The sequence below is a fragment of the Tinamus guttatus genome, unplaced genomic scaffold (genome assembly GCF_059628265.1).
Source record: "Tinamus guttatus ecotype Peru unplaced genomic scaffold, ASM5962826v1 Tinamus_guttatus_pri_ptg000629l, whole genome shotgun sequence".
Lineage (NCBI taxonomy): Eukaryota > Metazoa > Chordata > Aves > Tinamiformes > Tinamidae > Tinamus > Tinamus guttatus.
The window spans coordinates 1,800,412-1,930,787 of NW_028289163.1; the positions used below are offsets into that span (position 1 = coordinate 1,800,412).

The 130,376-nt window shown below is 57.2% G+C and overlaps 9 protein-coding genes across 10 annotated transcripts; 6 read left to right on the forward strand and 3 right to left on the reverse strand.

Moving 5' to 3' along the window:
* Nucleotides 1-13,607: 13,607 nt before the first annotated feature.
* PLEKHO1 (pleckstrin homology domain containing O1) lies at nt 13,608-24,000 on the reverse strand. Its single transcript, XM_088535330.1, has 6 exons — nt 23,887-24,000; nt 23,539-23,685; nt 18,215-18,355; nt 17,343-17,447; nt 15,778-15,879; nt 13,608-14,402 (listed from the first exon to the last, which is right to left on the reverse strand). The coding sequence occupies exons 1-6, from the start codon at nt 23,911-23,913 to the stop codon at nt 13,644-13,646; spliced, it is 1,281 nt and encodes a 426-aa protein (XP_088391456.1). The 5' UTR covers nt 23,914-24,000; the 3' UTR covers nt 13,608-13,643.
* Nucleotides 24,001-27,831: 3,831 nt separating this feature from the next.
* On the reverse strand, nt 27,832-49,463 carry VPS45 (vacuolar protein sorting 45 homolog). Its single transcript, XM_088535574.1, has 15 exons — nt 49,305-49,463; nt 49,055-49,189; nt 48,924-48,984; nt 47,492-47,571; nt 46,935-47,003; nt 46,499-46,636; nt 45,996-46,106; nt 44,683-44,817; nt 44,293-44,406; nt 43,617-43,784; nt 40,092-40,250; nt 39,435-39,542; nt 39,031-39,152; nt 33,462-33,593; nt 27,832-27,987 (listed from the first exon to the last, which is right to left on the reverse strand). The coding sequence occupies exons 1-15, from the start codon at nt 49,395-49,397 to the stop codon at nt 27,900-27,902; spliced, it is 1,713 nt and encodes a 570-aa protein (XP_088391700.1). The 5' UTR covers nt 49,398-49,463; the 3' UTR covers nt 27,832-27,899.
* Nucleotides 49,464-51,357: 1,894 nt separating this feature from the next.
* On the forward strand, nt 51,358-56,743 carry LOC148592283 (uncharacterized). Its single transcript, XM_088535321.1, has 11 exons — nt 51,358-51,430; nt 51,574-51,640; nt 52,077-52,127; nt 52,309-52,336; nt 52,930-52,960; nt 53,188-53,245; nt 53,660-53,690; nt 54,000-54,036; nt 54,327-54,362; nt 56,054-56,089; nt 56,601-56,743. Exons 1-11 carry the CDS (start codon nt 51,363-51,365, stop codon nt 56,665-56,667), a joined length of 510 nt encoding a protein of 169 aa, XP_088391447.1. The 5' UTR covers nt 51,358-51,362; the 3' UTR covers nt 56,668-56,743.
* Nucleotides 56,744-60,764: 4,021 nt separating this feature from the next.
* Nucleotides 60,765-78,412, forward strand: OTUD7B (OTU deubiquitinase 7B). Its single transcript, XM_088535526.1, has 12 exons — nt 60,765-60,805; nt 66,308-66,427; nt 68,714-68,884; nt 68,964-69,179; nt 72,414-72,515; nt 72,980-73,107; nt 73,450-73,562; nt 73,772-73,899; nt 74,488-74,637; nt 74,872-74,986; nt 76,335-76,419; nt 77,171-78,412. The coding sequence occupies exons 1-12, from the start codon at nt 60,790-60,792 to the stop codon at nt 78,410-78,412; spliced, it is 2,586 nt and encodes an 861-aa protein (XP_088391652.1). The 5' UTR covers nt 60,765-60,789.
* Nucleotides 78,413-81,270: 2,858 nt separating this feature from the next.
* MTMR11 (myotubularin related protein 11) lies at nt 81,271-86,858 on the forward strand. Its single transcript, XM_088535491.1, is given in 17 exon segments — nt 81,271-81,313; nt 81,410-81,525; nt 82,322-82,394; nt 82,473-82,615; nt 82,688-82,744; nt 82,848-83,008; nt 83,239-83,326; nt 83,410-83,498; nt 83,586-83,707; nt 83,789-83,855; nt 83,931-84,001; nt 84,077-84,249; nt 84,317-84,487; nt 84,557-84,692; nt 84,695-84,787; nt 85,621-85,943; nt 86,740-86,858. Coding segments are annotated over 17 exon segments (2,025 nt in total). The 3' UTR covers nt 86,839-86,858.
* Nucleotides 86,859-87,887: 1,029 nt separating this feature from the next.
* On the forward strand, nt 87,888-93,635 carry SF3B4 (splicing factor 3b subunit 4). Its single transcript, XM_088535334.1, has 6 exons — nt 87,888-88,001; nt 89,101-89,229; nt 89,486-90,028; nt 90,959-91,153; nt 92,183-92,353; nt 93,413-93,635. Exons 1-6 carry the CDS (start codon nt 87,968-87,970, stop codon nt 93,595-93,597), a joined length of 1,257 nt encoding a protein of 418 aa, XP_088391460.1. The 5' UTR covers nt 87,888-87,967; the 3' UTR covers nt 93,598-93,635.
* A 7,016-nt stretch (nt 93,636-100,651) lies between these two features.
* Nucleotides 100,652-104,672, forward strand: SV2A (synaptic vesicle glycoprotein 2A). 2 transcript variants are annotated; one of them, XM_088535517.1, is made up of 13 exons: nt 100,652-100,795; nt 100,892-101,300; nt 101,708-101,888; nt 101,961-102,112; nt 102,275-102,408; nt 102,477-102,566; nt 102,814-102,924; nt 103,015-103,103; nt 103,190-103,354; nt 103,441-103,574; nt 103,657-103,860; nt 104,029-104,188; nt 104,320-104,672. In XM_088535517.1, the coding sequence occupies exons 1-13, from the start codon at nt 100,709-100,711 to the stop codon at nt 104,501-104,503; spliced, it is 2,100 nt and encodes a 699-aa protein (XP_088391643.1). In that variant the 5' UTR covers nt 100,652-100,708; the 3' UTR covers nt 104,504-104,672. The 2 variants fall into 2 exon arrangements, with proteins under 2 accessions (XP_088391643.1, XP_088391642.1); XM_088535516.1 differs by having other exon boundaries at nt 100,652-101,300.
* Nucleotides 104,673-106,158: 1,486 nt separating this feature from the next.
* On the reverse strand, nt 106,159-106,608 carry BOLA1 (bolA family member 1). Its single transcript, XM_088535492.1, has one exon. The coding sequence runs from the start codon at nt 106,594-106,596 to the stop codon at nt 106,159-106,161; it is 438 nt and encodes a 145-aa protein (XP_088391618.1). The 5' UTR covers nt 106,597-106,608.
* Nucleotides 106,609-111,660: 5,052 nt separating this feature from the next.
* On the forward strand, nt 111,661-119,932 carry LOC104570095 (nuclear receptor subfamily 2 group F member 1-A). Its single transcript, XM_088535282.1, has 3 exons — nt 111,661-111,855; nt 117,198-117,725; nt 119,658-119,932. The coding sequence occupies exons 1-3, from the start codon at nt 111,843-111,845 to the stop codon at nt 119,930-119,932; spliced, it is 816 nt and encodes a 271-aa protein (XP_088391408.1). The 5' UTR covers nt 111,661-111,842.
* Nucleotides 119,933-130,376: the final 10,444 nt, after the last annotated feature.

Sequence of the window (130,376 nt, forward strand, 5' to 3'; positions counted from 1 at the left end):
GTGAACGTGATGATCTCTGGTTTTCTTGCCAAAGTAAATGGCCTTCTTCCTGATTGTAATGTGTTTTTTTCAGGCCTGTTCTTCCCTATTAGAGCAATTTAGCCCTATATAGCTACTGGTCATGTTTTATTTCTATGCTGGATATTGGACTCTAATTCAATTCTTGTTTCTACGTTTGTTTACAACTGGCTAAATCATCTTCATTTCGGTGAGTCTTATCTCAAGGAGCAGGAGCAGAAGTTTTTGAGATTAGATTCCCTGACAATAAAATGCCTCTAAAAGCACAGTGCTGGTTTAACGTGGCCTAGCACTGTGTGATGCGAAAGGTGCAGGTTTTTGCATTATCAGGAAGGAAAACTCCACGTTATTTAGGGGTACGGCTTCTTGGGATCTGCTGCAGTATGTGAACAGTCACAGATGTCCTATTTTAAGTCCAGGACCTTGCTTTTTACCATGCAAGAAAGAATAATTTGCGCAGCAAAGTTCAACTCCGAACTGCATGAGACTGTGAAGTAAAATGAGACTAGGACTATAGTGGCACAGATGAGAATGAATCCAGCTTTCCTGACTCTTCAGCTGCTAGTCAGTCCATCCTGGACTATTGTCTCTTAAGAAAACGTAACTTCTCTTTCCTGTGGCTTGATCTTCGGGAACCTGGAAGGAAAACTCCAGAAGGAACAGCCCCTCCATTTCCTTTTGGTATAATTTTCCAAATCTCCAGTAATATAAATAATCTTGTAAGTGATATAAAACATTTCCAAAAAAACATACGTTGAAAGCACGAAGCACTCAAGATCCTCTGCCCAAACAAACTCCTTCCTTCTCTCACTCTCCACGTTTTGGTGAGCACTCAGGCAGCCTCATCATTTGGATAATTACAGGGTGCCAGATGGCTGTAAATATGTTCACTATCCTTCTTATCCAGTTCCTTTCTATCTGGCACCCTTGTTGCTCTACCCCGTAGCAAGCACCTGGTCTGTTCCAATTTGCAGAATCTCCTTTCTACTCTCTTGTTCCAAACTGACACCTCTGGTTTCCATTTTCATTTCATATGAAAAAGGAAGTTCCTTCGGACTTTTATTTCTTCTTTTTTTTTGTCAGATAATCCATTGCAACCCCTCGCACCATTGGTTAATCCTGCTGTACTCCCTCTCCTGCAGCCAGCCCTTACTACGTGAAGGCTTCAGCTTCCTCTGTGCGGAATTTCCTGTCGCTGAGCATGAGGATGCAGATCACCTGCCGGGAATCACACGGACACGGCAGCTTCTTCCTATTTTGAGAAGAGAGACCTCATGCTTGCCCTTTGCATGGGGGTAAGTGGCACACACTGAAGTGATTCATTCCCAGTCACACACTGAGGAACTGGCAGAGTCAGCACCCAAGCAGCAGTTTTGTGCTCAGAGCCTTCGTCCGTCCCCCCTCTTCCTCCCGTTCAGTAAACTGCACTTCTCCATTTGAAGGTAGCTCTGGTTCTGTTTCGTAGCTCAAGACTGTGTAAAACACGTGCCTATTTCACAAACCTCAATAAACACAGACTTCCCCATGAAGATACTTACTAAGATTTGCCTGAAATGATAAGAATTTCTCTATGGTGAGAATCGCTCTTTTTTATATATCTTCTGAGTTCATAATATTGTTCTTAGAAAACAGATATTATTTAAGCTAGACAAATTTTCTTAGTAATGGAAGCATTTCTAAGCTGTTAAACAGTAAAAAAGGGTTGGAAAACTGTTTAGAAAGCACTATAAAAAGGGAAGTTGTTTTTAAGATATCTTAAAATATAGACAGTGGCGTTTCTAAAACCAAAAGAGGAGGAATAAGAAGGTCACAAGCTGTCTGAGAGACTGAGGAAAGCTGCACAGAGCAAAAAATTTGGGTCACTTGAGAGTGAATGGATTAGCAGGGAAGAATCATTAAGAAATTATACTCTTTTTTTTTTTATTTTTGATATATCCATTTGAGCTATCACCCACATTTGGTGTATCAAGGCATAATCATCTCCATGCTATGCAGCAGATGCTCCAAAATGCTTAAATGTAGGAGACTCTGGTCCTTGCTCTGCAAGCTGTTTGGTTCCACCTCTAGTTTGCTAGAGTTCGCCTGGGTGTTTTAAAGAGTTTGAGTCCAATCCTTCGAGCAGGAGCTGGAACCACATTATGAGTGAGCGCACGTAGCGCTCGTTCTGCCCCAGCTTTGCTCTGGAGTGCCAAGGAAGACACTTCCCAGGTCTACGATGCAGTTTCCTTGTTAATAAAAGGTTCTACCTCTCCTCAGATCACGAGCAGCTTCTTAGCGGCTCCCTTTGGCTTCAGGCAGGCAGCAATGCAAAACAGAACTGAGAAGGAGCCTCGCAGTAGTCACAGAGGAGAATACTGAAAATATCTCGTTATTTTCTCCTGTGTCACAAATGTTACTTGGATCAACAGCTGCTGGGGGGAGAAAATAAAGAGACCATCTAAGAGCCTGGAAGGTTTAGATTAATTTGCTACTTCTCGGCATCTTATTGTGAATCTTGCTACTATTGGCAGTATCGGTGGGATGTATGAAAATCCTGCTGTGCGTTAGAAATCTGAAAGACTTTTCCTGCCAACAGACATAAATCTTAAAAATCTTGGGATTGACCCATGACCTATGAAGGCTCATAAGGCAAACATCAAGGAACAGACATTCCCTGCTCCTGACGAGAACTTTAGTGCTGTTGGACGTGGTCTCTGTTTTGCTGGGGAGCTTGGCTCTCGGGTTGGGCTGCAGAGAAGGCAGACGAACTGCAATTATATATAGCAGCAAGTGGGCTGGGGAGAAGAACATGCGGCTCTCGGGAAGTGGGAGGCTGTTCTGAAGGGATCGAGGTACAGCATAAACAGCAGAGGGACGAGCCTTGGCTCCCTGTGGCTGGCGCTGACCTCCAGGCAGGGCTCCCTCGTCTCATACGCCATCTACACGTTGAGGATTTTCCCCCCTGCCAGGACCTGTTTGGGCATTGTGATGCTGGGTACTAAACAGGAATTAAGACCGGTAGAGATGAAGGAAGCCCCAGGCACTGCCCTGCTGGGATAGGCTTGGGGTGCCCGAGTTTCTTTCTCTTCTGTCTCCACAACTACATATGTACTTAAGGATCAAGAGCTTAATGAAGAAAGGAATATGTTCCTGGTTCTAACACTGTCCTTCCCGTTTTTTTTGTCATTAGCCACAGGGCTTCAGCGGCTGCTGAAAAGCTTTTGAATTCAAATCGTGACTTCCTCAGCCCATTAATTAATTCAGAGATACATAGAAGAATCTAGCAGAGCCATCTGCTCGTGAGCTGGATTTCCACGTCTTGGGTGGGAGAAGGTGCAGAGCCACCTCTGAGCTGTGAGACTCGCTACCTGACTCTGCTGCTGCTCTCCCTGCTGCCCCTGCTCTGCCCTTCCCACCGGATCTGCCGTGTCTGATGTGGCGGCCAAGGGGAGTATCTTCATGTCGCGTGGCTGTCGTGGGCAGGAGGACAAAGCCCAGCCCCAGTTCTCACTTATCCCCCACGACCTGCCTAGGCTGCTGAGGTCAGCAGACAGCACAAGGTGAGCGGGTTTTAAGAGAGAAATGTTAAACATACTGCTCCTTATGTGTTTCTTGAATAGAAAGAAACAGCCTGTTATCTAATAGCCAAAGGCTGCTTGCCCGCTTCTAAACAGTAATTCCCTTCTAGGGGGCATTTGCATTTTTTTTTCTTTAAATAGTTATGCTATGCAATTGCCATGACTAAGTCCATCTGTCAAGAGTTAGTCCTTTAAATAATCATGTCCACGTCTCCACTGGATGCTTCCAGTCAATGCCAGTCCTTTGCATGCTGTTTAGCATCATACTGTAAAGCCATTAGTTCTTACAGCTCTGAATAATACCCTCTGTCTGCCTAGGATGCTTCTATGAGCTCTTTATTCTCACCACAGAGCTATGAAATGTCTCCTTTCCATCAGCCTGCAGGGAAGGAGTTCTAGAAATACACGTCTCTCTCGGGAAGGAGCAGTAGTCATTTATATGCATAACTCCCAAGCCACTAGTGTCGTGAGGTCAGATCTCCAACACTTTGAGCTCTGACTTGTCTGACCTCTCCCAAGCATTCAGCAAATTAAGCAAGAATTAAAAAATAAAGACTTCCTCTGAGCAGGTGGATTTTGAAAAGGGCACAATAGAGTGTTTTAAAGGTGAAAAATTAATACGGTGGAAGGCTCCCTGTGGGTTTGCAATCCCTCGCAGACATACAAAATCAAAACAGGTATATCTGAAAATACAGCTGATTTGCCTTTGCTGTGCCCTGCTGCTATAAGCATTTCCAAAGCAAGCGTTCCCTGCGGTGGGAATGCACAGCCTGTTCTGTACCAGAGGTCCCGCTAAGCAGCGGCAGCAGAGCCAGACCCCACCACGGAGCCCGGGGAGCCGGGAAGGACGCCCAGAGTTGCAGAGTGGAGGGAGCTCAGGGACTTCTTAGTAACTCCCAAGAGCAGCTTTTCAGAGTAACCATTGTGCTTGGAAAAACAACGTGCAGCGCCTTGGACTGCTTCTGCGTCTATCCCTCCGCATCCTTTTTTGGTGGACGAGGGACTGTTGGCTTCACAGGGACAGGGAAAACAGACACCGAGATCAGGTTTCGTGGCAGAGTTACCAGGGAGTTAATAACCCAGGAGCTCCTGGCTGCGAGCTGCGTTTCTGGAGCTTGGTTTCGCCCGAAGGACCGGGCGCTCTTGTGAAACGCTCCCTGCTTCGTGCTCAACGTCCGCGGCACGAGCCGCACCGTGCGGCGCCTCCGGAAAGCCGAGGCTGGAGCCAGGCCTCCAACCTGTCAGGGCTGGCTTTTTAATAGCTTCCACTAGGCATTTTGGTGTTGCTCTTCCTGAAACATACATATGAGTGTATGTATTTCATATTATCTATCTATATAGTTTCAACTTTTTCATCAGTTTGGTTTTCTAAATATCATCCTTCATTCCAGCTGCTGTTTCCTGACAGTTCTGGAAAGGCTTTGCTCTGATCCAGAGCAGATTTGGGAAGGAGGTGCAGAAAGTCCAGGATCCCCCGAGGTCAGCTCCAGGGGATAAAGCAAGAGGATGGAAGGGAGTAAGGAAAGAGCGAGGAAACAGAAGAGCCCGTCCACAGTGTGGCCTGGTATCCGGGGGAGAGGAAGGGTCTGCATCTGCTCAGGAAAAGGTAGGAGCAGCTCGGAGAGGTGCTTGTCATGCCTTGGTTGGCACGAGCTGCGGCGTCGATGCGCGCAGCCTCGGAACTGTGTCACAATGACCAAGTGACAGGGCGGTGGCACCGCCGGGGCCGCGCACGGCACAGCCCATCCCCGCGGCGCCAGGGCCAGGGCCGCGGCCAGTGCTTGGAGATCATGACCTGATTACACTCCGTAGGGCCAACGGAGGGTTGTCCCAGCCCGCCGCGCTGCTCCCAGAGACGAGGCCAAAGATGTCACAGGGAAAGGCACAAATTAACACAGGTGGGTTTTAAAAAGATTGTATCCAGCGGCCAAAGAGCCATGGTTCCTCGTACAGGAAAGGGTACCTGGCACAGGTACGGTGGCAGAAACGGCAGTTAGAACAAGAGAGCAATATGTCATAAATGGAAAGGTGGAAATGAAGGGACAGGCAGCAATTAGTATCAATTAGTTTTATGAAGTGCACAAAATGCAGAAGGGACAAAAACGCAGCTTAAGACAGAAATGGCTGGCTGACAGTTTAGAGGGTAGAATAAAGTATTTTTAAAATCACCACTAGAGAAAAGAAATCCTAGTAACAGTCCAGGGCCTTTAATGGTTGGAAACACGAATCTTGTTCATAATTATGCAGAAAAGAAACAGAAATGTTTAATAAATATTTCTCAGCAGAGCTCAGGAAGTGTCAGGGATCGTGTGCTGTTGATGCGCTGTTTTCCATGAAGCCAGTGCAGTGACTTGGTCACCACTGTGGTTGGCTCCCTCGTTCCCAGGAGGACTGTGTCACCCTTAACTTCTGCAGAGTCCCTGCAGTGATGACAACGTCTGATTGAGGCAGTGGAAACTTCTACACCCTAAGGCCAAGAATGTCATAACATTTGGGGATTAAGGCCAAGTTCTGCAAGAGAGAGGAATCTCCCCGCTGTGGGGTCTAGGCCAGGCTCTGACTTCCCTTATAGAGTAAATATATAAGAAGTTAGGAGGTCCTCATTGCCACTCAAAAGCCTTCTCTGAGCACCAGGCTGGCTTTTTAATATGGATTTAAAGCGTTCAGAGGTTCTCTTAGCTGTTGTGTCACTCCCTTCCCAGCAGCCCATAATGACTCTTTATTAGAGCTAGTCTGGACGGACACACATTATTCCTTACTGCTGCCTTGGTTGTAAGCTGCTGCATTAAGTTCTGTCTCTGCTCTCTTTCCCTCACGTGGCAGACAGTATATAAAAATGAACCGGACTGAGCAGTGCTTTTCCTACATTTGCACATGAAATATTGGTAAAAATGTGATCCTAACCCAATCACTGCCACTTTCAATTACCTGCAGTGTAATGAAAGAGCCAAGCTCACGGCTAAAAGCTCAGCCCAGTAATGGCAGAATAATCAGGAGATGAATTAGTTCTGCTTTGCTTCTGCTCCTGTTCCCTTCTCCTGGTGCACGGCTTCGTGGACAGAACGCCTGCAGAAACTGGGAGATCCCCACTGCAAGGCACCATAAAACATATATATATATAAATGCTTCCTAAAGAGATGCAGGCATGCACACACATCTATACAGACATATTCTAGGAATATGTTTGCATATGATCACTGTATGCTCACACATATGCATCACACATGTGACCTCTAGTAAGATTTCTTTTTCTTTTTTCCTTTTTTTTTTTTTTTCTTTTGGAAAGTGAGTCTGTTCTTGCCAAGCTCAAAGTGTTATCTGCTTTAATTTGAAAAACCGGTTGGAACTTGTTAAGTCAATAATTATTCTTTTAAAATAGGTCAGACTATTTTCTATTTTTTTCTTTCTCTCTCAGGACTCAGAAGAGGATTTCAGTACCAGTACTCCGAGAAGGATTTTTTGTAGATAAAAGCGCTGTCGTACTCTCCATTAGTAACAGACCTCTATTGATGACAAATCAGAAAGACTTGATAAATTCAAGATAAATGTAGTCTTAAATGGCTAAGCAGATTTTCCTACAGAGAAACTTTCCTTGAAGCAGGAAATTTGCAGAAATCCAAATTGCCCATTTTGTACATTGCAGGGTTTTTTGAACAATCTAAGCTTTTCCCAAAATTGATTGAAAAATGGAATGTCTTTGTAAGTGAGGTTAGTGTGAGTGCTGAGAGCTTCTCTTCGTGGCGGATACTTGCCCATTTTCATGCATTTAACCCGGTAAATCCCTGGAAGTCATTCCAAGGAGGCAACGCTCAATCCACCTTTCTGCACATATTCAACCAGATTTTACCAGCACCCTTGGGATAACGGGCTCTCCACCTCCTGCAGATACCCAGGAATAGAGCTTCTCGCCTTATCTTTTCAAGACATTTGCCTTTTTAGGAAGAAAAGAAACCAAACAACCCCCTTTGCCTTTTTAGGAAGAAAAAAAACAAACAAAAGCCCTTCTGCACACAATTTTCCTCACCAGTAAGTGAGGAATACTTCTGCGCAGCAGAATTAGGCAGACGTATCAGAAACCTGCATTTATCCACCCACCCTGCTAGACTGAGAACCCTCTGGCGTGAGTCACAGTTTCATGCTCAGTTTGGGGGAGTTGGGTTTTTTTTTTTTTTTTGCTTTAATGCGGTGGAAGACAACAGTCCTGGAAGCTGCTGGAAGAATGACCTTATCCACCAAAATTTTATTCCTGCAAAAACGCTTTTGTAAGCTACAATTCCAGGATATACGACGTCGCTCTTTAAAGCCTCATTCCGCCTTGTGCCGCACGGCAGCAGCGTACCAGTGGCCTTCAGGTGTGCGTAAATTCTATTTGTAGCCACCAGAGGCCTCTTAATTCAGCAACTTTAGAGTGGCCTTGGGATAATTCAGACATTCTGCCACTCTCTCTGGTATTTGCTTTGAGTTACTGACTCCAAAGGGCAGCAACAACTAGGAACTGAAGTCCCAGGACATGCCGTTGGTTTCCCCGAAGACCCCAGCGGGTACCAGCTGCGCTAGGAGCTGCTGCGTTTACATGTGGAGACCACGTCCAGTCATCAGTGTCAACCACGTGGCACCGCCGCAGAGGTGTCACCCAAACGCTGGCCAGGCTCGACGTTGGTAGCCGGAGCAAGACCGTCACATTCCCTGTTTTCCCTCCCGCTCGGAGCGAGGCCGGCAGGAGCACATGTGAGCAGGCCTGCGAGAAGGGTATTTACTGCTTCTTTAGCTTCCACTAATAGGATAGAGGAGCTTGAAGCAGGAGCCATGTGAGCAGGCAGGCCTTGCAGCACGTCAGGGCTGTGTCCTGTCTAGACCTGGAGCGCGTGGGAGAAGATCCATGCAGGAAAACCACCGGGAGACTTTTCACCAGGCCCAGGACACTGTGAAAATGATGCCCCTGCCCCAGCCATGAGGGCAGAGCTGGGCGCAGCAGAGCCCAACCCGGAATACTTGGGATTTGCCTCCTTTGACAGAAACCCCAACTTTTGCTGTGGAAAAAAAATCATCTGGGAATGTGTTTTTGCCATTGTTTTCATCCACAGCGTCTAGGGAAAATATTCTACAAATGCTCCCCTTTGTTGACTGCTGAATAAGTCAAGCGGGGAGGAGAGTTTCCATGCGCTGCTCAGCTCAGCACCGCTAAGGCTGGAAACCCAATTTTGGACCTTAGAATCATGGAATGCTGAAGGTTGGAAGGGAGCTCTAGGGATCACCCAGTGCAGCCCCCTGCACACGCAGGGTCACCTAGAGCACGTGGCACAGGGCTGCGGCCAAGCGGGTTTGAAGATCTCCAGAGAAGGAGACTCCACAACCTCTCTGGGCAGCCTGTTCCAGGGCTCTGGCACCCTCACTGGGAAGGGATTTTTCCTGAAGTTCCTGTGGAACTTTTGGTGCTTCAGTTTGGGGCCGTTTCCTCTCGTTGTGTCGGTGGCCACCAGTGCAAAGAGGCCGCCCCATCCTCCTCGCGGCCTCCCTTGAGGTACTTCTAGACACTGATTAGAAGACCTTGCTCTGCCTTGAGGCTCCTTGCTGAGAGCTCCACAGTTCCTTCCCTGCCGTCCTGCCCCTCTTTTAAGGCAGAATTGTGCAGAATTGACATTTCTCGGCCATCAGCAGCCTGGAAGTTTCTCCTTTCCCTGCGGCTCCTCTGGAATGTTCTTTATCCTTGTAACGATACCAGTTTTTGTCTTCAGAGTTGCCATAAAGGGCAGCCCCTTGTGGGAATGCCAGGCTTGTTGCTCCTCCCTTGGCCAAGCATGCCCTCTTTGTGCAAGAAATCATGCACGCAACAGAGCAGTTTAATGCATTTCTCTGTGTTTGACACCATTTTTCCATGCACGTTCTCCATAGCTTAGGTCTCTGCAAACATCAGCCGTACCCCTTCCTTCCCAGAATCCCAGAATCCCGGAATGGTTGAGGTTGGGAGGGATCTCTATAGATCACGTAGTGCAGCCCCAGCTCTGGCAGGGACGGAGGCTCCGGAGCACAAACGCTGCTCCGGGTTGTGTTGGAGGATGAGGAGCAGCTCACGGCACAGCAGGACACTCCTGCAGTGTGGTTATGCAAAACCCATTCACAAAGACTTTTTTTTTTAATATTCCTTTATTTAAAATATTTTTTTTTATCACAGCCTTAATCAAAGTAAACAGAGCTGCAGCAGACTGGAGCAATGTCCCAGAGTCTGTACGTATGCAAGGTTCAATTTACATAAAAATCAGTGCAGGTATTTTTCCGAAAGGACCAATCCGTTCCACTCCCAGCGCCCTTTTTGAGAAGAGGAAAGGCGAAACTGAAACGCGAGCCCAAAGGAAAAACTGATCAACTGAGCAATGACAGAATCTCTGCAGCAAGAAACGTAGCACCGTGGAAGGAGTCGTGAGCTGTTTCTGGCCAGTGCTCAACTCAGATACCCACCACTGCTCTCAGCCCCTCTCCTGCTTGTTTTCTGATTCCAAAGGGAGCTCCCAGACGTGCAGGGAAAGGCCTGGGGGGTTCCGAGGGAGCCTGGCCCCGTCGTGTCCCTGGCTCTTCATCCCTGCCCTCCCAGTGTCCTGGCGAGCAGAGGGTGCTGGATTTGCCCCTTGGCTGTTAATGGCCCTTCACTGTGACCGTTTGCATAATCTTGTAGAGGATAGAGTCAGAAATGAAAATCAGAAGCTTTGGGAAATGTCACTCGGGGAGAAATTGGGAAGCATTTCCGGAATGAAGCCAGCCCGGAAATGTCCTTCGTGCAGGGGAGTTTCCAGCGTCCGCAGAGCCCCAGCTCCTGCCTCGCGGTTACAGCTGCTCTTGCCCCATGTCCCCGCGCGCAGGCTGCTCCCATCCCCATGGGATCACCCAGGGATGGAGCCTTTCCACTGGGAGCACCGTGGCACCCGGGGGCTCCCCTTTTGCTTGGAAGTGCCCTCCAGGCGCAGGCAGCGGACGGGGAGCTTGCTCTTCAAATTCTTCCACTGTTTCCCCCTTTATTTACCTACCTATTGATTTTCCTGCTTTGCTCAGAGCAGTGCTGAGGGGCTTTGGGAAAGAACAGCGAGGCTTGGGAAGCCGGGATCGCTGCTGCAGGCCCTGCTGCGGGAGCGGGGAGCCTGGCTCCCTTCGCACGCTTCTCCCGGGCCCCCGCCGCGTTTTCCTTGCTTGGGTTTTCCGGGCCTTGACGGGAGCGAGAGGGAATTGCTGCACTGGGACCGCCTGGGGAGCAGGAGCCACAGGCTGCACCTCGGGAATGGGAATTGCCTCTCGCCAGGCTGCTCTAGTGCCCAGGCCTGGGTCACCCTGGGGCTCGGCAGGTAAAAAGAGGCCCCTGGACCCTGTGGCCTTTCCTTCTCTCCCCTCAAACGCTGCTGCAAACCCTTGCAAAGGTTCCAAGGGCAATTGGAGCGCAATTCCTTTCCTTGGCCCAGCAGGATCTCCACTCTCAGTCCCAAATCCCTCCCCGCTCCGCTGGCACGAACAGCCCGTGCCCACCGGGGTCGGCAGTAAGCAAGGCTGGGAGGAGGCTAGGGAAATCACTGCGATTGCAGCTGAAGAGCTTTTATTACTGCAGTTTGGCTTTTGGGGAAAAAAAAAGGAAGAAAAAAGCAAAATTCCTACCCAGTTCTTTGAAACGCGACTCGCTGAGAGGAAACAGGCTCAGCTTCACTGTGCGCTCAGGCTTTTGTAAGGCTACAAAGAGCTAAACCCTCCTCCTGCTGCCCTGGGGACGCTTCCCCGCAGCCTCCCGCGGTTTCCCGGTTTCCGCAGGAAGCCGGGCCGGGAAGGGAGGCTCCCGTTTGGACATGACTCCCGGCCCCTTGTGCCCGGAATTGCCTTTTTGTCTCCGAGCCCCGAAGGGAGACTGACAGAGGGGAGAACTTTGCACAAAAGTTAAATGCAAGAAGAAAAGGAGAGCTGAATCCGAGCGGGTGTTTGGGAGGAAGGGGGATCCTTCTGCCCTGGGGTTGCTCCGTATCTGGAGCCCAGAGGATTTTCCTGCTCAGAAAGTTAGGGTTTTTTTCCTCCTAAGATGCTCCTTTACCCCAGGCAGTGCCAGAAGGGATACTTTTTGATGGGAACAAAATCTGAGTTTCCAACGAGTTGCTTAAAGAATGATTTGGGAGCTTTTCATGACCCCTCTGGAGTCAGATTTGGGTGTATTTTTCTGCTTATGTTTTGACCTAAAGCCCGGGCCTAGCGCCTGAGGCCAGTCACAACACAAACCCATCCCAATTCAAAGCAATTAGAGCATCCGGGTTTTCAGAACAGCTTTTCTGTTTTGAAAACAACACTAATTTTAACACTGATCGTCACAACTGGAAATTATTTGCATATTTTTCATGTTTTCCTTTTGATCCAGGACAGCTGAATGGGAAGGGTGTTATCAGACTGGCTCACATATGCATTCTTTTTTAATCTCTTCCAGGGATTACATTTTTCCTCTGACATATCACAACAGATCCTTCAAGAGATGGAAAAGGTAAGAGAAAAACAAACTAAAATGTTGGAAAGGTGAAATATCTACATCTACCCTGGACAGCAGTAGTGTGCAGCTCTGACGGGAGCTGAGATAAATCACTGATCCCTTTTCAAAATTGTCCTTTAAGGTGGGCAATGAACTGTGCCAGAGTCAGCAGCAAGTAAAAGATGGTTGCAAGGGCCAGGCTTGAGGTTTGTAAATCATGGGACCTTCAGGAACCTAGTGCCAACAGGAATATTTCTGCTAGTAATTCTAACAAGAAAGTGCGGAAAGGACTAATTTAAAAAAATACAGAAATGCTTTTCTTTTGCAGCACTGGCAACTATACAGCAACAACATGAGCCTGAATAGTAGAGCTGATCAGACACAGGCAAACGTAACCAAGGTCCTTTCCAAGGAAGGTGAACCATTAAAACCGACAACGCCAACCTCAACCGGGAAGTAACTCCGCTGGGTTTAATATTTCATGGCTTATTTGCCATGTAGGCAGGGGGACTTGGTTTCCTTAAAAACCAGAAGCAAGCCAAAGACCCCACCAAAGCTGTTTGAGCACCCAAACACCTTCCGCCCCGAGGTGCCTTCACACCCTCCTGTCCGGCCTTTGTGCCCATGGGCTGAGCCCCGAGCTCCGTTCGGAGCACGGGCTGCCGGAGCGCTCCGGGTGGCAGCCGGACACAGGCGCATCCCGCCGGACCCACCTCGGCTCCCGCCTTCCTGCTGCCGCCTGCTTTTCCCATTGCCCTCCCCGTCAAAGAGAAGGGAGAGGCAAAAATGGAAGGAAAACAGAAAAGCAAGGAAAAATCCCCCCCCTTCCCCCCGTCAGCCCCACCGCTGGCTCTCTGCTAGATTCAAGGCTTCGCTCCTCCGTTTGCACAGAATGGAAGACGTGTCGCCAGCGCCTGCCCCGGCGCGAGGCCGAGGGCCGCGAAGCCTCCGGAGCACACGTTGCATACCTGCCCCCTCGGAGGGACGTCGGTGCCGCCGGGAACGGCGGCCGAGCCCGGCGAGCTGCAGTCCGGCGAGGGCTCCGACTTGCATAAAGCTGGAGATCAGCCCGAGCTTCCGAGCGGCTTCGGGACAGTCCCTGGAGAACGGGCGCTTCCAGGCGTGCGCTGGGACGGATACAGTTTGTTTCCAAGAGGACGGCGAGCGAACAAGACACCACTCCTGGGCAGGGAGCTGTAACGCGGGACACAGCTCGCAGGTGAGAGCAGCAAAGCCAGGGCTTACGGAGCGCAGGAGCGTCGGTCGCGTGGCTGTGCACGTGCTGCTGCCGGCATGCAGGGGCATTCCCAGGAACTGCTGCTTCCTGCCATCCTCCAAGCACGACAGAAGCCGGGGCACGCAGTTCGCAGGGTGCTTTTAAAAAAGGAGGTATAAACGGAAACAATTTATTGGAACACAGGGTTGTTTCATCGGGGGGTCATGGAGGAAAAGAAGGGTTCGAGCTTTGAGGAGCAAATTCGGGTGAGAACAAGCACCTTTTTACTCTTTTGAACACTGTAAATAATTAAAAAATGACCACAAGGCCACCCTCCCGTGTCCCTCCCGCCCAATCCCAAGGCTTGCCTTCACATCATGCTCTTCCTGTACTGAGACTGTGAGCTCTGTCTGGGTTTTGAGTCCGACTGCTGCAGTTCGAACTGTTTGTACAGGTCCCTCAACTCCTTGATCTCCTGCAGCACCCTCTTGGCTTGGCTCCAGGTGGAGGAAGCCTCTCCCAGCAACCTCTCCGATTCCTGCAGGATCCTTTCAGAGTCTGACTTGGAGGACGATGAGGATGAAGACGTGATGCTGCTGCTGGTGGTGGAATCCTTGGTCTTTCTCTTGCCTTCCCCATAGCCCTTCACCTCCGTGAGCAGTTCCTGAGTTTTTTCCAGTTTTAGTGCAACCAGTTCTTGAATCCGGGACAGCTGCTCCGGTTCTGCCGAGGCAAATTGAGCCTCCAGCCCCCTCCTCAGCACCGCCCGGTGCGCGGAAGAGTCCCGCCGCGACAGGATTTCTTCCATGGAGGCACATTTGTTCTTTTCTGAGAGCGAGAGCTTTTTGGGGACCTGCGGAGTGTACATGGTCCCTTTGTCAAAGGAGTCGTTGCGCTGCCCTGGTCTGTCCCACGAGGTCACCTCCCGTCTCGGGAGACTCCCCGTCCGCCCTTTCTCCGGCTTGACGTTCTCCGAATCCGAGTGGGGCCGCCCGGCGGTAAGATGAGCCACGGACTTGTCCAGGTCCACGCGGAAGCTCCCTTCGCACGTGCCGTGATCCTCCGGCGAGGCGTCTTCCTCCTGGATCAGGTCGAGGGTCAGCATGCCATCGGAGGTTGAGGTAGATGCCTGAAGGGACAGGGCAAAGAGCTGTGCCGCGGGCCCGGGGACGGCTGCGCGCCGCTTCCGAGCGCCTCCTGCGCCCAACGCGTGCGTCAGCCGCGCCGGGATGCCAGCATGGAGCAGGAAGTCATCAGCAAGTTTGCTGATGACACGAAACTGGGAGGAGCAGCCGATACCCCAGAGGGCTGCGCTGCCATCCAGAAGGACCTGGACAGACTGGACAACTGGGCGGTGAAAAACCTCATGCAATTCAACAAGGCCAAGTGCAAGGTCCTGCACCTGGGGAGGAATAACCCCAGACACCAGTACAGGCTGGGGACCGACCTTCTGGAGAGCAGCTCTGCAGAGAGGGACCTGGGCATCGTGGTGGGTGACAAGGTGACCATGGGGCAGCAGGTGCCCTCGTGGCCAAGAAGGCCAATGGGATCCTGGGCTGCGTTAAGGAGAGCGTCTGCAGCAGGTCCAGGGAGGGGATCCTGCCCCTCTGCTCAGCCCTGCTGAGGCCACATCTGCAGGATTGTGTCCAGTTCTGGGCTCCACAGGACAAGAGGGATGTGGAGCTGCTGGAGAGAGGCCAGCGCAGGGCTCCGAGGATGAGGAGGGGCCTGGAACATCTGCCCTGTGAGGAGAGGCTGAGGGAGCTGGGCCTGTTCAGCTGGAGAAGAGAAGGCTGAGAGGGGACCTGAGCAGTGTCTAGAAGTACCTCAAGGGAGGCCGTGAGGAGGATGGGGCGGCCTCTTTGCACTGGTGGCCACCGACACAACTAGAGGAAACGGCCCCAAATGGAAGCACCAAAAGTTCCCCAGGAACTTAAGGAAAAATCCCTTCCCAGTGAGGGTGCCAGAGCCCTGGAACAGGCTGCCCAGAGAGGTTGTGGAGTCTCCTTCTCTGGAGATCTTCAAACCCGCTTGGCCGCAGCCCTGTGCCACGTGCTCTAGGTGACCCTGCGTGTGCAGGGGTTGGACTGGATGATCCCTAGAGCTCCCTTCCAACCCTAAGCATTCTATGATTCTATGATTCTATGACTCGGGGTGCCCTGCGGAGGGGCCCAGCAGCGCTGCTTTCCTGTTCCTGGCTGGGATCCGCGTGGCCTTGGACAAGTCCCCGTGCTAGCCCAGCACCCAGGGCCCTAGTTGCAGGGCTCTCTTATTGAAGGAGCAGTTTATTTTCAGCACAGGAAAAGAGTGATGTCAAATGGCCACTTTACGGCATTCCTCACGCAGCACTCTGCAAGAACGTAGGGCAACATCTGATGCCTCAGGAGAGCCCTGACAATTTTCAGCTCAGGGCTCAAAACCACCAGATCTTCCTTCTTACTTACAAATGAGATAGATAAAAGGGAATTTGGCTCAATCGGGTGTCTGAAATTCCTGGTACCTACCACAGCCATCAAGTGTCCCCGCGTCGGGGGGCGCCGGGAGTGCTGTATTTTCGCTCGGTCGCGTGTTGGGTGGGCAAGGTAGCTGTCCTCTTCGACAGTCACCTGGAGTGGGGACAAAGGCCAGTGAGTGCCAGGGAGCACGGGGAATGGGAGCCGTTCCTCGGAGCCGAGCGCTTGTCCTTGCAGGTTTCCCTTTCTCCTGTGCCCTGGCTATGAGCCTGAGGGTGAACTTCTCCCCCGGCCTAGGGGCCAGGATCCTTTGAAGACCATCAAGCAGGAACCCTAAGTGGGTGGAAATTCGGGTTGCAAACAGTGAATCCTGCACTCACACTTTGCAATTTGCTGCTGGCAATTATTTCAGCCTTGCGAATGAAAATAGCTTTGCATGCTGAAATAACTGCAGTGTTAGCAGAATTCCAAGTGTTTGCCGAGCAGGAGGAGAGTTATGGTAACAGCTGATGCAAAGGGAGCCCTGAGCTGGCACGGTGAGGGCAGCGTGTTCCCCACGTGCTGCTCGCCCCTACACAGACCCGCTGCTGCCTTGGGTGCTTTTTGCTGCAAAGCTTCTCCCAGAAGGTCTGACCTGGGCTGTCCTTCCCTGCAGGTCCTGCGCTGCCGTCCGGGAGAACAAGCAGCGTTGGAGCAGCGGCTGCCCCTGTTGTGGTGAGTTGCATGTTCCCGAGGTGGAGCTGAGAGCCCAGGCTCCGCTGCACATTCCACTACTGCACAGGTTCCACATTAGCATCCGTGGAAGTGGCCCGGCGGAGCCCTTCCCACCCCAGCTCCAGCAGCACAGACAGAGCCTTCCTCCAAGGGCAGGACAGCACACAGGGATCATGCCCTGATCGAAACAGGGACCTCACAGCTCTAGTTGTGCTGCTGCTCTCTCTGATCCTGGCAAATGGTCAGGATTCTTGGTGGGGTTTTTTCACTGAACGGAGAACCTGACTTGTCATGACAAAAATACAGGTGTTTTTTACTCCCAAAACTCTATTCTGGGTTTAACGGGGCAGACAGCTGTGAGAAGGCTGAATTAAAGGTTTCTGGTTAACCCTTGAACATAGAAAAGGATCTGAAATATTTAAAGGTCCTGTAACCACCTTCCTTCCGCTAAACTGCTGGAAACGAGCGCAAGAGAAGTAAGAACTTGGTTCTCTGTCTCTTGCAGATGGTGGCTCACAGAGGGAGGGCTGGGCAAGCTCCGCACGGACCGAGGCGGTACCGAGCTATTAGGTTGCCCTGAAGACAGCATCGAACTGTATTGGTTTCAGTGAATTCCTTAATTCAGTTCCACTGCTCCAATCTCCTTTGCAAACAAGAGCAAACCGTGTTCAGGCAGGAGCAGTGGGCGGGAGGAGACGCAAAAGCCCCAGGAAACTGTTGGGAACCTCCCTGGGCAAGGCCAGGCTGGGCCGCGAGGCCCGGATCCCGGGCCAGGCTCCGTGCTGGGACCGTGTCCGTGAGCGAGGGGCACAGCCAGGGGCTGCTCCTGCTTCTACAGTCTCCAATATTGACCCAGGGCTGCAGTTGAGGCAGTGGAGGTGAGTCCAGCCCGCACAGCTCACCTCATCCAGGATGCGGTTTTTAGCGCGCGTGATCGCTGAGTTGAGGGCGTTAATCCAGGACTCCTTCTCTTCCGGACTCACCGCCAGGAAGATCAGGTTCGGTGCCTGCAAAACAGGACACTCGGGTCACACGCCGAGACCTCGGGCCGCCCCTGCCCGCAGCAAAGCCGCAGGGCCCCAGGAGCTGCCCTCCTTTGGCCGGTGCCCGCGGCGCGGAGCGGCCCGCGGCTCCCGCTGCCGCTTCCCAAACACACGTCCCTCGTGGGCGCAATTCCCCCCTTCCCTGCTCTGCCCTCCCGCACGCTCTCCTCGAGCTTCGGCCGGCCGGAGCGGGGCGAGCGCTCGCGGAACGAGCTGGGTTTCCGCTGCACGCTGAGGGCAGAGCAATTCTGAAAATAGGGACCAGGATCCCTAGTTTTTTGAACCCGATTCTCCGTAGTTTTGATCTCCTTAGCATTTTGCTCCGTTGCCCTCCTTGTTTGGCGTTCTCGGGAACAGTGTAGCTGCTTCCCGTTTTCCCTTCTCTTCGCCCTTCCTGCATTTCTGTGGAGTTACAGGGTTCTTAGCACAGTCAGGACAGGAAAGGCAGGTACATAACCCAGTCCTGCGTGTGCCTGGGTGTCAAGTACAGCCCTGAGAAGCAGCAGCACGAGAATTGTCCATCCTTGCTCCCGACAGAGCTGCCGCTACCCTATCCTGCAGCCCGGGCAAGCTAAATACTGCTCTTATCTAATTAGCTATTGCACCAGGAGCTGGGATCCCCTCCCAGTAGCAACTCTGCTTCTCCATCCAGCCCTCACTGCCATCAGGGGCTTCATATATATTAAGAAATATTATCCAGGCTAAAGCAGTGCGTGCGCGGCAGGACGTACCGTGTTCCCCGGCTGCCTGGAGTGCGCGAGGGTGAATTTGCTGTGGTTCTTCTTGCTTCTGCTTTTGGACTTCCTGAGCTCCTCGCATTTCTCATAGTCGCTCAGGTCAAACATTTCCTGCATGTTTTTCTCATCTTTTACCTGCAAAACGAAGCAAAATTAGAGCTTTGTAAATGTGAGAGAGGGGGCGCGGGCAGCGGCAGGGCTGCAGCTCCCAGCTGCCCGGTTGGCTGCATAGGGAGCTTGAGTAAACCAGGCACGTGGTGGAGTCTCGGATGTCTCGTGTGCTCACTGAAGGCTTGTGCCAGACCTCCATGGAAGGCGCTCGTGCCGGATAGTCTCCTAGGCCAGTCCCTGCTTTGCTAGAGGTTCCCTTGGGAATCCCAGGCCAGTCGCTGAGGTTCCCTTGGGAATCCCAGGCCAGCTGTGGGGCTGCTGGGTCTGGCTGTGAGGACACGCAGTGGGAACGGGGTTTTTCCCCTGTGGGCCTTGGAAATGGGAGAGATTTGCAGCAGCAGCGAGGAAAGGACGTGGCTGTGCAGCGCTGGGCGAGGATGTGCGTCTCTCCTACTATTTCCATGGAAAACACAAGGAACGTAGGCAACCGGGATGGGGGAGAACTTGTTTCCAGTAGCCACTAAGGACGGAACTGTAGCAGGCTCAAATCCATGTCAATCTGGGCTTAATCTGCCTCCAGCCTGGGTCATTACGGGTTGGGATTTGCAGAACAGTCTGATTAACTTAGGTGGCAGAAAGGCAGACTGCTGAGTTCTTAAATCTGGGATTTCTTAAAAGGACTTGAAAGTGGGGAGCACTGAAAGTATTTCCTATGCCTTTTCCACAGAATTTAAGCAAGAGTCTCACCAAAACGCTGCAACCGGCTTTCTAGCCAGAGACGCAGAAAAACTGATGATCTGGCCTTATATAATGACTGCAGTTCCCTCTCTCTCCTCCTTCCTTCTCTCCCCCGAGTTTGTGTCCAAGAGCGGGGCTGCAGGAGCAGAACAAACTGCTCTCGAGCCCCAGAAGCTCTTGCTTATTTTTGCTCATAGCAAAGGCCACTTTGCACGGGCAGCGCCCCGAGCAAACGCAGAGGTCCCTGGCGCACACGCGTGTCTGTGTGTGTCCCTGTGCCCTCCTGATGGGCTTTGCGCCCTCCTCAGCACCACCCTCCAATCCGCCTCTTCCCAGGAATCTTGGCTGCGCTCAGCCCTGGTCATTCGCAGCGGGAAAAGCCGATCCCCGGTGAGCCCCCAGCTGGGACACAGCAGCCGAGACGAGTCCTGGCTGCAGACGGCTGCTCATGTAGGTCACCGGGGCCTCCGCGGGCGCCTGCGCCGCCAGCGGGAGCGGGGACGCAGCTCGGGGTGCCCTTGGGGTGCAGCCACCCCGCTAAAATCCTGGGATTAACGTGCACGTTGCCCCCATATACGAGGCACACCTGGGTGAGAAGAAACCTATCTATTTGCATTAAAAGAACACGTCGGGTCCCATTTCTGAGTTTCCAAGTCAGCAGGTCCAGCTCGGAAGTGTTTTACAGGGGTAGGTGCCCGAAAGCGATTAGGTACGTGGTCGTAAGTGACTTGGGCACCTAAGGAGAGACTGAAGTCTGGGAGGGAGAGGTAGCTTTGTGCTCCCGTGGAACCGATTCACTCTCATACGTGGCCGCGGCCGCGTGCCGAGGCCGTAAAGTGAAACGGGCTGGAATTTCTCGCCGGCTGCAGGGCAGGATTCCGGGGCTCCGCGACGGCAGGGCCGGCACGCGCGGTCACGCAGCCCGGCCTGGCCAACAGGGCCAACCTGGCCTGGCCTCGCCGTCAGCAAAGCCCAAGCCACTGTCCCCTGCCTCAGTGTGAGGCGGGTGACAACCCTGCAGGGTCCCCTCTATGCATTTGCAGGGATCGGAGCCATCCTCGAGCTCTGTGCACAACAGGGGCAGGAGGGTCCCGCACCCTTTGCTCCACGAGGAACCTCGGAATAAGCAGGATGCTGGGGATAAGTCCAGCAGCTGCTGCTGCTGCCTTTGCTGCCCGCCTGCGTTCCTCGCGCGCCCCGTCCCGCACCTGCTCCCACAGGACCCTATAGCAACCCTATAGGGACAGGGATCCCCAGCACGGCCGAAGCCATCTGCCCCTTGCACTTGTGCTCATGGATGGTGACCGTGTCCCCGCCTGCCAAGGTGTCACCTGCAGCAGCTCTGCAGCCCGTTCCTCGACACGGGGGCCGCGCGTGGCGCAGGGCAGTTGCTGGGCTTCTCCTCAGGGGTTTGTTCTATGGGATTTGCCTTCTGCTGAGATGGGCCATGGTCAAAGCAAACGCGGAACATACAGAAAATCACGAGACACCGAGTCTACCGTATCCGCGCGCCGTGCAGGAGGTCGAAATCGGTAACAAGAAACCCGCAGACGCTCAGTAAAGCTGAAACTCCAAACAGGGGCTGTTGCGGGGGCCGGCGCCTTCCTCTCTCGAGCTGAGATGAAAGTTTCACTTCCTTGAGCTGAGCAGCTCAACCGTCCAGCAAGGGAAAGGAACTCGGGCCTTGCTCAGCTAAAAGCTGTGGCCAGGCTGGGGACCCACTAGAAAAGGAATGCGGGGAGTATTGGGGGTGGCGGATGCAGGGGGGACCCCCCTTTTTGTGCTTCTTTCCCCAGCGAAGGTGCGAGGACACGGAAGCGCTGCCCAAGCGTTCCGGCGCCGACTGGGCCGGCGCTTTCCGAGGAACAGGAGGAGGCTTCAGGAAGCCCCGTTTCCTCATTAACACCCCATCGGCTGGCAGGAAGCGGTAGGAGCCCAGCTGCGTGTGGCCGGTGGCGCAAAGCGGTAACAAAGCCAGGCTGCAAAACGGGGAGCAATCACCAGAAATAGGCAGAGGGGGGGGAAACAGGGCCACGTGGCTGGGAGTGAGCGGAAAAAAGTGCAAAAAGCCATAGGAAGAAGGTGCTCCTGCGCTTGCCGAGCACGGCCGTGCCGAACGCCTCGTTCTGCTGCTCAACACGTGTAAATAACGGGGGAGTTTTGCCTGCGTTCACGGCGTGCGGTCGGGGGCCATGGGACCCGCTACGGTTTCGGTGCGTGGTCAGGAGCACAACGGGCTCTGGGTGCTGGTAATGGTCAAGCAGGTTCAGGGCTGATGCCTTGGCAAAGGGACACAGCTTGGAAGCTCCGTCCGCTTTTCCAGGCTATATCGGCTGCTCTGGCAAAATACAGTTCCCCTCCTTGCAGCCATCAGGGACAGGACCTAAACTGGTGTCAGGTGTTCCCGTTTCCTCCTAATCAAAATGAATAAACCAGGCCTGGAGCCTCCGACCTGCAAGCTGGCTCCTAGATGACCAAATGAGCCTGCGGATTCCTAGCGGCACCAGTGCAGATCCCGAGGGGGTTTTGGGAATTTGCCTCTGCTCATGGGAATTCAGCTTTCGGAAGCCTGTGCAGGAATCCGAGTGCCGCTAAACTCAGAGCAGCCAGGCTGCTCCCGGTTGTTGCTCCTGCTCCGTCACTGCCTATCCTGAGGTGACGTCTTTCCCGAGGGATCCCGGAGCGTGCTGTCCCCTTCCCACCAGCCCCGCGTTCCAGAGGCAGAAATCCAGGCAAACATAAATAAATGTCTCGTTCCGATTGATTTTGTTGGCGCATGGCAGGACGCAGGGCCGGACCCGGCAATCCTGGCGTTTAACCCCTCCTGTGCCGCCAGCGCCGGTTTAGCCGCCGGACAACCGGCCTTCCCTCCGGGAGCAGCGCTTGATCTTAAGAGGAGCTGACAGGGAACACCAAGGTTAATACGCGAGCTGGCACGTAAGCAACAGGGCCTGCTCCCGCATCCGCTAAATCCACATCGCTCCGCTGCCTTGGATGAAGCAAAGCCAATTTACAGCCAGGAAGGGCTGGGATCCCTCGCTCTGGGTCTGCCCCGTGGCTGCTCCTGGCCGGGGCTGCTTCCACAACGCTCTGCTCCTCGCAGCCCTCCGGCCGCTGCCGCCTCCTTCTGTCTTTGCTGCAGCCACCCCGGCCGGCAGCGATTCGGGAGGCCGAGAGCCTCCCGTGTGAGGGAGCCGCGCGGGCCGCGGTGGCCCCATTGCCCCCCTGCTGCTAATTTGCTCTGTGAAAACACAAAGGAAGCGGCGTCCCCCTCTGTGTGACAAGTGGCACTTCACGAGCCCGCGGGCAGCAGGATGAGCGTGCGGAGGGGAAGCTCATGCTCCAGGTTGGAAGCGCACGGAAGGGCCAGGGTGCCGGCAGGGCCTTGTCCAGAGCCCTCTGGCACGTGAAGACCCGGCTTTGCCCGCAAACAAGGGCCCAGGCGCTACCAGAAAGGGCTAAAAGACGAGACTGGTTAACCTGAAAGTCCTGGGAAGGCGTCGAGACAGGACGTGCCCCACGGCGGGACCTGCTCCCTGCGGGACGCGCACAGCCGGACGCCACCCGCACAGCCGCGGTCCGGCTGTGAAACAACACCAGCCGCTGCCGCCTGTACCGGGCAGCTCCTGCCCTCGTCACCCCGCGAGGACACGGGCACCCCGAGGCGGCCACGGCCCGGCCTCCCGCGCGGCCGCTCCTCCAGCTCGGCCCTCACGCGGAGCCGGGGGAGGAGGACGGACCCGGACACGGTTCCCTCGTCACAGCGTGAGAGGGGCCCTGAAAAGCCGCCCCCGCAAACGGTGTGTGCGACCTGGAGCTGCCGCGATGCAGGGCCGACCTCGCGCCCGGGCGCGGAGCTGTGGTCCCGGTAGCGCCTGGAGCTGCATCCTGGCGGGATGAGCTCCGGCCCGCCCGGGCGCCGCCGCTCGTGGGTTTATCCGGGCGGAGCGGCCGGCGGAGGCTGCGCGAGGGCAGCCCGGGTGCCCCGCGGTCACATCCAGCTCACGCGACCGCTCCGGTAAACGGCAGCGCCGGGGGACGCGGCGCCTTCCCAGCCCAGTGCTGGGTCCGGGCAGAACCTCCCCTGCTCCTCCCTTGGGTCGGGGGAGACCAAACCAAAGCAGGACATCAGGGACAGGGACACGGCGCGATTGCTGTCCGGAGGGCACAGGCCCTTCCAAAGGGAGCGATGCTGTCATGGAGAACAAGCACCGTCCGGCTCCGTGATGGAGCGTGGGGTTCGGGGGGAGCCAGCACCGCCGTCCCCCCTTGAGGGAATCCTTCCCTGTGCCAGCGCTTGGAAAACATCAACAGACAGAGCCGTGCGGGAGAAGCCGGGCCCGGCCGATCCGGAGCGATGGGCAGCGGGAGAGGAGCCGCTCGGAGCCGCCGGGCCCTGCTTTCCCGGTGCGGAGGCAGCGGCGGGGAGGCCGCGAGGGGCTGGGGAAGGGGGAGGAAGCGGCGCCTACCTCCTTCTCCGAGATGTAGAGCTGATCCCCCTTCAGCACCACGTAGCGGTTTTTCCAGATTTCCCGAAAAATGCCCTTCCCGCAAAATTTCCGCACCCAGCCGACCTTCTCGGGCTGCGCCGCCGGCTGGTTCCCATCCTGATGCCCCTGGCACAAAGAGAGAGGGAGGGAGACGCGGAGGAAGGGGCATTAGGCGGGTCCGCGCCTCCATCCCGGGCCTCCGCGGCGGCCCCGAGCAGAGCCGGGATCCCGAGAGGAGCCGGGATCCCGGGGCCGCTCCGCGCCGCGGCGGGGCCCGTCGCCGCCGGGATCCCGAGCCCGTTCCCGGCGGAGCCCGTCGCCGCTCACCCGCTTGGCCGCGTGGTTCTTCTTCATGGCTGCGCGGGGCTGCGGCCGCCGGCAGCGCCGCTCGCGCGCGCGCGGCCCCCGCTACCCGCGTGGCCGCCGCCGCCGCCGCCCGCCCCCGGCGCGCGCCCCCCCGCCCGCCGCCGCCGCCGCCATGGCCGGCCCTGGCCCCGGTTACGGCGGGGGGGGGCGCCCGCGAACCGCCGCCTTTGTTCGCGGCGCGGCCCCGTGCGGGAAGGGGGGCGACACAAAGGGGACAAGAGGGGAAGGAGGGGACGGATCCATCGGCGGATCCGCGCGCTCCGAGGGGAGAGCTCTGCTCTGTCCCCGCTGCGCTCGACCCCGCGGTGAACACGCGGGATGTGCTGCAAACGCCTTCCGAAACGGGAAGCACCATCGGGACTGGGGCCCGCGGGATGCAAAGCGTTTTCGGGACCCTCCGCTCCTCTCCCCGCGCGGTGTTTCCACAGCGCTGTTTGTCTCCGGAGCACCAGGGAGGATGCAACAAGTTCTCCCCAAAGAGGGGAGCAGGACGAGCCCCACTCGCCGCGGCGACGTTTGAGCATCCCCATCCCTTGCTGCAGCTGCACAAGGTTTCTTGCTGCACAGTGTCCTGCCCACGCCAGGTTAATATCACTCGGCCTCCAGGTCCCATGGAGGCTCCAGTGCCAGGTGGCCCCGTCCTGGTGGTGGCAGGAGAGCCCTTCGGAGCAGGCCCTGCGCCAAGCCCGGTGCTGACAGAGACCTGGGGGGGTGCAACGTGTCTCCGGATTGCTGGGAGATTCCCAGGGATCCGTGTGCCCGAGGACTTGCAAGCCAAGGGCAGCACGCGCCCAGCACCCTTCCCGGGAGCTGCCCGGGTCCCTTGGGAAAGGCCGGGGGCGTCGCGGATGGGAAGGCCGGGCTGCCGTGACTCACTAGAGGATGTGACCGGTGAGTCAGAGCTGGAAACACGAACGGTTTATCTGGGAGGAAGGGAGATAGGAGGGAGTCCAGCTCCCGTTTCCTTCCTGGGCAGGGAGCTGCTCACACTGGGGCTACTGAGCCAGGGAGGCCCCTTCCCGGTCCCTGCTGCCCTGAGCGTGGCCGGTGCCCACGGCCACGCGGCGAAACCCGGGCAGCTCCCGTCGCGGCAGAGCTAATGGGCTCGCGGCACCCGATTTGTTACAGGGAGCACAAAAGCCTCTCTGTGTTCAGACGGGAGGGTGGAAGATGCAGAGAAAGGACTTTGAAGCCACAAGCGAATGGGAAGGGGAACCCAAAGGGACGGTTGTGCCCCTGTGCTTGCCGTGCCCGGGCCGTCCGTTCGCTCCCCTCAGGCCCTGTGTTGCAGCGTCGCTCCCCGACCATGTGTCGATTCGTAATAAACAGTTCCGGAAATATCTTCTTGCTGCAAAAGCAGAACAACAACCACTTGCAGTTTGTTTATGTATCTAACACCCTCCCGTCCCCACATACCTTCGCCTCTGGGTAGCAAGTGTGAAACCGCTGCTTACCAGATGAACTGGGTTTAATTAGGACACACGGATTTTCTTGTCTCCCAAGATAATCGCACCAGGATGGCCTGAGAAAGGGACCTGCTGCAGGGGACAATTTCCTCCTCAGCAAGCAGCAGGCCAGGGGACATTATTGAACATATTTAATTGAACGATGGGGAAGGGGGAGGCAACCAGCCTGCTGGTGAAATTTGCAGAACAAACCGGGCAGCTCTACAAGCCCCGCGCGGGACCGCGACGGCAGCGCCGGAGCCGGAGAAGGATATGGGGGCCCGTGGCCTCTGAAGCCCTCGGCAAGGAGGGCCGGGGCCCATCCCGGGTAGCGGGATGGTAAATGGGGACACAGTGAGGCTGCAATCCACGACCTCAGAAATGGGGCAGAAAACACCAGGGAAAACAAGAGCAGGGCGTCGAGCTGTCCTCAACCCTTTGGTTACAAAGAAAGGGAGAGCTGGGAGGGAAGGAGAGTGTTTTATTTCATACACCTCAAAAGGTTTTGATATTTCCTTTTGATACTGAAAAAAACACCCCCTTCCAGAGTTGAGCAGAAGCCATTTCCGCAGTATTTCAGGGCCACTGCATTTGTGTCTTGTGCTGAAAAAGCAGCATTGGTGCCCAAACTTTGCCCAGCTCCGGGCACTTCCAGCCTTGGCACCACGCAGAGGCATCGCCTCCCTTTCTGTCCTTCATGGGCACATCCTCCACGTATCAGCAGCTCGCGCTGTGTATTCCAGCACGCGGCCGTGGAAAACAGCAGGGGACATTATTCCGTCCACATTCCCCAGCTATTCCTGCTCTCTGAACAGCCTGGAGCTGCGGCCAAGAGAAGAAACTGCAAGGCTCTTGTCGTTGTGCACGGAGCTTCGCAACGGCCCAATAAATCTCCATCTGCAGGAGCATTAGTCACCCGTGCCAAGGGAAGAAACAAGGGCTTGGAAAACCGGGACTCTCCCCTTCTGCTCCTGCGAGCCGAGCCGCAGAAAGCCCCGGATCAGGCGAGCCATAAAGGAACCGGCCTCGCAGAGAGGCTTCCCACCTCCTCCCAAGGGCCCTGCTGTTTCTCTTTCAGCTCAGACATCTTTTTTCCATGAGAAAATGCCCTTTGGAGAAGGATTTTTAGTGGGGGGTACTTTTGTTCGAGATGCCCTAATGTGATGCCATGCGCTTTTCCTTCCAGATGGGAAACCAGAACCTTCCTAAGCCGATGGACGAAGGTCCCCAGGAGCCACCTCTCTGCCCCACCATCCAGCAAGTGGCACAGCCCTCTAAAGGCAAGTTAATAACCCCAAATAGGTGGTGGGCTAAAATACTCCTGAATATGGGTCCTGCACCCACTGGCCTTAGGAAAAGCTCTTAAAGAAAAGGCAGAGCAAAACCCAGGGGCTGAAAGTTGAAGCGAGTCCAGTTTTAGCTACAGTGTGGACTTAAAAAGAAACCCAAAAAAGCCCAAGGAGGATAGTGAGGCTGTGGGTACATGCCTGGAGATGAAGATCATGGTCTGTCCCACCAGAAGCAACACGCAGTGGTGCCGAGGTGGGAAGGGAAACGGTCCCAGTGCCGCAGCTGGGGCGTCTCCGCCAGCGCTCCGGCACCGCGGGGACATTCAGCATGGACGGGCGCCCAGGCGCGCGGTGACCTTGCTGCAGGGAATTAAGCCAGAAAAATGAGTCTGAATTCAAGTACTTTCCATCCCTAGCAGCTCTGCAGGGCTCTGGGGGAGGCAGACACTCAGCCCTGCTTAATTATGGCAAAGCAAGAGCCTGGGGAGAGACTTGTTTGTGGTGGTCACTGAAACCAGGCACCCAGACTGGTAGTACCTGCACTGACTCCAACCTGTGCTGCCTTTCACAGCCCCTCTGTCCAAAGGAAAGGAAACTTGGGAAGTAAATTCCTCTTGAAGGGGCGAAAAGGAACCTGCATTTCCTCTAGCAGGAGGAGAGGGCTGAGGTCCCACCTCTTGGCCTGTTTTTGGTTCACAGCAGTGGAGCAGAAGGGCACAGGGAGCTCTGCTGGTCTTCTAAGGTAAAAGGAAGCAAACAGCAGAGTCAGAACATTCCTATAGCCTGTGCATTACGAAGGGGTCTGCGCAATCACCTAGTAGACATGAAGTTTGGTCCAAATGGGTTATTTAATAGGATTCAAAATATACAGACAACTGAGCAGAGCAAAGGGCTGGTGCCCTCAAGAACAAGCTTCACCTTCCAGAGACGCGCACACAGGCTGGTCCAGGGCTGTTAGGGGTAGGGGCTCATACAGGACGTCAGGAAGGATCATATAAGAGTCCAGCTTTCACGCACAGGGCTGCAGAGACCTCACATTCTTCCCTGGCCCTCCTGCAGGTTCCGGATCCCATTGCCTGTCCCGCTGGGAGCCGCGTTAGCGAGAAGACGACGCGGGTGCTGCAGCCTGGGGCTCATCCTGGGCCATTGAAGCAGACGCAGTCGCTGCCCGTCCTGCTCCAGCGCTGCACGGTGAGGCCGGGGAAGCTACGGAGCGGCGAGGCCGGAATTCCTTCCCGATTCACCGCCTGCTGCTGGACCTCGGAGGAACCTGCGAGCCCTCGGCGCCGCGGCCGCGGAACCCACAGGCTGTGACTTCCTCGAGGAAGCTGCCAAGCAAAGGTACGGTTAGCAAAGGGCCAAATTGCACTTGCACAGATGGAGAATAAGCACGTGGCCTGACCCGGAGCATCGAGCTGCCCCGCGCGCCGCGGCGTCTCCTCGGGCTCTCATCAAGGCCAAGAGGCAGCAGCCCTTGAAGAGCGCAAGGGATGGAGGGGAGGGAGCACGGGAAGAGTCACCAGGACCAGGACTCCTGTCCCCTGATGTAGGCATCCAGGCTGGTGTCCCCAGACAGCGCCCAGAAGCACCTTCGGAGAGGCCTCCAGCTGCTGGGAAGGGGCAGCGGGGACCCCGCTCTGCCCGGCACAGCCAGAGCCAGGAGCTGCTAGACCAGGAGGCAGCGAGTGGATGGGCGGCCTTGGAGGGATCTCCCACCTTCCCAAAGGATTCTCGCCCCTGCCGGGATGTGTTTCCTAATGGAGCAAAGCACAAAGCAGGGGGACTGCAGGGACAAACCTGGGCACGGGTCACCCGGTCTCCCTTCGCTCAACAGCCATTCGCGCTGGGGCTGGGCTCTCATCTCTCCCCTCCCCACGCCGTGAACTGCAGGGCTCTCAAATCATGGAATCACAGCAAATAGGACTGAAGGGACACCCCAATTGTTAAGTGCAGTGTCTGTTGTCACAAACACCATGATATTCAGTGTTTTTTTTTAATAAATTTATCCCAACCTATGCTGAAACCAGTCGCAATCAGGGACAACGGTTCCTCCCAGCCTGAGTTCAGCACCTGCGCGTCCTGGCAAGCCCGCTCCGTGCAGGAACAAAGCCAGGAAAGGCAGCGCCTGGGCTTGGTTTTGTGCTCCCTCGCAGCCTTCCTGTGAGGATGAGGAGGCAGGAAGGGGCAGGGTGGAAACCGCCCGCGGAGGCGTCCTGGACACGTTACCGGCGCTCGGGTCGGCAGCCCCTCGTCCCCGCTCCGGGACTCGCCTGCTCCTTGGCCTGGCTGCACAAGCCGCGTCCCAAGCACGTCCCCCCCTGCCCTTCTAGCCTGTCCGCTGGAAAATTGTCATTCAACCTGGAACGTGACACGGGGACCTGTGGGCACTGAGCATCCAGGGCCACACTGGAAGGGCTGAACCACTTTGCAATAAAACCCCCGCGGAAGAGGTGATACCGCTAAAGCGGCGCAAGGGATTCCACCTCGATATGGCTGCGAGACGAGCGGCACCTGTTCTGCCAATGAGAGGCTTCGGAGGCCGTTTTCCTGCCTGGAACGCCGCAGCGTTTTGGTGTCCCGGCTTCCACGGGCCATTTGCTGCCTGGTGGAGGGGAGCACGGGGCAGGATGAGAGGTGTCTGCCGGGGCAGCTGCTCCGCGCCCGCATTCCAGCTGCCCTGGCCCTGCTCCACAACCTTAATCCGGGAGGTGGGAGCCGGCAGCTTGGGAACGCCGTTGTTTGAAGAGCTCTACAAGTGGGTTAAGGTTTGAGGCTCCGCAGCGCTGCGGCCCCCGGAGCCAGCGAGGACCTGATGCCGGAGGAGGGTTACTTGGCCCTGCTCGCGGCGCGACCCGCTTCCAGGTTGACTCATTCCTTCGGGATGCTGAGTGAGTTAACCAAACGTTAATGCTTAAAAAAGGAAAAAAAAAGAAATCCTACAAAAACGTGATTCCCCTAAAATAGGTCTGAAACGGGTCAACCCTGCCAAGCAAAGCTCCGGAAACGCCTTCCCAGCCCTGCTCACACCGGGCGAGGGCAGCGGCCCCGTTCCCAGGCGGTGCTGGAGGAGCCGGACCTGCCCGGGGCCGGGCAGCGCCGATGCCGGCCCCGCGCCCGCCCTCCTCCTGCTTTATTTATAGGCGTTAGAGCCAGGCAGGCTGAGCTTGGAGCAGAGAATGACTTGCTTTTATTTTAAAGGAGACTCCTCTTTATTTTGCAGGGGGAGAGGCAGCGTGTTGGCGCTCCAACCCATCCCTTCGCGCTCCGAGGTCTCCAGAGCGGGCAGCAGACCCAGCCGCGCCGGGTGCAACCCCCTATTCCTGTACCCTGCAAGTGGGGCAGCCCCTGGGATTAGTCACAGCAGGTTTGTGCTTAACCTGTGCTCTGCCCACATCACCCCAAGCACCAGCTTGTTCCTCTTGGTCTTCCCTTTTTAGCCAATTATTGATCATTTTTTAATCCCTCCTCCTGCAAAGCCGCAAGAACGGCTCCAATATCCGTTAGGCAGTGCAGGAAGAGCCAGTTGTCCATGGGACTGGAGGCAAAGGAATTGCTGGAAACTTAATCCTCCCCACAAGGCCCTGAGAGAGGGATTTCATTAAGGGGCAGATGGGGCATTTCAATTCCCATAGGCTGGCCCTGCTCTTCGTGCAGGAAAACACATCTGGGCAGGCTCTTACCTTTGTGATAATCAAGTCACAATACAAGTATGCTCAGTAGGGCTGCAAAATTTCAAAAATAGAGGTGGCCAAGCTGGTTTGATTGAAAAACACTGAAAATTCTTTGAAAACAACAGTTTTTTTTCACCCTGCTGGCGTTTCTCAAGGGATTCCAAGCTTTAGCAAATGGATGTCCTCATGCTTCCATACAGTCAGCGGGGAGGGGGCTGCTGGTTAACAGGAACGGGGGAATAAAAGAACTGACATAAAAACTGCCGTGGGCCAGACTTAGGGCCTGGTCTGGAGCAGGACTGAGCACACACAATTCCAGACAGAAATCAAAGAGCGGTTCTTTGCCTGGCCACATTTTGCCTGTACATGGATATAAATCCACAAGGATCAGCAGGGCCAAATTCCGCTTGGCATCCCCGAGCAGCATGAGGGAACTTGGTGCGGGCACCTCCTGCACCCGCGCCGAGAGCTCCGTTGGGAACAAGCCCTTACGGCGCGTCTGGTGCACATGGAGCTTCCCTACGAGTCCGTAACGAGCGCCGGGAGCAGCCCTGGTTGTCTCCCGTGCCAGGAACCAGCCGGATGGGCATCCCGTAAGCCGTGTCCCGCTCCGTAAGCGCAGCTGCTGCTCACCCAGTTGGGCTTGGACCCGCAGGAACAACGAAAGCCCGGGATTAGCGCGCTTACACGGGCTGCGCAGAGCATTAATACAAAAATCTCCTTGTTTATTGAGAGATATCAACCCTAATCCAGCAGAAATAAGCAACAGTTCATTAAAGGAAGGCCGGCGGATTACCAGGGGAGTTAGGATGCAATAAAATCTCACATTGGATCCCTCAGATGCGTCTGCTGAATGAGACACGATCCTCGTGCACCGCTACCGTTAACCCCGACGCCGCCGGCTCTTCCCGTGGCCCCGGTGCCGCTCCCGGGAGCTCCCTCGAGCCCCATGGAAAGCCAATCCAGCAGGGAAGAGCCAAGCACGTGGGGCCAGGCTGCTCCCAGGAGGGAACCTCGGCACATCTCGTCCCGCAGGAGCGCGGAGTAACCCGTGCTCCAAAAACAACAGCCTTTCCCCTGCCCTGCTGGGGCTTTTAAACTTCATCCTTTGAAATGCAAATTCTGATACAGTATCCTAGTTTTTCCGTAAATAATTCAGAGACTGCGCCAAAACCTAGTCATGGTAGAAGCCCTAACTAGCTAATGTTACTCATTACGGCACAAATCTAAGAAATGGGGCCCAACAGGGTGGCTCCAAATTCTGTCATTCCTACAGCAGGAGCGAGAGGCAGTCCCTGCTAAAAGCCTTAAGGTGTGAAGAGGCACCAGAGTTACCCAAACCTCAAGGGCCATCCTTGCAGACGACGATGTATTCAACACCTTGTTCCTTTTCCTCATCTTTGTGATGTGATTCTTACTATTTGTAGGCCTGGCTGAAACGGGATTTAGTCCAAAGGCTACTTTGTGAAGCAGAAGGTTGAGGAAGCTGGGTAATTTGCACAGAAATTGGTCGATATGTGGGCTAAGACAGATTTGCCTTTGTAACCTAGTTCATGGAAGCAATTTGCTGCTGGGATGGCACCGGTTCAGGAGCTTTCCAATCATCTGCTGTTAAGCCAGAGCAAAGGCTGAATTTCGGAGAGGGCAGCGAGCATAGGAACCACTGCATTGCCTTGGGAGGCTGCTGTTACTGCTTGTGTGCAGCCAGCTTGGCAAGCTGGAGGTCCCTTATGGGCATGACAAGGAGGGGAAAACTGCAGGGACTTCTTAAAGGAAGAGTAAGCCCGAAAACCAAGCGGGATTTTAGCCTACATGGGAGTCCACCTGCCAGAGAGCGAGATGAAGGAAGGGCTGGACAGCTGGGGTGTCCCAGCCTGGCAGGTCAGTGCTGTGTTCCCCCATGAGGAGCGCCACTTCTGAGCTCTTGAGGCACCCAGAGCTCTAAATCTGCTCTGAAAACCTCATCCTGAATGCTGGAAACCGTCACTTCTCCCTGCTGCACGTATCTGCATTTCTGCTCGGGAAGGTTGAAGCTCTCCTGTTGCAGCTTGGAGCCCAACGCTCCCTTTAAGCTCTGAGCAGCTGCTGGACAACTCCAGGGGCTCTCCCGGGTCTTAGATTTCATCCCGCTTCCTGCTGCAACACATGGGAGAGACGTGGGTCACCTGTCACATTCCCAACGTCACCCTCCTTCCAATCAACAGGCAGCTCCTGGCCACAACATGATCCTTCGGAAGGGCAGAGAACAACACGCTGAGGAAGAGCAGGGAAAGCATGGAAAGAATTCGGGGTGGTTGCTCGGCTGGGAGGAAACCACGCTGGCTGGAAACAGCCCTAACACACAGCCTGAATTTGCACCTGCGCCGAGATGCTCAGCTGAATAACCCGAGTTTGGGTTTGGTACTTAGAAACCAGGCATTCCGTAGGAAATAAACCCGGCCTTCTGCATTGATGGGGATTTGGGGCCCAACACAGCCAAGCTTTCCACCTTGCTATGAATCCCGCGACACCCGCGTTCAGCTCAGGGAAGTGAAACCTCCCCAGCACTGCTGACACCTTCAGCCACCTGCGATGCTGTGGGGACGCTGTGGGGACACTGTGGGGACAGCGGCCGAGGAAAGCAGAGCAGCTCGGGGTGCCCGGTGCTCCCGCAGCGCTCACGGTACCGGGGGGTGATGCCCGCGGTCGGCGTCGTGGTGCCGACCGGCACGAGCGGTTCCTTGCTCCGTGGAGCGATGCAGGACGCAGCCCAGACCGTGGAGCCCGCTCGCGTTTTCATCGCAGGACTCGGTTCCAGTCACAGGAACGGCAGCTTCACCATGATCAGACGCGGTTGCTCCGACTGCGACCACAGTCAGGTCTGAATTCCTGCACGCCACGCTGGCCCCTCGCTCACACTGAGGCGTGCAGTGAATTATAAGCAGGAAAAGCAGCATCTACCTCCCTGCCCTTGAATTCAGCGCAGCGCACGTTAACGCTGCAGCTCGATAACGTGTCCCTGAGCCGTAACGCGCAGAGCCGGGCTCGCTCACAGCCGTTTGTGTGATTTACTGCACAAGGAAGATCCCTTGGGCACCACAGCTCACCCCCACGGTGGCAGCTTTATACCCCCGGTAAGGACCTGTTCTTACCTCTTGGTGTTGTGGATCGTGGTCCCGCCGAGGATGATGCGGACGCCCGGCGTGGTGCGGTTCAGGTTATACACAGTCAGCGCCTCCTCGTACGTTGCTCCTCCGATGATAAACACAATAATATCTTGGGGCCTGCAGCCAAGACACAAACGTTGAAACTAGATCAGAAAAACACACAGGCTCCCGTGCGGGTCTGCGACAAGCAGCCAGCTGATGTCTCTCCCCGGACTGCCCCATTTCTGTGCTGCTTTAGGCTGACGACTGACAAAAACGTGTAGCTCATTAAATCACTTTTAAAACAGTGTCTGTCCTAAACATTTACACAAGGCGCTACCGGTCCTTAAAAGCCTCCCTGCAACACCCACCCGCATCCCTGCGGAGCTCCAGCATGACACATCCACCGATGTTTAATGCATGACCCAGACACTGCTGCGGCTGTTAAATTAAGATCAATTCAGGAGTCAAGCGAGGACAACAGCGGCGCTTGAGACCTCTCGGGCTTGGCGGGAAGAGCGCGGATCAGCTGCAGTTTCCCTGTTTGCTTACGGAGCTGGTGGGGCTTGTGCCCAAGTTCCCCTCCGAGGTTACAGCCCCTGAGCAGCCTAGGAAGGCAGGATGTTCCAGACAGGGAGCACGAGGGCCAGGAGGGAGGGAAGCACCAAAACACAAGAGCAGACACGTGCCCTGCAAGCCCTGCTTTCAGGGGCTTAATTCTTAATTCCGCAGCCACTTAATTCTTCGCCCTTCGGGACGGCAGAATGGACAGCAGAAAGCCCAGAATTCTGGGCTTGCGGCCCAGGAATCAGCTCCAGGAGTAGGAAGAGCAATTTCTGGAGGATCCGCAGCAGCAAGGCCTGGATCTCATTCTGTCAGTCGCGTAACACCCCCTGCTCACGCTGCAGCGCTTGGAGAGCAGTCGAGCCCCAACAGCATTAACTTGCCGTGACAGTCCCAAAGCGGATCCCTGCTCTGCACCCAAGTCCAAGCTCCGCAGAGCAGCGGGAGGCAGGGATGACCCCGGAACGCACCGGCCGCCCTGGCACCCGCCACCGTCCCGAGGACCATGCTGGCACCAGGACACGGAGCACCAGGGCTTCTCCTTTGCTGGCGCTGAAGAGAGTCAAGGGCAAAACCGCTTCCACTCTCAGGAGGAGACCCTGGCTTTGAACACAAACATCTGCCATGAAGCCACGCAAAAAGGTAAGAACAAGCAACGGAAACGGTCAAGGCCGCTATTTCAAAGCCATCTTTGTTACCAGTAACCTTCCGAATCGTAGGGCTGTTCTGAAAGCTGGGGTTAGTTCTGGATCTGAGCACGCAAAGGGGGACTTGGGAGCTGCTTTAGAGTCACCCGGAGCCTCCTCCGTGTCGGGAGGCCCCACAGGTCCCTGGGGACACACAGCACTGCTAATCCCGTAACAAAGAAGTCTCAGTGACAGCCCGGGCTGGCTCCAGACACCCGGAATCCTGTGTCCCCATCCCGCCCCGGAGGGGTGCCCGGCGTCCCGGGCAGGAGCAGGGACAGGAGCTGCAGCCTTAAGATCAGCGGGGGGGAAATGCAGGCCCCACACGAAGGCTCCGGCACCCCGGTGAGCACCAGGGCTCCGAGCCAGCCCGGGAGGCCAGGACAGGAGCCGGCTGCGCCTCGTCTCCTCCGCGAGCCTCAGAGCCCTCCAGGAACGGGTTGCAGATGTGCCCGAGCCTTTACGGGATGGAAACCGAGGGGGAGGTCCAGAAATAATGTGATAACCGCCCTCAGTGCTCAGCAGAGGTGTAATATACCCAAACAGAGAAGTGCAGAGGGAAGAATAACCCAAACGGAGCTAGCCAAGGGCCCGCTGTGCCGCAAACTGAACCAGTCGTTCCTGTGAGACGTCGTGCCACAGGCAGGAAAACCTCCTGCATGGAACTAACCTGGGACAAGGGCAACTCGGTGTTCTCGGGGTCCTCGGGGAATTATTGTTTCTATCAGGGCAAGCAATACGCAGTGTTGGAACGGGAAGAAACCCCAAGACTGGTGGAGGATTCGTGGGGAGCCCTCCGGCCGTCGTGCTCCTCACAAGCTGCACGGGTGGCTGTCCCCTTGGGTCAACTACCAGCTTAGAGCTGAATGCTGAAACGTTTCAGAGAATGAGAAACAGCCCTGAACAAACACGGACATGGGCAGAGTTTTAATTTAAAAAAAGGCAGCAGCTCACAAAACACAAATCTAAACAGAAGGTACTACGTACAGCTGAGGAATGACTCCGAGTTCCATACAGTCTAGGGCAGTGTGTGTGAGCTCACATGCAAACGCATATAGCCAAACGGTTCCACAACACATGCTGCGAGCTGATGCTTCCAAAAAAGGAGATTTTTTTCTATGCTACGGAGATACCTTACCCATCCCTTTGGACGTGTGACAACTACAGGCATTTCTAAGCAGTCAGCTGCTTCCAAATTCTTCCTCTGCTTGAGCAATCCAAAGCAGCTTTCCCTTTGGAAAGCCGACGGGACAAAGATCAGGCCCATGGGGTCCCTGCAGGGCCCACTGCTCTAGACGAGCCCATTTCCAGGGATTCTCACTCCAGGGCTTTTAGGCTTGGATAGCTGTTTGAACTAGGAAACTTCTGAGATTTTTCAATGAGCAGGTAACTAATTATGGCACCTTAGAGACACGGAATGACACAGATCCCGTGTGGATCTGCAAGGAGCAGTGCGGATTTCTCCACTGCTGTTTCACATCCCCCTTCAGGAGGTTCCCAGGCCAAAGCAGGAACGAAGCGGAGCTGTGGCCAGGGCTCCACGCGCACCAAAAAACTGGAGGAGCTTTTCTGCCTAGAACATCCCAGCAGCAAAGTGGAGGGGAGCCCCGGCTCGCAGCAACCCGGAAAGGATGATATTTAACACAGCAGGAAATCAAGGAGAAGCAGGAAAAGCAGAACTGCTTGTTGCTCTCTGCTAGGAGCCCTGCTCAGTGCTTTGCAAAGACTCCCTTTCCTGCACTGCTGCCAGTTTTCACAGTTGCAGTTGGACCGTGAGCTCTTCTCCTCCCTCGCAAGAGCGTAGTGTTTAATACAGAAAGAAATAGTTAAAAAGAGGCTTTTCAAATTCTTTGCTGTTCAAGCAACTGCCTCCCTTTGATCATAAAATACAAAGCCTTTCACCCTGCCCTTCTGCTGAGCCCCTGCCAGTCACTGCAGCACCAGCTCGGAGAGAAACACGACACTGCAGCCCGGTTTGCTGCCATTTATTATCCTCAGTTTGAGGAAATTAATGAATTTAAATTTCTCAATTTACTTGGCAATAAGGCTAAGCCATTAATAAATTAGGTGGGATTTTTTTTTCCAAATCGGAAAATTAAAACCGATTTTTAGATGAGCCCTTGTTTTCATGACACCAAATATTCACGCTCCTGAGGTAGCACATAGCTGCAGCCCACATTTTATGCAGCAAATAATGACCAGATGCAAAATTATCTAAATGTTTTCTTTTTCCCCCCGGTCAAAGCTACCAGATCTCTGATTCCTACAGCTCCTGTGTCTGGAACGCGACCGGAGTTACCATTCCTAGTAACGGAGCGCTCTGATAACCACGTGCCCTTGTGCTTTTGAACATCAACACACCAATGAAGGCCAAAATTTAGGCCAGTTTTGCAGAACTCTGACCCAGCAGCAGCATTTCTGGGCTCTGCCATGGTGCCGAGGACAATCCCAAGGAAGGCTGAGTAGTGAAGGAGAAAGGAGGATTTGGCAGCTCTGCTTTTGTCTTTTGAGATCTGTTTTACCAAAACACAGGACTCAACTGCTGTGGAGAAGGGGAGGAGGAAGAAACTTCATTTTCCTTCATCCAATCTCCATTTTGCTTCAGTTCTGAGTTAGACATGAAATCCATCATGTGCTTTCCTAAATAAATTCCTTGCATGTTCCTCATAGGAGAATTTCCATGGGGGGATTCCTGTGCCCTTTTGTGGACAGCATGTAAGGGGAAATCCAAGTGAAATGTGACTCCAGAGAACACAGTGCGAAATGCAAAAAGCAAGTGCTAGGGTCACCAGACTCTTATTTGTAGAGGCCTTGATATTTCATGTCTACCAAAACCACCCTGTCCAAAATCCACCGTTTTATTTTTAAAGGGAAAATCTGGAGTAAGGAAGATATTTTCTGCTATGTAAGGGACATACACAAACAAATTGTCTCTTGTATGACTATAATTCTTTCCTTATCCATAAATAAAATGATGAATGCACCCTGCTGGCAGCCTGGCACGGAATTTGGACGCCTCCCTGTGAGGAAGGGCACGTTCGGGTTGGATCAGGCGGATCACAATGCCCAGGGCAGGGCTGAGGAAGGAAGGGAGCGAGTGGAGCCTCTCCGACGCGTTGCCGTCCTTCCCAGCGCCTGGAATTTCTGGAGGGTGCCGGAGCCCTGGAACAGGCTGCCCAGAGAGGTTGTGGAGTCTCCTTCTCTGGAGATCTTCAAACCCGCTTGGCCGCAGCCCTGTGCCACGTGCTCTAGGTGACCCTGCGTGTGCAGGGGGCTGCACTGGATGATCCCTAGAGCTCCCTTCCAACCTCAACCATTCCATGATCCTATGATTCTAACCCTGCTCCTCACGGCTGCCTCTCCCCTGCTCCAAAGGTTTCTGCAGTTCTCACTGAACCCAAACTGCCCAGCAACAGCCACCTCATTTGGTGAGAATTACTATCAGTACCTTGCATTTATTTTCTGCCTCACCAAGAAATGTGGCAGCTGCTGATAAAAAAGTATTATTAGTAATAATAATAATACTCAGCGTGGGAAGGGAATAATGATTGTTCTAATACTGCAAGTAAAACCTGCTTGCTCCAAACCCTGGAGCATTCGCAAACATTCGAGAAGTCAGAGCTGCTGGGATGGCCTCCCCGGGACCGTGGCTAGCAGGAGTGAGAAACACCACGTTGCAGCTGAGCTCCATTTCCAGAAAGGAAGCAGAGGAACCAAAGGAGGGAGTGATTTGTACGGAATGTCACTGGGAAAGACCCAGCCTCCTTTCTCTGCCCGTTTTGTGCCCTCGTTTTGTGGCTCGTGCTTCTCTAATGACTTTGTTGCCGACAGATTAGCAGAGCTCCAGCAAAGGCAGCTTAACCAGACAGCCAAAGTCCTTTGCAATTACAGTTATTAACCATATTCAGCAAGATCCCATTCTCATCAGAAATAGTAACTGGCTCAGAAGGCAGCGTTAGCAGTTGGACTATTTTGGGTTCTCTACAAATAAACGCCAGATGGCATGGAATGAAGTTAGAGGGCATGGTGAACATCTACCACGTGATGTTCTCCTCGCAGTTCGGTGCAGCGCCTTTATCCTTTACCTAAGCTTTTAAAATGGCAAAGTTGTGTCTTGACCAGCATTGAACACAGAGAATACTCTTTCAGTCTCCTTAGCCCTCTCTCTAACATCTATTTGAGAGTAACAAAAAAGATCCACACAGTGAAGGTATTTCTCTGACAAGCCTAAGCTTTGTTCACCCATAAAAACCGCCCCAAGAAGCAGAATTGTGGAGAGCAGCTACATTGCACTTCCCACCAGCGTCCTGAAAGGCCTCACATACCTGTCACGGAGCGTGGTGGGACCCAGGTAGGGGTACTGGCTGTCCTTGAGCTTCCCTTTGATGAGCTGATCTAGTGTTTCTTGCAGGAGAGGCTGGTGCTGCGTGTAGACATTCTCAACACCCTGCAGTGCAAAGAGAGGCTCTTGTTACGGGTCCGTACAGCGAGGAAGGCATCAGCAAAGCCACGTTCCAAGGGCTACAGCATCCAATGGATACGGCAAGCGTTTATAGAGGTGCTTTTCAGCACCCTGTGTCTTTCATAAGAATTATGCCCCAAATGTCTAGGCAGTTACTCTTAAACCTCCGAAAGCCACAAGAGGTGGCCCTGCTTTGCACGTGAGCCCTGCTCCCTCGCTGTGATTCCAGCTGGGGCTGTTGTTATTTACCCCCTGATGTGGCCTTACCTTCAGCCCTTTGAAGAACTGTTTGGTGATGGCTACAGCGTCCTTGGGACTGAACAGGTCACTGCCCCGCACCCGTTTCCCTCCGTACTCCACCACGGCAGACACCAGCTGTACAGAGAGGCAGGAACAAAATCCCATGAGCCCGGGAAGCAGCTTACAGGGAGTTACTGCCCACTGAGGCTCAACGGAGGTACTGAAACAACGACCACAGAGCCAGGAGGTCAGTCCCAAGCACACACTGCAATATAGAGGCAGGGAGTAAAGGCAGAATAGTCCCGTATGCACCAAGCAAGGCAGACACTGCCTGCAGAAGAAGGGCTTTCATTTCCATGGCCTGCTGCAGTGGTAGCAAACCTGTCATACAACGTTCCATCATTCCGTGCCTCCACCTCCTCTCCAGCTGCTCCATGCATTTGCCAAGCACTGCCACCCTCTCCCATTTACACCCTCCTAAAGCCCCTTGCTGCAACTACTGCCTATGGAGCAGCAGCAGGAGCCGGGGGAAAGGGAGATGGGGAGGAGGGAGAGAGGCAACGTGCTGAAGGCCACGACTGCAGGTCGTGGTGCTGTTGGACACAACGCAGGAGCGGCTCGCGGCTCCTCAGGATGGATTCCCGGCTCTTCCCGCCGCGCGCGCGCTCGGAGCGCCACGGTTACCTTGCGGTACTTCTCCGAGACGCCCCGGTTCCTGAGGTCGGCGAGCAGGCCGGGCAGGGCGCTGCTGCTGTGCCGCTCGTAGTGCAGCGCGTAGAGCATCACGAGGCGCGCCGCGTCCAGCTCCGTCACCTTGGGGTTCTGCAGCAGCCGCCGCACGCTCTGGAACAAGGAGCGACGCTGACCGAGGGCTCCGGAGCACGGGGAGCCACCTCGGAGCCCCCTGCCCAGGGCTGCGCGTGGGGGCACTCCGGAAACCTTCCAGAAAAAGCTCCGTGGTCCCTCATAGAATCATAGAGTCATTGAATGGTTAAGGTTGGAAGGGAGCTCTAGGGATCATCCAGTGCAGCCCCCTGCACACGCAGGGTCACCTAGAGCACGTGGCACAGGGCTGCGGCCAAGCGGGTTTGAAGATCTCCAGAGAAGGAGACTCCACAACCTCTCTGGGCAGCCTGTTCCAGGGCTCTGGCACCCTCACTGGGAAGGGATTTTTCCTGAAGTTCCTGTGGAACTTTTGGTGCCTCCATCTGGGGCCGTTTCCTCTAGTTGTGTCGGTGGCCACCAGTGCAAAGAGGCCGCCCCATCCTCCTCACGGCCTCCCTTGAGGTACTTCTAGACACTGCTCAGGTCCCCTCTCAGCCTTCTCTTCTCCAGCTGAACAGGCCCAGCTCCCTCAGCCTCTCCTCACAGGGCAGATGTTCCAGGCCCCTCCTCATCCTCGGAGCCCTGCGCTGGCCTCTCTCCAGCAGCTCCACATCCCTCTTGTCCTGTGGAGCCCAGAACTGGACACAATCCTGCAGATGTGGCCTCAGCAGGGCTGAGCAGAGGGGCAGGATCCCCTCCCTGGACCTGCTGCAGACGCTCTCCTTAACGCACCCCAGTAATGCAGCCACTCACCCACCAGGGAGGTTAGGCAGGAGATAACCAACCGCCTGCCCAACTCCACAGCTGGAGGTGGAAGTGCTGCTCCTTGTCACTGCAAAAGCCCTGATGTCCTCCCTCGGCAGCCGCAGGCACGGGAGCCCAGCGACCAGCACCCGGCACCGTGCTGAGAGGCAAAGAACAGGCAGCAACTCCCGAATGCACATAGAGACAGCTGGCGAGGGCTGCAGCGACGCTCTAGGGAGAATCCCAGGCTTTGCCGAGTCCTGGGCTGAACACTGAAGCAAAACAGCCCATATTAGCTCAAATGCAAGAGGGCAGAAGAGCTGCCAGTTTTACAGCTGGAAGCAGCATGGCAGTTCCACGAAAGGACTAGAACCGGCCAGGATTTTTTCCACTCCAAACGTATGTGACCTTGAAGTGCTCCACAAAATCCCAGGGTGTCCTTGCAAGATGTTCCTGCCCTCCCAATACAGGGAACGCTCAAGGAGCCGCGCTGTGAACCAGCCTTGTGAAACAGTTGTTATTTACTAACGGCTTCAGCTGGACCTGCTGAAACTTGTCTTGCTAGTCAGAAAAAATACAAGGGAAAGCCGTGGCCTTGAGCGGGACCAACAGGAGTTTTACCACGGATGTCACCGTAGGGACGGGGCAGAGGCTCACGGAGATGCTGCCTGCAGGATTTTGGATCTGTGCTGGCAGCACAGCGGCAATGCCTAGATAAGCTGGGAGTAAAACAGAAAAGCTATTGTCCATCGAAGGAGATGGGACTCAAAACCTCCCATTCATCTCCCAAGGCTCACGTACAATGTCAGGCTTAATAAGAGACCAGGAAAAGAATAACCAAAATGTACTGCACGCAGGGGCCCAAGGCCACCACAGAAATTAACAATTGCTGAAGTTGCATCAGTGGCAGAACAATTCGGCCTTTATTTCCATCGCTTCTGCGGCCCTTCCCCTGCACTGCCATTAGGAGACTCCAAGAGGGAACAGCCCGGGGCAGCATGGCTACGCGGACACTTATCTCTCATGTAGCAAGACACTAGTCCCCTGCTTTGGTATTTATTTTCTGGCTGCTACATGTGTTGCAGGAGGTTGTTAGAAACACAAGGCAACTTTTTAGGCATGGGGCTGTAAGGAAACTGCAAGCAGCTTCTGTGCTCTAGGGCCTGCAGGGATACCCAGTTAGAGTAGACTAAGACTTGAGTTTTATCAGAGCAAAATCTAGGGACAACCGAGAATGGGGAGCCCAGCGGGGGCCGAGCGTCTCCATCCCTCTTCCCAGCTTGTTCCGCTGCTCCCGGTGCAGCTGTGGAATCCCTGGAAGCTGGTGTCATGCCCCTCTTCAGGGAATGCAAGAATCTCATAAAGCCAGAAAAAGAGACCAGCGTTTTCCCAAATGGGCTCCAATGCCAAGTGCCCAAGTTTCAACGCTCGTGTTCTGCGCAGTGTCAAGTCTCTAGCAGAATTCCTGCCCGTGACATCACGGATAACACATCACAACACACGTGGTGGGCTGACAGGGAGGTGAGAAATCCAATATTTGACTTTTAATCTGTATAAGCTTCATCTAGAAGCAATGACAGGGCAAGGGAAGCTCAACGACTGTCTTCAGCAAATGCATTTTATGGCTTCACTTCCACTTTGGGACTTTGTCATCTAAATTCTGCCAAATAGAAGCTATTGAACCATTCCTGAGCTCTCTGCAATGAATTCACCAAGCCTATAGGGATTCACATCAGCTCGGGATCTGGCAATAGATGACGGTACTTGAACAGCTAATATTGTCACTTAGCCACCCACTCGGGGCACAGAACAACACAGGCAAGGAACAAATGTATTTCAAATGTGTTGAAGATGCTATAGTCAGAGCACTTCTCTAGTATTTCGTAAGGGAGGCCATTACATGGTGCAGCTTCTATTTGAGCTATAAAAAAAAAAGGATTGTTTTTTAATATTGAGTTGCTGGTTGAATTCTGCAATAATATGGTCATTCTTAGCAAAACCGCTGTATCTCTGGATAGTCAGCGGCCATAATTCATCATTACTGACATACTGTCAGATACAGGTCAGGTCACAGAATCCAGCCAGCCATCACAGGGTCAAAACTTCAGCCTATACTCAGCTCCAACAGAAGTCTCTTTTAGGCTTTTTGAGTGCTTTTTGCTAAAGAAAGCCTTTATCTAAGAGGCTTTTCACTGTTGAAGAAAACAAAACAAAAAGAAAGCAAAAAACACAAGTAAAAGCCACCACCCAAAAGAACAGTCTAGTTTAGCCAATTTCACGGATCCCATTTTCCCCTCCCCAACAAATACAACCAGCTCCTACGCAGGAGCCCAAGTTTTGTTCTGGTGATGGCTGCACAAGCCCCTTGCCAGAATCCAAGGGAGGAATGCCGTGTTGTGAAACGTAAAGACAGACGTTGCAAAGATGCTTCTCAAGCCAGTTATTAACTATGATTCATCCTCATCTGAACTGAACGGGGAGGAGAAGAGTAATTCTAATGTGCAACACCCCAACCCTGCGGGATAGCTGCGTGCAGAACTCACATTGATATTCAGGATTGGGATTCATCAACAGGGGCGTTTGCAGGATCAAACTGGGCAGAAAGAGAAAGGAGCAAGGGTGGGTTTGGAGCAGAGGTACCTGGAGCGCGCTGGAATGGTCGTTCTGACAGGCCAGCTCCTGCTCCACTTCGGACACCTCCAGCAGGTTCCGCTCCCCAACCAGTCGGGAGAGCTCTCCCACCACCGTCACGTGCTTCGATACCGTGCCCGACATCTTCTTGAACTGGGGGTAATTCTCCACAAACGCCTGCAATGGCAAAACAAGTTCTTTAAAGCAAGAGACAGTAAGGGAGCCTAAGCAATTTGCCACTGATTTGCACACATCCAGCATTTTGCATCTGTGAAAGCCTGTTGGTGGGGCACCTCTATCCCAGGAGCCCAGAGGACTTTTCCAGTTATAAGGAGATTTTTGGGAGGAATCTAATTTTTATTTACTCTTCGAGGAAAGCGAAACAGCCCACAAAGTCTGCCACGATCCTTAAATCTTGAGCACAGACTGAGATAATTGCCTGTGGTCTGAGTTGCTGCCAAGTGACCCCCCGTTCAGATGTGGAGTCAGCACAGTCATATTGGGTTTAGCTAAGTGCTTAGACTCAAGTTTAGTGATTCAGCTGTAGAACTTCTGGATTCCTGTAAGCTCTAAGCGCACTCAGAAAGCAGTGAGGACCAGCAGGCTGGTAGGCTTCCCTGCAGTGACACTGCATGGTCTATCAGCCCTCAGAGTAGAAGGAATCTTTCCCCTTAGCCACATGTACCTTCATATCTGCTATGGATTCCAGTTTCTGCTGCTCCTTAGGTTTCCTCCTCTGGAAATCTTCCATAAGGTTCTTGATGTTACTGCCAATCTCCGCAAAGTTCAGGTACATGTTCTGCATGGAACAAAACACAGATCTAAGAGAAAGCACTCAAGGTTTTTCAGTCTTGATTTACACTGCAGTTCCACTGCATATCACCTCCCCAAGACCCCCAGCTCGCATTACACGGGTCTTCATCACCAGCATAAACCATTCAGCACAGGATCACTGATGCTCCAAATGCCAGAAAGATCCTCCCTCAGACATAGAGTTTCATGGCAGAGCCGAGAATGGATCTCAATCCCCAAATTCCACTACATGGGAGATTCCCAGAATAAGAGAGACACCTACGTTGGCGTAGAACTCGTCGTTCTCGGCCGACAGAACCACTTCTCGGAGGTCCTTGCTTATCCCAGGTACCCGAGAGAGGTCAATACGGTTGTTGTTAATGCCCAGCAATTCATGAACCATAGCCTGGTACGTCCACTAATGAGGACAGTGAAAGAAAAAGGCAAACTGTGATTTCAGCAACAGAACAGGCACTGAAAAATTAATAGATTTCAGGCTGAACTCATACAAAACCAGTTTACACTCCTCTGGCAACACGTAACGGATCCAAAGTGTGTCCCACAACCTATGCCAACATTTTAGAGCAAGAAATAAGTATTACTTTGCTACAATCAGAAGGGCATCCCATTGTGCCAAGTGCTGCACAAACACATAGGAAAATCATGGCCATTCTGCGGCGCTTGCTGACATTCCCAAGACACGACTCTAAAAGTAAAGTGATGGGGATTAATAGTCCCGTTCAAACACTTCTATTTGCCACGTTATCCCCCCATCCTCTGCCTGAGAAGTGCCATGTATTTTTGGCAGCAGAGTTTCCACAGTTACAGACTGCACCATTCTGACATGCTCCTGTGCTTCTTAACGCAGTGGTAGGAGTGCGTGTTTCTGCACATCAGGGAGTTACTAAATTTATCCTGGGAAGCCTAATATTAATCTACAGAGAAAAGTGGAAGGTGATCGGAGTGCTGACATGCCTGACACTCCATTTATGCTCACCTGAATCTCTTTTTTTCTGGGAAGAAATCTGTATGCAGCAGATAATGTTCTCAGTGCCCCATGCTGAGTGCAGTCCTTAGCTCTACACCCCAAGCCTGAGTTGGGGGTGCCCAGACCACTCTAAAACATGGGTTTCAGCTGAGCATCCCCACGGAAATGAAAGGGGACAAATAACAGACTGTTTGATGCCAGAATCTGCGCTACAGTTACAAAGCAGCAAAGAAAACTATCACAATATCAATGTCATAAATTCTTCCACCCATCAGTAATAGAGGGAGAAACAAGAGTGCAAGGTCACTCCATAAATGCCTAACAGTGCTGCCAAACAGGCGTTACAAATAAATCTTTGAAGAGGAAACTGCCAAGATACAAGGTCTCTAAATGTTAAGTACAGTTTACAGAAGTGTGAGTAGCCTGATTTTCCAGGATGCTGGCTGCATCTGCCACCAAAGCCAGAACAATCCGTGTCAACAGCCTGAAAAGCAGGTCACAGATCAGACAGGGATTTAAAAGGAGAGTCCAACCTCCACATGGCTCTGTGAACTTCCAGAGCCTGCATTCCTATCTCCAGCCCCTTGCACGACTGAGAGATGATTCACCTGGTTCAAAAGTGGGGTGATAGCATCATCAGACCGGTCCAGAATAAGTAGTAAAGGAGGAACCTCCGTGCGCCGAAAGTCAAACAGCTCATACTCTTTAGTGATCACTTGCTGTTGAGAAGGGGAAGGAAAGAGGCATTTGGTCTTAGGTACACCCCAAAAAGGTTTCATTTCAGTTGGGATTCAAGTGGACAAGAATTAAAGAGTTGGTGAAAAGCAGGCTGTGCTGCTATCTTGAAATGAAGAAATAATAATAATGAAGAAATAATATCTGCTCTTAAAAGGCATCAGGTTATCTCCTGACATTTCTGATAATCCTGGGAAATATGTGTCTTGATATGGGAGCAGGCAGAGACAAGGCATGACACCTGCCTGCAGCCACACAATCAGTAAACAGCAGACCACAAATCCTCTGAAGAAAGGTATTTCCCCCAAATGCATCACTGCTTTAAAAACTAAACACAATTTAAGTGTCCTGTTGGACCCAATTCACATCCCTGTACCTTGACACATTCGGCCAGCCTCTTTGCTGGCTCGGAGGAGAGCTGGTACCGAATCATGGGGCACTTCTTCAGGGACAAAAGCAGAGCCGTCAGCCCTTGAGTAGTTCTGGAGAGCTGCGCCGGATCCCAGCTGCGACCCTGCAAAGAAAGGTGCATCTAACGGATCCACCATCCCCAAACTCTCTCTTAGGTAAAAGCCCTGTTTCTTTGAAGGTCGACTGTAGTTTGACTGAAAGCACAGGTACACCAAAGGCCACAACCCGGATTCCCCAATGTGCCCCTCCTTGCCAACTGTTTTTAAGGATCAGCTACCCCTTACAGACTGTGAACAGCAATGTGCCCGCTGGGCAAGTCACCACAGTGCCCAGGGTGTTGTGCTGGCCTCTCCATTAACCAGAAAACAAGGCCCTGGAGGAGCATTAGCTTTTATTCATACCTGGCAGCAGCCCAGGAGGTTGAGAGAAAAAACGTGTGGATTCACAGCAATGTAATCTCCGTAGAACTCCTGCCAACAAGCGAAAGCAAATACAGTTAAGCATCTTGCCAACCCTAATTCAGCCTCCAGGACTAAGTGCTCCAACATCAGCAGTGTTAACACTAAAACCCTCAGCAACGTGCAGACCCTGGAATCCGATCATCTCTCCTTCCTGCAGGCCCAGCCTCGCAAATCCCTGCACTTCTGCTGCCGTGGTGGTTTTTTGCAACCGCAGCTCTCTGCCAATACCACAGCCAGCAGCAGCAGCCATGCTGAAAGCCAGGCACTACCACCACCAGCAGAAGCACGGCAACCCAGGGGCAAGGAGGAGCAGAGGACACACATTGTTTTCTTTCTTATATATATATATTTTTAAACCTCACGTGTACAATCCCCTTTGCTTCCTCTCCTAGACAGCGCAGGGTTTCTGCATACTGCCCTGAGCCACACCTGAGTTACTCAGCTTGCACGTTCGCTTTGCTAGCGAGGAGATTCTGCGCGAGGCGTCCAAAATTCACCTGAACTTCTGCCACAACTTCCTGTTCGTCGGCCTCAGCTAACGACTTGACATCACTCTTACTGATCACGTTACTGAAATCTGAAAGAAAACAACAGCAAGAGAGCAGTCAGCCTCTGGGAATAACATGTAACACAAGAAAAAAAAAATCACTGCACAATATGACTGGGTTTCCCCCAGAAAATGAGAGAAAATGAGCATTGCAACACAGATTATTGACTTTCCCCCTACAGTTATTCTGCAGGCAATATAACTCAGCTGCTCCTTTACTTATTCTGGACTGATTCGCCCTCCAACTTGCTGCCCCCGTTGCTTATATCTAATGTATGAGCACAGCACAGGGCCAACGTGGGCAAAGACAGAGCCCTCCTGCCCTCTCCCTGAGCCAACAACACTATTGCACTTGGCAGAGATAGAAGGTAAAGGCACCGTTACATTTCCTGACAGAAGCCCCTGGGTGCTGCTGCATCTGCGTGCGCGAGGTCCCCGCAATGCTTCCAAACCCGCATCCCTCGCGCTGCTGCGGATCCACAATGACATCTAGAGGCTGCTTGGCTCCATCGGCCCGGCGGACGCGGAGCATGCGCCTGGAGGAGCAGGCTCCAGCGCAAAACTCAACAGCTCTTCCACCGAAATCCCCAAACTAAGAGATATTCTGTGGCGCCAACACAGCACGTGTTACCCACACCTCCCGAGCTGCTGTCCACCAACACTGCCATGTGGGCACTATTCCCAATACGGACTCCAATATTATTTACTTTCAAAACTGGGGTCAACCTTTCATTCTGTGCATCTCAGGTTTCCACATTAGAAAAGGCACTTTAACTCCCTTTGCATTTACAAAGCAACGTAATGCTTCAAAACCCCAGAATTTCTCCAGAACAACAGATGTCAGAGCAATACATAGCTAGGATGCTCCTTTGTAAAGGAAGCTCTTGCAGTTTAGTCACTTTATCTTCTTTATACATACTCTTTGGAAAGAGGGCTTGACAGGAGATGTAAATAGAGGAAAAACCAGAGCACCTTTTCCACATTGCCTGGATGCATTACAGAATCATAGAATCATAGAATGTTTAGGGTTGGAAGGGAGCTCTAGGGATCATCCAGCCCAGCCCCCTGCACACGCAGGGTCACCTAGAGCACGTGGCACAGGGCTGCGGCCAAGCGGGTTTGAAGATCTCCAGAGAAGGAGACTCCACAACCTCTCTGGGCAGCCTGTTCCAGGGCTCTGGCACCCTCACTGGGAAGGGATTTTTCCTGAAGTTCCTGTGGAACTTTTGGTGCTTCCGTCTGGGGCCGTTTCCTCTAGTTGTGTCAGTGGCCAACACTGAAAAGAGACCAGCACCATCCTCTGCGCTCCCTCCCTTGAGGCACTTATATACACTGATAACCGAGGGGGCTGCTCCCGGCATCTCCCGGCACGAAGGACTCACAGATGAAGTAGACGCTGTACTTGGGCCGCCGCAGCTCCTGCACCAGGTACTCGACGTTCTCCTGCGGGGAGGCAGCAACGAGTGGCCGTGGCCGGGGCCGGGGCCGGCGCTGCCCGCGGCGGCAGCCTTACCTTGGTGGGCCGCAGGAAGCAGATGGCCCTCAGGTGCCGCATGGGCTCTCGGCCGGGCGAGTCGATGCGCTCGAAGAGGTAGACCTCGCGCTGCAGGATCTCGGACTGCGTGTACACCATGCTCACGGCGCCCGTCTGCGCGGGACGGCAACGGGAACGGCGACGGGGCCGCGTCACGGCGGGGCCGGGGCTGCCACCGCCTCCCTCCCGCGCTCCCTGCCGGCCCGGCCCGCCCGGCGCCGCCGCTCACCGTCTCGCGGTCCATGAGCAGCACCTTCATGCCCGGCCCGCTCTCCTCGATCATCTTGGACACATACTGCTTCACGGCGAGCACCGCGTTCATCTTGGCTCCGCTCGGCCCGGCCCGGCCGCCCGCGCCCGCGGCCTCCCTGGGACTTGTAGTCGTCGCGCGGGGCGGCGCGCGGGGGCGGCGGCGCGGGCGGACTACAGCTCCCGGCGTGCAGCGCGGCGCGGCCTGCGCAACGGCTCCCGCAACCGCCCCCGCTGCCGCGCGGGTGCGTGCGGGGCCGGGCCGCCACCAAGGGCCAACCCCGGCAGCCGCGGGCCGGGGCGGGGGAGGCCGTGGCCGGAGTGGCCGTGGCCGTGGCCGTGGCCGTGGCCGTGACTGTGACTGTGGCTGTGGTTGACGTGGTGATGGTGGTGATGGTGGTAAATGTGAAGGTGAAGGAGATGATGGTGGTGAAGGTGAAAGAGATGATGATGGTGGTAAAGGTGATGATGGTGGTGGTGAAGGTGGTAGTGGTGAAGGTGATGATGATGGTGGTGATGGTGAAGGGGGTGAAGGTGGTAAATGTAAAGGTGAAGGTGAAGGAGATGATGGTGGTGAAGGTGAAGGTGATGATGGTGGTGGTGAAGGTGATGATGGTGGTAAAGGTGATGTGGTGGTGAAGGTGGTGGTGGTGAAGGTGATGAAGGTGGTAAATGTAAAGGTGAAGGTGAAGGAGATGATGGTGGTGAAGGAGATGATGGTGGTGAAGGTGAAGGTGATGATGGTGGTGGTGAAGGCGATGATGATGGTGGTGATGGTGAAGGGGGTGAAGGTGAAGGAGATGGTGGTGAAGGTGAAGGAGATGGTGGTGAAGGTGAAGGAGATGGTGGTGAAGGTGAAGGAGATGATGGTGGTGAAGGTGAAGGAGATGGTGGTGAAGGTGAAGGAGATGATGGTGGTGAAGGTGAAGGAGATGATGGTGGTGAAGGTGAAGGAGATGATGGTGGTGGTGAAGGTGATGATGGTGGTGGTGAAGGTGATGATGATGGTGGTGAAGGTGATGATGATGGTGGTGAAGGTGAAGGTGATGATGGTGGTGGTGAAGGTGAAGGTGATGATGGTGGTGGTGAAGGCGATGATGATGAGGGGTGGTGGTGGTGAAGGTGAAGGAGATGATAATGAGGATGATGATGGTGGCGACGGTGGTGGTGAAGGAGATGATGATGATGGTGGTGAAAGAGATGAGGATGATGATAATAATGGTGGTGGTGGTGGAGGAGGAGGAGGACGTGGTGGTGGTAGTAGTAGCAGTAGTCACGGTCATGGAGATGGAGGCGGTCGTGGTAATGTTCATGGTCATGCTGCTGCTGCTCATGGTCATAGTCACTGGTGTCACGGTCACACTGCTCGTGGTCATGGTTGTGGTCATGGTGGTGGTGCCTCCTTGGAGGGACAGTGATGCAAGCCTAAACTGGCCTCTCTCTCCCAGCAGCAGGTCCCCATTCCACAATGCCTTTGCTTGAAAAGCCAGGTAGGCCCCAGAGTGGTGTTTTGCAGCCAAGGGGATGCTAAAAGGATGGATTAAAATTGCTTGGGGGTGTTGAATACCTTATGGAGGTCAGCTCTGCCCAGTCAGTGGTTTGTCACTATAAAATCCCCTACGCATCAAGGGGACCCGTCCCGTGAAGGTCCCGGCCTCCCGCACCCCTCTGCGGTGGCACTTGGCCCTTGGCCGCTCCAACATTCATTGACCTTCTGGGCAGATTTGGGGGTTCAGATGGAATGCCATCCCAGCAGCTTCTTGGTGCCCCCTAAAACCAAGGGCAGTTGGTGCCAACCTGCAATAATCCAGGAGGAGAGGGGAGGCTCTGCCCAAATAACGCCCTGTCCGCCCGGCCTGGGCCACGTCCCCTTCACATCCCGCTGCTCCGCGCGGGCAGCATAAATCCCATGCCAGGAGCTGAGGTATTTAACCTTTAAAGCAGTGGGTCCTGCACTATTTATTCTGCTGCTCTTATCATTCCCAAGTGTGACAAGTTTGGAAAAGGGCTATTATGTTCCTAAAAATGTAATCATATAATGTGCGTGTTTTATACAGAAAACGGTGAGCAGGTGTTGATGAAAAATGAAAGCTATTTGCAAATCTTGTAAGTACCTTTTCGTAAAAGCTGACACAAAGGAACTCTTTCACACTTCTAGTTCATCTTTTGTTCTGCTTGATTTACATTCAAAGTACATCAAAATACATTACAGAAATACAGATAGAGCTGAACGTTTTTGTATTTTATAGGAAAAATAAAGATCAGAGAAAGAGACTCGTCCATGAAATCTGTTCCTTTTTAGACAGCAGTCAGTCTGTAAGTAATACTTACAAAAGCATTCTTAGAGACATTCCTAATATGTTATTGATATGCAGACTATTGATGTGAAATTTATATATGGAGAGCAGAGATATAAAGTTTGTTCATACAATTTCTATGGCAGTGTAGCTAAGTTGTTGTATTACACACTTCCTGCCTTTATAAAGCTGAACACAATTAATATCTTACAATTAATTTTAACATTACAGGAATAGAGTCAGTATAAGTAAATTATATATTAACTTTATGATTTTTTTATTGCTTTGGCATCAATTTCTTACTGTTACTGCAAACTAAACACCAAAACCCAAACTTACAGGTTTTTAAAACCAGGCAAATGTGCTTAATCAGCCCTAAAGAAAGCTGATGTTGAGAATATATGAAGTCAGTACTGATTTTATGTTCAAACCATAATGCTTTTTTTCTCTACTAGGTCCAAGAAATTGATGCTTTGAGGACAGAAAATAGGAAGCTAAAAAATGCGGTACATCTTTTACATTTTTATTTAAGTTTGGAAGCAGTTTGTTGTATGCCATTTTTTTTCAGTTGCACTGGGAATAATCACATCAATTTAACACCTTGAGGTCCTTTACTGTACAGACTTCACTGTTAATGTTTCTGTATTTGTGCCCAATGCTGTTTTCATTCTCTTTTCTCTTCCTCAGAACTCTAGGCTGCGATATAAAACAAAAGGTATGTTACCTGAAAAGCATCTAAACATTTCCCAATGGGAAATTTTGTTTCATTAAAATTTGCTAAATTAACAACTGAGTTAAGATCAAGCATCTGTTACTAAAGATCTTTTTATGCAGCAATATGAAAGGAAAATAGTGAAAAAGGAGGAATTGAGCATACTTGTAAAACTAACTGCTAATAAAGTGAGCTGGATTTGGTTTACATGTAACTTAGATTATATAAATTCTTACCCAGTAATGATACTTATTTGCAGAAGTACTGAATACCTGCAGCTTCTATTTAAGACCATGGGAAATTGTGTGGAAACAGAAATGTGTGTGGGAAGGATTTCTGCCTTAGGCCCCAGCTTTGCCATAACCACCCCTGAAATCAGTACGTGACATTTTGCAGTCAGGCGTGTAGATCATTCATAGCCAAGCACACTGAAATGAGAGAAAAGTCTATTAAGATATAAGCAGAATAATTTGTCCTCATTTCTCCAACCCATCTGGTTGGAAAATAATAGTGAGTTTTAGTATGAGTTTGCTAGATGGAGCTTCTTCTTTTAGTTTGGGTAGCAAAAATAATGTATCATTCCTTTTTCTTCCTAGATTGGGCATTAAGGAAAGAAGAGTATAAAAAGTAAGGATCAGAATTACCTTGCATTGAGTTAAAATGATATACAACTGAGCTAAACTAACGTGGCTTTGTGGTTTAGAAGGGCAGAGCGAATTTCACCCTTGATTAATAAATCTTTCCAATTTCTGGTGGCTAAAGTTCTGTGACAAATTGATGTCTTTATCAGCTTTGTACTTCAGAATTGTTCTGACAAGTAACACATTTATTTGCATTTTGCTTTGTTTTCAAAGTGAGATCGAGAGACTTTCTGGCGAGATATCCAACTACTTAAATGTCACCAATTTCTGGGTAAATATATCAGTATCATGAAAAATTTAGAGAGGGTTTTAATGAGATTAAATGTCCTCTTGAAGATAGATTTTTGCTGAATGCTGCAGTGACATGACAAATAGGTAGAGCAAAGGCAGGAAGCCCTAGAGACATTAATTGTGAAAACGTCTGGAGTTTGTGCCATTTGTTTGTAGAGACTGGACAAGTGTCAAAACCAGTTAAAAAATAAATCTGTATCCCAAAATGGAGCGTAGGAAAACAAATTATAAACTGGGGCCTTAGCTTGTCCACCTGCATTAGAGAAACACTTGCTAGCGATGCATATGTGAAGCACAAGACTTTTATGTACATTCCCACGTGGACATTTTAAGCCTCATAAAAACACCTAGCTTTTTATACTTGCTTTTAAAACAAACTGTATTTTTTGTTTAGTATGAAGATTCGGAGCTTCTGAGTGGCCCAGGTATGTTATTTTTAGTAACTGAAAGAACTGCTAAAATAGCTACAAAGCAGGTTCCCCTTTCTGTGTTAAACCCTTATGCATTTGTTCAGTTACATACCTAAGTGATACGCTTCCTATCTACTTTTTAGCCATCATAATATTAACTGATTTAAAATGAAGACATTTGCATATTAGGAGTCTGAGCAGGATAATTATAGAGATTATAACACAAGCATTTTGAATTCAAAGTTAAAACTTGGATGTCAAGCACGCAGCCTGCAGGGAATTCTAAACATTAAGGTGACTGTACTTCTATTTTTAAATTAGCAGATAAGAAAACACCAAGGGAACAGACCAAACATGTGAGGTGAGCAATGGGAAATGTTTGCTTTACCAACGCCTCTCAGAATAACAACAGGAAATAAAGTTGTAAAATATTTGCACTTGCTTGGTTTAGGAAGCACTTTTTAAAAACTATTCTCATCAGTAATTTACTTATCGATTTTAAATAAAACACTGGAATTTAGCAAGAAACTTGTATCAGCTTAGAGTAAATAAGCAATTAACAGAAATAGTCCCCAGATACCACTTCTGGGGCAAACTATAAGCGATCGGTGGCATTTTAAAGTGATTTTAATTGCATTTTAATTCCTGCAGCACTCAGACAGAGGGCGCCTACAGAGCAGAGGAGAGGTAAGGGCTGCGCGTCCGCGAATCCTCCACAGCTCAATCCACACCACTGCTCTGCTTTCGTGGCACTTGCACTAGGAAAATATTGACCGTGTAGAATTAAACAGATTCTTTTGGTTTGGGCTGCTGCTGCCCTCCTCGGAGGGCTGTTCCTGCCATGCAGCAGCGGCCCAAAATAGGTGACGTTCTCTGGGGATACGACGTGTTGGGTGACTCAGAGCTCCTCGGCGTCTTGTGGCACCGGATTTGCAGGGGGATTTCAAAGCAGTGGCGTGAGCAAGCGATGCCTGTGTCACGCTGCTTCCCAAGATAGATCCCTGCTTTCCGTGCCGCGCGGAGCGTATCATTCAAGCTGCTTTTCACCAGGCGTAGTGAAAAGCAGGATAAAGGAGTGACAAATGGGGTCAGGCGCAAGATGTAGCTGTAATGAAGAGACCTACTTGGCAGTCTGATGGAAAACGAGCAGTATTAATGTGTGTTGGACTCTCCTGCGCTGCTCGAGTCACCCGATTCACTGCGTTACGATGGTTCCTTCCTTTTGGAATTGGTGAAGGATCTCACAGTCCTCTGCCGAGCTCAGTTTCCACATGGAGTCGTTTTGGTGGAAGGGAGAGGGGATGGGTGTCATGTTCCAGCTGCCCCGAGCACCTGGAATACGGATACATCCCTATAACTCCTGCCAAAGGGAAGAGCCTGGAAATACGAAGCTGGCCTTGAAAGTCAGGAGCTCTTATTTCTCTTCCTGTGGGAAAATGATCCTTCCACCTGGAGTCGGGCAGGGCTGGAGGAGGCTGCGGGGAAGGCGGTCGCTCCCGTTAATCGCAGGAGGAGAAGCACATGGGATTAGGGGCTATTCCTGGAGCCACGGAGCTAAAAAGGGGCTCAACATAACAGAGCCTGCGTGCCCTGTCACATCACTATTTATAGCAGAATTTCAAAGGGATAAATCCCATCTTTCACTTCCAATTAAGTAACTCCCCACTTTGTCTAGTGAGCTACACATTTGTTGTCTTTTAAGCACACACTTGGCTTACCAGTTGGGATCACGTTTTGTTTTACTGTTGCAGGTGCTTTGAGTCTCCTTCTTGTAGTATTATAGGCCAGGAACTTGTACATACATAGAAATCTTCATGCAAAAAATAAAATAGAACCCTTCATGTGTTTTAGATAATCAGAGATTTTGCTAGAAAAAAATACTCCTTATTTTACTTTTTATATTCAAACTAACACCTTACTTAAGGAGTAAGTGGGACTACTCGCTTGGCAGAAAGTGCTGCTTGATGTGCATAAGGATTGTGAACTAAAGCAAAAATAATAAAAAGGTATTTAATTGCATTCTGTTGTTTTCTGGCCTTGTTTAGATTTTAAATGATTTGGTGTCTGGAAAGTACTTATCATTTAATTATTTGTTCTGTTTTCTTGGAATGCTTTTGTAATGCCAGTGATTTGTTTTTTCAACTAAATAGCCCAGTGTGTTGTCTCCTCTTAAAATTCCTCTTTGTAATTGTCCTTAAAGGAGAACAAATGCCTTTTTGTGCATCAGCCATTTTTCCTATAGTGATAGATTTGACAAAATAAGTTACAGATCAAAAGTATAATGCAAGAGTAATTTTGTTATCTTAACATCAATATTTTACTCTAGAAAATTCAAAATTCATGTAATTGCTGAGGGGGTGTTTTTTCTTACATTTCAGGACTGTTGCTACTCAGACAGGTGAAGAAAGCTCAAGGTAACATATAATACATAGTGTGAATGAATATTTCAAGAAAAAATAGCAAAGCAATTGGTTTATTTTAAAAAAGTGTATATAGACTGTAAACCTGCAAAATAAGTACAAAACTATCCTAAATTCTGCTTTTTTTATGTTGAAACCTATTATTGCTTCAAGAACTATCACATTCCTTGCTGAGTCATCAGGAGACTGATTTTTAGTCAGATTTAGGAAGTGTCCAGCATGTCTGAAAATAAAGCCCAGTGTTTACAAGCCATTCAATCCGAGCACCCTGCACAATCTGTCCTAAACTGTCCTCTGTTCTTTCAGCCTGGTTATAAACTTGCCACTTTAATAACAGAGATGAAATAATCCAGGGTAAATTTCATTCCAATTTTTATTTTATTAATTACTGAGAGTGAAAATATCCACCCTACATTGAGAAACTTATGCATTATTTTCAGAAAAGACATGTAAAGCAACTGTTTAATATTTTGAGGAAAGCTTTATCGTTTTCCTTCCCCCACAGGATGACTGGGTGGTGGAAGAGCACTTTCATGTCAACGTCACTTGTTGCTGGCCAACAGAATGTTTGACATTTTTTGCAATTCCATTCTTCCGTAAGAATATATTCAAATATGTATATTTATATAAATAAAAAACTATTTAATCTTACTAATTCTAGTCTATGCAAACTCTCCTGTGCTCTCAGTACCAGGTGCAAGGCCCTCTTTAAGGCAGTGAATACATCTTAAAACAGCAGCCTCTAATTGAAGGACCCTGAGTCTGCCCTTGGGTCCCATCACTTGCGTCTGTGTGTCACAACCTGCAGCCACGGCAGGAGTGGGGACAACCCTGGAAGTGCTCTGAGCCCAAGCATTTGCTCCTCAAAGTTAGTATCTTCAATTCAGCAACAAAACTGCATTGCTGTCATGTCACTTAAAGGGTAATAACATTAGTTGCAGGAGAGAGAAAAAACATATCCCCAGCAAAGCTGTCGTGCCAGCAGAATGGAGCCGAAATTCGTGCAAACTTGGAAAAATAGAGCGGTTGCTTGGAAACACTTGTACGTCTTGTGATATGTTTCTTCCTCTGGTTTTCATTCATGTGAAGTGAATTTCTTTACTTCTCTCCCCGCTGTGCACAAGAAAAGCCATAGTTTACAGCAAAACAGGAGACTGGGAGGCAAGTCCTGGCTCTGCATCTGATTTCTGGTGACTTGGGGAAAATCGCCACCGTTCTTCGACTGTAAGAGGATGCTTTTCCCTGGGACATCTTCTACCATGGCACTGAGGGCTCTTGAGGAAAAGTGCTGCATGAAAGGAAAAAGAAAAGGCACTTGGCAGATGAAATAAGGTTTGGATGAGATTCCTTTTCGGAAGAATTTCGAGGTGGTGAAGCCAAAAATCATTTTGTTTTCCTATTAGCTTTGTGTGTCAGCTGCTTTTCCACCTGGGTAAAAAGCAGTCATCATACCGTGAGTATGCATGTCTTTCCTCCTACTCAATTATCTCTCATTAGTAAATACAAATAACTCCATTTAACTGCCTTGGGAACAATTTCTGCATCTATTGAGCTGGCCTACATGAAGTCTTGTGGTTTCCTGTTGCCCTTGGAAAAGAGCACGCTTCATTATGTGGAACAGCTTTACTTCACCTCATTATTTTTTCATAATCTTATTGTGCTTCCCCTTTTAACAAAGAGGGGAAAAAAGGGCAAACAAACAAACCAAGCTGCTTTTTTGGCGCAGAACATCTTTTTGGAGAATGCCTTTTGGGGAGCGCATCTCTCTGTTATGTTGAGCTAATTGGGCCACTCCAGGAGCTTTTTGGGAAAAATCAAGTGAGTTTTAAAGCAAGGAAAGCTCTTTCACAACCGAGCTCCTTCCTCTATGAGTTTTGGAAGTCTTCCTCACAACTGGCTCCAGAGCTAAGTGCTGAAATCCAAGGCTTTGCGTCTCCAACCCGGAGCTTCCTCACCCCGTTTCTCTATTCTCTATTCTAGGGAGATGCTTTTGGTGCCGGCAGCCCCGGATCGTGGGGCTCCTGCTTCACCTGTTGGGTGTCTCGGCACCGCTCGCCATCTGTTCCTGCCTTTATCCGCGTCGGCTCTATCCCTTATCCTCTTTGTGGCACTCCGATTTAGCCTAATGTCCCCTAACAAATCCCGGCCAGTCCTCGCACCCAGGCCAGGCTGCGCTTTAAGCCGCCCTGGTACCTGCAGCGCGAAGGGCCCCAAAGGTGCTGGACTCTCATGAGCATCGTAAGGACAAAACGTGGCCCGGGGGGTCTGGCATGGACCTCATTTGGTGCCACTGGGGCCCGTCCTGGCCCCACGGAGCAGCGGCTGCTCCCGTGTCCTTGGCACCTTCCATCGCTCTCGCCACGCCAAGGGCTGTGTTTTGAGGGCGAACAGTGCAAAACGGCGACTACACCTGCCCAAAGAGCAGCCTGCACGCGAGCTGCGAGCTTCCCAGCCAGGGCGCTCCCGAGAAAGCTCCAATCCCAGCGGAAAACCAAGCAAAGCCCAGAGCCAAGCCCCGGAGGGGGCAGCTCCGAGGCGGATGGGACCCCCTTGGGCTCAGCGGCACCGACCCGGAGCCGGCCAGGATGGGTGACGGCACCATCACGAGCGGTGGGAATCGAACGGGGACACGGACACAGCCAGTGCCCCCGGGAACGGAACGACGGACACTCAAACAGGCAAAAACGGGGCAAGATTTTCTTTCTGTCTGCAAACACCCCCACTATTTTTTTCCTTTTTTTTTTTTTTCCAAATTCTTTTGTTTTTGCATCGAGGAGTGCCAGGAAAGCTCTGCGCAGCCCCTGCGCCGCGGGGGGGGACCCGCCGCCCCAAGCGCAGGCCCTTGTTTCTGCCCGGGCGCCGCGGCCGCCCCCGCGGCAGCAGAACGGCCCTTTGTGCGGGTCCCCGCGCACAGAGGCGCCCATTGAGCGGGCGCAGCTGCGCGCGGCGCGTGACGGCCCCGGGGGCGGCGCGCGGGGTCCCCCCCTCGCCGTGTCCCGCCGGCGGCGCCCACGGCCCCGGCGATGCGGAGCGCGCGGCTCGCCGGCACCGGCGCCACCCGTGTCACGAGCTGCACCGGGCTCAGCTGGGCCCTCCGGCACGAGCGCCACTCGTGTCACGAGCTGCACCGGGCTCGGGTGTGCCCTCCTGCCACCGCGCCACCCGTGTCATGAGCTGCACCGGGCTCGGGTGTGCCCTCCTGCCACCACGCCACCCATGTCACGAGCTGCACCGGGCTCAGCTGGGCCCTCCCATTACTGCACCACCCGTGTCACGAGCTGCACCGGGCTCGGGTGTGCCCTCCTGCCACCGCGCCACCCGTGTCACGAGCTGCACCGGCCTCAGCTGTGCCCTCCCATCACCGCGCCACCCGTGTCACGAGCTGCACCGGCCTCAGGTGTGCCCTCCTGCCACCGCGCCACCCATGTCACGAGCTGCACCGGGCTCGGCTGTGCCCTCCCGTCACCGCGCCACCCGTGTCACGAGCTGCACCGGCCTCAGGTGTGCCCTCCCGCCACCGCGCCACCCGTGTCATGAGCTGCACCGGCCTCAGGTGTACCCTCCGGCACCGTGCCACCCGTGTCACGAGCTGCACCGGGCTCAGCTGTGCCCTCCCATTACTGCACCACCCGTGTCACGAGCTGCACCGGGCTCGGCTGCGCCCTCCCGTCACCGCGCCACCCGTGTCATGAGCTGCACCGGGCTCAGGTGTGCCCTCCCGCCACCGCCCCCGCCGGGCGCTCAGGCCCCATCTGGGTCCCGTGGAGGGGCTCCATGCACTGCGCCCCCCATATGGGCTCCATGCACCCCCCTCACCCCCCTCATAGGGGCTCCATACATTGCCCCCCCCCATAGGGGCTCTTTGCACCCACCCTATGGGGACTCCATACATTGCTCTCCCATAGGGGCTCCACACACCGACCCTATGGGGGCTCCATGCACCCACCCCACAGGGGCTCCATACATCACCCTCCCATAGGGGCTCCATGCACCCCCCATAGGGGCTCCATACATCGCCCCCCCCATAGGGACTCCGTGCACCCACCCTATGGGGGCTCCATACATCACCCTCCCTTAGGGGCTCCATGCACCCCCCATAGGGGCTTCATACATCACCCTCCCATAGGGGCTCCACACACCAACCCTATGGGGGCTCCATACATTGCCCTCCCATAGAGGCTCTTCGCACCCACCCTATGGGGGCTCCATACATCGCCCTCCCATAGGGGCTCCATACATAGCACTCCCATAGGGGCTCTGTGTGCCCACCCCATGGGTGCTCCATACATCACCCTCCCATATGGGCTCCATGCACCCCCCATAGGGGCTCCACACATCGCCCTCCCCTAGGGCCTCCCTGCACCGACCCCCCCGCGGGCGCGCGCGGCACCACGTGACCGCCTCGCGCCGGGCGCGCGCTCAGGCTGGGGCGGGGGAGGGAGCGGCTCCCGCGCATGCGCGCCGGCCGGAGGGGCGGGGCCCGGCGCCGCGCCGCCATTGGCCGCGCCCTGCGCAGCCCGGTGCGGGGTTGGGGGGGGCCGTGTGCGCTCGGCAAAGCGTTCCGGGCGGAAACGCGGGCGGCGCGGCGTTCCGGGCGGGCGGCGGGCGCGGCGCACCGGGCGCGCTCCCCTCCCCCGCACCGGGCGCGCGGCCTCGGCGCGGAGCGGCCCGGGCGGCGACAACGACAACGAGGGATGGAGCCGCCCCGAGGTAACGCGACCCCATCCCGCAGCGCGCGCGGCGGCGGCCCCGCGCGGCCCGGCCCGGCCCGCGGCACCGAGCGGGGACGGCGCCCTGGGGCCCGCCCGAGGCTCCCGGGCCCGCCCGGCTCCCCCTTTTCCCCGTCCCGGCTGTCCCCGGTGTCGCCCCGCGGGTCTCCCGCGCCCTCCCGTCCCGCCCGGACCCCCGGAGGAGCCCCCCGGGCTGCGCCGCCCCGGAGCCCCCGGAACGGCCGGTTTAAAGGCGGTCGCGGAGCTGTTACCGGGTCTCGGGGCGGCCCGGGGCCGAGCGGAACAACTCGGACCCGGGGAGGGGAGAGGAGCCCGGCGGGGAGCCGGGACAGCGCCCCCGGCTTCCCAAGAAACCGCCTGGAAAACGCTTGGAAAACGCCTGGAAAACGCTTGGAAAACGCTTGGGAACCGTTCGGGGCGGCGAGGAGGGGGCGAGGGGGCCGCGTCCCCCCCGGGAACCTCCCGTCCCGGGGCTGGCGGCTCCGGTCCGGCCGCCTTCCCGCGGGAATTGCGGGATTAGCTGTTGGAGCGGGAATCCGTGCGGCTCCCAGCGCCAGGGCGAGGGTGCCGGGATCCCTGTGGATGAGCGGGAGCGTCGGCGCTTTCTCCAGGGATGCCCCGGCGCTCCCGACGGGAACGCTCCTTGTCCCGACGTGGGAATCGCGCGAGGAGCGCGGCGGTGACGGCACCGACACGTCCCCGTTCCGCAGACCCGGGAGAAGGGCTCGTCCCTGCTGGGAACGGCTGGAGCCTCTCGGGATGCGGCCCGACGCTTCCCTGCGTTAGGGAAGCCAAAGAGGGGGATCGTTCCTGCTCAGACAGGTGGATAAAACCCCCCGTGGACGTTTTTCCAATCGCAGCCCGGCCGGGCGCCGCTCGGGACACCCGGACCCGGCTCCGCGTCGCGGCCCGTCGCGCCGGCTCGGCCGCGTCCCCTCCTTGGAAGGGCTTCCCGGTGGATCCGCGGCGTTCCAGCTCGCGGGCGCTGCCGTTCCGGGAGGCCAAAACACGTGGGTTTGCAGAGGGAAAAGACCCCGAGGTGTCCGGCGCAGCCAGGGAGCCTTCCCGAGGAAAGAGCGTTTTCTCCTCTTTATTATTTTTTCCTTTCATTCTCGGGACTTGCCGAGTGGCACCACGGGGACGTGTGGCCGCACATGGCCCACATGGGCCCGCGGCGCTTGACGTGGGTGCGCGTCCCGCTCCGTAACGTGCCGCCCTTCCCTAGGAGGGTTGAACGGAGCCGCTTTTGGGGCCGGGAGCGGCTCCGTGCAGCGGTAACGGGACGGCAGGACGAGGCGGTTGTTCCACGTCCCGTGTGCTGGGGCTGGGGAGGAAGCTTGGAAGACTCTTCCTCGCTGCCAGCAGCACCGGGAAAGCTCCACAGTGTGCGATAAGTCACTCAATCCAAGACCTTCCTCTTGCACAGCTTGTCCTGGAACGCTGGAGGAGCCCGACGTGGGGTTTGGGAACGGGATGGGGACCCAGGATGGGGGCATAGAGGGAAAAAGGGCCAGGATTCCCGGCCGGGCGACGCCGGCGCTCCGTGGTTTGGGATGCATGGATGCCTCCCGGCAAGAAGGGCCGTTCGGGGAGGACAGGAAGGTAGGAAAGGGGGGAAGAGCCCGTTGATCTATCGCTCCATGAGAGCGGAGAGATCCGTGGATAAAATCCGTGCATGCGATCCGTAGGTTGGAGCTAGCGGAGCCGGGAGGCTCCGGGGATGGCCTGGTCCCCTCCCGCCTTCCCGCTTCGCTCCTCGTTGGATGCGGGCGCCGGCTCCGGCGCTTCCCGGTGCCTCCGCGCGGGCGGCCGGGCCGTGTCGCCGGGATGGAGGTCGGTGCCTCCGAACCCTCCGGACGGCGGATTCCTGCAACGAGGCCGGGAGAGGCGCCCGCCCGGCCCAAATTCCATCTAAAAGCACGTGGAAGTACCCGCAGCGGGGATGGAAGTCACCTTTGCTTCCCGATGTCCCTTGTGACGCTGCCCAAAACGCTCCGGTTTCCAAACCAGGGGCAGAGCGACGCGCTCGCGCGTTCCGATGCCAACGGAAACGTTTTCCCCGGGCCGCGGTTGGAGCGTTTCCTAATATAGGTCTGGTCGCCGTGTCCTGCGCGCGCAGGAAGCCGACGTGCGGCAGGAGGGCACCTGCTTTTTGCTTTCATTTTATTTTAAGCCCCAGACCTACTTACGGCCCCGCGCTGGGAGCTCGCTTTGGCCCGGACGCAGCTCCGCATCCGAGCTGGGCCCTCTGCGTTTCCCACCACGCGGCCCCTTTAGCATCCCGTAAGAAGACAAATCTGCACCAAGCGCTTGTGAAAAACAGAAAAAGGGGGTTTAGCTCCTGTTTTTGTGCCCAAGCTTCAGCTTTCGTGCTGCCCGTGATAGGATTGACCTGCCAGGACGGGACAGCCCCGTTGACTCCCAAGCTGTCGCCGTTCCCGATGGCCGCGGAGCAGCGTCTCCCGCGGCCGCTCCCGGGCCGGTTCGGTGCCGAGGCCGAAGGTGGGAGCAGCGGGAGCGAAGCCGGGCCCGGTGCCGCGTGTTGGACCGCTGGGAACGGGGCCGGGATATTCGCAGTCCCGGTGAGCTCGGTCACATTGGAATAACAACCGGAGCGAAGCCGTTGGCTCCGCGGTCGCCGCCGGCCTGGAGCGCCCGCGCGCGGGGCCCTTCCTCGCGCTCTTCCTCGCCTCTATTGACTTAAGCGATGCCCTTAACGTGTTGGAAACGTCTCCTTTGATGGCAAAACCAGCCTTGTTTTATTTTAAGCTGGGATGAGGAAGGCCGGGGCCGTCCCTTGAGGGCCCTCACAAGCTCCACGTGCAGGAATTGGGCACAAACGGCCCTCAAGAGCTTTGGGGACCGCTGGGACAGCGGCCGCTGCTTTCCCAGGATATCCACGGCTCGTCCGGAGCCCAGACGCCGGTGATGGGCTCGTGGGCTGGGAAGCTCCTGCTGGGTAGCGCTGCTTGGCCTTTGGAATAAGTCCCTTCCCTGCATCTCGCAAGGGCGAGGCTTAATTAATTATTTTTATAGCGTTTTGCAAGCATTAGCTAACGAAATGTCGCACCGTCCCTGTGGGGTGGGTGTTTTAGAAAGAGCTTCATAAGGAGGAACTGTCTGTGCCAGCGCGTGGTGGCGGGAGCCCCCGTGCCAGGGTGTCCCCAAAACACGCGCGGGGTCCCCGAGTTGGGGACAGCGACGTTGTCCAGGCCCTTGTGATTCCTGGTGGGAATTTGGGGTGAACTGGAGCCTGGGGCATCCTTAGAAACGAGCTGATTTTAGGGCAGCCCTTCCCGGTTTGGCTTCTGTGGAGCTTCCCCTTGCAGTGGGCTGCGATGAGGTTAATGATTAATGAGATTAATAATCGTCACCCATGAGAGCACCCGCTGTGCTGCTCCCTGCGAGGCCTGGGGCAGGTACAAACTACGAGGAGACGGGAAGGAGACAGGAAGCACCGGGAAGCTGCGTGTGGAAGAGCCTGCCGGGCTCCTGTGACGGACGACAAGGTGACCATGGGGCAGCAGGTGCCCTCGTGGCCAGGAAGGCCAATGGGATCCTGGGCTGCGTTAAGGAGAGCGTCTGCAGCAGGTCCAGGGAGGGGATCCTGCCCCTCTGCTCAGCCCTGCTGGGGCCACATCTGCAGGATTGTGTCCAGTTCTGGGCTCCACAGGACAAGAGGGATGTGGAGCTGCTGGAGAGAGGCCAGCGCAGGGCTCCGAGGATGAGGAGGGGCCTGGAACATCTGCCCTGTGAGGAGAGGCTGAGGGAGCTGGGCCTGTTCAGCTGGAGAAGAGAAGGCTGAGAGGGGACCTGAGCAGTGTCTAGAAGTACCTCAAGGGAGGCCGTGAGGAGGATGGGGCGGCCTCTTTGCACTGGTGGCCACCGACACAACTAGAGGAAACGGCCCCAAACGGAAGCACCAAAAGTTCCACAGGAACTTCAGGAAAAATCCCTTCCCAGTGAGGGTGCCAGAGCCCTGGAACAGGCTGCCCAGAGAGGTTGTGGAGTCTCCTTCTCTGGAGATCTTCAAACCCGCTTGGCCGCAGCCCTGTGCCACGTGCTCTAGGTGACCCTGCGTGTGCAGGGGGCTGCACTGGATGATCCCTAGAGCTCCCTTCCAACCTCAACCATTCCCTGATTCTGTGATTCTATGAACACACGCAGCAGCCGTTTCTCCCTTAACTTTCCCCAAAAGGGCCTTCTAAGTTTGCAGCGAGCGGCCAAGGCTCCCATGGACAGGATTTCTCCAAATCCCACGTGTGGATAATACGGAGCGTCACGAGTGGCTGCCCTGCCTGTGTCCGTATCCAACGCTCCGAGCTCCGCTCGACCCGTTCTGCTCCTGTGCCAACCCCCAGGGAGAACCGAAGCTCCGGGCGAGAGGCCGCGTCGGAGGCTGCCCGGGATGGGGCTGCATCCCAGCGGGTCGCAAGGAAGCAGCATTTCCAGCCGTTTATATTTCCCAAATCCTTCTCATTTCATCGTTTTGAAGTCCTGCTGCTCGGCGAACGCCTCCTCGTGAGCGTCGTGTTGCCTCTTTTCTCCCTTAGGTTCACGCTGCCGGCTCCCCCGGGGCTCCGGTCCTGCTGGCCTCTTTCCTCAGCCCCACGGCGCCCGCGGGATTTGCAGCCGGGATCGGCCTTTTCTGAGCCCCGGTCCAATGGGATCTGTGCAAAAACGCAACGGAGCGAAGCGCGGAAATGCCAGGACCCGGCGGGGGCAGGCCGGGCTGCCCGTGTCTCCCCTCCAAAAGGCCACGCTTTGCTTTGCGCCTTTCTTTTCTCCTTTTGTTTTCCTTCTTTCCCTAAATGCTGCGCCCACCCGAAGGGAATTCTCGCCCGTGGCAGCAATGCGGGGAATTCTCTTGGCCGCGGCACTCCGGGGGTTTTGGGGGCACCTTCGAATGCAACGGGAAGATTTCTTTTGCAGCTGGAGAATATTTAACATTTTCTGCACGCTTGCAGTTAATACCCCTTTAACCGGGCCGTGTGTTTGCCCGATCCGGACTCTTTCGGCTGTTTTCCGCCCCAAGGAATGCAGTAAATCAGGCTTTGGGGGCGCAGCCGGAGCCCGCGCCTCCGGGTGCCTTCCCGAGGCTCTGGAGCTGCTCGGACCGAAGCTTCTCCCGTTGAACGTTGCTTATGGTCCGTGTTTTCACTTCCTTCTGGGAACGGCGCCGCGAGGAGGATGCCGAGGGCGTCGCAAAAGCCGTTTCGTTGCACAGGTGCCCACTAAAACCAGCCCAGGTCGCGCGTTTCCTTGCCTGGGCGAGTCGCAGTGCTGCCTTTATGCATGTCTGAAAGAAAAGATTCATTTTTTTGCAGCCCGAAAGGGTTGTTTTGTTTGCAGAGGCGACACCTCCCAATTAAAGCTTTTAATTTCCCCCTACGTCTCCTATGTGCTGGAAGAGGTCAAGGATGCTGCGGGTTATTCCCTACCGCATAACGCAAGCTGGCCCCGCTCTTGTTCCTAGATTGAGGCCGAGCTGCTGATCCGGGAGCGCTCCGGGAGCACCCGACCTTGGATATGGACGTCGTCCTGTCGGATTTTGTTCGCTCAACGGGGGCAGAGCCGGGACTGGCCCGCGACCTGCTCGAAGGTGAGTGGGGCGGCCGCGTCCCGCGGAGCCCGCGCGGCCTCTCCGCTCGGAGCCGTCATTTGCAGGCTCCAAACCTGCCTCCAAACGCCCTTTCCCTCTCCCAACCTCCCGCTGCCTCCGGAACGTCACCCTTTCCTTTTCCAACTAGCACAGCGCGGGTTTTGCGGCATCGTCCTGTGCTGCTTTTGGGCCTGGTACAAGGATTTCTAATAGTGCCTTTCCAAGGAAATATTGGCGCTCGGGAGAGGTTAAAGCAGGATCTCCCCCGGCGCTGTCCCACCCTCTGCTACGTGGGGGTTGATTATTTGGACAAGGGCTGTTTTGCCTGATTTCCGTAACACGCTGCTGTTTTTCCTGGAGCCTCCCTGCGACAGCATGGAAGCAGACGAGCCCGTTTTTCTCTCTTTATTCCCGTCGGGAATGAGCGAGGCTCTGGAAGCCGTCGGATGCCCCGGGAATGCCGCGGAGAGGCAGCGACTCGGCCGGCGGCAGCGAGCGCTTCGCGAAGCCGCCGTCTTGCGACTCCGCTACGGATTCCGAGCCGGAATTCCGGCACCTTCCCACGCGCCGCCGGGACTCGGCATCCGCTCCGCCGCGGCTCCCTCCTGGCTCCAGCCTGGAGCGTTGCCTGCTGAAATTATTGAGACCCTCCTGGGTTTTGGGGCTGGTTGGGAGAAGCCTCCCGCGTCTCTGAAGTGCCGAGGAAACGGGCTTTTTTGCCAGGATTTCCTGCACCTCAGATCCAATGTCCCTCTTGTATTTGCACAAAGCATTTTAGTGCCATCCAATGTGCCCTACCTGCTGGCAGGTAGTATGGAATTATTAGGATGAATGTGACTGGCGTTGTTTTGCATAGACTTTCCCAAAATTGTCTCTTTTTCCCAATTTCTGCAACAGCTGCTGCTGAGAAGGGTAGGTAAATCCAGCTGCCGTGGGTCGGCATTCCCAGTGTGTCCTCATGCCGCTTTCATATGGAAGCGGATACTGATGGGGCTGCATGATTAATTTTAATTTTAGTCCGATAGCTCATTCCTTGATCCTGATGATGCATCATTTAAAATAATAATAAAAAAAAAGCCCACGATAACCCAAGGTAAACCTTAAAACAGCTTTCCTTTTGCTGTCCACCCTTAAATGCTGCAAACTGTATCTCGCAGGGGAATTCAAATACTCCCAAAAGCATCTTTCCTTTTGGAAGCCGGACACGGTGCCTGCTTTTATTGTCCACGAGCTGTTGTTTAAGCCAGTTGGCAGTTTATAGATGCTTCCTGGAGCGGAGCTGCTATATATAAAGTTGTTTTTTTTTCTCTGCTGTCTGCTAACTTCCTAATTTAAGAGCCCAGATTAACAGCATTCATAAACATCACAATTTTCCCAAATGTAAGCCATATGGTGGACTTTCCTTGCTATATATTTTTGCCTTTAGAAGACAGTGTCCTGTAAATGGTCAGTTTATTGCATACTGAAAGGCCGCAGCGTTTTAACATATATTGTGTTATTTCGGCTTATGTTATTTTGCTGGGTAGGATTAAAGCAGAAACTCAACTCCACCAAGTTCAAGCTGTTTTGCCAAATAATTTATTGGGTACTAATGGCACAGCCTGGCTCGCTCCTGGCTGTTCTGTTTTACCTTAAACCAGGCACAGGGGGTTGAAGTGGGTATTGTAGGTCTTGAGCCTGGGAGGTTGCACTTTGGCACGTGTGGTTTTCCCAAGCCTTGTCCCACGGGGGATCCAGGGGGATCCAGGGGCTCTAGGTGTCCAGCTGGTCCTTGGAGAAGCGCTGTCAGCATCCCATGGAACGCGGTGCCGCTCGCATCTTCATTAATTGCATTAAATGCCATGGCATTTGCATTCCTGGTGGATGGCATTAGATACAGCTGAAGCAGCTTTGGAAGCCAAATGTGGCAGCGACCTGAAGCAATTGGCCATTGGCTTGTGCAGATGCTGCTGGACATGGCACAGCCCGTGCTTGGTTTCCCTTTCCTAAGGATAAAGTCCATTTTCCTTCGGTCCCCTATCCTGCGCTTCATGGATGTGCTGTGGAGGAGATCCCGCTCTTTGTTTTATAGACGGGAATTCTGGCAAAATTGGAGGATTTTGGACTGTTGTTGGGAATGTGTAGGTGTCCAGTGGCCAAATAAGAACAAGTTTAGCTCACTGCGCGCTCTGCATGTGCCTTCTCAACCCATAAACCTATTTTAAGGATGAGTTTCTAGCCGGGTTTAGGACCTGGGTTATTTTCCGTTTCCTGACGGCGATCGCCTGTTTCTCCCTTCCCATCCAGGGAAAAACTGGGATCTGAGCGCGGCGCTGAGCGACTTCGAGCAGCTGCGGCAGGTGCACGCGGGGAACCTGCCGCCCGCCTTCAACGAGGGCCGCGGCGCCCGCGCGCCCGACAAGGAGGCGCCGCGGCCGGCGCGGCCGCCGCTGCAGCGGCAGGACGACGTGGTGCAAGGTGAGCGGCGCCGCGCGGGAATCCCGACTTCGGGAATCGCCTCCTCCTCACGCAGCTCCCGGGGTTTTTTCCTCGGCAGAGAAGCGCCTGTCGCGCGGCATCTCCCACGCCAGCTCCACCATCGTCTCCCTGGCCCGTTCGCACGTGTCCAGCAATGGCAGCAGCGAGCACCTCCTGGAGATGCCCGTGTGCACCTTCCAGCTGCCCGACCTCACGGTGTACACGGAGGATTTCCGCAGCTTCATTGAGCGCGACCTCATCGAGCAGTCCATGCTCGTGGCCCTGGAGCAGGCCGGTAAGCGCTGCCCCTGGGTTCCTCTGCGCTCGGGGGCACTTTGCAGTGCGCGAGACGCCCGCGTTCGCGCCCGGGGCTGCAGGGAACGGAGCACATTTCAGGGACCATAGTGGGTCCAGCCCGTCCTCTCCTATAGCTCACTGCAAGGGTGCAGCAAGAGCCCCTGAGCTGCTGCCATCTCCTACCACTGAACAGTAACGCGCAGAAAGCTGCTGGAGAGAGGCCAGCGCAGGGCTCCGAGGATGAGGAGGGGCCTGGAACATCTGCCCTGTGAGGAGAGGCTGAGGGAGCTGGGCCTGTTCAGCTGGAGAAGAGAAGGCTGAGAGGGGACCTGAGCAGTGTCTAGAAGTACCTCAAGGGAGGCCGTGAGGAGGATGGGGCGGCCTCTTTGCACTGGTGGCCACCGACACAACTAGAGGAAACGGCCCCAAACGGAAGCACCAAAAGTTCCCCAGGAACTTCAGGAAAAATCCCTTCCCAGTGAGGGTGCCAGAGCCCTGGAACAGGCTGCCCAGAGAGGTTGTGGAGTCTCCTTCTCTGGAGATCTTCAAACCTGCTTGGCCGCAGCCCTGTGCCACGTGCTCTAGGTGACCCTGCGTGTGCAGGGGGCTGCACTGGATGATCCCTAGAGCTCCCTTCCAACCTCAACCATTCCATGATTCCATGATTCTATGAAAAAGGAGTCGCGTTGAAAAACTAGATGTGCCATGGGGGAAACGCTGGCGTAACGCCCACGGGAGCTGATGGGCACTGAGAAACACGTGGAAGTGATTCCAGCCCTATCGGAGCCCGGCGCTTTCTCCCGTGCTCCGCGCAGGCAAACCTGTCCGCTGACTTTCTGTGTGCGTGGGGAGAAACCACCCTAGGAGGGCAGATGTGGGTTTCCCAGCACGCTGTTTTCCTCTGGAATAGTTGCTGTGTGGTCTGTAAATACACGTTGGGCTGTGCACGAACAGGAGCTTGGTGCAGAGAACACCCCATGCACGTTCCCAAGGGAGAAGCACTTCCCAAGTGCTCTAGCCTCCTACCTCTTCTTTCCTGTGTTTCCCCGATAAATATATCTAGAAAACTCTTCCTTGTGAGACAAGGCACGTCCGTAATGTCAGATTTTAGCCGTTGCCTGCTCAGGTGTTCCTGTAATAAATATTCTCATGTTTTGGAAATGAGCACTTGATCCCCGCGATCTCGTTACGGGGCCGGTGCCGCGTGGCGGCCGCGAAGCCGGCCTGTCCCATGCAAATAAAACACCAACACGGGTGTTGGGTTGCCCCGTGGCAGCACTTGGGAGAAATACAGGTGCTTTTGGGCAATTAGGTTCTCTCCAGCAGTCTAGAGCTGGCTCCTTTGCAAAACTCTTCATTCCTGTGACCGGTTTTCCAATTTACCAGCGTGAAACACGGTCTGTGTCCCGTGGCTCTGGCTCCAGGCTGATTCCCGCTGCCTTTTGGACCTTTCGGCTGCGGCCGTTAGTGTTAAATATTTGATTTTTATGACGTGTCTCTTGAACACAAAGCCCGTCCACATTATGCGTGTGGGGTTGTTATAAATGAGTGTTTATCTTTAAATAAAGGGTCATACAGCACGTGTGAAATATTGCAAGCTTAATTTGGAGCGGCTTCCGAGCAGAACGCTGTGATCTGCAGCGGCTCCTGTTGTTAATTTGGTACGTGCTGTCCTTAGGGGATTAAGCAAGTGTTTTATGGAGCAATAAATGTTAAGATGCTCGTCCCGCTCTATCCAAAGGTCCCTTTGCAGCACTGTGGCAGAGCAAGCGTACTCCAAAGCACTGTAAATTGTAATGACATCCTCTTGGAAAGCTTTTAACGTGCTTGGAATCGTATGGAGCCGAGAGCTTGACCCTGCCTCCTGCTACGGCTGCAAACCCAAGGGGGTTGAGCCTGGCTCTGTGTTTTGGTGACACAAAGTGCCACGTGCGCCCGCCTGTCCCCTCTGCCCGGTGTCACGTAGCCGGTGACGCCGCTGCAAAGGGTCGAGCCCAGAAGTCACGGCCCGAGTGGCTTCCTGGAGAGCAGAGCAATAGGTGACGTGGGGACCGCGGGGCCACCAAAGGCTCCTGAAGGCGCTCGGGAGGTTTTGGGCTTTTGTGGGACCTTTTCCAAGTGAAACCTTCAGTCCTGGCGCTCCCTAAAATATGGAATAAAACGAAGCTGGGGGATGTTTTTGTGGAGAGGATGGGTGTGAAGTGAGATAGGGAGAACACAGACGATGCATCTGATTTTGCGCTTGCTTCGCTGTGGGTGAACGTCGCCTTTGCCTGTTCCTCCCTATTTGTGAGACCTGTTGGGACAGTCCCTATTAGATCCAGCTCCGCTTGCCCGGGCCCGTGGTCCCTTAGGGACACCCGAGAGGTGTTTCCAGCAGCCGCCTGGAAAAACAGGGCCAGGACATCGGGGAGAGCAATGTTGTTTTAACCCAGCTCCCTCCAACACGAGGGAAAAGGGCAGGGATCTGGGAAGCCCAGCGCCGCCCGCGGTAGCGCCGCGTTTCGTTTAGCTTTTCTTGGATGCTGTTTTGCTTCTCGTTTTGCTCCCCTGGCTCCGGGCCACTTGGCCAAAGCGTGCGGCTTTGTCGGGCCAGAAATTGCATGGCCTGAAATAGCTGCTGTCCCGAGCGCCGCTCGCCTCGACCGCCTCCTTTCTCCATGCAGAAACCACTGCCATCAAACAGCAGCAAAACGGGACAACCTGAAACTTCCTTTCCACGTTTAACTCCCCTCCACGGGGCTGTTATTTTTGCTGAGGTATTTTTAGATGAGCTGGAAACCTTCTGTCTTGAGCTGCAGCAATGCAGGTGCTTCGTCTCCCCCCAAAGCTGCTGCTTTTAAGCAGTGGGAAATGCTGCAGGGTTGTGTTTTCCTCGCTGAAGCTGCCTAGCGAGTGGATTCCCAAGTATCCACCCAAAATCAGCAAGCGGAGGGAAAACAACCCTTCTTAGAGGCTTGGAATAGGAAGGGTTTGCTTGAAAAAAGAACCTAGAAGCAGTAGTGGGATTAGCCAGAAAACTGGAAAAGCTGTTGGGCCCTGTTGGCGCCGGAGGATGTGTTTTGAGCCTGATGCTTGTGGGTTTTGGAAATAATATTGTGGGGGGAAGAAAACGGGAGGAATCTGCTCCGGGTTAAGGCCCTGCTTGGGGCTGGCCCTGTTTCGGGCCCGTTTGTGTTGGTGGTGGCTCCTTTCCCGGTGCCCTGCGGTCACCCCGGCCGTGTCCCCGCAGGTCGCCTGAACTGGTGGGCTGCTGTGGACCCCAGCTGCCAGCGCCTGCTGCCCCTGGCCACCACGGGCGACGGGAACTGCCTGCTCCACGCCGCTTCCCTGGGTAAGAGCCCCGATCCCACCGGAGGATCCCTCCCTCCGGAGGCCCCTCGCCTTCGGGAGCCGGAATTCTGTTCCCCGGGGCCCAAATCCGGCTGGGCGCCACCGTTTCCTTCATTCAGAGGGATCCCGTTTAACCAGATCTCGTCGTTTTTGTGGGTTTATTTTTTTAACATTCAAAGATTTTGCTGCATCTCTGAGATTCTCCTTCTGAGGACCAGAAGTGGCAGCTTCCCCTCCTCGCGGTGTCAATACCCGCTGTAGATGCAGCACGCGCAGTATTTGCCCCAGGAGTTGCATAGTCATTAATTAACTAATGTATTTATTTATTAAACTTGCATTTCCCAGTTTCCTCGCTCCCTGCTTTGCAGGAAGCTCCAGGACTTCCAGGTGGCAGAAGACGCAGCGGTGCCGCGTGCTGCTAATCCTCAGGGAATGGCTTCTTATTTCTCCTTTCCCTCCACGCAGGGATGTGGGGTTTCCACGACAGGGATCTCATGCTGCGCAAATCCCTCTACACCCTCATGGATAAAGGTGTGGAAAGGGAAGCCCTGAAGCGGAGGTGGCGCTGGCAACAGACACAGCAGAACAAGGAGGTAGGAATGTGCTGGGAAGCAGAGCCTGGGCACAATCTTGCACGTCTGGGATGCACATCCCGTTGCAGTAAAGTCTCCGTGTGCGTCCCACATTTTGGGAGCAGAGTAAACCTCAGTTCCCACCTGATATCCAAAGATTCCTTTACATTCCAGCTTCCTCCTTTTCTTTTTAGTAAGGAAGGGCAAATTTGCTGCATGTCTGGACTAGCAGAACCTGCAAACGCGACTACTTCTACATAACACTAGCTCTTTTGCATAGGCCCATAGAGAAGCGATGCGTTCGCGCCTATAAAAATAGACACAAATTGGTTGAAAATTAATTTCTTTGCCTTTTTTTTCCAGTCCGGCCTGGTTTACACAGAAGAGGAGTGGCAGAAAGAGTGGAACGAGCTGATCAAGCTGGCGTCGAGCGAGCCCCGCGTCCACTACGGCACCAACGGAGGCAACTGCGGAGGGTAGGCAGCATGTGTATAAAATATCTTTATTTTTTCCTTCATTTTCTTCATGGTGTTGGCCCAAAATGAGACTAAAATCTCAAAGTAGGGCTGTTTATGTGATCTGCTTTAATACGGCTGCCTGTAAAGACCTCTTCCCCTCCTGTTTTAAAAGTGCTGATTAAATACCCATGGGATGCAAGTCAGATCACATGTCTCATTTTCCAAAGGGTGGAAAGCTCCGAAGAGCCGGTGTACGAGAGCCTGGAGGAATTCCATGTTTTTGTCCTCGCCCACGTGCTGAAGAGACCCATCGTGGTGGTGGCAGACACGATGCTGCGCGACTCGGGGGGCGAAGGTAAATGGCACCAAATTGCATGGCCCAAATTGCACCTTGAGCATAGACAAGAAATAAAAGACACATTTCCTCCTTTCTGCAGTTTTGTGGGGCTTTTTTTTGCTCCGGGATGTTGGGTTTGAATGCAACCCTAGAGCAAGGGGTGCTGATCTGCTGGGTTATGCCTGGGTGAGACGTACATCTAAGTATCATAGTCTGATACTCTCTTAAAACTATCACACATGTTTTCTTTATTTCAACCCTGGTGTGTATGTGTGTAGGAGGGAAATTCCGTTCCCTTCATACAGCATTTTCCGCTAGCAGACTTAATTTCCTGTCAGAAAAAAAATAATCAATTACCATCATTTGGTGTGCAAATTTAAGCCTTCTTGTGGAGGAGGAAAGCCCAGCTTTACAGAAAACGTAGGTTACTTTTGCCACTGCTTGCCTCCTGAATTAAAATAAATATCTGTTTTGGGGCTTTTTTTTTTCCTTCCCTCAAATTAATCACAGGTAAAGCCTTGAAACAAGCTGGCTTGTTCTGGAGTTTCAGCATGAGCGATCCTTTCACCTCTTCTTCCCAAATTAATTGTGTGGAATTCTTTCCAGCCTTTGCACCCATTCCCTTCGGAGGCATCTATCTTCCCCTGGAAGTCCCCGCCAACAAATGCCATCGCTCTCCGTTGGTTCTGGCCTACGACCAAGCTCATTTTTCTGCCCTGGTATCCATGGAGCAGAAGGAACCCACAAAGGATCAAGGTAGGAGATGGATTGAGGTGACAAATGTTGGCGTCGAGCAGCGGTGGTGGCCTTGGTGAAGGTCACCTTGGGGTTCAGCAACCTGGGGGAGCCCTGCAGAGCGCCCGGCTCCGCTTGCCCGTTGCATGGAAGCGGCCGGCCCTGTCCCTGTGCCACCACGCGGTGACACAGGGACACGCGGTGACACAGGGACATGCGGTGGCCTTTAAGGACCCTCCATGGCTTCCCCTGCAGCCGTGATCCCGCTGACGGACTCGGAGCACAAGCTGCTGCCCGTGCACTTCGCCGTGGACCCCGGCAAGGAGTGGCAGTGGGGCAGAGACGACGGCGACAACGTCAAGCTGGCCAGGTTGGTCCCCGCGCAGCCGCTTTTCCTTCCTCCTTTTCCAATCCTGTGAGCGTTTTGGTAAATATTAAAACCCTTTGAGCAACGTAGTGATGCGATCGCGCCGAGCGCTAGGGCTTCAGACCAGCGTGGATCGCAAATGAGAAATAACAGAGCCTGCATTCCCCCCTAAAAGTGTTTTTATTCCTCGTGCCTTTGTCCCTGTGTGAGCAGCAGGGACTTGGACAGCAAATATCTTTGAACGTGGGCCCTGGGTGGCTCATTTTGCCCAGTTTGGAGCCAGCCTGGGGCCTGGTTTGGTGCTCGTGGGTTTCCTGTTATTGAGGCAGCAGCAGTGGGTGGAGTGGTCAGGGAGCTGGAGGCTCCATCATATGACTCGGGGTTAGGAAATGCAGAAGCCTCTAAGATCAAAGCAGCAAAATTCAGAGCAGGTCTTAGAGATCCTGTGTCACGCGGTACAAACGTCTCATTCTGAGGGTTTGGAGCCCATAGAGAATGTTCTGTCTGTGTGTTTTCAGTGGAAATAGCTGCTGCTTTTTTTAATTCTTGACAAAGCGGAAATTTTTTTGAGAAAACATCTTTATTTTTTCTGAAATGACTTTTGTGGAGAGGAAGGATCATTTTGAAACTGCCTCTATTTAGAGCCATGACATCATTTTATTTATCTTAGGTGCAGATGATAAGATGATTTGCAGAGTTAATTGTAATTCTGACCTATAGGAATCTTCTCACTTACTATTTTTGGTTTTTATTATTGAAAAGTTTAGAAGGCTGCAAAAAAGTTATTTTCCTATAATTCAATCCTGCCTGTGCTTTTAAAAAAATAAAAAATAAATAAAAACGAAAAAGTGCTATGCTTTCCTTCTCTCTTATGCAACTCTGGAAATGTAAATGGGCTCGTTTTTGAGGTCCTGGTGGATAAGATTCACCTATTAGCATCTGAAAGCACCTAACACAAATGTGGTCCCGTGTTTGACTATCTGGTCTTTAAATTTCAGTCCATTTAAGAACTGGAGCTTCACTGAATAATTGACAACATGATACACTTGTGCCGTGGCCGTGTGTTTGTGCACTCGGTGTAACTTAATCCTCTTTTCCTCCGGATCTGTTAAGCCATTTATTAATTTCAGAGGCAGTTGTCCCTTTGCCTGCCATAAAACAACACCCCCATGTGCAGTTTATGTGCTGCTAAAGTCCTGGGAAACCCTAAATGAATTTCATATTGCTGCTGTCTTGGTACAGTTTTTTAAAATATGTTTTTGGACACAAAGGTGGTGAGCAGTTAGCTCTATGGATACAGAAAAGAGGTAATAAACCTTGGCTATAATTTCTTGCACTCGTTGTGTTTCAGCGTGACGTTGTCGCTGGAAGCAAAGCTGCACTTGCTGCACAGCTACATGAATGTTAAATGGATCACCTTGCCTTGTGACACGCAGGTAAGCAAGCCAGGAGGGTTCTCTTTGGTTTTTTTAAGATTATTTAAGCCTCTTTTTCTGGGTAGAGCAGCAGCAGGGAGGTCGTCTCGGGCGCTCTCCTGCGTGGGCTGCCATCAGAAATCGTGGCTGCTGCTGCAGCGAGCAGATAAGCAGCATCTGCTGAGTGTGCACTCGTGTAGTTGAGCTTTCCACGCCTGTTTTCACTCTCCAAGTGAATTTGAGAGCCCTGGTCCATCCCGCTGCGTCGGGGTCTGGCAGCAAATCCGACCGCTGCTTATTCCAAGGCGAACAGCAAACTGTGGGTGTGCAGCCCCCAGCAGCTGACTTGGGCGATGCGATTGGCAAAGCTCGAAATTTGGGTTAAATCAGCACCTTCACCACTATCTGATCTACTGCAACGTGTCCCTGTCCCCACCGTGCCACTGCCCGCGGGTATCCGGAGTGGGGAGTGCTTGGACCCCTCCTGCTAACTCATTAAGATCTGGATTTCACCCTTAAAACTGCAGCGACTGAGGACCTTTTAACATGGAAATGCTGCAGTTCAGGGGTGCTGCTGGGACCCTGAGTTCCACAGAGAGTGATCCGGGGTGGATTTAGTCCCATGGGCTTCTCTCTGGTGCTGCAGGGTGTGAAATAACCCCAGATATCGGACGCGGTCCCCTTGCCCCTGCAAACATTTGCTTGTCCGTCCCTCCTCCAGGCTGCTCCCTGGGCAACTCTGCTTTTTGATACACGTTTCCCTTCTCCGTAGGCGCCTTTGGCCCAGCCGGAATCGCCGACGGCTTCGGCTGGCGACGACGCTCGCTCGGCCGCGGAGTCGGGCGATTCCGACAAGGAATCCGTGTGCAGCAGCTCGGCCAGCAACGGCGGCGGCCGGGCCTGCAGGGACAAAGAGAAACCAAAGAAGGAGCGGGACAAGGAGAAGGACAAGAAACGGGCCGACTCGGTCGCCAACAAGCTGGGCAGCTTCGGTAAGACGCTGGGCAGCAAGCTCAAGAAGAACATGGGCGGCCTGATGCACAGCAAGACCATGAAGGGCAGCGTGAGCAACGGGGACACCCTGGAGAAGAAGAAGAAGGGATCTTTGAAGACACGGAAAGGCAGCAGGGAGGAGCCTTCCCCCGGAGACGCGGCGGCTCCGGCGGAGAAATCCGGCAAAGCGGCGGCGGAGAAGCCGGCGGATCCCTACAAATACAGCAACGACGTGAGGCTGAGCCTGAGCATCCTGCGGGCGGCCATGCAGGGCGAGCGCAAGTTCATCTTCGCCGGCCACCTCAAGACCAGCAACCGGCACCAGTACCAGGAGGAGATGATCCAGCGGTACCTGCTGGACGCCGAGGAGCGCTTCCTGGCCGAGCAGAAGCAGAAGGAGGCGGAGAAGAAGGCGCTGGGCAGGAAGGCAGAGCCGGAGGGCGGCGTTCCCAAGGGCGAGGAGGGGGCGCCGAGCCCCGCGTACCCCCCGCCGCCGCCTTCCTACGTCCTGACGGAGCCGCCGCCGGGCGCCAAGACGGCGGCGTTTCCCTCCAGCTACTCGGGCGTCTTCACCTTCCCGCGGCCCTCGGCGGGCGCCGACGGCTCCCAGGACGCGCGGCGGCCGCTGGCCGGCGGCTCCGGCCTCCCTCCGTACGCGACGCTGCCCCGGCACTGCCCCCCGGCCCGCGCCGGGCCCCGCGCGGCCGCCCCGCCGCCCGCCGGCCGCTTCTCCCCGCCGCATCCGGAGCCTCAGCCCGTTTTCCCGGTGGAGGCCGACGGCCCCGCCGGCCTCCCCGGCGCCGCCGCCAGCAACGGGTACCGGGACTGCGCGGAGCCGGAGGCGGCGCCGAAAGGCGCGGACAAAACGAGGGGCCGGGCGCTGTACGGCGGGCAGCAGCCCAAGTGCAAGCAGCCCAACTGCGGCTTCTACGGGCACCCGGAGACCGGGAATTTCTGCTCCTGCTGCTACAGGGAGGAACTGAAGCGCAGGGAGCGGGAAGCGCTCGTGCACCGGTTCTGAGGCCGCCGCGGCGCCCGGCGGAGGCAGCAGCAGAGCGAGTGTCGCCTTATTCATCCGCCCGCGCGCTCCGCGTCCGCGGGGAGCGGGCGCCCGGCCCCGCGGCGCTCCGGGAGGCCGGGAAGAGCAGCCGGAGACTCCGGGAGGAGGCAGGAGGCTGCTCTCCAAGGGGCTCTTCCGCGCACGGGCCCCGCGGGCCGGGAGGGAAGTTCTCCGGAGCGATCCAAGGAACCAGACCAAAGCCTTCCGGCGCCGCCGGCTCCCTCGGCGCCGCTTTGCCGGGACAAGCCAAAGCGCGCCGGCAAATCCCGGCTCCGGAGTTGCAGAGCTTTTAACGGAGGGGTTTTTAACACTGTTCTTAGTGTATATACAATTATTTTTTGCTGGTACTGAGAGAAACACATAGTTGCAGTTGGACTTTATTTCCCTTTTCTTCCCCCCCCGGGTTGAGGAGCTCATCGGAGCAGCCCCCCCCCCCGCAGTATATTTTTAAATATTTCCTTTTTAACCTTTTTTGGGGGGTCGGGAGGGGAGCCGAGGGGCTCCAGCTCGGGCACCTGCACCCAGCAATAACCCCGGGCGGGCAGGAGCGGCCGCCCCGCGCGCGGTAACTCTTTCTACTTGATCAAGCTACTTCCATACTACCTCTGTTCTGCCGAATAGGATTAACTTGGCTCCATTTTGCTGAGCCCCCCTAACTGACCTTTCGACTGAGTCACATTAAAGCTATTTTTGATAATAGGGCTAAAGAGCGACGCGGGAGGACGGCGCCGCGCGCGCTCGCCGCGCTCCCCTCCGCGCTCCCTTCTGCAACTTTAGCACTGCAATGTTTGCACAGATTTTTGTTGTTGTTGTTTTATTCTCTTTTCCTCGGTTTTGTAACTCGACATCCCGCGCCGGCCTCGGTCCGGCCCCGCGGAGAGCCCCGGTCCTGCGTTATTTTTTTTTTTCCCCTCCGCAACCCCCGCGAAAATAAAGCCGTGAATGGTACTGCCGAGTCACAGAGTGGAACCGGCCCCCGTTTTGGGTCATTTTGGTGTTTTCCAGCCACCTCCCAATCTATGCAGCCCCTTCCCGGGCTGGTGCCACCGGGGAGCGGGACAAGCGCACGGGGCGGCTCTGAGCCCGGGGATGTCACCCAAAGCCTTATCCCGCCGATTTGGGGGCGAATGCGCCTCTTTTGCCACTTTATCAGACGTGCAAACCCCAAATCCAGCTCTTTTTTTCCCCAGGGTTTCATTTGGGGCCCCGGGCAGTGGAGGAGATCCCACACTCGCCACGTGTCCTTGCGGCAGCTGCTAAAATCCACTAAAAGCATCTAAAAAAACCCGTTGTTTCACACCAAAAGTGTCTCCCTGCTCTTCTCAGCGGGGAGGAGGAAGCACATTTTGGGTTATTATTTGCCAGCTTATGGTGCAGAGGAGCGACGGGAGGGCCCAGGGAGCTCCGCCAAGGTCTGTTTTCCCTTTTTCTGGGTGATTTTTGGGGAAATCCAGCCCTGGATGCAGCTTTGCAGGCTCTTCCCTCGCTCCGCCGCTTCTCCCGGGCACTTGGCAGCATTTTACGAAATCCAAAGCGGGAGGGTGAAAAGAAAAACAGATTTCAGGTAAAGCTGCATTTCCAATGAAAATAGGGGAGAAACATTTAGTTCAAGGGCATCCCAGCCCTGCCGCATCCCTGGGTCATGGGGAGGGAAGTCCCTGCCTCGTTTTCCCCCCTACCAAGGGCTTTTTAAGGTCATTTTTGTTTCCTTTGTGGTGAAACGATTTCTTTTTCTTTTCCAAGAGACTATTAAATGCAGCTCCTATTTATTGGAAGAGGCTCTTCATCTTCCACCCTACCCTTTTCGCAAGCATCCCAAATGCTGGGGTGTTTTGCGGCACTTCAGGGCTCTGCGCGTCTGTCCCCACTGTCTCACCTGGGATTTTTGGACCAACTTTTGAGCTCCCGGGTCGGTTCCGCAGTCCTTAATTCCCACCACTTCTATGTTTGATGAGCAGGGCCGCTCCGAGCCCGGCGCGGTGTCCTCGGGCTGTACCCGCATCCTCCGCTTGTGCTGCCCGCGCGTCACCCGCAATAAACCGAGTTCAATCGGCCAGGCCGCTGCCGGCCGCGCTCTCTGCTTCTTGCTGGGCCTGAGACTCCCCAAATCCTGGTTTTCCACCATCTTTTTTATCCCCCAATCCCTCCTTTCCAGACTGGGATTTTCCCCCCGTTCCAGGCCCCGCTTCCAGCCCGGGGGGCACCGGTTCTTCTGCACGGCCTCATTTTTTGGGGGGTGGATGCTCTTTCTGGGGTCGCGGTGCCGCCATCCACCTGCCGCGCCGGGTGCGCCGGACTCCTGGGCCCCTCTGCAGGGCGGGGAGGCCGGAGCCGCCCGGTTTGGCCTCGGCGCCGCTTTTTCCGGGCCGGGGAGGAGGCGTCGATGCCTCGGCCGTGAGTCACGGCGGCTCCGCGCCAGCGCGGCCTCCGCCTGGATGGGGACCCGAAACCCGGGGACACCCTGCGGGAGGCCGCGGGGCAGAGCGAGGCTGCAGCGGAGGCCGCGCTGGGGGCCCAGGAGTCCGGCGGCCCCCGCCGGGATTGGGAAACCCGGGCACGGAGCGGGGCCCGGCGGCTCTTTGCCCTCCCCGGTGCCCGGTTCACCCAGCCGGGGGGTGCCCGGTGCCCCCGGGGGTGCCCGGCGCTGCGTGTCCCCCCTCCGTGTCCCCCGGCGGGGCCGCGCGGCCCTTCCCGGGCGCAGCCCGCGCTGGGGCCGCCCCCGCTCCGGGCTCCGCTCCGCCCCGCGGCCCCGGGGACGGCGGCGAAGGGGTTACGGTACCGGCGCCGCCGCCCAGCCCGGCGGGCCAAAGGGCGGCGGAATGAGCGCGGCGCGGAGCGGAGCGGCCTCCCGCGGGCTGCCCGGTACGGCGGGGGCGCCGGGGCGGCGCTGGGGGGCCCGGGCGGGGGTCCCGGGCGCCGGTCCCGGCGCTCCCGGCGACGCCGCCGCTGCCGCCGCAGGGGAGCGGGTCCTGGCGCAGGCGGCCGCGCGGCGGCTCCGCGGCGGCGGCGGCGGCTCCGTGCGCGGCACCTTGTTCTGCACCAACCTGCGCGTCGCCTTCGTGCCCGGCGCCCAGGTGAGGGGCGGCCCCGGAACCGGCCGCGGCCCCGGGCACCCTCCTCCCGCGTCCCGGCTCCTGCCCCAGCCCGGGGCCACCCGAACCCAGCCCCTCCTCATCCTCATTCCCGGCCCTGGCCCAACCCCATCCTGGTTCCACCCCAATCCCAGCCCCGTTCCCATCTTGGCCCTATCCTGGCCCCGGGCCAGGCCAATTCTATTCCCACCCCCATCCCATCCCATCCCATCCCAGTTCTCCCATCCCATCCCCACTCCCCCATCCCATCCCATCCCATCCTAGTTCTCCCATCCCATCCTATCCCACTCCCCCAGCCCCATCCCATCTCCATTCTCCCACCCCATCCCATCCCATCCCACCCCCCCCAGCCCCATCCCATCCCACCCCTAGCCCCATCCCATGCCCATTCTCCCATCCCATCCCACTCCTCCAGCCCCATCCCATCCCCATCCCATCCCCATCCCATCCCCATTCTCCCATCCCATCCCACCCCCCCAGCCCCATCCCATTCCCATTCCCCCATCCCATCCCATCCCAGTTCTCTCATCCCATCCCAGTTCTCCCAGCCCATCCCATCCCATCCCACTCCCCCATCCCCATCCCATCCCACCCCCAGCCCCATCCCATCTCCATTCTCCCATCCCATCCCATCCCACTCCCCCAGCCCCATCCCATGCCCATTCTCCCATCCCATTCCCATTCTCCCACTATCCCCCTTGCCGCATGGGGGAGCCGCCGTCGGGTCCCACATCCCGGGTTAGGCCAGGGCGGCTCTCACCCCCCTGCGTCCCCGCAGGCTCCCGGCGCGCGGGCCCTCCTGCACAGCGAGAACGACGTGGCCCTGCACTGCATCCGCAAGCTGGTCGCAGGTAAAGGTGCAACGAGCTGGGCAGGTCTCAGCCCGCGCGGGGCACCGTCCCCACCGCCGCCGTGTCCCCCCACCCCAGCCTGCAGCTTCGCCAAACCCAAGGTGCTGACGGCCGCCTCCAGCCTCAAGTTCATCCCCGAGGAGCTGGCCGTTCACTGCCGGGATTTCCGCCTGCTCCGCTTCCACTTCCACGAGAGCGGCCTGCAGCCCCAGGCCTTCCGCGTGAGCCCCGGCGGGCAGGGGGGTGTTTCGGGGGTGATTCCGGCATTCCTGCCCCCTGCTCCTCTCCTGCAGGTGGCCATGGCCATCGCCCAGGCGCGGGAGGCGGCCGCCTGGCCGGGCCACACGGGTGAGTGACATGGGGACAGCGGGGACATGCAGGGGGGGGCCTGTCCTGCCCGGGGCTGAGCCGGGCTCTGCTGGGGCTGCAGACACTGTGCTGGAGGAGGAGGAGGAAGAGGAGGAGGAGGAGGAAGATGAGGAAGAGGAGGAGGAGGAGGAAGGCCCCACGCTGCTCTTCGAGAGCCTCCGCGACTGGGAGAAGGAGCTGAAGCGGCAGGGAGCCGCGGGCTGGCGCGTGAGCACCGTCAACGAGCGCTTCGACATGGCCACCAGGTACCGCGCGCCCGGACACCGCGTCCCCGCGGGCCCCCATGCTGGGACGATCAGGGCTGGGATGGGGAGGAAGCTCCGTCCCGGGATAAAAACCATCAGCGAGCAGGGAGGGAGAGGCTGGGAATGACCTGATTTCCTGGGGGGCTGAAATGGGGCCACAGGACAAAGGCCCCTGGTGTGGGGGACATGGCCGGGGGGCGCCCGCCCCACGTCCCTGCCTCTGCCCACAGCCTCCCCCGGTACCTGTGGGTGCCTGGCCGGCTCCTGGACAAGGATCTCAAACGGGCCTTCGTGCACTTCGAGGAGCGGCGCGTGCCCGTGAGCGCGGGCCCGAGCGGCTTGTGGGGGGGGGGGGGGGGGACCGCTGGGGACGGGGGTGTCACCGCGTCTTGCCCTGGCAGCGCCTCTGCTGGCACCACCCGGGCGGCAGCGACCTGCTGCGAAGCGCCGGCTTCCACGCGGCCTCGGAGCCGCAGCGCGAGGACGTGCGGTGAGAGGCGCCCGGTGACGCGACCGGGGGGACCCGTCCCCGGTGCCGCCGCGGGGACCCTGCCCACTCGCGGGCTCCGTCCCGCAGGTGCCTGGAGATGCTGCTGCTGGGTGGCCACGGGCAGTGCGTGCTGGTGGCACCGGGGGAGCTGCCCAGCCTGGCCGAGCTGCAGCTCTCCTACGTGAAGCTGCGGGCGCTCTGCCTGCCCGGTGAGCGCCACGGGGCCGGGGGCGCCCGCGCGGCTGCCCGGCGCCCCCCGCGGACCCGTGTCCCCAATTCCGCCCTTGCAGACTCGCCGGTGGCCGATGACAAGTGGCTGTCGGCGCTGGAGGGCACGCGCTGGCTGGACCACGTGCGGTGAGACGGGGAGAAAAAAGGGGAAAATCCGGCAGCAGGATTTGGGCCCCGCCGGCACGGCCGTGCTGCCGGCAGGGCCTGCGTGCGCAAGGCGAGCGAGGTGGCGTCGCTGCTGGCCGCGAGGCGCTGCTCCGTCGTGCTGCAAGGTGACGCTCCCGGGCGCCGCGCGGCGGCACCGCGGCCGCGCCGGGCGGCCCTCACGCCCCCGCGCCGCCCGCCAGAGCCCCACGACCGCGACTTCAACTGCCTGCTGGCCTCGCTGGCGCAGCTGCTGGCCGACCCGCACGCCCGCACCCTGCCCGGCTTCCAGAGCCTCGTGCAGAGGGAGTGGGTGGCCGCCGGGCACCCGTTCGCCCGGCGCCTGGGCCTGGGGCGCCCCAGCCCGCGGGACGAGGTGAGCGCCGGCGGGGGCGGCGGGCGGCGACGATCCGGGGCCACTCGCGTGTGTCCGTGCCCCGCAGGCGCCCGTTTTCCTGCTTTTCCTGGACTGCACGTGGCAGCTGGTGCGGCAGTTCCCCGGCTGCTTCGGCTTCACCGAGAGCTACCTGCTGGCGCTGCACGACAGCAGCTTCGTCCCCTACTTCAGCACCTTCCTCTTCAACTGCCAGTGGCAGCGGGGACGCAGCGGACGGGTGAGCGGCGGCGGACCCGGACGCCTGGGCCCGGCCTCGCGCCCCGCTCACCCGGCGCCGTCCCCGCAGCCGCCCGGCTCCGCGCAGAGCTACACTCCCGTGAGCGGCTGGCGGGAGCCGGCGGCGCCCGGGGGGGCCCAGCGGGACGGTCCCCCCTCCGGCCGCCGCCGGCCGCTTTCCGTATGGGATTGGAGGCTGCGCTACAGCCGCAGCAGCGCTCCCGATTCCGGAACCCCGCGGGCCCCTGCGCGCCCCGCGGACCCCACGGATCCCCCCGGCCCCCAGCCCCTCGGCGTATCCGTGAGTCGGGATAGGCTTGGGGGCGGCAAAGCTGGGAAGGGGCTGGGGGGTCCTGGGACCAGGGGCGGTCCCAGTACAGGGGGGTCCCAGTGCAGGGGGATCCCAGTTCCAAGTGGTCCCCGTGCCAGGGATATCCCATTTCCATGCGCTGGCAGTGGAGGGGTCCCGGCGCTGGGGGATCCCAGCGCCAGGAGGATCCCAGTTCCAGGGAGCCTCCATGCTGGTGAGGGGGGCATCCCAGTACAGGATGGTCCTGGTGCAGGCGGATCCCATTTCCAAGTGATCCAGGGCTGGGGAATCCCATTCCCAGGGTTCCCCCATGCTGGCGAGGGGGGCATCCCAGTACAGGGGGGGTCCTGGTGCAGGCGGATCCCATTTCCAAGTGGTCCCAGTGCTGGGGAATCCCATTTTCCCAATTCCCAGGGTTCCCCCATGCTGGCGAGGGGTGCATCCCAGTACAGGGGCGGGTCCTGGTGCAGGGGGATCCTTTTCCAAGTGATCCCAGGGCTGGGGAATCCCATTCCCAGGGTTCCCCCATGCTGGCAAAGGGGGCATCCCAGTACAGGGGGGGTCCTGGTGCAGGGGGATCCTTTTCCAAGTGATCCCAGGGCTGGGGAATCCCATTTCAAGGGTTCCCCCATGCTGGCGAGGGGCGCATTCCATACAGGATGGTCCTGGTGCAGGCGGATCCCATTTCCAAGTGATCCCAGGGCTGGGGAATCCCATTTTCCCAATTCCCAGGGTTCCCCCATGCTGACGTTGCCGGGGCTCCCAGTGCCAGGGGGGTCTCACTGTGGGACACCCCCCCAGCGCCCGGGTGTCCCCCTCCCCAGGGGACATTAACCCCCCGCCCGGCCCGTTCCCCAACTCCCCTTTCCCCCCGCCCGGCCCCCTCTCGCAGGCGGAGCCGCCGGGGGCCGTGTGGCTACTGGCCAAGGGCTCCCTGTGGCCGCAGCCGCAGCCCTTCCCCTGGCGCGGGGGCTCCCCGGCCAAGCGGCTCCCGCGCGGGTCCCCGGGCAGCCCCGCGGAGGCCGAACGGGCCCCGGGCCCCGGGCCGCCCCCCGGGCCGCCCCCGCGGCCGCTGCTGCCCTGCGCCGCCGGCCCCAACATCCGCCTGTGGCACCGCTGCTACCTGCGCGCCGGCCCCGACGGGCAGGTGAGGGGCGGGACGGGGCCGCGCGGGAGCCGCTGCCGCCGGAATGGGGAGGGAAACGGGAGTTCTGGGGGGGTTGGAACGGGGAGGGGATGGGGGCACCGGGGGGCTGGAACGGGCAGGGAAACGGGAGTTCTGGGGGGTTGGAACGGGGAGGGAAGCGGGAGTTCTAAGGGGTTGGAATGGGGAGGGAAACGGGAGTTCTGGGGGGTTGGAATGGGGAGGGGATGGGGGCACCGCGGGGCTGGAATGAGGAGGGAACGGGGCTCCGGGGGGTTGGAATGGGGAGGGAAACGGGGGTTCTGGGGGTTGGAATGGGGAGGGAAACGGGGCTACGGGGGGCTGGAATGGGGAGGGGAACGGGGATGCAGGGGGCTGGAACGGGGAGGGAACGGGAGTTCTGGGGGGTTGGAATGGGGAGGGAAACAGGAGTTCTAGGGGGCTGGAACGGGGAGGGAACGGGAGTTCCGTGGGGCTGGAAAGGGGAGAGAAACGGGGCTCCGTGGGGCTGGAATGGGGAGGGAAACGGGGCTCCGGGGGGGCAGGAATGGGGACTCCGGGGGACTGGAACGGGAAGGGAACGGGGGTTCTAGGGGACTGGAACGGGGAGGAAACAGGGCTCTGGGAGGCTGGAACAGGGAGGGAAACTGAGGCTGGGCTCTGCCTACGGAGCAAGCAGGAGGCTGCGGCAGGGCCGGGCTCGCGCCCCGGGCTGACGCCGGGGGTGGCCGCGCTGCCAGCCGAGCGGGGCTCGCACGGGGCTCCCGGGGCTGCAAGGGGCTGTCGGGGTGTCCCGCAGCGCGGCCGCTTCGCCCCGTCGCCCGCCGGCCTCGCCGAGGAGCTGCGGCTGCTGCAGGAGCGGCTCCGCGCGCTGCGCCCCGGCGGCCCCGCGCGCTGAGGACACGGGGGGCCCCGCGGGTCCGGCCCGCTCCGCGCGTCGCCGTGCGTCCCACGGGTCTTATTTAAGAGCCCAGTAAAGCGCAGAGCGGGCGCGGGCTGCGAGGCGTCCGTGCGTCCCGCGGGAGCCGCGTGGCCGTCCCACGGGAACCGCGTGTCCGTCCTGCGGGAACTGCATGTCAATCCCAATGGGGCTGTGTGTCTCTCTTGCGGGAACCGTGTGTCTGTCCTATGGGAACCGCGTGTCCATCCCAATGGGGCCGTGTGTCCATCCCATGGGGCCGTGTGTCTGTCCCGTGGGAACCATATGTTTGTCCCATGGGGCCATGTGTCCATCCTATGGGGCTGTGTCCGTCCTATGGGGCTGTGTCCATCCCAATGGGGCTGTGTGTCCATCCCATGGGGCCATGTGTCTGTCCCGTGGGAACCATATGTCCGTCCCATGGGACTGTGTGTCCACCTCACGGGAACTGTGTGTCCATCCCATGGTTTGTGTGTCCATCCCATGGGGCTGTGTGTCCGTCCCACGGGAACCATGTGTCCATCCCATGGGCCGTGTGTCCATCCCAATGGCCCATGTGTCCATCCCACGGGAACCGTGTGTCTGTCCCATGGGGCTGTGTGTCCATCCCAAGGGACCCAGCTTGGGACGAGGTGCTGCAGCGGATGGGACATGGGCTCTATCTCCTCCTCCCCGTCCCCCAGCACCGGGATCCCCGTGCCATGGGATTCTTCCCGTGCTGGGATTCCCTGACGCTGGGATACCCCTACACTGGAATCCCTCCCCGCCAGCATCAGGATCCTCCCACAATGGGATCTCCCTGGCGCTGGGATGCCCAAACACCAGGATTCCCCCCCAGCAGTGGGATCAGCTGACACAGGGATCCTCCCGCACCGGGATCCCTCTGGGCTGGGATTCCCCCATGCCGGGACCCGCGGGCACCGGAAGTTTCCGCCATGGAGATGGTGGGAGCATCTCGTCATGTCGCGACACGGCACCGCCCCTCGCGACAGCCGGGCGCCGCCCTCACCCAACATGGCGGCCGCGCCTTCGGCCCGCTCCGTCGCCGACGCCATTTCCTGCGCGTGCGCGCTGACGTCAGGGCGCGAGGCGCGGGCAGCGGGGCGCCATGGCGGCCGGGCCCATCTCGGAGCGGAACCAGGGTGAGCGCGGCCGCCGCCCGCGGCCTCCCGGGGCTCCCGGGGCCGGGCCGGGCCGCGAGGGGCTCGTGGCGGGGCCGCCGCTTCCCGACGCGTGCGGGGCCTGTGGGAGCCCGGGCCTCGCGGACGTGGTGGGGGGCTCTAGAGGGGGGCCCAGGTCCCCTTTGAGGATTGGGGCGGGGGTCTTATGGGGGGGCCCAGGTCCCCTCCGGGAATGGAGGGCTCTAGAGGGGGGTTCCAGGTTCTCTTTGAGGATTGGGGAGGTCCTATAGGGGGACCCAGGTCCCCTCTGCGAATGGGGGGTCCTATAGGGGAGCCCGGGTCCCTTTTAAGGATTGGGGAGGTCCTATAGGGGGGCCCAGGTCCCCTCTGGGCATGGGGGACTCTAGAGGGGGGCCCAGGTCCCCTTTGGGGGAGTCCTAGAGGGGGGCCCAAGTTCCCTGTGGGATTTTGGGGCTCTGTAGGGAGGCTCTGCACCCCCTGGAGCTGTGGGGGGAGCTTCCCTTAGGGTCCTGAGCCCCTCTGGGCGCTTTGGGGGTCTCCATAGGGGATCTTGGGTCCTCTTGGGACCTGGCGGGGGACTCTGTGGGGTTTCTCCCCCTGCTCTGGCGTCATGAGGAAGATTCTCTGGGCGTCCTGAGCCCTGTGGGGGTGTGGGGGGCTCCCTGGGGCCGGAGGAAGTTCTGCTCCCCAAGGATATCGGAAGCTCTATAGAGACAGGTTCCTTGGGGGCCCTCGGGACGCGGGGGGCTCTGTGGAGCAGCCCTTGCCCCACAACGAGGTGGGGGAGCGTCCGGGCACCCGGTCCCATGGGTCATTCCCAGGTTCGCCAGAGGGTTCCATGATCCCATTTGCCACCCGTGCACGACAGGAGCTTCCCGTTTGCTCCCAAGCATCCGACCGTGCAGGGGCCGGGCTGTGGCCCAAGCAACGATTGAGGGTGGGCAGGAGGTGCCGGAGACGCTCCCGAGCTGAGTCTGCTCGGGGGACACCGCTGCGGGAGCCCGAGATCCCTCGGGAATGAGGGGCTGATCCGGCAGCGCCGGAGAGCCGCCTTCCTGGGCACGTCCCCAACGGGGCCTTTCTCTGTCCCCCGCGCCAGATGCCACCGTGTACGTGGGCGGCCTGGACGAGAAGGTCAGCGAGCCGCTGCTGTGGGAGCTCTTCCTGCAGGCCGGGCCCGTGGTCAACACGCACATGCCCAAGGACCGGGTCACGGGCCAGCACCAAGGTGGGTCGGGGACCTTCCCTCCCCAGATGTGTCCCCATAGTGGAAAGGGGGGTGATGGGATGGGGGTTATTGCGGGAGGAAGGGTGAGGATGGTGTTTGGGCCAAGAACTGCGTGACCATCCCATGGGGCTGTGTGTCCGTCCCATGGGAGCCATGTGTCCATCCCACGGGCCGTGTGTCCATCCCAATGGCCCATGTGTCCTTGGGATGGATCCGGGAACCCGGGGGGCTCCGTTGCAAATGGGGCTCGTTTCAGGCTACGGCTTCGTGGAGTTCCTCAGCGAGGAGGACGCCGACTACGCCATTAAGATCATGAACATGATCAAGCTGTACGGGAAGCCCATCCGGGTGAACAAGGCCTCCGCCCACAACAAGAACCTGGACGTGGGCGCCAACATCTTCATCGGCAACCTGGACCCCGAGATCGACGAGAAGCTGCTCTACGACACGTTCAGCGCCTTCGGCGTCATCCTGCAGACGCCCAAGATCATGCGGGACCCCGACACGGGCAACTCCAAGGGCTACGCCTTCATCAACTTCGCCAGCTTCGACGCCTCCGACGCCGCCATCGAGGCCATGAACGGGCAGTACCTCTGCAACAGGCCCATCACCGTGTCCTACGCCTTCAAGAAGGACTCCAAGGGCGAGCGGCACGGCTCGGCCGCCGAGCGCCTGCTGGCCGCGCAGAACCCGCTCTCGCAGGCCGACCGGCCCCACCAGCTCTTCGCCGACGCTCCTCCGCCACCCTCCATCCCGACGCCCGTGGTCACGGCCCTGGGCCCCGGTGTCACCCCTCCTGGTGGGTACCTGGCCGGGGGTGCCTGGGGGCTGCTCCCTCGTGGGTGGCAGCAGGACGCCTGGGCCCCGTGGTGCCGCGCTGCCGGGCGGCGCGTTTGGAGGCTCCGCGTGCTGGCGTTGCCTGGTGCTTCCTGGTGAGATGGTGGGAAGTCCTCGGCGAGCTGCCTAAATCACCAGGAGCCCCAGGGAACCGTCCTCCCCTGGGGTGGAGGCTCCCGCCATGCCTGGTGACAGCATTCCAGGGCTGTGCTCCCGCCTCTTAGAATCATGGAATGCTGAAGGTTGGAAGGGAGCTCTAGGGATCATCCAGTGCAGCCCCCTGCACACGCAGGGTCACCTAGAGCACGTGGCACAGGGCTGCGGCCAAGCGGGTTTGAAGATCTCCAGAGAAGGAGACTCCACAACCTCTCTGGGCAGCCTGTTCCAGGGCTCTGGCACCCTCACTGGGAAGGGATTTTTCCTGAAGTTCCTGTGGAACTTTTGGTGCTTCCGTTTGGGGCCGTTTCCTCTAGTTGTGTCGGTGGCCACCAGTGCAAAGAGGCCGCCCCATCCTCCTCACGGCCTCCCTTGAGGTACTTCTAGACACTGCTCAGGTCCCCTCTCAGCCTTCTCTTCTCCAGCTGAACAGGCCCAGCTCCCTCAGCCTCTCCTCACAGGGCAGATGTTCCAGGCCCCTCCTCATCCTCGGAGCCCTGCGCTGGCCTCTCTCCAGCAGCTCCACATCCCTCTTGTCCTGTGGAGCCCAGAACTGGACACAATCCTGCAGATGTGGCCTCAGCAGGGCTGAGCAGAGGGGCAGGATCCCCTCCCTGGACCTGCTAGAGATGCTCCCTTGGTCTCCTTGTTTTCCCTGCCTTTCCCCGGGAAGCTGCTCCCGTTCTGGGGGTGGTTTCTCTGCTCCCTGCCCGACTCCCGTGTGTCTCTCTTGCAGGTCTGCCGCCCCCCGGCTCCTTCCCGCCGCCGGTGCCGCCTCCGGGCGCGCTGCCCCCCGGGCTGCCGCCGGCCATGCCGCCCCCGCCGATGCCGCCCGGTGCCGGTGCCCCCGGGCCACCGACCGGGGCCGCCCCCGGCGGGGGGCACCCCCCGCACCCGCACCCCTTCCCGCCGGGCGGGATGCACCATCCAGGTAAGCAGCCGGGACAACCTCCTGCTTCTTCCCTGCTTCCTCCCTCTGGGAAACGGGGAGGAAATCTGGACTCATGCGAGGTACTGAGTGCAGGATCGCACGCGGGGCAGCGGCTGCCTGCTGGGATTCCCTCCTGGATGTTCTCCAATGGGCACAAATCCGCCTGGAGCCAGGCCCCGCGGAGCATCCGGGCGCTGCCGCTTTGGAGCACCCTCGGGAGAGGCACCAGGCGGGTCGGGACATTTCCCTCTTAGCAGGGGAGGCCATGGGAAGACCAGCGCAGTCTCAGCACCCAATTTTTGGGTCTCCAGAGCACTGCAAGGATGAGAATGAGCCTCCAATCACTCATTTTTCTCTGGTGTAAATTAATATGTTAAGTGTGAACCTTCTTAGCACACTCTGCAGCTCTGCTAAGCAGGAGCTAAATCGAGACACGAGAACAAAATGTTTCTTTGATTTCTTTCCCTTTTTGGCCCTGTAGTACTGCAGAACAAGCAGTGTATACGTCTAGACTGTGATTCCAAATTCAAAAATGAAGTGAAATTTGCATTAATTCAGGAAAAAAAAAAAGCCTCCTGTTTGACACACATAGGTATTTTTAATCCTGCCCGGCTCTGAAAGGAGCCGGGGCGCTCGCGATGCCACCAGTGGGTGACCAAGTGGCTGCTGCTCTCCCTGATCTCGGGCTGCCTTTGGAGAAGCCAATTCCACGGGGAAGCCTCCGAGTGCTTCCCAGCACCTGCCCTGAGAGGCTTCCCCTTAGGAAAGAGGCTGTTTGTGAAAGGGACAGAACGAAGGGGGGAGATGTGGGTTGGGAGGGACCCCTGGGGTCCTCGCTCCAACCTGTGTGCTCCAAAGGTTGCTCACTCTTCCCCGAGATCTTGGAGGATTCTCCCAGGTCCCGTGTTTGCTGTCTGGGATTTTTCCCCCTCTTTCCCAGCCTCCTGCCGCAGGAAGAAGCGGCGGGCGGTTCCCGCAGTTTTCCCTGCCGGAGCCGCCCTCGGTGTCGCTGATCCGCTCTTCCCACAGGGATGCCCCCCATGCAAGTGCACCACGGGCCGCCCGGCATGGGCCAGCACCACCCGGGACCGCCTGGCTCCGGGGGGCAGCCCCCTCCGCGCCCGCCGCCCGGCATGCCGCATCCCGGACCGCCTCCCATGGGAATGCCGCCGCGAGGGCCCCACTTCGGCTCGCCCATGGGTAAGCGGGTGCTCCTTCCCTTGGAGCGTGCGCTTTTTGGAGCGCTTTGGGGGTTCATTTTGGAGTTAAGCCCTTCCTCCATCTCCCGCCACCTTCCCTCTTCCCCGGCTCCATGTGGGGACAAGAAGGTGACGGGGACAAGAAGGTGACGCCGCAGCCTCCCCATGGGGAGGTGCCTTGAACAAGAGCCGGCAGCGGCCGAGCAGGGTCCCCTGGGGGTGGCGGGTCCTGCGGGCGGAGGGGACACGCGGAATGGCCTTGTCCCCGGGTGCCACCGCCTGCCTGGCTCGAGGGGACGTGGGAGAGGCGGCTTGGTGGGACCCCCCCGGGCGGCGCTGCCCTCGTCCCCGCGCTGGGGACAGTCCCAGCCCGGGCCCGGGGAGCTCCCTGGGACCAGATGGGATGTGCCCAAAGGTGCTCAGGGGCCTCTCCGGGGTCCCCGTGTGGCTCCAGGGCAGCTGCTCCGGGCTCCCCGTGTGGCTCCAGGGTGGCCCCGGGCTCCGGGGTGGCTGCTCCAGGGTCCCCATGTGGCTCTGGGTGGCTACTCCGGCATGGCCCCGGGCTCTGGGGCGGGTGCTCCGGGGTCCCCGTACAACCCCAGGCTCCGGGGTGGCCACTCCGGGGTCCTCGTGTGGCCCCGGGGTGTCCCCGGGCTCCGGGGCGGCCACTCCAGGGTCCCCGTGTGGCTCTGGGTGGCTGCTCCGGGGTGGCCCCGGGCTCCGGGGTGGCCGCTCCGGGGTCCCTGTACGACCCCGGGCTCCAGGGCGGCTGCTCCGGGGTCCCCGCGCGGCTCCGGGGTGTCCCTGGGCTCCGGGGTGGCCGCTCCGGGGTCCCCATGCGACTCCGGGGTGGCCGCTCCGGGGTCCCCGTGCGGCTCCAGGGTGGCCGCTCCGAGGTCCCCGTGTGGCCCCGGGGTGTCCCCAGGCTCCGGGGTGGCCGCTCCGGGGTCCCCGTGCGGCTCCGGGGTGGCCGCTCGGGGGTCCCCGCGCAGTCCCGGGGCTCTCGTTGCCGTTCCGCTGCCCGCGCCGCGGCGCTCACGCGCGTGCTCTGTCCCCGCAGGTCACCCCGGGCCCATGCCCCACCACGGCATGCGGGGCCCCCCGCCGCTCATGCCGCCCCACGGCTACAACGGGCCCCCCCGCCCGCCGCCCTACGGCTACCAGAGGGTCCCGCTGCCCCCCCGGCCGGCGCAGCGGCCCCCCGGGGTCCCCCCCCGCGGGCCGCTCCGGGGCCCCCTGCCCTGAGCGCGACGCTGGTGACACCCCCCTGCGCCCGGGGGCCCCCCCGGGGCGCGTTTGGGTCCATCCCCGTCACCCCTCCCTCTCCTTTCTCTTCTTCTCCCTGTTTTTTCACCCGTTTCTTTTTACAGCTTTCATTTTGATAAATTTCCCCCCCTTCCTTCCCTTTATCTGTGACCTGGAAGATTTTTGTTTTGTTTTTTCAAGGTGATTTTAGTAGTTTTTTTTTTCTATGTAAAGCAGTGATCAGCTGCTTACAAATAAAGCATTTTAGAAAGGGGGGTCCTTCCCCTGCGACCGGGACGATGTTTGTGGTGCCTGTTTGTGATCCCAGCGCCGATCCGATGCCGGTGGCACCTTCCCCGGGGCCGTTCACCGCACGGGTATCGGTAACCGAGAGGCAGCGGCGTTCGGGTCACCGGGCCCCGCTAGAGGAGGAGGAAGAGGAGCAGCTCTGAGGAGGCAGGTCGGGCCCACGTGTTGTCTCCGTGCTTCCCTGGGCCGTTCCCAGCCCCGTCCTGCCTTTCCCAATGAATTCAGGACCTTCACGCTGGCGAAACTGGTAACTGGGGAGGGGGCCTTGCAGGGAGGAGCCGTTGAGAGGGGCTGCTTTGAACACATTAAGTTCCGGGGCTATAAAAGCAGAAATTCCGAGTGCTTCCAGGTGCCTGCCATCCCAGAGCTGTGGTTTGTGGCCTCATGGAAGAACCCGTGTATCTGCAGAGACCTGGGGCTAGCACAGTGCTGTATCCGAGCAAGCTTTTCCCTCTGTTCCTCTTGGGTGCTCTGCTCACCTTATTTTCAGGCTCTGTTTTTCCTGTCTTGTTTCCATTTTGCTCTAATTTCCCTCAGCAAAAACTGACCTTTAGCTCCAGTGCCTTTTTCCCTGGGGACCGGAGGAAGGAAAAAGGTGTCGCATCTTCCCCTTGGTCGCCGTAGGGCTGCCTGGTAAGTGCCTGGGAGAGCCGTAGAGATTCCAAGGCTGCTCCAGGAAATAATGTGGCTGATGCAGCAGCTCCACGTGCCCCGCGCTGGTGCTGAGCACACGAGTCTGCAAGCCAGAACCTAGAAAGGCTCCCTGCTTGCAGCAGCCAGTGCCTAATTAGACTTAAAGGCTGTAATAAAAGCAATATTTGGGCTATCGTTGGCACTAACCGCTGCCGATTGGCGTTGCGATAGCAGAGATTTGGGACTCGGTGTGTTGCAAACAGCTTCCAGGAGCTGCTGCTGGGGTCGAGGAGCCTGGATGCTCCCGTGGTTTCGCTGGGCTGCTCCGGAGCCCGGAATGATTGCATCAACTCGGCCTTGCTCCCGGGAATGTTCTCTGCAACTCCTGCTGGAGCAGCCCCAGCCTGGAGCTGTGGCGCTGTGTGTCCTTCCCAAGGCCGGAATGCTGAGTCCCTCCTAGCATCCCGGCGGGGAAGTCCCTGCCCTGCCCGACTCCGGCTCCTCCAGCGGTGCCAGGAGGAGGAGGAGCAGCTCCCCAGATGCTGCTTCAAGGAGCAGAGCTGGGAAGGGAGCGGAAAACCCAACCCCAGTGTAAATTAGCACCAAATCACGTCTGCTCGTCGGCCGGGCTGCGCGGGACCCTGCTTGGCACCGGGTTTTCCCAGGAGCTGCCAGGTGAGCGCGTGCTCCAACCTCCCTCGTGTTGGTGCTGGAAGGGGCACCGGGGTCCTGCTGGGCACGGGGGCGAGCGGTGACACTCCGGGTGCGCTGGGAAGGACCGGGAAAGGCTCCCGAGGGCAGCAGAGCCGAGTGAACCCGCGGCAGCGCTGGGCTCAGAGCGGCGCCAGCGGCGGAGGCTTGGGGAGCACCGAGACACATCTTGGCACTGAGGTTCGGGTGACCAAACGGTCCCTTCCGCCGTCCCCAATAGCTGCAGCGAGAGGAGACCTCCAAGCGGGAATAATCCTGCCGGGAGGCGAATGGCTGCTCAAGGGCAGAACGAGCCCTGGACGCGGCATCTCGCTCCCTGCAGGCTGGTTCTCCGGCCAGGCGCCCTTGGGAGCTCGCGCGGCCCTTTTCCCTATGGAAAGGAGCGTAGGAGCAGGCAGCCAAGGAAGAGGGGTCCAAATCCCTCCTGAATCCCTCCTTCCGCAGTGGTGGGAGGCTGGGATGGACTGTGCCGGCTTGGAGCAGCCCGGAGCTCGCGGGGGCGGTGGGAAGGGGCCGCTGGCACCTGCACCGCTCTGATCCCGGCATCTCCATCCGCTTCCCCGAACCCGCTTCCCTCCGAGCTGCCGGCTCCCGGGACCGCCGGAGCCGGGGGGCTTCAGTGCCCTCCGTGGGTTTAATTCCACGGACTGGGAAAAGCTGCTGCATGCGGCCAAGCTCCGATGCCCTTGGAATAGCCGAGCGGCCACCACTGATTCCTCCCGCCCCTCTCCCGCAGGCGGCCGGCGGAGGGGAATACGGGGCTCCGGCTGCCCGGGATTGGGGTGTAGGGATGGGGATGCCGGCACGGAGCCGCGGGCGCTTCCTGTGCCCTGTCCCTGCCACGTCGCGTTTGGCTCCGCTCGCACGCGCGGGGCCCGCGGGGACACGGGGACGCGGGGGCTGGCGCTGCCACATGAGTCACGAGCCCCGGGCAAGCGGCGCTCGCCAGCCCGGCCGGGGCCAATGAGGCTCCGAGTGGCGCCTGGGCCCGGAGCGCGTCGCTTCCCGGGAGCCCTCTGGCCCCGGAGTCGCCACTGCATGAAAAGGGGGATTTTCGGAGTGGGAATGGGGGTGTTTTCGGCTCCGTGCCCCCTTTTAGGGTTTATTTCCAACAGGGCTCAGCTCTTCCGCAAATTCCCCGCTCCTTGCTCTTTCCTGGGGCTGCTCCCATCATTTGCCCCAATGGGGCAATCTGGGGCCCAATGTTCTGCAGCGTCATCCATGCACCCGGTCACCCCTTTCCCGTCCTTATCCCAGGTTTGAGCCATGTAGGTGCCTCTGCTCCCCCTCATCCCACAAAGGGATGGGGCGTCCTGGCGCCTGAGCCCGGCCCAGCTCATTGCATGGGGCACCCCTCGGGACCCTTCTCCCGGGAATCTTCCCTTTCCAGCCCCTCCTGCCTCCTTTTCTTGCTGGAATGGGCTCCCCGGCAGGGCTAGAAGGCAGCACGGGGGGCCGAAGCAGGACCCCCCGTGTGGGGGCTTGGCCAGGCACCTCCGAGCCCCTCCGAGGATGCAGCTTTTCCCACTCCCATTCCAGCCCCGATTCCCGCAGGATCCAGCGCAGCCGCCTCCGGGCGCCTTGGCCCCCAGCCCAGAGGCTTGGCCAGGGCCGGGGCCAACCAGCCCGTAGCCCAACTTGCCTCCCTGCTGCAGCCCCCCCAAAAAACACGAGGGCCATCGGGCTCAGCAACAGTAACGAGACGGGGGGGCCACCGCATCCAAACTGCCCCCCCAACCCCACGGTTGCTGCCCTCCTTCCCTAGGGAAGCATCCGCCGCACGGGAAGCCCGGCAGGAGCCTCCCCGCGGGCACGAGCAGCCGAGGAGGGGGAAGCGGGGGGCGTCTTTCCTTGGGAACCCCCCGGATCCGCGGCGGCCGCCCCGTCCCCCCCTCGCCGCTGTCGCACGGCCCTCCCGCCGCCTCCCTTCGCCCGGCTGCTGCAATGGACTCTCCCAGCGCGCGGCGGAGGCTGCGGCGCTAGCGCCGGCTCTGGTACCCGCGAGCTATTTCCTGCCCGTATCCCTGCCGGAGCATCCTCGGCGCCCGCGCCAAGGCCGGAGCGGGCGAGGGCCGGGGCAGGTAAGGGAGCGCGGCGGGTGCTTCGGGACGGCGGATCCCCCCTCTCCTCTCCCTGCTGCTTTCATTAGCATCCTGCGAAGCTGACGGATGAGGGACGAGGCTTTTCCCTTTCCACCCGGTGTGGCCATTTTGTCCTGAAAATCCTTGCCTTTTGCTTGGCTCCGTCTTTTTTTTTTTTCCCCCTTCCTTCCTCGCCAGCGGCAGCCACACGGGTTCCAGCCTCCCGACATCGCTCCCACCCGGCTGCCTCGCACGGATCAGGGATCTCTGCTGCTGGAGATGCCTCATCCGTGGATGGCGGTGGGGGGGGATGGCTTTTTAGCCGGGGGGGTTTCGGGGAGCACTGCAGCCCAGCAGCAAGGAACAGGATGGGGGGCAGCAGATGACCTTGGGAATGGCGGGGGGGCTTTAAAACTCTGCCCCCCCCTTGCCGGGGGCTGCGGAGTGGCCGTGCAGGGGGGTGCCGAGGTGCGAGGATGTTGGGGGGCTCGGAACCGGGGGGGGGACAGAGCCCAGTAACCTTGGCTGGTCTTGCCCCAGGGCAGCGTCCGCGCGGCACCGGGGCGCCTGCCTGCGGGGCTATCTATTTTTGGGGCTGTTTTCCCTTTTTTTGGCTTCCTCACAAGATGAAAGCCCCGGTGCAGGAATCGCTGCGCGGAGGCTCGGCCTCGCCAAGCCGTGACCTTGCTCTGAGCACCGCAGCCCCTCTCCCCCGCAGCGCTCCGGACCCCTCTTTCCTCCTCTCCTCTCCCACCATGCGGATGCATCACGGGAAGCGGGATCGCTCCCTCAGACACGGCCGCAGCGGGAAGCGCCGCAGCGAGCCGGAGCCCCGGCTGCAGCACCATGACCTTGTCGGGGGGTGCAGGCCCTGGCTCAGCTCCTTCCCGGAGCCTCGGCTGCCTCCGGGTTTTCCGCGGAGGAGGGAAGCGCTGGCAGGAGACGGCAGCGGTTGCGTCGGTTCCTTGACGCGGCTCCGCTCGGGTTCATTCAGGAATCGGCTGTGTCCGACCCGCTGCAGTGAGGGAGACAGATGGACAGACGGATGGACGGGCGCGTGCTGGGGGACACGGGGTCCCCGGCACCGGGCACGGAGCCAAAACCTGCCCCGTGTGCCTGAGCAGCAGCGCTGCCGCTGCGGCCTCGGCTGTATCCGAAGGGCTAATTTTAACTCGCTGCCGAGCCCTGTCCCTGCTCCCAGCGGATGGAGGGGGACAGTGATGGCCGTGTCCCTTTTTCAGCCAACAAATAGATTTTCTGCAGGGAGATTGGGGAAAGGGGGTTGCATTCACCGCTCCCGAGGTGTGTTCAGGATCTGCTCTTTGGCGTCTGCTGGTCCATCCATGTCATGAGCTGCGGTGCCTCTGCTGGCTCTGGTGTGCAACTCCTCCCTGGGAAGCGGCTCCGTGGGTTGGGGGCAGTGGGATGGCAGGATGCCCTGGTCCCTTCCCAAGATCCCAGCCTGCTCGAGGGGGGAGCTGGAAGATGCTACCCGGAGATTGGAGCCTCCGGCGCTCATCAAGACGCATTTCCCTTCCTTGAAGGACAGTCCATGGGGCAGTCACGGTCACTCACCCCCTCTCCGCACTGGGAGGCTGGCAGCAAGGCCAGGAGCAAAATCCCCCCGGACTCAGGTCCCTGGCACCCAACCCGCTGGCACTGGGGATCCAGGCACCGCGTGCTGCAGCCACCTGCAAGTGTGACCTTCGCAAGCCCTGACCCCCTGCCCATCTCCATCCTCGGTATTCCCGTATTCCTCTGCCAGGTCGGGGGCTCCGTCCTGCGCTTCCCAAGGAGACGGGGGATGTCAGTGCCAGGCGGCTGGCCTGGTTCGTGGTGGTGACTCACAGCCCAGGCGAAACAGCCAGGGGAAGCGCTGCCTTGCGGCACGGCAGCCCCAGCCCACGGGGCCGGCGGGACGTCACGACCCCCGGCTCTTGCGGGATTCTCCCGGATGGACCGTGTGGGATGGGGCTAAAGCCCGTCGCGGTGGCCAGAGGACTCCCTGGGTCCCCTTCCATGGGTGTCCCCAGGCCCCGGTCGCCAGCAGGTAGTTGCCGTGCCCGGGCCGGGTGCCCTGGGGTGAGCAGAGCTGTGCTGGCAGCGCCCCAGGCTCCCTGTCCCCAAGGTCCCTGTCCCCAGGGTCCCTGGGTCCCCTCCTGAGCTTGGTGGGGAGCACAGGAAGGGGGGGGTCTCAGCTGCCTGGCCACGCCCCCTGAATCTCATTGGCCGAACAGCTGGGCGTCACCCCCCACAGCCCCATTGATGCTGGTGCCTTGGCCCCGCCCCCTGCAGCTCATTGGCTGGCGGCGCGGCCCCACCTTCCCGGCCCCATTGAGGAAAATGGAGCGGCCTCTCCCCATGGGCCTGGGGGGCGGCCCTGGGGCAGGGGTGTCCCCAGGGCACGGGGCGACCCTCCCCGTGGCCTCCTGGCCTCCCTACCAGGACATCCTGCTCCATACCAGGGCCGGTGGCTCTGGCAGGCGCCGGGAGCCCCACTGTGGTTCCGCATGGAGGGCACTGCCACGTGGAGGTCTGGCCTCCAATCCCCTTCCTCGAGGGCCACTGGGGTGACAGAGCGCCCAGTGTGGCTGTCCCCGCTCCTTGGTGGCCTTGCAGTGCTCACCAGCGGGGCCGGTCCCAACCCCAGCGTCTTGCGGCTTGTCTTGCCCATCTGTTCGTCTGGGCTGATCTGTTCTTGCTCTCCCGCGCGTCGAAGCCGCCTCTCTTTCGTGCCGCGCTCCCTTCTCGCACACAGATTTCTATATTTTCCTCCCAACCCCGAAGTGCTGATGCAGTGTGTGGTCTCGCAGCCTGCGTGTCACTCCCTCCTAGCAGAAGTCCTGGCCTTAACCGAATTTGACACAGGGGCTGATGCCTCAAAGACACCAAGTGCCAGTGTGTTTTGGCTCAAGCAGAGAGCTGGAGAAAAGCGACAGGGACAGACAAACAAGCGCCATAGCTTGAGCTCAACCATGGTAGTAGACAGGGGACAGTCCCCTAATGGACTTGGAGCAGTGGTCTTTGGCTGCCTAAATCTTACTGAAATAGAGGTCTCTAATTGTCTCATCGTCTTAAGGAACAGAGAGGGGAACCTGTGCATGGAACTTGGGCCAGTGGGGCCTTTTCCCGACCCCCTAAATTGCAGCTGTTTGTGTCTGGGCTCCTGCAGGTCTGGGCCAGCATCTGGGGCCCGTGGCCACCTTTGCCCGCGCCAAGCGAATGGGTAGCGCTCCAGCCCGGCCTCTCACATCCCGCCGGAGACCCGCAGCCGCCCCCAGCCCCCGGGCTTGAAGCCGTCAGGGCAGACCCCCAAACCGAGGCGCACACGTCCCCCCCGTGACACCCTCCCCGGGCTGAACCGAAGAGCCGGCACCATGGACGAGAGCTTCCGAGACCGGACGGCCTTCATCCGGGGCGCGAAAGACATCGCCAAGGAGGTGAAGAAGCACGCGGCCAAGAAGGTGAGCAAGGGCATGGACCGCGTGCAGGACGAGTACACCAAGCGCTCGTACTCGCGCTTCGAGGAGGAGGACGACGACGACGACTACGCGCCGCAGGACGGCTACTACCGGGGCGGCGAGGCGGCCAACGAGGAGGAAGGAGCCTCCAGCGACGCCACCGAGGGCCACGACGAGGAGGACGAGATCTACGAGGGCGAGTACCAGGGCATCCCACGCAACGAGTCGCTCAAGGGCGGTGAGCGCCTGGGCAGCGAGACGGCCGCCGGCGGAGCCTTCGGCGCCTTCGACGATGCCGAGGGCCAGCGGCGGAAGGACAAGGAGGAGCTGGCGCAGCAGTACGAGCTCATCCTGCAGGAGTGCGGCCACGGCCGCTTCCAGTGGACCCTCTACTTCGTCCTGGGACTGGCCCTCATGGCCGATGGCGTTGAGGTCTTCGTGGTGGGCTTCGTGCTGCCCAGTGCTGAGAAGGACATGTGCCTCTCCGACTCCAACAAGGGGATGCTGGGTGAGCCGGGATGCAGGGGACACCAGGGGACATGGAGATATTGGGGTGGGGAGGGATGGGGGGATGCAAGAGGACCCGGAATGTAGGGAGGTGCAGAGGGATGCGAGGAGATGGGGGATGATGGAAGGGTCGGGGGCTAGCGGCATGTGTGGGGGGATATGGAGGTAAGGGAGGCCAGGAGGGGATAGAGGGAGGTGTAAAGGGACACGAGAGGACATAGGAGTTATGGAGGGGACAGAGGAAGACATGAGGAGACAGCGAGGGACAGAGGAGTCCCCCAGCACCTCCATCTCCCCTGCTGGGCAGGAAAGGGGGCCCAGGCGTCCGGCCTCCCTGCCCTCGGAATAGCTGTGGGGCCGGGAGGGCGCTGGAAGCCCCGTGTGACGGCGCTGTCCCCCCTCCGCCAGGGCTCATCGTGTACCTGGGCATGATGGTGGGCGCCTTCCTGTGGGGCGGGCTGGCCGACCGCCTGGGACGACGGCAGTGCCTGCTCATCTCCCTCTCCGTCAACAGCGTCTTCGCCTTCTTCTCCTCCTTCGTCCAGGGCTACGGCACCTTCCTCTTCTGCAGGCTGCTCTCGGGTGTGGGGTAAGGGGAGAGGAGGGCCCAGGCGTCCGGGGTGCCTCAAGGCTGCCCAACTAATGCCCGCTCTGTCCGCAGCATTGGCGGCTCCATCCCCATCGTCTTCTCCTACTTCTCGGAGTTCTTGGCGCAGGAGAAGCGTGGGGAGCACCTGAGCTGGCTCTGCATGTTCTGGATGATCGGCGGCATCTACGCGTCCGCCATGGCCTGGGCCATCATCCCGCACTACGGTAAGGGGTGGCCGAGACCACGTGGCGAGTGCAGTGAGTTTGCTGGGTCTCAGCACGGCAACGGCACAAGTTTTCCGGGTCTTGGCGACGTGGAGCGAGTTTGCCAGGTCTCAGCGTGGCGGGGGCTCCCTGACACGTCCGTCCGCTCCCCTTCCGTGGCAGGCTGGAGCTTCCAGATGGGCTCCGCGTACCAGTTCCACAGCTGGCGGGTCTTCGTGCTGGTCTGCGCCTTCCCGTCGGTGTTCGCCATCGGGGCGCTCACCACGATGCCCGAGAGCCCCCGCTTCTTCCTGGAGGTGAGGGCTGCCCCGGGGCCGCCGGCGGGGCCGCGTCCTGCCGCGGTGCTGACCGCGCTCTCCCGCAGAACGGCAAGCACGACGAGGCCTGGATGGTGCTCAAGCAGGTCCACGACACCAACATGAGGGCCAAGGGCCACCCCGAGAGGGTCTTTTCGGTGAGATTTACCCCCCCCCAGGCTGGGCTGAGTCTAGAGCTGCTATGGGGACCCTGGCATCCAGGTTGGGGGGGACGCTGCAACCGGCACAACTCTGGCAGCAGGAGGGGGGTCTCTCCATGCCCCTTCCACTGGGCAAATCCCTCCCTGCGGAAAATCTCAGCTTCCTGGCTGGGGAAACTGAGGCAGGCTGTGGAGACGGGCGCTGTGATGATGCCGCCTGACCTGTCCCTGTGTCCCTCCCCAGGTGACCCACATCAAGACCATCAAGCGGGAGGACGAGCTCATCGAGATCCAGGCGGACACGGGCACGTGGTACCGCCGCTGGCTGGTGCGCGTCCTCAACCTGTCGCAGCAGGTGAGCGCGGCAGGGACCGTCCCCTCCCGTCCCATCCTGTCCCGTGTCCCTGAGCCACCCTGGCTGCCACCACCTCTCGCCCTGCCCTAGGTCTGGAGCAACTTCCAGCAGTGCTTCGCGCCCGAGTACCGCCGCGTGACGCTCATGATGATGGCCGTGTGGTTCACCATGTCCTTCAGGTGGGGCCAGGGGGGTCCCCGCTGCGGTAGGGAGACACCTCGGGGGGCTCTGGGGGGGCTTCATGACGTTCTCGCCGCTGCTGCAGTTACTACGGGCTCACGGTTTGGTTCCCGGACATGATCAAGCACCTGCAGAGCATCGAGTACGCGTCGCGCACCAAGCTCTTCACGCGCGAGAAGGTCCGGCACTTCACCTTCAACTTCACCCTGGAGAACCAGATCCACCAGAACGGCGAGTACTTCAACGACAAGTGCGTGTCCACGCGGGGCAGGATGGGGCTGAGGCCCCGCGCACTCGCTGCATGGGCGGGCAGCGGCTCAGTGCCGGGCTCGGCAGGTTCATCGGCCTCAAGATGAAGTCGGTGATCTTCGAGGACTCGCTCTTTGAGGAGTGCTACTTCGAGGACATCACCTCCAGCAACACCTTCTTCAAGAACTGCACCTTCATCTCCACCGTCTTCTACAACACAGGTCCCACCGGGTGCCACGTGTCCCCCGGCCCCGCCAGCCCCCTCTGCCCATTCACAGCCCTCTTTCCCCGTCCCCAATGCAGATCTCTTCGAGTACAAGTTCATCGACAGCCGGGTGCTCAACAGCACCTTCCTGCACAACAAGGAGGGCTGCCAGCTGGACTTCAGCGACGACAACAACGCCTACATGATCTACTTCGTGAGCTTCCTGGGCACCCTGGCCGTGCTGCCGGGCAACATCGTCTCGGCCCTGCTCATGGACAAGATCGGCCGCCTCCGCATGCTGGGTGGGCACCACGGTTTCGTATAGTTCCCTCTTTTCTTTTGTTGCCTCTTTTCTTTTGCCCCCCAAGCAGTGCTGGTGATGGCAGGACTCGAACCGGCGATGCCGGTGCCAGGATTGGCCCCGGCGTCGCTGGGACGTTCCCTGAGCCCGCTGGCCGGTGTCTCCGCAGCCGGCTCCAGCGTGATGTCCTGCGTGAGCTGCTTCTTCCTCTCCTTCGGCAACAGCGAGTCGGCCATGATCGCCCTGCTCTGCCTCTTCGGCGGCGTCAGCATCGCCTCCTGGAACGCCCTCGACGTGCTCACCGTGGAGCTCTACCCCTCCGATAAGCGGTAACGCCGCCCGGACGCCTGGGCCCCCCTCCTTGGCCATGCGCTGGGTTCGCCCCGCCATGAAAGCGGGACCCAGGCGTCCGGGTGGGATTGGAGAGGGGAACGGCGACGGGGCTGCCCTCTGCCCGCAGGACGACGGCGTTCGGCTTCCTCAACGCGCTCTGCAAGCTGGCGGCCGTGCTGGGCATCAGCATCTTCACATCCTTCGTGGGCATCACCAAGGCGGTGCCCATCCTCCTGGCCTCCGCCGCGCTCGCCCTCGGCAGCTCCCTCGCCTTGAAACTGCCCGAGACGCGGGGCCAAGTGCTGCAGTGAGGGGCACTGCGGGGGGGACCCCCCCGGCCTCTCCCCGCTCGTCTCCCCCTTCCCCCGGGCAAGGGGCGGGGGATTAGTCTCGTTTAGACACTGTGAACCGTCTTCTTGGAGCATTTGGGATATATATACATATATATTTTTATTTTATTTTATTTTTTCTTTGGTTTGCTCTTCTCCCCCCCCCCGCCCCCGCCTTCCCTTTGCCCCCCTCCCTCCCTGTTTCTTTTCTCGGTGTCATCGCGTATGGGAGTATCTGCTCGCTCGGTGGGGGGGACGCGGCGAGGAGGAGGAGGAGGAAGGCTCTGGCCCCTGGCAGGGTGATGTGGGAGCAGGGCCAGCGCTTTGGGGTGCAAAGTGAGCTCTGTTTAAGCCGCCCCTGCAGCCGGGAGAAGCAGGGGTGGACCCTGGGGGTGCAGAGCACCCTGGGGTGCACGGCGGCTGCGGGGGGGTGCATTGCTGCAGCGTGCATGGCGTCGGGGCGCGCGGTGCTGCGGCACGACGGGGTGCACTGGTTTGCATGGCACCCTGCGGGTGCACGATGCAGAGCGTGACGCTGCGGGACACGCGGCACTTGGGTGTGCACAGGGCCCTGGGGGCTGTGCAGGGCTCCTCAGGGTGCAAACTGCCTTGGCGTGCACGGCACCTCAGGGTGCACGTGGGGATAGTGGCAATGGGGACATCCGGCCCCGGCATCTCCTTGGGGTGCCAATACCCCGGGGCGATGCCAGGGGCGTCTCTGCAGCGACAGATTCGTTAATGTAATTAGGGCCCTGCGGTTATTAAGCTGGTGAGACCGCGGCCGGCACCTTTCCCCGTCAGGTTGGGTTTGCAGGTCTGTCCCGAGGGTGCAGCCCCCTCGGCTGGGTGCAAATCCCCTGGTGAGGGTGCAAATCCCACCAGCAAGCGGGGGACCGGCCAGAGCGTGTGGATCAGGGAGCCGCCGCTCGCTCCCCGACCCACCCGTTATTTTTCTACGTCTTTTTAAAGGCTTTTCTTTCCTAGGCTTTTCCAATGGATGCAATAGTCGGAACCGGCGCAGGCGGGTGCGCGGCCGGAGCCGGGGCGGTTTGGAGGGAGGGGACACGAGTGTTTCCCCCCCCTGCTCCGCTCGCCTGGAGCACAAACCCAAAACCAGCAGCGGTTGCAAAGCACAACGAAGCGCCCGGACCCACGGCTCGATGCAAAAGCGCTGGGGAGCCACCGGCCGCGAGCGGCCCCGGCCGAGCGAGCAGACGCCGGGCCGGCGGCGAGAGCTTCATCCCTCCCGCGTCCCCCTCCTCCTCCTTTTCCTCCCTCCTCCTCCTCCGCCCTTCGGTGTCGCTGGTCTTTCTAAGAGAACATGCGTAGTTCTGTCTGTATGCAGAGTTGTGCCGTGCTGTAGTTTTTAGATGTTTGTAAAGAATTAAAAAAAAGAGAAAAAAACACAAAAATACACCACAACCACCTCGCCCTCAGCCACCCTCACCCCGTGTACGGAAAGAAAAATGACAAAAAAAAATAATTAATGATCCGACCGACCTCCGAACGGTGTGTTTTGTCCGGGGCGGGCAAGCGGTTTATTGGGAAGTTCAGTAGGGGAAATGGTCCAAAAACACGGGAGAAAAGCAGCAGGTTGTGGTGACGCGGCGGCAGCCCTGACGCCGGGGTGAGGGGCGTCAGGAGGCATCCGGGGCGGCGCTGAGCGGCTCGGCTCCGCGGGGCTCGTGCTTGGACCCCCCCAGGCAGGCGGGCCGGGGGGGGACGGCGGGGTCGTCGCGCCACTGCTGGGGCGTGCGGGCCACGATGGCCAGGGCGTGCACGGGCCCGGCGAGCTCGGCGCGCAGCGCGGCGTGCACCAGGCGGTGCCGCTGCAGCGGCCGCAGCCCCTCGAAGCGCTCGCTCACCACGGCCACGGCGAAGTGGCTCTCGGCGCCGGGGGGACCCGCGTGCCGGTGGCTCTCGTCCACCACTTGCAGGTGACTCGGCTCCAGGGCCGCCTGCAGCTTGGCGCGGATGGCCCGGGCCACCGGGCCCTCGGCCATGGCGCAGCCCCGACGCGCCGCGGTCGCCGTCACCGCTGTCACCGCTGCTGTCACTGTGCGGTTCCGCAGCATCCGGCAGCACCCAGGGCCTGGGGGGGCACAGCAGTGAGGTTGGGTGACAGACCCCCCCCCCCCCCTCACATTAGATGGGGGCAGTGAGTGTTTTACTGGGAGGTGGGGACACATTAGGGTTCCATCCGAGCTGGGCACACACGTGTGCAATGCTGCAGGGTGCCCTCCATCCCAGCTGGATGCCCCCCCTTCTGGCACGCGTCTGTGCAGTGCAGCAGAGCGAGCCCAATCCCACCTCTCCCCTTGCACACACACGTGCAAGGCAGCTGAATATCCCAACCCCTCTCACGCACACGTGTGCAATGCAGCAGGGTGACACCAAACCCAATAGCCGCCTCCCCTTGCACACACGTGTGCAATGCAGCAGGGTGACACCAAACCTGACCGCCCCCCCCCTTACACACACGTGTGCAATGCAGCAAGGTGACACCAAACCCAACACCCCCCCCTTACACACACGTGTGCAATGCAGCAAGGTGACACCAAACCTGACCACCCCCCCCCACTTACACACACGTGTGCAATGCAGCAGGGTGGCACCAAAGCTGGCCCTCTCCTTTGCACACACGTGTGCAATGCAGCAAGGTGACACCAAACCCAATACCCACCTCCCCTTGCACACACGTGTGCAATGCAGCAGGGTGACACCAAACCTGACCGCCCCCCCCCCCCTTACACACACGTGTGCAATGCAGCAAGGTGACACCAAACCCGACACCCCCCCCCTTACACACACGTGTGCGATGCAGCAAGGTGACACCAAACCTGACCACCCCCCCCACTTACACACACGTGTGCAATGCAGCAGGGTGGCACCAAAGCTGGCCCTCTCCTTTGCACACACGTGTGCAATGCAGCAAGGTGACACCAAACCCAATACCCACCTCGCCTTGCACACACGTGTGCAATGCAGCAGGATCACACTAAACCCGACCCTCTCCTTTGCACACACGTGTGCAATGCAGCAGGGTGACACCAATCCCAACCCCCCCCTTGCACACACGTGTGCGATGCAGCAGGGGGACACCAAACCCGACCCTCTCCTTTGCACACACGTGTGCAATGCAGCAAGGTGACACCAAACCCGACACCCCCCCTTACACACACGTGTGCAATGCAGCAAGGTGACACCAAAGCCGGCCCTCTCCTTTGCACACACGTGTGCAATGCAGCAGGGTGACACCAAACCCAATACCCACCTAGCCTTGCACACACGTGTGCAATGCAGCAGGGTGACACCAAAGCCGGCCCTCTCCTTTGCACACACGTGTGCAATGCAGCAGGGTGACACCAATCCCAACCCCCCCCCCTTGCACACACGTGTGCGATGCAGCAGGGGGACACCAAACCCGACCCTCTCCTTTGCACACACGTGTGCGATGCAGCAAGGTGACACCAAACCCGACACCCCCCCCCCTTACACACACGTGTGCAATGCAGCAAGGTGACACCAAAGCCGGCCCTCTCCTTTGCACACACGTGTGCAATGCAGCAGGGGGACACCAAACCCGACACCCCCCTCCTTTCCCCCCCTTGCACACGCCCGTATCCGGGCGCCCCGACTCTCACCCGAGCCCCAACGGCCTCCGCACCGCCGCGCTGAGCACGCTGGGAGCTGGAGTCCGCCCCGCGTTCCGCCCCGTCACGTGGCCCGGCAGCAGAACTACAAGTCCCAGCAGCCCCCGCGGCCGCTGGGGCGTCCCGGGGAGGGGGGACCCAAAGCAGCCGGGCCCATAGCGGTTCGTGCAACGCCCCGCGCTCCATAACGCCCGTGGGGCCGGTCTGGCTCCCCCCTCCCCGGCATGCACAGCACCCATGGGTGCTGCTAGGGGCAGGATGCAACCGCCCCCGCCTTGCTCACGGCAGTCCCCCCCCCGCCACGAGCCCCATGGCCGGGGTATGACCCTGTGTCATGTTGTCGCCCTCTTCTACCCCGGACAAAGCCACCCCTGTGACCCTTTTGCCGGCCAGCGGCAAAGGTGCCCCCAGCGCAGGGGCTCGGGTCAGCGGGGTCAAGGCGAATGTTCGTTAAGTGCTTAAACAAGCGGCCACGTGACGGCCCCGCGGCTCCCGGCGCCCTCCCGCCACCGGCAGGACCCCACAGGCAGGAGGGCTCGGGAGCAGCGTGCGATCCCACCCTGCTCCTGCCGCAGAGGCCTGGCGAACTCATGCCGTGGTGATGCCGCCCGCTCCAGGCTGCCCTTTGGCCACAGAGGCCTGGCGAACTCGTGCCATGGCGAGGCCACCCCGCTGCAGGCTGCCCTTTGGCTGCAGAGGCCCGACGAACTCGTGCCGCGTAACGCCCTGGCCACACAACAGGCGCCGGCCCCCGGGCCGCGGGTCCCTTAGGGGCTGTAAATCTTGGTGGCCGCCTGTTTCCCCTGACCTGGTGCTGACACCCACTGTCCCCTCCTGCTGCCACCTCACTGGGGTCCTTCCTTGCCCAGTGGCCGGGCCAGGGGCTCTGACCCCCGGCATCCCCCGCTCTTCCGGCCACCCGCCGCACAAACCGCCATCCATCACCGGCCCATCCGACAGCCCCTGTTTCATGGGGCACAACGTTATATATAACCGCTAGTGACTGCCCCGCAGCTGAGATGAGTTGGGGCGGTCTCAAGATGGGGCTGAACTTGGGGATGTGGGCTGAGCTCCTGTGGGAAATACTGGGGGGATTTGGGGAAAATCTTTCTCCCCGCAGCAGGAGCCTGTAAATCCCACTCGGCTGCACAACCTCAGTGCGAGGATTGCGCTGTCGGGAGGGAAAAGCTAATGAATTTTCGCCTAAAAGGAACTCGTGGCGGGATTTATGAGGCAGGAGGCCCCTCTCCCACCCCTCCGGGCCCCGCTGGGAATGAAGAATGAAGTCTCGAGCGACGGCTTTTACGAGCAATTATAGGAAACTGCTTATTTTACAGTCGCCTTTGACCGACGGCCGGCGCGGCTCCAATGGGCCTGGGAGATAGATGTGGATCTCTGGGCCACCGCTGAGCACTGCTGAGCTCATGACACCCATGCCTGCTCCCAGACACCGCTACTCCCTCTCTCGCTCATTCTTTTTAGCATCTCTTCTTTTTTGGAAGCCTGTGCTTCCCCCAGCCCTGCTTCGAGTCCTATCCTCATGCCCTTTTGCATCCCTTTCCCCAGTGCTGTCCCCAGGGCTCTCCCCCATGGTGACCTGACCCTCTGTAGGGACATGGTCCTGCAACCGTCCCCCATCTCTCTCCCCTCCCTGTCCTTGTCCCCATCCGTGTCCCCGCCATGGGGACCCTCCCCTGACCCTCCCTGGGGACACTGCCCTGGGACCCTCCCTGTCCTTGTCCCCATCCGTGTCCCCGCCATGGGGACCCTCCCCTGACCCTCCCTGGGGACACTGCCCTGGGACCCTCCCTGTCCTTGTCCCCATCCGTGTCCCCGCCACGGGGACCCTCCCCTGACCCTCCCTGGGGACACTGCCCTGGGACCCTCCCTGTCCTTGTCCCCATCCGTGTCCCCGCCACGGGGACCCTCCCCTGACCCTCCCTGGGGACACTGCCCTGGGACCCTCCCTGTCCTTGTCCCCATCCGTGTCCCCGCCATGGGGACACTGCCCGTCCTGTCCCCTCTGCCTCCGCGGGACCTTCCACCTGGCCCTGAACCCAGGGACCCCCGGCCACGCCCCCTCCGCCGCTCGGCCACGCCCCCTCGACGCGCTGATTGGCGCTCTCGCCGGCGTTCCGAGCGGGCGTGGCTGGTGACGTCGGGAGCCGCCCCACCTCGCGTGTCCTTTTATGGCGGGAAGCTCCTTATATGGGCAGCGCCTCCGCGGACACTTTGGTGGGGGGCTCTGGCACCACGTGACCCGCGCGGGGTGTCCCGCGTGGGGGCTGCCCCGGTGCGGGTCGCCCCACGGGCAGCGCGCGGAGGGGCGGATGGATGGATGGATGGATGGATGGACGGATGGACAGATAGACAAGAGAGGGGGCTCCGCGCTTGCACACGCGGGCCCGCGCACACGCGTGGCGGCGCAGCAAAGGCGGGGGGGCCGTGCGCGCGCGTCGCAAGGGCTTGCACACGCACGCACTTCCATACATACACATACACACGCGGGGGGCGTCCACGCGCTGCCCCGCTCCCCGCCCCCTCGGCCTTCCGCATCCCCCTCCCTCTCCGGGCCGCTCGCCCCGGGCCCGCCCCTCTCATTTGAGGTTAATTTCTGCCCGTTTCCACCCAGGTCCCCCCTGGGGGGGAGGTCGAGCCCTCCCGGGGCCGGGTCGGGCCGAAGGGGACCCAGGCGCTCGGGGCGAGCGGCTGCTTCTCCCCCTGGGGCGGGGGCAGCTCCGGGCCGCCCGGCCCTGGGGCTGTCGCCGCGCCGGGGCCCCCCGGAGCAGACCCTGGCCCTCCCGCCGACCAGGAGCCCCCGCTGCCCTCGCTTGGGAGGGGAAGGAACTTTTCTCTTCCTCCTCCTCCTCTTTCTCCTCTGACCGTCCTGCCCCGTGCCCCGGCGCGCTCTGCCGCCGCTCCTGCCCCGTCCCTTCCTCCCTCCCCCTCCCCAGCCAGCGCACTCCTCCATCCCTCCCTTCCCCATCCCTCCATCCTCAGCGCACTTCTCCGCCCCGTCCCCGCGTCCCCCTATCCCGAGCGCACTCCCCCGCCCGTCCTTCCCCAGCCCTCCCTCCCCAGCGCACTCCTCCCGCTCTCCTTTCCCCATCCTTCCATCCCCGGCGCACTCCCCTCCGCCCCGTCCCCCCGTGCTGAGCACACTCCTCCGCCGCTCCTTTCCCCATCCCTCCGTCCTGCCCGCGCTTCCCCAGCCCGGTCCCTCCATCCCCAGCGCCCTCCTCCGTTTCCCCTCTCCCCATCCCTCCGTCCCGCCCGCGTCCTGAGCGCAGCCCCCGGGCCGCCCCTTCCCCGTCCCTCCGCGTCCCCGCAGCGGCCCCGCCGCCCCCCGCATGGCCACGGCGGCGGGGCCCTGGCCGGCCCCGGAGCCGCCGCCCTGCGCCCCGGAGCCGGCGGGCGCGACCAAGGCGGCGGCGGGGCCGGGGGCAGCCGAGAAGGCGGCGGCGGCGGCGGATTGCCTGGTGTGCGGCGACAAGGCGAGCGGGAAGCACTACGGGCAGTTCACCTGCGAGGGCTGCAAGAGCTTCTTCAAGCGCTCCGTGCGCCGCAACCTCTCGTACAGCTGCCGCGGCGGGCGCGACTGCCCCGTGGACCAGCATCACCGCAACCAGTGCCAGTACTGCCGTCTCCGCAAGTGCCTCCGCGTCGGAATGCGGCGGGAAGGTGAGCGGCACCGGCAGCGAGCGATGGGACCGGGCGCCAGGCACCGGGCACTGGGAGCGAGTGGTGGGATCGGGCGCTGGGCAATGGAATGGGCGCCGGGAGTGAAGAGCAGGTGTCACAAGCACTGGGCCGAGCACCAGGAGCAGGTACCGGGAACCGGGCAGCGGACCGGGCACCGGGAATGAGCAGCAGGACTGGGTATTGGGCACCGGACAGCAGACTGGGCAGCGGGAGCAGGGAATGGGCACCGTGAGCAAGCAGCGGGCACTGGACGGCAGACCGGGCACCGGGACTGGGCAGCACCATGAGTCGTGCGAGAGGAGGGCAAAGAGCAAAGTGAAGAGGGAAGGGAGAAAGGAGAGAAGACCAAGAGAGCAAGAGGGAAGTGAAAGAAAAGTGGGAAGGAATGGGAAGAAAAAGAACAGTGCTTAAAGGAGGAAAAGTGAAGGGAAAAGGATGGGAACAGGCAGGAAAGGGAGCAGGAGGGAATGGGAGAAGAAAGGGGGAAAAGGGGCAAGAAGGAGTGGAAAAGGAAAGGGAGAAAAAGAAAAGGCAAGTGGGAGTGGGAAGAGGGGAAAGAACGTGAGGGAAAGGATAAGAGGAAGTGGAAAAGAGTAGAAAAGGATAAGAGGGAGCAAAAGAAAGAGCAAGAGAGGATGAAAAAATAGGAAAAAGAATGGGAGAAAAAGGCTGAGAGGGAGTGTTAAAAAGGCGAGGAAAAATATAAAAGCACAAGAGAATAAGAAAGAAAAAGAACGGAGAAAAGGCAGGGAAGGAAGGAAAAGATCAAGCGAGCAAAATGACCAAGAAAATGACAAAAGGAAGAAAAAGAGAAAGCAAAAAGAGAGCTCAAAGAGAAAGAGAAAGGAGAAGGGAGACAAAGAAAAAAAATTCAGTGAAAGAGAAAGAAAGTTGAAAGAGGGAAAGAAAGAGGAAGGAAAGAAAGAAAAAGTGTGTGGGGGAAAGAAAGAGAAAACTCTTCTCCATTTTTCTTTCATTTTTCCTTTCCCCTCCTCTCATTATCCCTCTTTCTGTCTGTCTCTCTGTTATCTCTTTCCCTATTTCCACTGCTCCTGTCCCATCTCTTGTGGGGCCTGGCCCAGGTGCCAAGGGATCCTCCTGACCACGGAGCCTTGGGACCCACTTGCCAGCCCTTCTCTGCCTCTGTCACATTCTTTTGGAGAGGTATCCTACAATCAGGAACAAACTCCCCTGACGAGGGCTTGCTGAAGCCGCACAGAACACCCAGCATTCTCCAAAATCCATTATCCATCGCGAATCTCCCTGATGCTTTTGCTTTTTTTTTTTCTCCCTTTTCTTTCCTTTTTTTTTTTTCTCCTTTCCCCTTCCCGCTTTCTCTCCTTTTTGCCACGCAAATGCCTCATTATTGTATCCTCTGTGGTCACTCATCTCACTCCTGCTTCTCCTCTCCTTCCGTGCCTTTTACCGAAGGGAAACATGACAGTGGCCGTAAGCCTCTGTGTTATCCAAACACCCTCCACTTCTGGCCGTGCCGCCAAAGGCTCTACAGTGGGAACCTGTTTCCTATTTGCCTTAATTAAATCATCAGCAAAACTGTTCTTTTGAACTAGTGAACTTTTAGTTTCTTTGGGGCTTAAAGTCGGGCTTGATTTATAGCTTCGTGTCTGCGCAGGGATGGCAACAATTTACTCTTCCTCGCCGTTATGTGTGAGTCGGGGATGTCACTATTTTAGAAGGGGAAAAAAATAAAATTAAAAGCAGGGAATTAGAGGGCAATAATGCAGATATTCTCTAAAAGATTAGGACTTTGGCTCTGGGGAGGAGTGTCTGGCAAATCTGAAGTTAATTAGTCCGAATCGGCCGCTCTAATACTTAGCATGACCGGGATTAAAATCGCGTTTCAAGATAACAAGAATATGACATGTGTCGCTGGCTTGCCTGATTTTGGCCACATAATTGCATGTTGTTTCTTTTATTTATTTAGTTTTAATGAAAGCATCAGCTTTAGAAGCATTTGTTTTGAAGCCTGAAATGGTACGTGAGGGTGAAAATATGGGAAGCGTTCGGGTATCAGCCAGCGCCGGGCTGATGCAGAGCCGAAAACTCAGCCCTGAGCAGCGCGTAAAATGAATGCTCCGGGATGCTCGGTGCTTAATGAAGGATCCGGTGCTGCTTTTAAATTTCTTTGCATTTTATCCTCCTAATTGCACTGACGGCGGTGGAGAAGTGAAAGGGCTGCGGGTGGCGGGGAGGGCTCAGCCGCGGCTCCCGGGGGACCGCGATGCAACAGCTCGATTTCTTTTTTATCCTTCCCCGGTGGCTTTCGGCTCACCGGCGGGAAGCCCCTGCAGTTTAAAGCCCATCCAGTTTGGCAGAAATATTATCGCGAGCTGGGCAAAGGGGTGGAGGATAAGGTTCTCCTTCCCTGTTTGTGCCACCGTCCTAAAACCCGTCTGGCACATCCCTGACGACCGAGGTGTGAGTTTTGCACCCATGTCTTCTTCCCTTGTCTCTGTTTATCGCCCATGTTCTTTTTTTTTTTTTTTTGCTATTAAAGCCCCTCTCTGATGATGGTGATTTCCCACTGTCTGGGAAGCAGCTGGCGAGAGGCAGGGATCCTTCTCCCATTTTTCCAGGGTTTTCTGCGACAGTTGTGACACACAGAACAGCCAAAAAGTCACCTCTTTGTATTAATTAATAAATAAATAAATCAGTAAGATTAAGATAAGGCAGAAACGGACAGTGTGTCACGGTGCAAAACAGACAGCCCCTTTGCATGGAGGAAAACACCTTGGTGGTCCCATGTGGATTCATGCCACAGGATGCCCCAGCACGGGCTCAGTGTTGGGATTTCAAGCAATTCCTTGGTGCTTGAATGGATATAATGCTGCAAAAGCTGAGAGTGCTTCCCAGCAGCTCACATCCGCTTGTTTCTCCTGATTTTTTTTTTCCCCCTTTCTCAATGGATTTTATTTCAGGTAAATGTTTCTCTATGTTGGCTAGAAGGGAAGGAGGGAGCGTGTTGGTGTCATCTCTGCAGGATTTCTTCTGCCCTGGGGGAGGTTTGGGGGTTTTGGCAGAGGGTCCCGGCGTTGTTTTGGCCGAGAAGCCCGTGCAATGCTGAAATGCTGGCGTGCCGTTTCGGGAACTCCTCCTGGATCCCTGCTGCTTGCTGTGGCAGCTGGAAATGGCTTAAATGTGCCCCAAACCCTCATCAAAAAGGAGGAAAATGCTAATGCCTTCAGGTATCATTTGGAGTCGGTCTCCAGGAGTCCCCCAAGTGCCATGGAGTTAGGAATTTGTATTAAAACACTGCCCCTTTTTGAGGAGGTTAGTGCGGGGCTACCTTCAACTTTAGCTTCCTTTTTTTTTCTCCCCCACCAAAAAAAAAATATCATGGAAGTGTGTGTGCAAAGGAAGGCCTATGGGACAGATCCTCTGGGCAGCAAGATCCAGCAAGTTTTCCTTCTCCTGCTGCACTACACGGGACTTTATTCTTTTTTAGGAAACTGGACACATTTCCTGGGATTTCTGGCTTCTCTGTTTGCAGCTGATTTTTGTGGCTGCACAAAACGTGGAGTTTAGCTCCGTTTCCAAAGCCTGACCTGCATCCTTGTCCATGCAGCAAGCCCTCTGCTTTGATTTCTTCTAATAACAAAAGAGCTTTCTGGGCCATGTTAAAAATAACGTATAAAAAAAGCTCATTTTCCCATGTTGAAAATGCCGTGGTGTTCTGGTGGCAGGAGGAAAGGTGCAGCCTCTGAGTTTCACGAACCGTGCAAAAGATGGGGCCTTTTGGCCCCTTCTCGAGCTGCCCTGCCCTGCTCCTGTGGGATTGCGGCTGCTTCGGGCTGCTCTGCGCGGGGAGCTGCGCATAGCAGGGGTTGTTTGGGGTCAGAATTCGGCTTTTTCTTCTTCTTCTTCTTTTTTTTTTCCTCCTTATTTTTTCCCCTTTTGTTTAATTCAGAAAAAGAAATCCCCGCAAGCGACTGCTCGGCCCTGGCTGGGTTTCTTTTGCTGCTCATCCAGGACCTGCTTGCAGGGCTCTGGTGCTGATTTAATGCCCGGTCCAGCACCAGGGGCTGGTGTGGGGCTGGCCCAAGTGCCCTTCCTTCCAGGCCTGATCCCGGCTTTGATTTTTTTACAATGTTTCCAGGTGCTGGGAGACAGGAGGCATCTTTCCTCCAGCTGTGGACGTGGGTGCACAGAACCACCCGCAGGGGAAAGTACGTTTTGGGCACCAAAAGATTCCTGTGATGCAACTGCTGGTTTTAAACCTGTTTGTTTATTAAAGATGCTATGGGTGAAAAACTCCAGAGGAATCTCTCTCCAGAGAGCTGGAGTTGGTGAATTGGGCAGAGGGAAGCCCTTCACTGATGCGCTTTATTTTGGGGTGTGTGTTTGGGCCAAAAAGGGTCATTTCATCCTCTGGGAACTAAACTCAGCAGTTGAGGTGGGATGTGCCTGGGACCGCTGCGTCCCACAGCCGGGTCCCCAGCTTGGACAAGAGCAGGGACAGGATGGAGGTGTCCTGTGGGACGCTGCGCTGTCCGGCTGCTGCGGCTCCAGGAGGTGGGAGCCAGCTTGGGATGGTGATCCCGACCGCTGGATGACACTTGGGATTGTCAAGCTGCATTAAGCTAAGCCTCCCTCAAGGGCTGCCCACGCAGCGGGGGGCTCTGATGCCGTGGGCCAGCGCCGCAGCCCTCGGGGACCATGTGCGCAGTGGGGACCTGGCCCTCAAGCTGCCTTGGATCTACCCGTGCAGTGGGGGCTGCGCTGGGGTTAGCGCAGGTAGAGCCACGCGGCCCCCGCCTGCCCCCCTTCCAGCCCTCCCTTCTTCCTTCCTCGTTCTGCTTTTTCATGTCTCATCCCAAATCCTTCCAGCGCAGAGCTCAGGCAACCTGGATCCAGAGAGGTTTTTCATCTCAAAGTCTCCAAATGGCAGGAAACTCAAGGCCAAAACGGGGAAGAAGGCAGGGACAGGGCGGGCAACTCACGGGTGCCCATCAAGGGGGTGGCTGGTGCCAGAGTTGGGGCAGGTGCCTGGGGCACCTCCTCGGGGGTGGCCCCTCGTCAGCCTCAGCTCATTAGTGCTGGACACAAGTAAGCGGCGACCCTGAACGCCTGCGTGGGGGCCCCAACGCTTCTCATGTGCTTCTCTAACAAAAAGCTGCCGCGAGCTGGTGTTGCCGGGGGGTGTTGCTCGACCCTCGAGCTGCCGGGGGGTGTTTGTCCCCTGTCAGGGCAGGGGACATGTCCCTTGTGTGCCTTTCTAGAGCGGGACGGGGTGTCCTGGCCGGGGGGCGGTTAGTGGGGTGCCAGGGCTCCGCGCTGACCTCCGTGCTCCGCTCCCGCAGCCGTGCAGCGGGGCCGCATGGCACATCCGCAGAGCAGCCCCGGGCACTACCCGCTCGCCAACGGGGACCCCTACGCCGGCCACAGCTACCTGAGCGGCTTCATCTCGTTGCTGCTGCGGGCTGAGCCCTACCCCACGGCCCGCTACGGGGCCCAGTGCCTGCAGCCCAGTAACGTCATGGGCATCGAGAACATCTGCGAGCTGGCCGCCCGCCTCCTCTTCAGTGCCATCGAGTGGGCCAAGGGCATCCCCTTCTTCCCAGACTTCCAGCTCTCCGACCAGGTGGCCCTGCTGCGCATGGCGTGGAGCGAGCTGTTCGTGCTCAACGCGGCGCAGTGCGCCATGCCGCTGCACGTGGCGCCGCTGCTGGCGGCCGCCGGCCTCCACGCCGCCCCCATGTCGGCCGACCGCGTCGTCGCCTTCATGGACCACATCCGCGTCTTCCAGGAGCAGGTGGAGAAGCTCAAGGCGCTGCACGTGGACGCCGCCGAGTTCGCCTGCCTCAAGGCCGTGGCGCTCTTCACGCCGGGTGAGCGCCCGGGGGGGACAGGGCGAGCGGGGACAGGGACAGAGGCCGTGTGGCTTCGTGGGAGGGGCTGGGAAAGGTGAGGCGGGATGGGCTGGGAATGAATGGGGATCACTGCGGGGGGGGTGAATGGGCGGGGCTGTGGTGAATGGGCAGGGCTGGGTGTGAATGGGCAGGGCTGCAGTGAATGGGGATGAATGGGCGGGGCTGCAATGAATGGGCAGGGCTGGGTGTGAATGGGCGGGGCTGCGTGAATGGGGATGAATGAGCCTGGCTGGGTGTGAGTGGGCGGGGCTGCAGTGAATGGTCGTGAATGGTCAGGCTGGGCATGAATGGGCGGGGCTGCGTGAATGGGCGGGGCTGTGGTGAATAGGGATGAATGGGCCTGGCTGGGTGTGAATGGGCGGGGCTGCAGTGAATGGGCGTGAATGGGCGGGGCTGGTTGGGTAATGCCCAATGGGCTGGGGTCGAATGGGGGGTGTGGCTAAGTGGGGTGGGGCTGAGTGGGTGGGGCTAATCAGGGTGGGGCTTAAGAGGGCAAGGCAAAGCCTGCTGAATGGGGTGGGAGTAAATGGGTGGGACTTAGTGGGGTGCGGCTGGAGGGGGCGTGGCTAAACAAGGTGTGGCCAAAACGTCCCGCCCCCCCTCTCCTTGGTGGTTCCTGCCCCATGAGACGGCTTGGGGTGAGGGGCTTGGAGTTCCCCTGACTCTGCTGTGGTGCCCCAAATCCCTGCTCCGTGTCCCATCATGGAGGGATCAATGGTGGCGCCTGGGAGCGGCCACCAGGAAGAAACCTCTTCCCACACCCAGAACTGTTTCATCCACAATGAACCCAAATGGACCTGTCTATTCGGCTTCAAATGGAGTAGTTGATTTTTCACTCTCAGATCGTTGCATTCAAGCAGTCTCAAGCGAAACCAGCTGAGACTAGATGCTTTCCTCCCCACCCTTTCTAATTCTTAAAAAAAAATCAAACCTAAAAGGCAGCAGTGTGGGAGGACCAAGGTCCAAACAAAGACAAAAATTGCTGATATTCCACTCAGGACAGTAGCCCCAGAGGGATCTTTTTGGTGCCCTGCAGTCAGGAGGCAGCCACCAGCCTCTCATCTTGCTGGTTTTGAGCCCAGCTGGAGGCCACAAGAAGGGAATCTGTTGGGAGTTGAAGCATTTTCCAGCATTTGAAGCAATCAAAAGCAACTTCACCCCAGATCCTGTGTCCCCAAATGGATTCAGGAGAGGAGGCTGCACCTTCAGGGATTGACCTGTTTTTGGTTGTTTTTCTTCTTCTTCTTCTTCTTCTTTTTTTTTTTTTTTTTTTTAACTCTGAAACATGGGGATTTGGAAGAGCAAAGCATTGGAAGATGGTTACTTCCACCTCTTGGAAATGCCCAAATTCCAAGCCCAGCATGTGCTTCCAGGTGGAGAGCCATGCCTGCGATTCGGGCTGTGCATGAGCCCTGCAAGGAGGCTCATGTGGATGATGTTAGAGAGTCCAGAATAGCTGGGAACAAACAAAGAAATAAAATGACAGGAGCCAAAAGTTTCCTTTTTTGAAAAGCCCTGCCATTTCCTAACCCCCTCCTTGGAGAGCCAATTTTCCCCCAGTGATAAAGGCTGAAGCCGTTAGCAATATTTTCCATGTATTGAACCATTATATATGTATATGTATTTTATATACATATGGAATATCCCCGCTATAGCTTATAGAAACATGGCTTTGGGAAAAATTTGCCAGATCTCTGCTTTTGGCGGAGACATTTGCCACAGCAAAGGGCAGTTTTGCAGCCTGATGTTCTGACAGACGATTTCATGGTTGGGGAGGAGAAGTTTAAAGACCAAAAAGCCTCACGGGGACCCAGCTCATGGGACCCAGCGCAGGCGGGTTTGGGGACGGCCCTGCTGATGCCCCTTTCTGCGCTTCCTCCCCGGTGCCAGATGCCGTGGGGCTGTCGGAGCTGGGGCCCGTGGAGAGCGTGCAGGAGAAGTCGCAGTGCGCGCTGGAGGAGTACGTGCGGAGCCAGCACCCGAGCCAGCCGAGCCGCTTCGGGCGCCTGCTGCTGCGCCTGCCCTCGCTGCGCCTCGTCTCGGCGCCCGTCATCGAGCAGCTCTTCTTCGTGCGCCTCGTGGGCAAGACGCCCATCGAGACCCTCATCCGGGACATGCTGCTCTCGGGATCCACCTTCAACTGGCCCTACCTCGCCATGCAGTGAGCGGGCACGGGGGCAAGGACGGGGTGGGGATGGAGCCAGTGCGGCGACGGCCTTGAAAAGGACCCGCGAACCCCCCTTCCACCCCGCTGTCTCCCCCAAAACCCTCCCCGCCGCGGCCAGCCCTTGAGAACAGAGAACTCATGACCGCAGTGGCCTTGACAGCGACGGTGATTTTTTTTTTCCCCTCCTCCCCATATCCCATCCCCTGTTTGAGGGGAGTAAAAAGAAACAAAGGTTTCGGATCTGCGGAAAAAAATAAGCTCCAAAGCGGAGCGAAAGACTCCGGGAGTGGCTCCGGCGAAGCCGAGCCAGCTCCTGGCCCCTGCGCTGGGCGGCACGGGGGCTTTCGGGAGCCCTGTGCAAAGGGAGAGGCGCGGACTATTTATAAAAATAAAATAAAACCTATATTATATCCTATATCCTCTGTTTCCCTTGGACAATGAAAGCCTGTGTTGTTATTATTATTATTATTATTTCCCCTCCTTTTATTTTTAAGTGCTTATTGTCTGCTAGACGATGTGCTCCCCTGTGGATTATGAGCTGTTTTTTTTTTTTCTTTTTTCTTTTCTTTTTTTCCTCCCTTTTTCTGCTCTTAAAAAAATAATCCAACACTTCTTTTTTTTTTTTCTCTCCCCTGTGCTGCAATCAGCATCGTAATTAGAGCTGAGGGTGCCTGGTGCCAGGCCCAGCCTAAGACCCTGATACGGTCCTAGTTGAAACCCAGTATAGTCCTGGTCTGATCCCAGTATAATCCTGGTCTGATCCCAGTGTAGTCCCGGTCTGATCCCAGAATGGTCCTAGTCTCATTCCTGCCTGGCTCCCAGTCTGATCCCAGTACAGATCCAGTCTCCCGTATGTTCTCCCAACCGAACCCAGTGCAGCTCCAGTCCAATCCCAATATATTCCCAGTCTGCTCCCGTTCCTTGGTCCCCACGCAGCCCTGTGAGCTCAGTGACAGAGGGGACAAATGTGACCCCCGGGCTCAGCTGTGGTCCACGGGCCCCAACCGGGAGCACAGCGGCCGGGATGGAGCCAGGACCGGCCCCAAATCCCGGCAGCGGGAGCGAAGCCGGGACCGGCGGCAGGGGGACGCGATGGCCACGCCGGAGTCGAGCGTGTTTTATTATAGGGTTTTAAAAGCTCATTAGAGAAAAGTCAAAAGTGGCCTTTTCAAACCAAAGGACACGGGCCCAGCTTCATTTGACCCTTCTATAAATAATGTCCATCCGGGAATATTTTAAACAAACACCGAGTGGGCTGAATTATGCGAGCGGCGTGGAGCAACAGGAGACGAGACGCTGGGAATTAATTCAAGGACGAGTTGGAAAAGGCCACGGGGAAAGTTATTGCCCTGGGGGAGAGGGTTGGGACCTGGTGTGCGGCGGCTGGCAGATATTTCGGGGGGTTTAGGGGAGCTGCCTCTGCTTTGAGCTCCGCCTCCTGCACCAAGGCCTATGGAAAAGAAAAAGGAAAAGAAAAAAAGGCAGAAAACAAAATTATATTGCAAGAAGGCTGCAGCTTGAGGAGGTGCCTCCGTGGAAATGATGGGCCGAGCCGTCAATCAAAGTCAATCAGGGAAAGGGAGGCCTTGGAAGTGGAACGGGGGCCACGCCGAGGATGGGGCGGAAAGTAAAAATAATAACCAAAAAAATAGAAAAGAGACACTTTTAAATACCCGAGTGCCGGCTGGAGCAGCATCAGCGGTGGGGCGGGGAGCGGTGTGCAGCCGTTTTTGCACATCAAAATGCAGCCTTTAGTAATTTTTTCTTTCCTTGATAGTGGATAATATGTCCGGGGAATGTATAAAATTGCTGCTTCTCGCTCCGCACCGGGGGCTATTTCAGCTGCCTTTTCCCTGGTCTTGTGTCTATTTGCATGTAAAAGCGGCCAGCCCGTCCCCGCGTCTTCGCGTCCCGACGACGGCGGCCGCGGGGCTTTTCCGGAGCCAGCGCGGTGCAAAGTGAGACCAAGGGGACCCAGGCTGAGCCCTGACCAGTGTCAACCTCTAGCTCCTGCTAGGATGTTTTTCCCCATGTCTCCTGCATCCAACGCTATCCCAGCTCCGCTGCATCCCGACGCGTGCGGCGCTGACGGCTGCTAATTTTAGGGGCCCGGGAGGGGATCCAACGGCGGGCGCTGGTGGCGGGAGATAAATTTTGCCATGGATCGATTAAGTAGCTGCTTGGCGGGGAGCAGAGCGCGGCGCCCGGCGCCTGGTCGGGGCTGGGCACTGCTGCCCCGCTTCCCGCTTGGCGGCCGCGCCGGGCGGCTCCATCTGCCACCGAATTTACTGATTGTCACTAGAATTAAACAAGTGAAAATTGCCTGTCAGGAAAATCTGTTAAATCGGAATTTATGTCAGTTAAAAAGAGAGAGAGATGGCAAAATTCCCTGGCGAAGCGCGCGGCCGCCGCAAGCTCCTCCCGCGGGCTGGCGCCGGCGGACGTGCCCGGCGAGCGTGCAAGGGGTCGCCCTGGGCCTTCGGGTTCCTGCGGGAGCTGGAGAAAAGCCATGGAAAGCCGTAAAAAAGCAGATGGAAAAGCAAAAAAAAAAAGGTGGAGGGGGTGGATACGGCACGCACGTGCGCGCCGGTGTGGGCGCGTGGGTGTGCGTGCCGGGGCAGAATGAGGATTTGGAGGTAAGTTTGCGGTCAGTAGGTAGACGTTATGTGAAGGGCTCGGTGGCTCCTTAACCCTTTGGACACTGCGATGCTGCTCCCGGGCCCGGGGCGAAGCCGCCGCCGCCGCCACGGCCCTGCTCGCTCCTCTCGGAGAACTCGCCAAGGTCGCGGCGGTGCCGGAGCTAATTTACAGGCGTGACATTAAGGCACCAGACAAAAATCCGGGAACGGCGCGCTCGGATGGCTTATATACGATGGGAGGATTTATCGGCCGGCACGGGGGCTCGAATGCTCACGGGGCCCCTCGCGAGGTGCCCGCACATGCTGCAGACCCGGCCCGGCTCCTTCCCCAAAAAGTCTGCACCACCCTTTATCCATCTCCCTGCACCTTAACTGGCTCCTTCATCCTCATTCCCATCTTCCTCTTCATCGCCTTCTTCAGTTTTCATTCCCATTCCATTATCATCCTCATCCTTGTCTTCATCCTCATCTTCTTCCTATCGCCATCCGCATCTTTCTCTTCATCCCCATCCCTATTTCCATCTCTGTGATCATTCTTTCTACATCCTCCTCCCCATCCCTCTCTTTATCCCCATCCCCATCCTCTTCTTTATCCCCATCCCCATCCTCTTCTTCATCCCCTACCCCCTTTTCATTCCTGTTCCTGTCCTCATCCTTATCCCCATCTTCATCCTTGCCTTCTCCCGCATTGCAGTTGTCACACCCATTCTCTCCCTCATCTCTTCCCTATTTCCCTGCCTATTTTGTCCCTGTTGCCATCCTTCCAGTGTGGGAGCCCGCTCCATGGGGACTGCATGGGAGATAGAGGCACAAAAGGAACAATTTGGGTCCAGGCACAGCTCAACCCCTATATTAGCCACTAGAGAATCCACCCAGCTACCGAGGGCAGCTGCGGATGCGGGAGGCCGCAAGGAGGAGAAACAGCCCTGGGGGAGCCCTCACACGTCCTCTCTCCACCAGTCCCCCCCGGCGCCGATTCCTCCCCTGGAGCCCTCGGGATGCCCTGGTGCCCCTGAGGATTTGGTGCCCTCTCCCCCGGCAAGGTTATAATGAGCTTAATTCCTTGTTGAGTCAACACCATGGTTGAGCACCCCCGGCCTCCGCGGCCCCCAAAATGCCCCCGCCGGCAAATCCCTCCAGCGGGGACTCGCGGAGCCCTTTGACATCTCCCTGCCCGGCTCCGGGCTGCGGTTTCCCTGTGCGGGAGAAGCCGGACAGCTCGCGGAGCGGGATACCCCATTCCCTTGGAATCCTCCTCCGTTATCAGCGGAGGCACCTCCGTAGGCCACCCCGGGAGCTGGGGATGCTGCGAGGTGCTGTATGGGCTGGGGGGGCCGCGCTTTCCCGTAAGCGCTCGTTAATTAACGCCAAATTGCCGCAGAAATCAAGTGTCGCCGCCGTGATTGAGGTTTATTGCTGCCAGCGAGCGACAGCCTCGAGAATCATTGGCCGCTTCTTGGAAAGGAACGGAGGGAGCAAGCGGATGGGGCCCGTCCTGCTCCGGGACACCCCAGTGGCATAGGAATGGGGGACCCGACTGCCTTGGGGACATCCTGGGCCGGACCCATCCATGGATGCTGCGGGAAAGCAGCTTTTCCCAGCCGTTTCGGGGCATTTTGCCCGCTTTTCTCCCAGCTCCGGCTCATTCAACGCTCTGGCTCATTCCCGCGGGTACCAAAAAGGCCGGGTGCGGGAATGGCACGGGGGGCGGGGGGGGGAACATGGATGCCCCCTTTGCTCCAAGCCACTGCCGACCCCCCTCGCCCCCCCAATTCCATGAAAAGCCGGGACCTGGCCAGGTTCGGGGAGGAAAAAGGATACTGGGCTTTACAGTAGCGCGCTCTATAGAGCCACTGTTTCAGGGCTGACCCCCCGGGTCAGAGGTGAAGGGTTTCCCAGGAGCGTCTTTGAAGAGATCCCTGCGGATGAGAAAGGAGCCTCTATACAGATGTCTCCGGATTACCATGAGAATGGGGAGCACATGGCGGCCGCCGCGGCCCCAAAGGGAGCTTTAATGGAATGTCATTAAAACGCCCCGATCCGAGGTGCTCCGCTCTCCGCTCGCCCCGCTTTAACCTCTTCCAGGCTCCGTGTCCCGGCGGATCGCAGCCACCCGGAGCCTGGCCCGCTGCTGCCTCGGAACAGCCAAGGACAAGGTGGCCTTCGGCCTCGGATGCTCCTCGCACGGGAATTTTGTTGCCTGCATTCCTGATGGAGCCGGTTCCCATTGGGAAAGCCCAGAGTGGCCCTGGCCAAAACTGCCCCTCTGGCCACTGCCCTGGGGACTTGTTGGGGACCAATAACCCCCCCTCGACAGGGCTGGCATCACCCCCCCGGTGCTTGCAGCGGGGTTAATGGCCATGAAATCATCCCCAGAGCCCGGCTATTATCCACCCGTCACGGCGGCCGGCTGGGGGGACCTTGGGATCCAACAGCGCCGAAACGAGGACAAAAAGGCAGAGAACGGGCAAAGCTGGGCAGATTTCTCCCAACAGGGAAAAATAACGTCCCTGGGATGGAAACTTTTGCCTGGGGATGGAAAGGTTGGATTTGCACAGGGATGGAGGGGTCTTTAGGTCAAAGAAGAGGAGACAAAATATTTGTAGGACAGAACAGGCCCTTTGGATGGTCTGGAGTGTCTCTGTCAACAGCTGGGGACAAGGGACTTGTCCCTCAGCAACAGCAGCCTTCAAGGCCACGTGCAGGTTTGAGGGCACCGGGAAAAAAACCTCGGCTGGGGCGAAAAAGCGTGAAAGAGGGGACAAAAAGAGAGGGGCTATTAAAAAAAAAAAGGCACTTTTCAGCTGTGGCAACCTGAGACCCCTGCAGCAGCGCGGCCACCGGCCCCCCCGCCGGCAGGGAAAGGTCAGCCCCCGACTAGTTCGTTATCATTAGCTAAGGCCAATTTAATCACCGCGCCGGGGGATAAATCACGGCGGACAGACAGAGCCCTTTCCCCCGCCCCAGCGGCCGGGCTCAAAGGTTGAAGGACCCGCCGGGCGCCTCGGGTGCCCCCCCGGGCCACCGGGTCCCACCCCCGTCTGCCCCCCGGCTTGGTCCAGCCTTAAGGGACGTCGGGAATCGGTCACCGGCCCCGTGATCAGGGTCATGGGCACTCCGGGTGCCTGGAAAGACGGAGCCTCCGGGATGGTTTAATCCATGATGACCTCGGCAGTGCCTTTTTGGGGTGATTTGGGGTAATTCGGGACACCTCACCAGGGCGTTTTCCCGTGACTCCGGAGCCTGGTGTTTCTCAGGGCGGAATTTGGGACAACTGCGGCTGGATCCGTCCATCTGCCCTCATCCACAGCCCCCTTCCCCATGGGACCAGAGGGGAAACTGAGGCACGGACCCCCCCGGTCACCACCTGCGCCTGGCTGGGGACGCATCCAGCTCCCCCACAGAGCAGCCGGCGCCGGCATCGGACTTTTTCCCTCGCCACCTTCCTTTTCTTCCACCGTTTCTTTTCGTTCTTTTTTTTTTTTGTTTCTTGCCTTTTTTTTTTTTTTTTTTATTCCAATCTAATTGAAGGTGGGGGGGGAAGATAAGAGCTGCCAGGGCTAATTACACCTCATTATTCCAAAGGATCTCTCACGCCTCACTTCTCCTCAAACGCCGGCAAAAGCGAGGGGGAGGGGGCCGGCTATTAAGGGAAAAGCCGGGTGGAAAACAAAGTTGGGTTAATTCACACGGCCGCGGCCCCCGCGGCGGCTGCGTGAGGGCTCGGATGCCGGCGCGGAGCCCGGGAAAAAGGGATGGGGCTGGAATGGGGGTGATGCTCCGTGGGCAGCTCCGGGGGTCTGGTTTGCTGCTCCGGACCTCGGTTTTCCCTTGCTGGGATCCCTTGGTATCCCAGAGCCATGGCCACGTGCGGCAGCCTCGGAGTCGCGCCGATTGCGCCGGGAAAAGTCGCGGCAGCGGCTTTTTTACGGCAGCACGCTCCGCGTTTTGGCCGCTTCGAGGGGGATCCACTGCCGTTTGCTTTCCCCATGCTGCAAAATGCAGCTCTAATATCCCCTCCCGGGCATTTCCTGCATTAAAGTGCATTTATTTGCATTTAAAAATGGGGGGGCTGCTCACAATTTGCGGGAAATTTCTCCTTGTTTTGCAAGGCAAGGGGAGATTCCAGCCTTAAACCGTCCAGCCGGAACCACATGGGAGGAACGGGAGTTTTAGGAGGTTTTGGTGGATGCTGGGGGCGGATAAACCAATTTTGCCATCTGCAAAGTGTCATTTTCCTCCTCTTATTTTGTGACCCGCTCCCCCTCCATCGAAGTCCCGACACATTCAGCTAAACCAGGAAGAGCCAAATCCAGCTCTTTGTTCCGCTTAAGGCAAAAACAACAACAAAAAAACACACCAAAAGGCCCCCAAAGTAACCTTTAGCAAAAGCTGATTACAGGAAATCGATAAAATTGCTATGAAATAAGGACACGAAGCCATCGTGGCTGCAGGCACAGGATGGAGGGGCGAACGTGGGGTTTGCAAGGATGAGCGAGGTGGTAGTGGAGGCCGTGGGCTTTAAATGTGCCTCTTGCAAGATATATTTAATGCTGTATTTGCAGATAATAAGCGGAGAAGAGGAAAAACGGAGAATAAAAAGTCTTCCATTTGTCCATTTTTCCCTGTATTGTCCCCAAATAGTCACTGAGCCGCAGGATAGCTGCTTTGTGCCTCCCTTTAAGAGAAAAAAAAATAATAAAAATAAAAATGCAGGCACAAGTGGCAAAAGGAATAAAAACAAGGAAAGATGACGGTAAAACCCTCTGCTTTTGACAGAGTGTCATAACAAGGGGGACACCCCAAATCACTGCAACCTCTTTTGGGAGAATAAGGGGATTTTGAGCTTCCCAGCAGAGGGATTTGGGTACCCGGCTGGCATGCCAACAAAACCAGGGGAATTTTGTGCAGAGGTTTTGGCAGTTTTGAAATAAAAATATTTCCTTCTGATAACTCTTTCCCGAATACTCAAAGGAAGCCCTCATCCTCCCCAGAAATGCAAACACCTTTTTTTCCCCCATGGAAAATGCTCATATCCCTGATTTCCTATCCAGACACCAGGATCCCTCCCCACTTTTGCAAAACAAAATATTGCGCCCGTCACAAGTTCATTAAATGGTGTTTTAAAAAGGCGCCAAACCATGTTAAATGCCAACAACAAAATAAAAGAAGGGAGAGAGATTAGAGAGGACAGAGGCTCCGGCTGTACCTTTTTTTAGGTTTTTTTCTCCCTAAAATGCGAGGCGCGGGATGGGGCATCGCTACTAGAGCTGGTTCCTGCAACTGCTCCCAAACTTTCCTCCTTGCAGGAGTTGAAAGGATTTTCGGCAAAGGTCGGAGGCAGCTTCTTGGAGGCAGCTTTTGGGGGGAATCAAAAGTAGCAAGTTCTGTGGCGAAAGCGCGCACTCAGCTAGCTTGGAAAAGAGCATAAAAGAGGCTTGCAGATTAATACTATTAAGCGGGATTTAAAAAAATCAAGCAATTGAGGCTGGATAATGCCCCACATAACAAACCGGTTCCATTCTCCGGCTCCGGGAAGGTCCTTGTGTGTCCAGGGTGTTTAGCATGTCTGTAACAAAGCCAGGGATTTGTATTGGGATTGCGCTCGAGGGCTCGCCGGTGCGCGCCGGACACCTGAGCGACGCGAGCGTGCGGCCACACAGGGGGAAAATCCGGCATGAAGCCGCTCCGGAGAATGGGATATTGGGATTGCCACACTCAGGCATGCTCAGAGTGTATGAAATCTTTAAAAAATCTTTAAAAAATGCATTTATTTTTCCTCCAGGAAAGAGCTTTGGGAAGCCTAATTGCTACTTGAATTATCCCGGACCCCACGCTAGCAATGGATGAGTTTTGCTGCAGATCAGTTTAGCTGAGAAACCTGCCATCCTGGATGCAGGAGAGGATATTCCAAGGATATTTCAAGAGGATATTTACTGGGGAGGATATTTCAAGCATTTTTTTGCTGTTCCCAGGCATTTGCATCGTCTCGGTTTAAGAGTGAGGTAGAATCTGTAGCTCAATCATTCAATTGCACCACGTAGTTTGCTAAATACAGCACCTAATTTGGCTCCCAAAATAGGGATTTTGCAGGAAACTTGAAGCCGAAGGAGGTGCCTTGCAGGGGGGAAAGCATCTCCGTTGACGGCAGAGCTGCATGGGATGGTTTCACCCCAAAATCATAATTCCTGCCACAGCGGTGGAGAATAGCGAGAATAAAGAGAAGAGGATTCACTGGGAAAGATGTGTCCAGTCCTGGAATAAAAAATAATAATAAAAAAACATAGGCAAAAGAAAAAAGGAGAGGAATTAAAACCCACATGCAATGCAAGGCACCTGTAAGATTTTAGAGACAAACTGCTGGACGCATTTTGCAAGATATTTTGGGAGGGGAATGGAGATGTATTAATGAAGAGATTTGGTAAATTGCTTTAGCAAATCCCCTTTGTCCCTTTTCACGGGGGTTTGGAACTCAGTGATTTTTCTCTTTGCACAAGGCAACTTCCCAAATATTTTCGGTGCCCGGCCAGTATTAGGTCAGCCCAAATACAGATTTTGCAGTGGGCTGAGGGACCTCCTGTCTGCCCCCAACACTTCTGCCAGCCTCGCGTATCCTCCTCCTGCAAAGAAAAAAAATAAATAAAAAGGTTATTTTTATGCTACATTGATATTTCCTCTCAAAACATCATTTTTCAGCCTTTCCTCGCATTTTCCTGACGGGATCTGGCTTGTGCTTGTGTTTACCGCGCTTCACTATTGTCCCTTCTCCGGAAGAGCTCGTGGCATTAAACCTTGCTCAGATAAAAGCAGCCAGGTGATTAATTCGGATGTGCTGATGTTTTTTTGGATGACTCAAGGCAAGCTTGCCAAAGCGCAACGTCGCTTTTGGGGCATTATTCTCATTTTTAGGCCAATCTCAGCCCTTTTGAGGTGGCAAAGGAGAAACCCGGGGCAGCTCCTGCGATGCCCAGCTTGGGATCCTTTGGGATTTGGCTTGAGCATCTCGAGAAGGAAAAATATATCAGAATTAGAGGGCTAAGAGGCCTCCCAGGCCTGTCCCTGCCAGGACATGGGACCAATTTTATTATTGCTATTATATATTAGTGCGGCCCCAAGGAGGCAAAAATCCAGGTGAAAAGACAGTCGGGCTCAGGGGCTCATGGAACCGATGCCCAGATCAAGGAGCTTGGATGGGATTACCCTAAATCCAACCCATGCTGCCACTTTCCACCCGCAGTGCCTGGTCTCGAGCTTTCTGTTGGACCCAGCAGCCGGTTTTCCAGCTCCAGAGGCATCGTGGCTGTGTTTAACTCATGGAGCTGGAGCTTCTCCCGTCTTCCCCTTCTCCCTTCTCCCGTCTCCCTTCTTCCATCAGCTCCTGTTGCTTGGTTGGCAACTATTATTTTTTTGTACAAAGTACAAATCAAATGTGTGTGGATACCCCCTTGCCCGGCATGTAGCAAAGCAGCTTTTGCAAAATAATAACAACAATAAAATCTGCTTGCTGCAGGTCACCACCTCTTCTCTTTTTCTAATATGAAGCAAAAAGAAAGCTGTTGGGGAGTGTTTCCTCCACACAGGGACACTCGTGTCAGGCCCTGAATGGAAGTGGGGAGAAATAGGAAAGGAAGGGAAAGGGAAAGGGAAAGGGAAAGGGAAAGGGAAAGGGAAAGGGAAAGGGAAAGGGAAAGGGAAAGAGAAAGGGAAAGAGAAAGGGAAAGAGAAAGGGAAGGGAAAGGGAAAAGGCAAGGAAAGAGAAAGAGAAGAGAAGAGAAGAGAAGAGAAGAGAAGAGAAGAGAAGAG

Coding starts and splice junctions, on each gene's coding strand:
- PLEKHO1 (XM_088535330.1), bottom strand. CDS start 23,913: ATGAAGAAGAACCACGCGGCCAAGCGG. Junction 17,448..18,214: donor CCAGGCAGCCGGGGAACACG/GTACGTCCTGCC, acceptor CCTGTTTTGCAG/GCACCGAACCTGATCTTCCT. Junction 14,403..15,777: donor GGGGACACTTGATGGCTGTG/GTAGGTACCAGG, acceptor CTGTCCCTTCAG/GCATCTACCTCAACCTCCGA.
- VPS45 (XM_088535574.1), bottom strand. CDS start 49,397: ATGAACGCGGTGCTCGCCGTGAAGCAGTATGTGTCCAAGATGATCGAG. Junction 48,985..49,054: donor GCTTCCTGCGGCCCACCAAG/GTAAGGCTGCCG, acceptor GCCTCCCCGCAG/GAGAACGTCGAGTACCTGGT. Junction 46,107..46,498: donor GGCTGGCCGAATGTGTCAAG/GTACAGGGATGT, acceptor CCTTCTCAACAG/CAAGTGATCACTAAAGAGTA.
- LOC148592283 (XM_088535321.1), top strand. CDS start 51,363: ATGTGCGTGTTTTATACAGAAAACGGTGAGCAGGTGTTGATGAAAAAT. Junction 52,128..52,308: donor ATAGGAAGCTAAAAAATGCG/GTACATCTTTTA, acceptor TCTCTTCCTCAG/AACTCTAGGCTGCGATATAA. Junction 52,961..53,187: donor AGGAAAGAAGAGTATAAAAA/GTAAGGATCAGA, acceptor TTGTTTTCAAAG/TGAGATCGAGAGACTTTCTG.
- OTUD7B (XM_088535526.1), top strand. Junction 69,180..72,413: donor CGTGGCCCTGGAGCAGGCCG/GTAAGCGCTGCC, acceptor GTGTCCCCGCAG/GTCGCCTGAACTGGTGGGCT. Junction 73,108..73,449: donor AGACACAGCAGAACAAGGAG/GTAGGAATGTGC, acceptor TTTTTTTTCCAG/TCCGGCCTGGTTTACACAGA.
- SF3B4 (XM_088535334.1), top strand. CDS start 87,968: ATGGCGGCCGGGCCCATCTCGGAGCGGAACCAGG. Junction 89,230..89,485: donor GGTCACGGGCCAGCACCAAG/GTGGGTCGGGGA, acceptor GGCTCGTTTCAG/GCTACGGCTTCGTGGAGTTC. Junction 92,354..93,412: donor CCACTTCGGCTCGCCCATGG/GTAAGCGGGTGC, acceptor CTGTCCCCGCAG/GTCACCCCGGGCCCATGCCC.
- SV2A (XM_088535516.1), top strand. CDS start 100,709: ATGGACGAGAGCTTCCGAGACCGGACGGCCTTCATCCGGGGCGCGAAA. Junction 101,301..101,707: donor CTCCAACAAGGGGATGCTGG/GTGAGCCGGGAT, acceptor CCCCTCCGCCAG/GGCTCATCGTGTACCTGGGC. Junction 102,409..102,476: donor GCCCCCGCTTCTTCCTGGAG/GTGAGGGCTGCC, acceptor GCTCTCCCGCAG/AACGGCAAGCACGACGAGGC.
- BOLA1 (XM_088535492.1), bottom strand. CDS start 106,596: ATGCTGCGGAACCGCACAGTGACAGCAGCGGTGACAGCGGTGACGGCG.
- LOC104570095 (XM_088535282.1), top strand. Junction 117,726..119,657: donor CGTGGCGCTCTTCACGCCGG/GTGAGCGCCCGG, acceptor CCCCGGTGCCAG/ATGCCGTGGGGCTGTCGGAG.